At 38.5% G+C, this 144,179-nt stretch overlaps 2 protein-coding genes and 1 pseudogene across 4 annotated transcripts; 2 read left to right on the top strand and 1 right to left on the bottom strand.

Moving 5' to 3' along the window:
• Positions 1 to 37,413: 37,413 nt before the first annotated feature.
• Positions 37,414 to 43,386, top strand: Pfn2 (profilin 2). Of its 2 annotated transcripts, none has more exons than XM_034500309.2 (3): positions 37,414 to 37,820; positions 39,786 to 39,978; positions 41,754 to 43,386. In XM_034500309.2, exons 1-3 carry the CDS (start codon positions 37,689 to 37,691, stop codon positions 41,849 to 41,851), a joined length of 423 nt encoding a protein of 140 aa, XP_034356200.1. In that variant the 5' UTR covers positions 37,414 to 37,688; the 3' UTR covers positions 41,852 to 43,386. The 2 variants fall into 2 exon arrangements, with proteins under 2 accessions (XP_034356200.1, XP_034356201.1); XM_034500310.2 differs by having other exon boundaries at positions 37,608 to 37,820; positions 42,075 to 43,386.
• A 6,482-nt stretch (positions 43,387 to 49,868) lies between these two features.
• Rnf13 (ring finger protein 13) lies at positions 49,869 to 135,671 on the bottom strand. 2 transcript variants are annotated; one of them, XM_076932413.1, is made up of 11 exons: positions 135,516 to 135,645; positions 121,326 to 121,470; positions 113,172 to 113,297; positions 109,147 to 109,227; positions 100,134 to 100,259; positions 87,398 to 87,485; positions 80,000 to 80,090; positions 75,284 to 75,389; positions 60,127 to 60,220; positions 52,253 to 52,333; positions 49,869 to 51,791 (listed from the first exon to the last, which is right to left on the bottom strand). In XM_076932413.1, the coding sequence occupies exons 3-11, from the start codon at positions 113,283 to 113,285 to the stop codon at positions 51,427 to 51,429; spliced, it is 1,146 nt and encodes a 381-aa protein (XP_076788528.1). In that variant the 5' UTR covers positions 113,286 to 113,297; positions 121,326 to 121,470; positions 135,516 to 135,645; the 3' UTR covers positions 49,869 to 51,426. The 2 variants fall into 2 exon arrangements, with proteins under 2 accessions (XP_076788528.1, XP_034356331.1); XM_034500440.2 differs by lacking the exon at positions 121,326 to 121,470 and having other exon boundaries at positions 135,516 to 135,671.
• On the top strand, positions 69,626 to 70,383 carry LOC117706747 (large ribosomal subunit protein uL16-like; annotated as a pseudogene).
• Positions 135,672 to 144,179: the final 8,508 nt, after the last annotated feature.

The following is a 144,179-nucleotide window of genomic DNA, read 5'->3' as shown; positions in this document are numbered from 1 at the left end:
CATAAGCAGCATGGTAATAATGGCTGCCTTGGATTTTGCTTGTCTTTAATGTACTTATTTCTTCATCAATTTTAAAAACAGCTTTGCTGGCTATATGAGTCAGGGTTCTCTAGAGTAACAGAACTTACAGAATGAATCCTCTCTCTCATATATATGATTTACATATATATACACACACACAGACATACACACACACACACACACACACACACACACACACAAATACAGACTGTGGTTCAGCAAATCCAACAATGGCTGGCTATAAGTAAATCCAGAATTTGCTCAGTCCACAAGGCTGGAAGTCTCCGCTAGTTTTCAGTATATGCTCAAATTTCGAAGTAGGTTCTAAAGCCAGTGAAAGAATAAACTTGTTAGTAAGGACAAGGACAAGCAAGCAAAGAACAAAAGCTTCTGTCTTCCGTGTCCTTATATAGGCTGCCAGCAGAAGGCATTACTTAGATTAGATCTGGATTAAAGGCAAATCTTCCTACCTCATAGATCTAATTTAGAGTAGGCCTTTCTACTTCAAATTAAACAAAAACCCCTCACAGGTGTGCCTTCCATTTTTTGGACTGGCTACAGTTATTTACTTTTGTAGCTGTAATATGTTTCTACGCCTTTCCTGGCTTTTAAGTTTGCTGATGAGAAACTTTCAATTCTAATATTGTCTCTTTGCTTGCTTTTTTTTTTCTTTTGATATCTTTATAGGTCATGGAAATGACTACTCTCCAAGGTTCTTGCTTCTTGCTCCAGGAAGTCTATTTTGTTTCCTGCATTTGAGAGTTTCCTGCTGTAACTTTCCTTTGCCAACTCTCACAGAAGTAAACACTACTCTGCCATCTAACAAGGTCCCAATCTGATGTGTGTGTGTGTGTGTGTGTGTGTGTGTGTGTGTGTGTATGGTTAAGCTTGCCACAAATATATTTATCCCAAAACATATTCCTTCAAAGCTCACAGACACAATCCACATAAGCCTTCATATAATTGCCAATCAGTAGGAGTTGTGCAGGCTGACCCTGTTGCAGCCTCTGATGTTTTGTGTCCTGGCTCCTTGTGGTAGTTACTTTCATAGGTGGTGTGACTTTAGATGATGCCATGGTATATGTCTATCTGAGAAGCACAATTCCTAAGTATTTATCTAAAGATAATCTTTGTCTATTAATCTCCAGAATAAAACATCTCACCAGGGAGGTACTTTCTGGGCATCTATAAGTGTGCCTTCCCTTTCTTTCTGTTACTCAGGCATTCTAGTCCAGTCAGCTGGCTCCTTGGGTACTAATTCCTCTTACTGCCCTTCTACAAAACCTAAAGAAAACGTTAACCACTCTCATTGTTCAAAACATTTGTTGACCTATATTTACTTTCCACTTTACTATGTTTTGTTTTAAAAGTTGAAGCTTAAAAAATTGAAGTTAGAATTAAAGGAATAACCACTGTATGACAAGGGACATCAAGAATATACCTATCACCTTACTGGGGATATGTCCTCATCCAAGGTGAGAAGCAGACTGTCTTGAGTATTTCCAGGCTTCTAGCATCTTAAGGCAAGCAAAGAGAAGTGAACTTCTTTGGCTTTGGTGGAATAAATATAAGTGTGAATATTATTAACTATAATATCTCTGTGGTCTTTACTATTATGATAAATGGATATAAAATTATTTATAGTGGACTTGGTGAGGATGGCTAGAAGGTAGAGCTTTTAACTAGCATACTGAAGTCCCCAGATTTGGTCCCTATCACCACACACACACACACACACACACACACACACACACACTACTGTATAATGATAAAATATAAACAGTACATGTTTATTTTCTTCTATAGAGCCCTCTAAAATAGATTTTTTTGTCCTATGTAATGAATTCTAAAGTCTGTGGGCAGGAAGAAAACTACATATTTTACATACACTAAAAAATAATCAAATACAGTATTCTTTCTTTTAAAATTCTTTGTGATATGTACAATATATATGGAATACTATGAAGGATATACATACCAAGTTTGATTGTAGTGTGTTAATTTCATTAGAAGGGTAGGCAAATCGGCCCACAACATGCATATATAATATAATCCCATTGAGTCTCACTTCCTGTTAAATACTGCTAATGATGAGGGTTTAACAGTGTTCAGTGTGGCTCCTAGCAGACAGTATAGTCATTGAGAAGTCCTGCTCAGATCTCTTTCTACATTGTTCAGTCAACCTTGGCCAAAGACAAGATAGTGCCACCTCATTTCAAAGGTAGAATAATACAAGCATACTTCAAATCATGTCTTAGAACAAGAGCCAACTCAAACTTTTAGTACCTCTAGTCTATTTATTCTCTTGCTTTCTATGTAATTTTCTATAATTATTCATCCCTGTTACTTAGTGTACCCATGTTTTATCAATGGCCTGAGACAGAACTTGGTGAGGACGAAATTACTTCCATTGATATTTCTTCCTGAAGTCTCACATTCCCCTCAAGCACTTTTAAAGGTAGGCGATATACTCAGGGTCTGGTTTCCATTTTTTTGAGTTCAGGCTTCTCTTCATCTCAGCCTCTTAAGTACTTTAAATACAGTGATTCCCTTTCTCATCCACTCATAGAGATGAACTAATGCAAAAATTATTAACTTACAGTCTTGACTTATTGAATAAGGTAGAAAGACAACAATAATAACTATCATAATTCTCATGCAAAAGTTACCTGGACTAGCTAGCTGTGGTGGCACACAGTTGTCAACCCAGCAGGAGGATGGTGAGTTAGGGGTCAACCTAGACAACACAGCAAAATCCATCTGAAGAAGACAAATAATACAATAGCAAGCTGGAGCCAACCCAGACTGAATAGCAAAGCCCATCTGAAATAGTAAATAATACAACAAAGTCACCTGAATTGGAGTATCTTAAAATTAAATTCCGGATTAGTGAAGGTAATTTTACACATTCCTTGGGTACTATAATTCCACAAGGGGTCAGGAAACCAACCTAGTGTTGTATAATGGACACAATTTTATTATTAAAATATGTGTCTACAAAATTTAAACTTGGTAGTGGAGTTGTGTTGGAGACTCTTAGAGGGGGATTTAAAGCCTTGACTGTAGTCCAAGAACAGTGAATCAAGATGTATGCAAAACCAGACTTGACCCAAAGTCTACAGAGTTCCTGGGAGTCAAGATGAAAAGGACACTGCTGTCCCTAGGCCCAAGTGTGGTGTTAAAAATATAGCCTAAAACCAGTTTGTACTTTCTTTTTATTGAATGTAATCAGCCGTCTTTGAGGCCTGTGTCAGAATAGAGTCAGAAAACTAGCAAAGATGAAAGAGTCAGATTAGTGCTTTTCAACCATGTCAAAAACAACAATACCAGAAAACAAAAACCAAAAAACTGAAGAATGTGAATTGCCACTTATGCAATTATCTATATGAATAAAGTTTTGTAGAACTAGAAAAAAATAATATGTAGTCTCAAGACTTCTATGCAAGCAGTGTTTACTGAGATGTCTGGGAGCAGAAAAAGGTGAAAAGTTATGGATCATGTTTTAAAGAGTCCTTCCTGATCTTTTAGAAATCACAAGATACTAACTAGAAAGGACACCCTTGGTGAGTGCTTTCAATACATTAAAGACTCAAGTAACCAGAGAAAATCCTCCATTAAATCAATATTCTCTTAAAAAAAGATATATAGATGCTATAGATATAGACATAGATATAGATGATATAGATATAGATATAGAATTTTTTCGATGTGAAAATTCACATGCTAATTAAGCTTAAGTCTACATTCACTGTATAAAAGAAATGCTTGAGAAATCCAATCCATTTTAAAGATTTAGTTTTACTATTTTTCATTATGTACATATGTGTGTGCCTATAGATGCATATGTACATTAGAGTGCAGGTGCCCAAGCAGTTCAGAAGAGGGTGTCAAAACTCTTGGAGCTGGAGTTACAGGAGGTTGTGAGCCACCCAGTGTGGATTATGGAAAACAAACTTAGGTCTTATAGAAATGCGATCTGTATGTACTCTTAAGCTCTGAGTCATTGCTCCAACCCATCAATCCACTCTTATAGAGGAGGTAGACCGAATGTTGAATTAAGGGGCAATAAAGCCAATACACAAAGGCTCAGAAAACCATATGATCTAAAGCTAAAAGGAAAAGCTACCCATAGAAACCACCCATAGGACTAAATATCAGGCCTCATAGAAAAGAAGCAGTGACTCTTATAAAAGGAAAAGTTGTCACAATAATTAAATAGATGAGGAATATAGCAGAGGAGAAGACATTACACAAAGAGAGCCAAACAGAAATTCTACATCTGAAACTGGAATATCAGAAATTAAAAATTACTAAATAGCATTACTGAAAATAAAGAAAATAAGATAAAAATGAAAACAGAAAAAAAAATCAAAACAACCTAGGAGGTCAGAAGAGGACATCAGATTCCCTGAGAATGGAGTTAGAGACAGTAGTGAGTTGCCATGTAAATGTGTAAATTTAACCCAAATATTCTGTACTAGCAACAAGTATGTTTAACTGCTGAGCCAACTCTCCAGCCCCAATCAAAACCATTTTAAAACGTCTTGGTATGGTGAAAGAGGCCACAGACTTGAGAGGGAGCAGGGGTGGTTGGGCAGGTGGGAGAAGATGCAGGAAGGGTTGCAAGGAGAGAGACGGAGGAAATGCTATAGACACAGAGCATGTATATGAAAGTTTTAAAATTTTAACAATAGAAAGAGCCTTAGTGCCCCATAAGACAATAACAACGGTTCTAACTCATGTAATAAGCATGTAAAGAGGCAAAAAAAAATTAAAAAGTTTAAAATGTTATTTTAGAATCAAGCACTTCAGCAAATCTGAAGTATACACGATGAAAATCACATCTAGAAATCGCATCCTAATTAAAAGATTAAAAACCAAAGATGAAGAGAAAACTCTTGAAATAGCTGAGGCAAAAGATAACTCACACAGGCATGAAGCATCACAAATGTTACCTCATTTCTCACCAGAAAAAAAAAAAGCCAAGAATGACATATTGAAAATGCTAAAATAAAATACTATAACCATTGTTGTACATACAACACTTGAGTTTGCAATCAATAAACCTACAACAAAAGGGAATTAAAGCAAAGTAGCACTATAAAGAAATGTCAGCCTAAAGCAAAGAATAAGAATACTGTAAGTAATCCGTGTATTTTGAACTGCTGTGGTAGGGATCTTAAGTGCACCACAAAGCCATTTGATGTTGTACATTTGGTCCTCAATGTGTTGAGAGCCTTTGGGAGGAGATTGGCTTATAAATAACTCATTAGGCAATTGGGAGATGGTAAGAAGCCTCATGAGACGCCTTTGTCATTGCCATTGTTAATCTTGGTTGTTAACTGAATGGAGAAGCACCTGGCTAAGAAAGCATGCCTTGTGCTGTGTCTGTGAGAAGTTTCTAGAGATTTAAATAAATAAGGTGGAGTTTGGAACAGATAGGCCCCTGAATTTCAGTCTCTCTTCTGTCTCTCTCTGTGTCTCTGTCTCTGTCTCTGTCTCTGTCTCTGTCTCCTTCTTCTTCTTCTTCTTCTTCTTCTTCTTCTTCTTCTTCTTCTTCTTCTTCTTCTTCTTCTTCCTCTTCCTCTTCCTCTTCCTCTTCCTCTTCCTCTTTCTTCCTCTTCCTCTTCCTTCTCTTCTCTTCTCTTCTCTTCTCTCTCTCTCTCTCTCTCTCTCTCTCTCTCTCTCTCTCTCTTTCTCTCTCTCTCTTCCTCTCTCTCTCTCTCCTTCCGGACATGAGGCCAATAGTTTTTGCTCCAGAATATCCTAACTGCCCACTCAGAAACAGTGGAATAAAGTAACCATGTGTTGAAATCTCTGAAGCAATAGCCCCAAAATAGATTTTTTCCCCGCCCTGTTTATCTTTACTGTTTTGTCACAGCCACAGAAAGTTAACCCAAAAGGACAACTGATTATATTAAGTTAATTTTATAACATTATGTTATGAAATTTATAGTCTATATAAGAATAAATACACAGTGATAGCACTGGGGAGGTTACTCTTAATTGTCAGTTTAGGATTTAGAATCCCATGGAAACAAATCTCTTGGAACCTGCATGAGGGAATGTGTAGATTAGATTAACTGAGGTGGGAAGACACACTAGTAACCATTGTGTGGGCTGTGGTTCTGGGATAAATGAAGAAGAGAAAAAAATCTGAGCAAAATTATCCCTTGTCCTCTGTCTTCTGACTATGGACACTGTATTAGTCAGGGTTCTCTAGACTAACAGTGTGTGTGTGTGTGTGTGTGTGTTCACGAGTGTGCATGTATATGTGCATGTATGTGTGCATCTGCATGTTCATGTGTGTTGTTTTTTCTATGACTTACAAGCTGTGGTCCAGCTAGTCTAACAATGACTGACTATGATCAGAAAATCTAAAAATCCAGTTGTTTAGTCCACGACACTGAATGTCTCAGCTAGTCTTCTTAGATGCTTAAATCCAGAAGTAGGCATTAATGCCATTGTATGAACGGACTTTCTAGTAAGATGAGAGCAAGCAGGCAAGGAGAAAAAGCTTCCTTCTTCTATGTCCTTATATAGGCTTCCATCAGAAGATGTGACTCAGGTTAAAGGCATTTCCTAAGATCTAGATTAAAGGTCTGAGTCTTCTTGCCTCAAGATCCAGATTCGAAGTGGATCTTCTTACTTCCAAAAATCCCTCACATGTGTGCCCTATATGTTTGGCTGTTAGGTCATTTCAGATACAGTCAAGTTGACAACCAAGAACTGTCATCATGGACAGAATACAACCTGCTGCCTCCTGCTGCTCTGTTTTTCAATCCACAACTGACAGTGTCCCTTGGAACTGTAAGCCAAAGTAAAACAGTCATTTCTTAAGCTTCTTTTTGTTGGGTATTTGATCACAGCAATAAGAAAATTAACTGCGACAAGCCACAAAAGATATCATAATATTAACTAAGCGGGCTGATATGTTAAGATGCAGAGAGCAATGCTTAGAGCAATTAACTAGTAACAACATATAAATACATACCCACATTGATTAACTTTAATGATCAGCTTGACACAAGCTAGAATCACTTGGAAGTAGAGTTTTTCTTAGGAATTCTTTAAATCAGATTGGCCTGTTGGGCATATTTGTAGGAGATTGTTTTGGTTGTTCATTGATGTAGGGAGAGCCAACCCCTTCTACCGTTTCCTAGGCCAGGGATTCTGAACAGTGTAAGACGGAAGAAAGCTGACTGAGAGCAAGTAAGTATATGCTTATTCCTTTGTTGCTCTCGACTGTGGATGTGACGTGACTCACTGCTTGGGTTCCTGCCTTGACTTCCCTGAACTGCACTATAATATCCTGGAATTGTAAGACAAATAAACCTTTTCCTCCCCTAACTTGCTTTTTTTGTCAGGGTACTTTACCATAGCAACAGAAATGAAACTAGAGCAATTTCTAAATGGAATTCTTGAACATATTTGATAGGAATTTAAAACAAGCTAGAAAATAGATATAAATACATAATGGGTATAAAACTCTGGCTGTCTAGACTGTTCAAAGCTAACGACAAGTCTAGTAATGATCCCTGAGAAAAGCTGTATCACAGGGATTGTTTTGTTTGTGGTGGGTGTAATGGATGCAGGAAGCAGTCAGACTTTCTAGGGTGCTGGTTTGCAGTGTGTCAGCAACAGTACTGTCTGGGCAGGAGCTCGTTAAAAAATCCACCATGGGTTTCTACCAAATCCAGAATTAGCTTTTCCTCTACTTGATTCTTACACAAATATAAATATGAGAAGTAGGACCAGCAGATGGTTCAGTAAGTAAGGTACTTGCCGCCAAGCCTGAAGACCTGTGCACTGCTACACACACACACACACACACACACACACACACACACACCACATACACACATGATAAAAAAGCAATTAAAAATTTAAAAAACATTGCCGTAGAACTTTCACCTGCAGTTTGCTTGCAACATATACTAGTGATGTAAAGATCTGGATAATATTGAGTCTTTCTAGTGATACATGTTTCCCTGCAAACATGACTAAATTTGACAATGTTCCTAATTTTATTACATCTCAAAATGTTATATTTCTGGATTTTAAAAATATTTTTTGTTTATTCTTTGACAATTTCATATATGCATTCATCATATCTTGATCTGACCCACCCCTGATCTGGGTTTTAAAATCTGCATGAAAAATTACCACTCAGGTCTTTAGAAATGTCACTTACTTTTCTTAGTGTTAAGAAATGTGTATTTTTACACATTTAGTGTTAAGGGATGTGTATTTTTAAAGATCATTTCTTAATCACTAGAGTTCAGATTACAAATCTGTCAATTACTAGATATTCAGTTGGACATAAGATCTAAAACAAGAGCCTCTGACTCATGATTCTTTCCATTATAACCAAGCCACAACCCACTAATTTAAAATAGAGTGTTTCAAGACCAAGTATTTTATTTGGATATATTTGAGGAGCTTAAGTATTTTTATTGAAATTGTCTGTGAGAAAACATCCCCAATATAAAACATCTGTTTGAGTTCATTTCTAATATTTGCATAAGGTAGGGAGGTCTGTGGAATACTGTTATTCTAAGTACACTATTTCATGATGTTATGAAGTACAGGGTACATGTGATTACCCCAGTTAACATAGGATTAAATATTCCCCACATTCTCAGTAGTATGTATGTCTGCAAATATATAGAGCTGACTTTCTCACATCATCCTGTTTTGGGGGAGGATTACAGAGATTGGAGGGAGGGTAGGCTGGACATAGCCGTAAAAACACTGTAGGAGCTCACAACTTGAGAAAATATGGATTTAGTGTGTCTTCAAAATTGCTTCAGGTGATCTCCAGATCAAAGTGAAGAAGACCAAGATGCCTGTCATTGGCTTTGGTGTGTGCTGGGTTCTGAAGAAGGTCTGTTCTCAACATTTTGCAGAGCAAGAAATAAAAAGTTGTACCCTGTAGTTTAACTCTCTTAGTGGGAAGTACCAGAACTTAAGGCTTCATAATCAGACTTTAGGTTTTCAGACTCAGCTACATGATTGGAACCATCTAGGTCTGGAGCTATAAAAGGCACCCGTGCCCACATCTCTTCCCTGACATTCTGGCTGAATTGCTCAAAAGGTCTGACCTCAGCTTTGTGGTGATTTACAGTGCCCCTGTTGAGCTCTGATGGATTGGGGGTCTCTGTGCCACAACTCTGGGCCTCACCTTGCCCCCTTCCTCAAGGTAAGTGATCCTGAGGATGGCTTATTCTTTCTTTGTCTCCCTAGACTACCCACTTCAACTCTCTTCCAAGCCTGGGTCCTGCTTACTACAGTGAATGAATTTTTAATCTCTTAAATCTTAGAAATTACTCTGCTCCCCAAATATCTTATATTGAAGTCTTAATACAGAGGAACTCAGTCTGGGTTTTTATTTAGAGACACAGCTTTTAATGATGCAACTAAGATAACATGAACTCACAAGAAAAGGTCAGAAGGTATTAAGTTTGAGTTATTAGAGTAAGAAGCTGTGATATGCTACTGCACACTAGGGCAACTGTTGAGAACAACAAGGTATCGTTCATCTTTTTAAAAAAAGGATTTTGAAAGTCTTCACTATAAAAAAAAATCATAAACATCTGAAAACATTGATACATTTTACCCGATTTAAACATTATATAAGGTGTACATTACATGTATTAAATGATTGTTTAAATCTTATATTATTTTTAAACTTTGTATTAGTTTTGTGTGTTTGTGTGTGTACATGATGTCTGTATGGGCCAAGTGTGGAGATATACACCTTTACTCCCAGTATTTTCGAGGTAGAAGCAGGCTGATCTCTGGTGTTCCAGGCCAGCCTTATCTCCATAAAGAGTTAGACAAACCAAGGTAACAAAGTGAGACCTTGTCTCACAAACACAAAACACACTATGTGCATATGAATACATACGGCATGGTGTGTATATGTGGTGCTCAGAGAACTGCCTTGTGGAGTTGACGGTTTATCTTTAAGAAACTACTAATGAGTTCAGCCTCTGTTTCCTTGATTACAAAGCAGGGTTGTCACATGCCTTTGAATGCATACCATAATTCCTTTCATCTCATAAACCAAAATCCAGACCATTAATGAAATAAGTCCTTTCCTTCCCAAGTTGCTTTTGATCCTGGCATCTTATTATAGCAATTGAAAGGAAATTAGGATATTTACTAAATTATATTTATCTTCCTATTATACTTGTCTATCCAATTATTTACTTAATTCAACATAGACCTCTACATTTTAAAAATAAATCTTATTGTTTATATTTGAGTTTTACAGCACATTAATGATATTATACAGTGAAGAATCGCATTTTTATTAACACGAAGTAGAGTAGCATCTGCCCGCATGCTTTTCTAAGTATGACAAGAGCCACTAAAATCTTCTTATGTGATCTAAATCACTAATATAATTTAACTGATCATGGTCTTCATGTTGTCCATATTTGTTCTTATTAGTGTGTTATTGCTAGCAACAAAGCGTCCAGAATTACAAGTTCCTAGGAATCAAGTCTGTACCTAGCAATGTTCTGTAGGACATCTAGGTTTACCATTCGTTTAATACGCTGAAGACTCTGTGTGTTTGAATATTGCAACTGACCACAAGCCCTGGTTAACTCTTGGAAATTCTACACTTTCTGTTTTCATTCAGAAGCCAATCTCTTCATAGATTCCATTTGTTTCAGATGAATTTTATGATATTTTTGCCAGTCTTGGCCTCATTTACACAGGAGCATTTGCATTGTACAAATATACAGAAAATGGATGGCATCTTTCTTCCTTGTCTCGACTTCAACACTTCTAAAAAGAAAAATAGGAGATTGTTAAGGCAGACCTTAAGACACCGGGTGAAGCAGGGCAGCAACGATGTAGATTCCTCTTGATGGTGTTGTGACAATGACAACCGTTGCTAATCTGTTTACTGTTCCACACTATCTCATTCATTTACCTCTCAAAACTCAAGACAGTCTTTTGATTTGATTTGGTATAATGCAACCTTACCATACAGATAAGAAACTGCAGCGTTTGGAGATTAGGCAACACCCAGTAAGCTAGGCAGCAGCAATTTCCATTCCAAAGTATCTATCTAAAAGCCAGAAATCTTTGTGTTTTATTTGTGTTTAGTAAAATGCATGTAAGGAAGAAAGGAACTCACATAAGTTCCTGATAAGTTATCACAAAGTAAATGCCTGTATAAGCATCAAGCGGCTCAGGAAAATGTCCCTTTCTTTGAGTCCTGAGAATCTCTCACCTCCCAGGACTTTGGTGCATTCTAGAGGGTCCCCCTAACCTCCTATCTCCCAAGGTTGCCTGTTTCCATGTTTTTTCTGCTGGCCCTCAGGGCTTCAGTCCTTGATTTCTTTCTTGAGAGACTTGTTATTGTCATATAGGTCTTTCACTTGTGTGGTTAGAGTTAACCCAAGGCGTACAGTTTTTATCACTATTACTCTTTAGGTCAGGGATGGTGATTCCCCCAGCCGTTCTTTTATTGTTAAGAATGTTTTGGCCATTATGGATTGTTTTCCTTTTCCAGATGAATTTGAGACTTGCTCTTTCTATGTCTTTGAAGAATTGTGTTGAGATTTTGATGGGGATTGCATTGAATCTGTAGATTGCCTTTGGTAGGATGGCCATTTTTACTATATTAATTCTGCCAAACCATGAGCATGGGAGGTCTCTCCATTTTCTGAGATCTTCCTCGATTTCTTTCTTGAGAGGTGTGTAGCTATTGTCATATAGGCCTTTCACTTGTTTGGTTAGAGTTAACCCAAGATATTTTATATTATTTGTGGCTATTGTGAAGGGAGTTGTTTCCCTAATTTCTTTCTCAGCCTGTTTATCCTTTGTATAAAGGAAGGCTACTGATTTATTTGAGTTAATTTTATATCTGGCCACTTTGCTGAAGTTGTTAATCTGCTGGAGAAGTTCTCTGGTAGAATTTTGGGGGTTGCTAATGTATACTACCATATCATCTGCAAGTAGTGATGCTTTTATTTCTTCTTTGACAATTTGTATCCCCTTGATCTCTTTTTGTTGTCTTATTGTTCTAGCTAGCACTTTGAGTACTATATTGAATAGATATGGGGAGAGTGGGCATCCTTGTTTTGTCTCTGACTTTAGTAGAATTTCTTCAAATATCTTTCCATTTAATTTGATATTGGCTGTTGGTTTGTGGTAAATTGCTTTTATTATTTTTAGGTATGGGCCTTGAATTCCTGATTTCTCCAATACTTTTAACATGAAGGGGTGTTTTATTTTGTCAAATGTTTTTTCTGCATTAAAGGAGATGATCATATGAAATTTTTCTTTGAGTTTGTTTATATAGTAGATTATGTTTAGTTGAACAACTTTGTATCCCTGGTGTGAAGTCTACTTGATCGTAGTGAATGATGGTTCTGATGTGTTCTTGAACAGTATTTTTTTACTATTAGGTTTTGCAATTTAATAAGCCTGTAGGTATTGTATGTTGGTTTGAAGTTTTGTACAAAAATACACATAGTTAGCATCTCTGTTATCCTAGCACAGTTCAATGTGATGTCAGAATATGGTCCAGGAATGGAGTCCTGTGAGGAGAATTTGGAGTCCCTGTGAGAATACTTCAAGAAAAACAAGTCTTGTGACCTCAGTTTTTTCCAAAATATGGAATTGTTCTTGGATGTGTTTCTGTGCTCCTCCGAGGTGTAGCACGCAGGAGCTCACTTCAGATTGCTCATTAGTGTTTGCTGCTATTAGTCAATTCAATGTTTAAACTACATGTGACTTGTCTCTATGATTGTGTACAGGTTGAACTCATGAGAATTTTACTTGTGTGACCTTTCTTAAAAGAGTATAACTGCCTGGGGCTCTGAATAGAGTTGGATATTGCATGGGACTTTGGTCCCCTCGTTTATTAGCACCATTCTTTCAGGTCTCACCACCTCTAGAGTCACCACTCTACATTTCAACCACATTCAACCACATGTTGAAATTTGTATTTCTGTATCACCGCCACCACTCATTCACGGACCTCTCTTCTTCTCAAATTGAAACTCCATGCCAATTTGTTATGAGGCAACTTCCTGGGAACACTTCCTCCTGGAAGGAAACTTTGGGAGTAAGCAACCAGTCAGTGGAAGGAGACTCTTAAATGATCAGAAGGCCCCTCCTCAAGGTTATGGGAACAGCAATCAACCAGTTCAGGAGGAGACTCTCCAACCTCTTGGATACTTGCAAATTGTACAGGGAGCTCCAGAGAAATTGCTTTGTGAGTTACCTCCCAGTCTGGCTTGAGCCTTTGATAATACCTTTGAGCTATTTGTGCTCCAGTAACCAAGCTCTCACACCTGTACCACTGTAAGTAATACAATAAACTCATTGGCTTGCCAAATTGGGAGTTTGGTGGGTTTATTACTTTGGTAGCCTAATTGGGGTAAGCAGACATTTGCTCACATCATCCCAGGAAGACAACACACACACACCTAATATTAAGCATTAACTCTTCATTGGCCCCCTCACTCAGACCCTGGTATTACCCTCCTGTTTTTATACTACTGACTACTCTTAAGTATTTCATCTTAGTAGGAGTAGAAACCACACAATTGTCTTTTAGATTGATTTATTTCACTTAGAATAATGTTAAGACACATATACATCTGGTGTGTGTCAGAGCATCCTTGTTTTGAGGCAGAATAATACCATACTGTATGTATCCATAGAGCAGTTTGTCTATTCATGAGGTGGGCACTGTGGCTCCTTTCATCCTTTGGCTGTGAGTAATGTGGCCATGGATGTGGGTTCTGATGCTTGAGTTCTAGCTTTCAAACAAACCAGGGCTCAAATTTACCTACATCCTCATCAAACATTTATTTTTTTCTAAATGATGAATATTGCTATGAATCTGCCTCTTCTGATTGCCAGATGCAGTTGAGTATCTTATGTGGTCATTTGCCTCGTGGCTTCTTTTATAAATCTCTTGTCTTACAAGTCATCTACCACCTTTTACTTCTGGTAAAGAGGGACTCTTTAGTTTATGCTCTTTCTATGGTTTTAAAAATCAGACTTCTGCTCCACCCATTCAGGGCAGAGTTGAGCCTTTTCTATGAAACATCATTTTATCATTTTTCTTACTAACTCTTCCTTTCCCCATGTCTGCTTGTAAAATGCTCACCACATACTTTTATGATTTAATGCAATTAGGCTTCATTACAGGATATTCACACCCTATAGCCAGAATACAATGCCTAATTACTTTGCATGTGTTACTTTTCTGTCTCAGAGTACAAGAATTTCCTTTTGTGTTAAATGTATATCTGTAACAAAGTATTTATTAGATGATTTGGGAAAAATGGTTAAACTAAAATAATATTTACATCTACTAAGAATAGATACTAAATAGTTTAAATTAATGGCATTTTATTACAGATATAAAACATATTAAAATATAATTTTATATAATTACATTTATTATTAAATGTAATTATTAAATTAGTCTAATCTTTAAAGCATAAAGTACTTTAAACTAAATTTCATTGCTTTTCTTCTTGGACTGAGATGAAGAAAAATTAGATGTGTTATCTCTTGGGGGTGAGAGTCATCCGATGGAATGTCTGCATTTTTCTCACAAAGCACATAGCACAATAACTGTGCTTTTATAAGCTTTCTATCCTCCCTCTTGGTGTTATACAACAAATACTAAGGTTCAAGTGTAACTTTCTTTTTGAAATGTTCCATCTGTGACCCCAGAATCTCTTCCCACATTTGGTAAAACAGAAAAGCAAATTAAACCCCATAAGGAATTTTCTATCTGTGTGATATTTAGGAAGGTACAACAAACCCTGAAGCAGCTAGGGCACTATTTAATGCACAATGGCCACAAAACTGACAAAATAGTTTCTATGATATGGCCATGCCAGTCATTATTACAATAGGATGCAATAAATATAAAGGATTTCCTCAAGTGCTTAATTCATCATGAAAGCGCAACCACGGATAAACTAGAATGCTAAGTGACCTGTAGTGTGTGGGGTGGTGGTGCAAGGGAGGGGGAGCAGTTCTGGTTCAGATAGGGTTTATTTACACATAAAATAGGCTAGGTTTTGTAACTTAATCAACAAAGAACTTGCTTACTCACCACAACAACAAAAAATCTGAAGTCAGCCACAGAGATCGAAAGAAACTACCAGAGAAACCAGATTCCTGCCTTGCTGACCCACAGACAGAGCAAGTACAAATGGCTGTTTTCCCTCACCATTACAGATTGCAAGAAAGAAGACTGGCTATGGTGGAAAGAAGGTGCCTACTGAACAGAACTCTGTGTCTATGACTAGATATTAGGAAAAAATGGTTCCTCATAAAGTAACTTTCTCATCAAATTATTTCACTGGCCAATGACTAGAAGAGCCTTCATAGAAATGTTTTAAATCAGATTTGTCATTACTCCAAGCAAATTTATGATTCTGTTGGTAAGGAATAAGAGTTTATATTGGGTAAGGAAGCCAGTAGTTTATCACATTTGAACTTTACGTTTTAAATCTTGCTGTTAGATAGTTTTCTAAAACTTTATGTAAATGAGAGCCATAGTGAGTTACCTATATGCCCAACACACACACACACACACACACACACACACACACACACACACACACACACACTTGGTGGTGGTGAGCTTATTATGTCAGGAAAAATCTTGGCAGAAAATAGGTAAGAGGATGTAAGTTCTCTCAAATCAATAGCACATTGCCATATCAGGCTGGGGAAGGGCAGGAGAAACCACAAGGCATGGCTGTTACTCATACATAGCACACTGCAGAACCTAGGAACCTACATAACAGTGCAGAGATCTGAAAAAAGTACCGGGAAATGACTGCCAACCTGTATCCTCCCCAGCCACTGAATGAAGAGGCTGCAGAGTCCAAGGCTCCCATTTACCTCTCCCACACAGTACCCACATGGAGACTTCAAAAGCCAGAGATCTGAGAACTTCAGATGTTAAACTCAGTCCAGCTCTGTCAGTAACTCACTCAGATTTCTATTCTTTCTAATTCTTATATTACTAGTTCATGTCTACTCTGGCATAGCCATCTCAAATGGTTTGCTTTTGTGTGAACATTGCTAAGTTTTAGGATCCTTGTGTTTCCCCACAACATACTATACCTTTCACCTGTATCTCGTATTCCTTCCAAATGTTTTCCTTTCTCTCAGCCTCTGGTGTGTACTTATGCGATCCTATATGTTGGTCTTTGACTTCAATAAGTGTTTCAGGATAAATAACCAAGGCTAAGCATGGTGCATACCAGACTTTAGTTATTAAGATTAACTGGGGTACTAGGTTACTAGGGTAGGTAAGGATAGGGATACTATCCAAGTGACTTTAAAACAAATAAAAATATGTGTGAGTGAAGTAGCTGGAAGGAGAAAGTTGGAAATGGTTAAAGTCCATAGATGTTAGAAATTGTTAAACTTGTTCAAGATTAGAATTCATATGTAAAAAGGAGGCAATGCAGTTGTACATACTTGCAGGCCAAACACCATACACATAATTTAAAAATGTAAATGCTTATAATCACTTATAAAAGAAAAAAAGTCTAATCTTGAAAAAACATTGAATAACTGTAACAGCAATAATGAAACATAAGGTACCAGCTGGAATTCTAAGACATATATGATATTCTGACAAGATCATGCCATTTAGGGAGTTATGAATGTTAGACTACATGAGAGACCAAATCTACAGGTCATGGGCATAAAATAATAATTTTGTTTTAAAGACATAAAAAAATTGTCAAAAAAATCTATAACAGAAAATTCCCTATAGTTAGGAAAAGAAATCATAATCTGGATATAAGAGGCATTTAGGGAGCCAACAGGAAGACAAGAAAAGAATTTCCTCTTACTATAATTAAAACACTAAATATATAGAATTTAAAAAAGTATATTGACAGTGACAAGAGAGAATCACCAAGTCATGTATAAAGGCCAGCTCATCAGAATAACAGCAGATGTATCAACTGTAACTTTAAAAGTCAAGAGGGTTGGGATAGATGTTCCTCAAGTTCTGAAAGATAGCATCTGCCAACTACTGGCCTCCCAAAAATCTTCCATCATTGAAAAAAATAGAATTTTTTTATGATAAAAATAGACTAAAGGAATTTATCATTGCTAAACTAGCTCTGCAGAAACTATATGAAAGATCCTTGGAACTGAAGGGAAAAGGAGTCTATTCAGGAAGCCACAAGGAAAAACAGACCATGCTAGAATAATAGTTGAACAAGAAAGGAAGAAGAAAAACCAATCACTACAGAATTAACAAAAAGACATGTATCAATTCACACATTTCTATGATAACCCTAAATATTAATGGTCTTAATTTCCCAATCAAGACACACAATTGTAGATTGTATTAAAAAACAGGAGTCATCTATTTACTGCCTCCAAGAAAATGTTCCTCACCACAAAAAACAGATATTTCCTTAGAGCAAAAGGACAAAGAAAGAAAATGTATTCCAAGTAAGTGGACCTAGGAAACAGGTACCACTCTACTAACATCTCAAAAAACAGACTTCGAGCCAAAACCAGTTAGAAAAATAAAGATGGTCAGTTGGGAATAATGAATATCAAGAGGATAGTAAGTCTGAACCCATTCCCTGATCACAAACGCATCCAGTTTCATATAACAAGTACAACTAGAGGTAACATCTCAGACAAATAAAGCACAATAGCCCGGAGGGACTTCAGTAACTGACAAATCCTTGCAGCAACAACAAAATATAAACAGAAGTATGAAGATTAAATTATATCATAGATCAAATTTGGACTAAAGAGACATCTATAGATCACTCTACACAAACACTGAAGAATATACTCTGTTCTTAGCTGCTGATGGAACAATGTATAAGTTAGATAACATATTAGGATACTAAGTCTCATTAAATATAGGAAAATTAAAAGAACTCTTGGTATTCCATTAACAAGATAAGTCACAGAGCAAATACAAACTCCTAGAGATTACATCATGCACTATTGAATGATGACTAGATCCTTGAAGAAATTGCAGAAGGGCTGGAGATACAGCTAGGTGGTTAAAAATGTGTATCCCCCATAAAGAAGTCTCAGGTTTGGTTCCTAGCTCCTTGGTTAGGCAGCTTACAACTGTCTGTAACTCCAGCTCCAGGGGACCCAATACCCTTATCTAGGCTCTGTGTACACACATATATACCTCTATACAGATATATGTGAATACACAAGATTTTTAAGAAAAATCTTTATAGGAAATTAAGAAGAAAATAAGAGATTTCCTGGAATCAAATAAAAATGAAATACAACATATCAAAACCGATAGAAAACAATGAAGAAAGTCCCAAGAGAACAGTTATATCTCTAAGTGCCTACATTTCAAAAATGAGAGTTATTTCAATGAATAACTTAATGATGTGCTAGGGCCCTGAAGAAGTAAAGCAAGCCACATCCCCCAGTCAGTACAGTGGAAGAAATTGTTAAGATCGGGGCAGAAATTAATGAAATAGAAATAAAAATACAAAAAGAAATCAATATAACAAAGAGTTACTTCTTTGCAAAGATAAACAAGACTGACAAACCCTTGGCCAAATGAAACCAAAACAAAAATATTCAAATTAATAAAACTAAAGATGGAAGGGGAGAAACATCTATTTAAATATTTACTAATGAAATTCAGAAAATCATTAGGGCTTACCTTAAAAATATATATTCTGATTCTCTCCAATTGGCCACTGTCATCAGCCCTGTGGATCCTGAAACATATAGGTATGCTTCTCTTCCCCCACCCACCTTCCCTACTTGGTGAGTCCTCTGGAGCAAGCAGAGCTGCCCTGGGCAGCCTGCTATCCCAGGAAGGCCTACATTCCCCTATCCCTCTGCCCACCTTCATCAGACCTAAATATTTCCTGCTTACTCAGTCCTCTGGGCAGGCTGATAGCCCAGGTGGACACTCATTTTCCCAATACCTCTCTGCCTACCTTTTTGGATCTGCAGATCCTGAACCACACAGACCTGCAGATCCAAAACCATAAAGTCCAAGAACACCCATCAGAGGCCTGTCACACCAGGATCATTGAGGTTAACCCCCCTCCAAATACCTACTGTGACAGGAACATCCAGGTACCAAAGGCATTCAGATGGCTAAAGGTCTTTGAAAGAACACAATCAACAAAAGCCAGAGCAATTGACACCTTCAGAGCACAAGCTACCCTTCTACAGCAAGCCCTGTATGTTCTCTGGCAACTGAAGCACAAGAAAATGACCTTAAATCCAATCTTATAAAATGATAGATGCCTTTAAAGAGGAAATTAATAAGTCCCTTAAAGATATACAGGGAAACACAATCAAAAAGGTTAAAGAAATAAATAAAACTGTGTAAGACCTGAGAGTAGAAATAAAAACAATAAAGAAAACACAAACTGAAGGAATCCTGGAGATGGAAAACCTAGGGAACAGAACAGGAACAACAGATGCAAGCATCATCAACAGAATACAAGGGATGGAAGAGGGAGAATGTCAGATGTAGAAGATATAATAGAAGAAATTGACATATCAGTCAAAGAAAATGTTAAAGCTAAAACAATTCCCGACACAAAACATCTAGAAAATCTGGGATACCATGAAAAGACCTAACCTAAGAATAATAGGAATAGAAGATTCAGTCCTTCAGAAAATACTAGTAGAAAAACTCCAACCCAAGGAAGATAACTACATCTAAGAAAAAACAGGACACACACACACACCACCACCACCAACAACATCAAAATAACAGGAAATAACAATACTTGGTCATTAATATCTCTCAACATCAATGGACTCAATTCCCCAATAAAAAGACACAGGCTAATAGAACGGATGCAAAGACAAGACCCATCATTCTGCTGCATACAAGAAGCACACCTTAGCAATAAAGATAGACATTGCCTCAGAGTAAAGGGCTAGAAAAAAAAGTTTCCAAGCAAATGGACCCAAGAAACAAGCTGAAGTAGCCATTCCAATATCTAATAAAATAGACTTTCAAACAAAATTAATCAAAAGAGGGACAGACACTTCATACTCATCACTGAAAAAAAATTACCAAGATGATATATCAATTCTGAACATCTATGCTCCAAAAACAAGGGCACCCACATTTGTAAAAGAAACATTGCTAAAGCTTAAGTTGCATATTGAACCCTACACATTAATAGTGGGAGACTTCAACACCCCACTCTCACCAACTGACAGGACATCCAGATAAAATCTAAACAAAGAAATAACAAAACTAACAGACATGAATGAAATGGACCTAACAGACATCTTTCATCCAAACACAAAAGAATATACCTTCTTCCAGCACATCATGCATCCTTCTCCGAAACTGACGATATAGTTGGTCACAAAGCAAACTTCAGCAGATACAAGAAAATTGAAATAACGTTTTGTATCATATCAGGCCACTATGGATTAACCCTGAACTTCAACATCAGCAGAAACACCAGAAAGCCTACCTACTCATGGAAATTGAACAACTCTCTGCTCAATGATGTCTGGGTCAGGGAAGAAATAAAGAAATTAAAGAATTTCTAGAATTCAATGAAAATGAAGGTACATCATACCTAAACTTATGGAACAAATGAAAGTAGTGCCTCCATAAAGAAATTAGAAAGTTCTTATACCAGCAATTTAAAAGTACACCTGAGAGCTCAAGAGAAAAAAAGAAGCAAGCACATCAAAAGGGGAGTAGAGGCAGGAAATAATCAAAATCAGGACTAAAGGAATCAGTTAGAAACAAAGAAAACAATACAAAGAATCAAAGAAACCAAGAGCTGGTTCTTTGAGAAAATCAAAAAGATAAACAAACCCTTAGTCAAACTAAAAGATAGACAGTATCCAAACAAATAAAATCAGAAATGAAAAGGGAGACATAATAACAGACACTGAAAAAAATTCAAAGAATTCATTAGGTAGTAATCATTTCAAAAGCCTTTACTCCACAAGATTGGAAAATCTTGAGACATGAACAATTTTCTACATAGAACCAAAGTTAAATCAAGATCAGGAAAACTATTCAAAGAGCCCTATAACCCCTAAAGAGATAGAAGTAGTCATTAAAGTCTCCCCACCAAAACAAACAAACAAACAGCTAGGGCCAGAAGATTTTAGTGTAGAATTTTACCAGACTTTCAAGAAAGAGCTGATACCAATACTCCTCAAATTATCTCACAAAATAGAAACAGAAGGAACACTGGCAAACTTATTCTATAAAGCCGCAGCCACCCTGATAACTAAACCACACAAAGACTCACCAAAAAAAGAAAACATCAGACCATTTCTCTTATGAACATTGATGCAAAAATATTCAATAAAATACTTGCAAACCAAATCCAGGAACACATCAAAAACATCATCCATCATGATCAAGTTGGCTTCATCCCAGGGATGCAGGAAAGGTTCAGTATATGAAAATCTATTAAAGTAATCTACCATATAAACAAACTAATTTAAAGAAAAAAAAACACATGATCATCTCATTAGATGTTGGAAAACTTTTGACAAAATCCAACACCCCTTCACATTAGTTAAAAGTATTAGAGAGATAAGAAATACAAGGCACATACTTAAACATAATCAAAGCAATATACAGCAAGCCTTTAGCTAACATCAAGCTAAATGGACAGAAACTTAAAGCAATTTCACTAAAATAAGTGACAAGACAAAGCTGCCTACTTTCTCCCTATCTATTAAATACAGTGCTTGAAGTTCTAGCCAGGACAATAAGACAACTAAAGGAGATCAAATGGATACAGATTGGAAAAGAAGAAGTCAAAGTATAGCTATTTGAAGATGATGATAGTATATATAAGCAATCCCAAAAATTTCACCACAGAACTCCAACAGCTGATAAACACTTTCAGCAAAATGGCTCTATATAAAATTAACTCAAACAAATCAGTGGCCCTCCTAGAAATTAGAGAAACAACACACTTTATAATAACCCCAAACAATATAAAATATCTTGGTGTAACTCTAACCAAGCAAGTGAAAGATCTGTATAATAAGAACTTCCTGTCCCTGAAGAAAGAAATTAAAGAAATATCAGAAAATGGAAAGATCTCCCATGCTCATCAATAGGTAAGATTAACATAGTGAAAATGGCCATCTTACCAAAAGCAATCTACAGATTCAATGCAATCCTTATTAAAATTCTAACACATTTTTTTATAGACCTTGAAAGAGTAATTCTCAACTTTGTGTGGAAAAATAGTAAACCCAGGATGGCTAAAACAATCCTGAACAATACAAGAACTTCAGGAAGAATCACCATCCCTGACCTCATGTAGTACTACAGAGCAATAGTGATAAAGACATCATGGTACTAGTATAGAAATGGACAGGTTGATCAATGGAATAGAATAGAAGACCCATGAACTCACAAACCTATGGTCACTTGATGGTGCTGGTCTAACTGGATGTCTATATAGAGAAGAATTAAAATAGATCCATACTTATCACCCTGCACAGACCTCAAGGCCAGGTGAATCAGGGACATCAACATAAAACCGAATACACTACGTCTCATAGAAGAGAAAGTGGGAAATAGCCTTGAATGCATTGGTACAGGAGACATTTTCCTGAACAGAACACCAATGGCTCAGTCTCTAAGATCAATAATTGATAAATGGAACCTCATGTTACTGCAAAGTTTCTGTAAGGCAAAGGACACTGTCAATAAGACAAAACAGTACCCTACAGATTGGGAAAGGATCTTTACCAACCCTACAACTGACAGAGGGATGATATCCAAAGTTTATAAAGAACTCAAGAAGTTAAACAACCCAATAATCCAATTAAAAACTTGGGCATAGAGCTAAACAGAGAATTCTCAAAGGAGGAATCTTGAATGTCTGAGAAGCATTTAAATAAATGTTCAAATTCCTTAGTCATTGGAGAAATGCAAATCAAAACAAGTCTGAGATTTCATCTTACCCCGATCAGAATGGCTAAGATCAAAAACTCCAGTGATAGCACATACTGGCAAGGTGTAGAGCAAGGAGAACACTCCTACATTGCTAGTGAGAGTGCAAACTTGTACAACCACTTTGGAAATCAATTTGGTGGTTTCTCAAGACCCAGCTATACCACTTCTGAGCATATACCCAAAATATGCTCTACAATTCCACAGACACTTGCTCAACTATGCTCATAGCAGCTTTATTCTTAATAGCCAGAAACTGGAAACAACTAGATGTCCCTCAACTGAAGAATGGATAAAGAAAATGTGGTATATCTATGCAATGGAATATTATTCAACTATGAAAAACAAAGACATCATGGATTTTGCAGGCAAATGGATGGATCTTGAGAATATCATCCTAAGTGAGATAATCCAATCCCAAAGAACATGCATGGTATGTACTCGATTATAGGTGGATATTAGTCATAAAGTATGGGATGCCCATGCTACACTCTTCACAGACCCAAAGGGGCTAGAAAAGAAGGAAGGCACATGCAAGGATGCTTGAGTCTCACTTGGAAGCGGGAATGGAATGGTCGTGGAAGGCAGATGGAGGGAGGGAACTGGCTGGGACAGGGGATCTGGACAGGACTAGGGGAGTTCAGGGTTAGGTATGGGGAGAGTTAGGGAGTTTGGCCAAAGGTCATGAGAATGAATGGAAATCTCCAACTGGAGGGGGGAAGGAGGAAGCATCTCCAGGAAGAGACAGAGACCTGTGATAGGGGAAGTGACCAAGAATCAATGGGGGTATTCTTAGCATTGGAGATATGGAGCCTGTGGAGGTTGCCTCCTGTGTCCAGGCAGGAACCCTGGTGGACCCATAGAGACACCAACCTACTCACAAAACTTTCGATCCAAAACCTATCCTGTCTACAAGAAATGCAGGGATTAGGGATGAAGCAGAGAGTGAGGGAATGACCAACCAATAACTTGAGATCTATCCCATGGGCAAGCACCAATCCCTGACACTATTAATGATACTCTGTTATACCTACAGACAGGAGTCTAGCATGACTGTCTTCTGAGAGGCTCCACCCACCAATCGACTCAGACAGATGCAGACACTCACAGCCAAACAGTGGATGGAGCTTGATGACTCTTATGGAAGAATAGGAGGAAGGATTGCAGCACCTAATGGAATAGGAACTCCACAAGAAGACCAACAGAATCAGTTAACCTGGACCTGTAGGGCTCTCAGAGACTGAACCACCAACCAAAGAACACACACAGGCTGGACCTAGGCCTCTCAGCATATATGTAGCAGATGTGCAGCTTGGTCTTCAGTAGGTCCTGAACAACTACAGCAATGGCTATCCCAAAAGCTGTTGCCTGTACGTGAGATATGGTCTTCTAGCTGGGCTGCCCTGTCTGGCTTCAGTGAGAGAAGAAGAGCCTAGTCTCCCAGAGACTTGAAGTGCCAGGGTTGGGGGATACTCAAATGGCCCCCACCTGCTCAAAGGAGAAGAGGAGGGGAGAAGGATTGTGGGAGGCAGTGACCATGAGGGGGCAGTGAGTGGGATGTAAAGTGAATAAGTGAAAATAAGTAAATATAAATGTTAAAAAAAACAAAACATATATACTGCTAAGATATATGGGATATCTGAAAGCAATACAAAAATTTCTATACATATTCTATATGTTTCTATACATTTCTAAAATTTTTATACATTTTTATACATATTTCTATATTCTATACATTTCTATCAAAATTAATCCAAGATGAGATAAAAAATTTAAATAGATCTATTACAAGCAGGTATATCAAATCAGTAATTAATTAAACATCTTCCAATTAAAAAAAAGACTAAGCCCAGACAGATTCATTGGTGAATTTTACCAGCCATTCAAGGTAGAACTAATACAAATACTTCCTAAACTATTGCATCAACTAGAAAAGGAAACATTATCAAACCCCGTTTAACAAGCCAGTGCTACCTGATATCCAAAGTATAATAAAAGGGCAACAAAAGGAAAATCACAGACTAACTCTCCTGATGAACATGACAAAAATGTTTAACTAAATGCTTGCAAACACAATCAAGTTTATTGTGGGTTTATTCCAGAGGTGTAGGGACGGTTCGATATCTGCAAACCAATAATGTTGCTAATTACATAAATTGAATGAAGAACAGACATCATATGTTCATCTCAATAGACACAGAAAAAGCTTTTAATGAAATCCAGAATCACTATATACTAAAAATCTAGAGAAAGTCATAACAAAGTATTTCAACATAATAAAAGCTACACATGGCAAGCCAACAGTAAAAACTGAATGGGATAAAATTTCTCTTGATCTCAGGATCAAGAGAAAGGCTGTCTATTTTCGTCACTCTTATTCAGCATCATACTGGGAGCCTCAGCTATGCAATAAGACAAGAAAGGAAGTCAGAGGGACACAAATAGGAAAAGAAGACATCAATTATCTCTATTTGCAGATAATATGATTTTATATGTGAGACCTTTAACAACTCCTCCAAACATTTCTAAGAATGCATAAACACTTACCTAGCAAGTAAATGAAAGACTCTTACAATGAAAAGTTAAGACAAGGAAGACACTGAAGATGCAAGATCTCCTGTTCTCTTGGATTAGCATTTATACTGATAGGTCATTCTTGGAAAAGCAGCCTATGGATTCCACACAATCCCAATCAAGATTGCATTTTCTTCACAGAAATAAAAACAAACGAAACACAAATAAACAAACAAAAAACACCTGAGCAAAAACAGTACTTCTGGAGGTATACCTGAAGTTTTTGGGTTACTATTGCTGTGATGAAGCACTGTGACCAGAGCGACGTGAGGAGGAAAGGGTTTATTCATATTCACTCACAATTCCACATACAGTTCATCATCAAAAGCAGTGGGGGCAGGACCTCAAGGCGGAAGGAACTAGGAGGCAGGAGCTGATGCAGAGGCCATAAAAGGTTACTGATTACTTCTGTGGCTTTCTTTTTAATATACTTGCTTTTATTTTATGTATACTGTTGTTTTGCCTGCACATATGTTTGTGTGAGGATGTCAGATCCCTTGGAACTGGAGTTACAGACAGTTGTGAGCTGCCGCGTGGTGCTGCAAATTGAACCCTGGGTCCTATGGCTTTCTTATAGAACCCAGAACTACTGTCCTGAAGTGGTGCCACCAACAGTAGGTTGGGCTCTCCCACATCAATCACTAATTTAAGAAAATATCCTATAGACTTACCTATATCCTGATCTTAACTGAAGCATCTTTTTCAATTGAGGCTCCCTCTTCTCTGATGATTAACTCTTGTTGACGTAAACTAAAACACCTAATTTCAAGTTAAACTATAGAGCCATAGAAATTACAATAACATGATACCAACAGAGAAACAGATGAACAGATCACTGGAATAGAAAGAGGGCTCAGGCACAAAATCATAGCCACCTGGCTTTTTTTTTTTTTTTTTTTTTAAATAAGGACACCAAAAGTACAAGTTGAAGAAAAGGCATCGTCAACAAATGTTGCTGAGAAAGCTGGGCATCTACATGTAGAAGAATGATACACCTCACTCTCACCCTGCACAAAGATCAATGCCAAATAGATCCAAGACCTAAGTATGGGTTCCAAAACTCAGAAAGTCTTAGAGGAAAACATAACTAAAGGACTTGGATCTCAAGAGATAAGCCCAATAACCATCAAATAGGACCACGTGAAACTGAATAGCTTCCATAAAGCAAATGGAATTGGACAGGATCCTTCCAGTTTCTGCTTGCAACCAGAGCTGATCCTGTGCTACAGTTCTCCATACATACCCAAATACCGTTGGGAGAGCGCTGGTCTCCCAGGAGTGCTGACAAGCCTGTGAGCACAGGTAAGACCACCACTTCTGCTAAAATTCCTGGCCCAAGAGGGGCCAGCCCAGAGCCATCATGACACAGGAACCAAGAAACAGTTGGGGACAGGATCCTTCCAGTTTCTGTCTGTACCCTGGAGCTGACCCTGTGCCACAGCTCTCCATACTCAAATTCCTCCCGGAGAGAACTGGTCTCCCAAGAGTACTGACACATAGGCTTGCTGGAGGGACAAACCATAGTCAGAGACAGCAAGACCAGCTAACACCAGAAATAACCAGATGGCAAGAGGCAAGGGCAAGAACATAAGCAACAGAAACCAAGGCTACTTGGCATCATCAGAACCCAGTTCTCCCACCACAGCAAGCCCTGGATGCCCCAACACACCAGAAAAGCAAGACTCTAATTTAAAATCACATCTCATGATGATGACAGAGGACTTTAATAAGGACATAAATAATTCTCTTAAAGAAATACAGGAGAACACAGGTAAACAGCTAGAAGCCCTTAAAGAGGAAACAGAAAAATCCCTTGAAGAATTATAGGAAGACACAACCAAACAGATGAAGGAATTGAACAAAACCATCCAGGATCTAAAAATGGAGATAGAAACAATCAAGAAATCACAAAGGAAGACTACCCTGGAGGTAGAAAATCTAGGAAAGAGATCAGGAGTCATAGATGCAAACATCACCAACAAAAATACAAAAGATAGAAGAGAGAATCTCAGGTGCAGAAGATACCATGAAAAACACTGACACAACTGTCACAGAAAATGCAAAATGGAAAAAGACCCTAACCCAAAACATCAGGAAATCCAGGACACAATGAGAAGACCAAACCTAAGGATAATAGATACAAAAGAGAGTGAAGATTCCCAACTTAAAGGGCCAGTATATATCTTCAACAAAATTATAGAAGAAAACTTTTCTGACCTAAAGAAAGAGATACCCATAAACATAAAAGAAGCCTACAGAACTCCAAATAAATTGGAACAGAAAAGAAATTCTTTCTGTCACATAATAATCAAAACACCAAATGTACAAAACAAAGAAAGAATGTTAAATGCAGTAAGGAAAAAAGGTCAAGTAGCATATAAAGGCAGACCTATCAGAATTACAGCAGACTTCTCATCAGAGACTATGAAAGCTTGAAGATGCTGGGGCAGATGTCATACAGACCCCAAGAGAACAAAAATGTCAGCAGAGACTACTATACCCAGCAAAACTCTAAATTACCATAGATGGAGAAACCAAGATGTTCCATGACAAAACCAAATTTACACAATATCTTTCTATAAATCCATTCCACAAAGGATAATAGATGGAAAACTCCAACACAAGGAGGGAAACTACACCCTAAAAAAAGCAAGAAAATAATCTTCTTTCAACAAACCCAAAAGAAGATAACACAAACATAAATATAACATCAAAAATAACAGAAAGTTGCCGGGCAGTGGTGGCGCACGCCTTTAATTCCAGCACCTGGGAGGCAGAGGCAGGTGGATTTCTGAGTTCGAGGCCAGCCTGGTCTACAGAGTGAGTTCCAGGACAGCCAGGGTTATACAGAGAAACCCTATCTTGAAAAACCAAAACCAAAACAAAACAAAACAAAAAACAAAACAGAAAGCAACAATCACTATTCCTTAATATCTCTTATCATCAATGGACTCAATTCCCCAATAAAAAGACATAGAATAATAGACTGGATACATAAATAGGACCCAGCATTTTGCTTCATACAGGAAATGCACCTCAGTGTCAAAGACAGACACTACCTCAGAGTAAGGGCTGGAAAACAATTTTCCAAGCAAATGGTCCCAAGAAACAAGCTGGAGTAGCCATTCTAATATTGAGTAAAATTGACTTTCAACGAAAAGTTACATATATATATATATATATATATATATATATATATATATATATATATATATTACATGATATATATGTATATATACATGATATATATGTATATATATACATGATATATATGTATATATATGATATATATGATATATATATATATATATATATATATGAAGGACACTTCATACTCATCAAAAGAAAAATCTACCAAAATGAACTCTCAATTCTGAACATCTATGCTCCAAATGCAAGGCCACCTACATTCATAAAAATAATTACTAAAGCTCAAAGCATACATTGCACCTCACACAATAGTAGTGGGAGACTTCAACACCCCACTCTCAGCAATGGACAGATCATGGAAACAGAAACTAAACAGAGACATATTAAAACTACCAGAAGTTATGAACCAAGTGGATTTAACAGACATCTATAGAACATTTCATCCTAAAGCAAAAGAATACACCATTTTCTCAGCACCTCATGGTACCTCCTCCAAAACTGACCATATAATTGGTCCCAAAACAGGCCTCAACAGATACAAGAAGGTTGAAATAATCCCATGCATCCTATCAGATCACCACGGATTAAGGCTGACCTTTAATAACAACAAAAACAACAGAAAGCCCACATACCCATGGAAGCTGAGCAATGCCCTACTCAATGATGACTTGGTCAAGGAAGAAATAAAGAATTAGTTTTTAGAATGTAATGAAAATAAAGGCACAGCATACCCAAACTTATGGGACACAATGAAAGCAGTGTTAAGAGGAAAACTCAGCTCCAAAAAGAAACTGAAGAGAGCATACACTAACAACTTGACAGCACACCTGAAAGCTCTAGAACAAAAAGAAGCAAATACACCCAAGAGGAGTAGACCACAGGAAATAATCAAACTCAGGGCTGAAATCAACCAAGTACAAACAAAGAGAACTATACAAAGAATCAACAAATCCAGAAGCTGGTTCTTTGAGCAAATCAACAAGATAGATAAACCCTTAGCCAGACTAACCAGATGGCTGAGACAGTATCCAAATTAATGAAATTAGAAATGAAAAATGAGATATACCAACAGAAACAGGAAATTCAAAAATATCACCAGGTCCTACTACAATAATCCGTATTCAACAAAACTGACAGATCTGGATGAATTGAACAATTTTCTAGACAGATACCAAATCTGTCTATTAAATCAGGATCAGATAAACCATCTAAACAGCCCCATAACCCCTAAAGAAATAGAAGCAGTCATTAAAAGTCTCCCAACCAAAAAAAAGCCTAGGACCAGATAAATGGGTTTAGTGCATAATTCTATCAGACCTTCAAAGAAGACCTAATACCAATACTCTTCAAACTATTCCATAAAACAGAAACAGAAGGAACACTACCAAATTCATTCTATGAAGCCACAGTTCCAACGCTTACTCTCCCTTGGAGATGGAATGGTTTCTGTCTAATCAGAACTTGCCACAATTTCCTTTTATAGAGGACTTTTTGTAAGAGATTTTTTTCTACTTCTATCATGATTAATGTTCCAAATAGACTTTGAAAGCTGAAGAAAATAAAGCAAATGGAATTGTCAACTGAAGAGGAAGAAAAACTGCCAGACATGCATCTGATAGAGCTAGACTATACAAAAACAAACAAATTCAAGAAAATAACACAATTAAAATATGGGCTAAAGAACTAAATAAAGAGTTCTCAAATGAAATACAACTAGCCAATAAATACATGAAAAAGTGTTCAGCATGGTGTAGAGCCAAGAACACACATCAAGTTTCACTGGAGACAATCAAAAGCACCAGAGTTGATATTTTAAAATTAAAATTAGTGACTGGAGAAATGGCTCTGCTGTTAAGAGCACTGGATGCTTTTGCCAAGGACCTTGGTTTGACCTCCAGCACCCACATGGGAGCTGACCACCATCTGTAACTCCAGTTCCAGGGTGTCTGAATCTCCTGAGCCAAGAGATCAGTAACTTCAGTTACAGGAAACCTGACATCCCCTTCTGAGTTCTGCGGGCACTACACATGGTGTGGAGACATGCACACAGACCAAATGCTCATAACAATAAAGTATGAAAATTAAAATAAAAAAAAAAAAGACATGGGGCTGTAGAGATGGCCCAGAGGTTAAAAGCAGTGTTTGGGTTCCTAAGAGACCCGGGTTCAATTTCCAACACCCACACAGTGACTCACAACCATCTGTAACTCAAGCCCTAGAAAACTTAACAGTTTCTTCTGGCCTCCATGGGCACTCCACTGTGCACTGCATAATACACAGACATACATGTAAGCAAAATATCCATATATATGTATACATATACATACATACATACATACATACATACATACATACATACATACATACATACGTACGTACATACATATAAGGAATGCCATGTATTTGTAGCAAATAGGACTTTCACACAGAAATTAGGGAAAAAAATCTTTAAAATCCCCTATCTACCAAAAAAAAAAAAAAAAAAAAAGAAATGCATTTTTCAGAGAAAACTAGAGCAGCAGCCTGCATGTAAGCAAAAATCATGGGGCTGTTCTGAGTACAAATGTGAGCACTGTGACCAAGGAGCCAAATCAGATACATTTGTTTTGAAGCACAATGCAAGGTGTGGTACCACAGTCCTATAATCTCAGTATTTGTAGAAGCAGGCAGCTTACCATTTAAAGACAAGCCATGGTTACATAGTAAGACTCTGTTTCAAAAAACTAAGGGCTGGTATGTAGCTTACTGGCACAATACTTGCCCAGCAGGTAAAGGGGCTTGGGTTCAATTCCCAATACCACAGAAACAATAAAAACATGAAGAAATATGAACTCAGAAGCCAGCAAAGTCAGTATGCACAGTTATTTAGAGGTAGGAATTGCTGGACAGATACAAAGTATACAATAACTAGGTAAGAGATGTCTAATGAAGTGATGCAGGTAATACAAAGTACACAAAAACTAGGTTACTGGTGTCTAAAGAAGTGATCCAGACAACCAGAAAGATGACAAGTAAGGACAGGACCACCAGAAATCATCTGAAAGTTAATGTTTCACAGTAAAATGTAATTTCAAAAAATAAAAAACAAGTGTTTAAAATAAAAAAATGGCATTTAAGAGATGAGAATTGAAAATTAAAATGGAATGTGTAGCTAAAGGAATCACCCAGAATGCAGTACTGAAAGGAAAAAGGTGGAAGCTCTAAAGAAAGTGTCCGCCTTTCCTTAATAGATAGATTCTGTTTTGGCAGGAATGATGGTATAAAGACAGAAAAACAAAAACACAAAATTTACCAGCAAAGACTGACATTAAGATATAATCAAAGACATAGGAAAATGATGTGGTATGTGACAAGGAACAGTAAGTGAATAGCAAGAATGTATGTAGAAAAATAAAGGTCTATATAAACAATCTGCAGAATGACCAGCTATAAGGTTCTTGGGCTGTGTGAAGAGACCCTGTACAATATTACTTAAAGTTCTATTATGTTAAATATACAAGGCAAAAATCCTCAGAGTAACACTAAGTGGAAAAAATTGAGCATATAAATTTCAGATGAAAAAATGTAAATATCTACTTATACTTCATACACCTTCACCTTTCTTTCTTGTTTTGTTTTGTTCTGTTCTGTTCTGTTCTGTTCTGTTCTGTTCTGTTCTGTTCTGTTCTGTTCTGTTCTGTTCTGTTCTGTTTTGTTTTGTTTTGTTTTTCAAGACAGGAGGGTCTCTCTGCCTCAAGAACAGCTCTGGCTGTCCTAGAACTCACAGCCCAGGCTTGCCTCCAGCTCAGATATACACCTGACTCTGCCTCCCGTGTTCTGAGATTCAAGGCATGCACCACCACCGTCCCACTTCAAACACATTTCTTCAAATGAAGAGAAAGGGGGGGGGGAGCATAAAATGGCACTAATAGAATTTTTCACATATATTCAAATATATGTCAGTTATTACAATGAATATAAATGGATTGAATGTGTCAACTAATGGATATGTGTCATAATGGATAAAATGACAAAATTTCTCAAAATTCTATGTAAAATTTATGGGACACATCTAAAATGTAAAGATAAAGAAAGGTTAAAAACAAGCTGAGCTAGACAGGTTTTGTTTTTGTTATTTTCAACATATACTTCAATTTTTTTGAGATGTGAATCACAAAATATACTGTTTTTCTAATCCTTTTACTTGGGATTTGGAAGACAGGATTGGGAGTTTTGAGTCATTGTGAAGTTGGCTAACACTAACCGGAGCTACGAGAGACTCTGTATAAAAAAAAAAAAAACAAAACAATAAAACAAAGTTGAAGTGGAGAAAAAAAATATAATAGGTAAAAGCTACTAGAGCTGAGATACTTACTCATCTTAATATTTATAAAATAGATCTTAAGAAAAGTACTATAGGAGCTAAAGAGGGCAATTAATGATAGGCTAAATTTAAGATTTTCCTGATTATATTACTTTTATAATTAATTTACTTCCCATAAAATGAAATATGTGGGTGAAGATTTTAGATGACTTAGATTTAATTCTGACTTTTGTAATTGGGTAAGTAGAGCCTATGTTTTAATTTCTGTTCAACTATTTATTAAGTTGTATATAATTATTATGACCTTCTGTGTCGGCCAAATTATTGATTTATGGACTTAGATAGTTCACATTATCTAGGCACCAAATGACTTCTACATCAAAGTTGTTCTACATGAAAGAATTTTGGGATAGTGCACGTAGTTGAAGCACATTCCAGAGTTAAGCATGTGACTAACTAGCTGTTACCCACACACCATTCTGAATATGTGTACTGGCAACAGAGCCACGACTCTCTAGGTTGCTGCCCAGATATTGCTACTCTGAAGAAAGGAGAAAAAGGTACAAGCCAGGAATTCTTTTTCTTATACTGATACTCCTCTGAGTTCAACCTATATTGTTCCTAATCCCCAATATTCTGCCTCTACTGAAACTTTCTGAAAGGTGTGATAAGCAATAGCTGACCTAGGAACAGGACATTGTGTACACTGTGCTGGCACTGTGCTAGGGAAGTTGGCACTAAGGGAAATAAGCACAGAACAACTTAAAACCTAAAAACCACAGCCATGAATGTACTCTCCTAGTATACAAACTACAATTTAAGCTGTAGTTAACAGAATATCGTTTTCATAGCTAGTTAAGATTTACTGTAGCAACTACAGACAATGCCATGTGGAAAAAAGTAAAACAGTAATTAAAACTCATTGTTATAGTTTTAAAAAATATGAAAAAGTAGCAAGCTCTAAACTCATTTTTTTACACTTGATTTTAGTAAAAAAAAAAAAAAGAAAACTGCAATACAATTAATTTTTTTGCCTTTTGCAACATATGTTTTTGAATCTGTACATTAGGGTTTCTAAAATATGCAGTTCTCCTAATACTTTCAATGTTTCAAGCCAAAAGTAAAAGAATATGAATGAAATAATAAACTCCAGAAATAAAAATTTTAAAACACCAGAGTGTGGGAGGCACTAAGGTCTTTGTACTTACAGGTAAGCACGGGGGGGGGGGGGGGAGGAGAGGGGGGAAACCAAGAATGCTAAGGACACAGGGACATCCATGCCTTCAAAGGGAGGACTTGTAACCTGTTTTCTATCCAGAAGGCTGAGAGCAGGCATAGTTGATACCCTGGGGACCTTTGTGTTATCTGTGTGACCAAGACCATACCAAATCCTCTTTCAGATTCTTATCATGAGCTTGTCAATCTATAGAACCCATCCTTATGAAAGATGTCACAAGTGCTTTACAAAGAGTTTTGATGGTGTTACATCTTAAGCTTTATTGTTCACATGAAAGTGGATTATTCATCACAAGGAGAAATTTCACCAAGTTGTGTTGTATTTAAATACAGCTGAAATAATCTACTCAGGGATAGACTCTCAAAATTTGAACCAACACTAGCTACTGAGTCATGTTGAACCAAACTACCTTCCTGCCTCCAGGAAAACATTACCTTTAGTGGCCACCACCCCACCACAGTCCTGCATCAAAGTAATAAACAAAACATAGTTTCTATATTTCTCAAAATTACTATCTTTTCTATTACTTTATTCAATGTTTAAACTTACTAGATTATAGAATACATAAAGACAAATTCCAAACATTTATCATTTTATAAATTTTCACAAAGTAAGCATATCCATTTTATTGGCTAACTGTAGCCACCATTAACTTGACAGGTCTCACTATGTAGCCTATAACACTCTATGTAGACATGGCCTATTCTGGCTGGTTTTGTGTGTCAACTTGACACAAGCTGGAGTTCTCACAGAGAAAGGAGCCTTTCTTAAGGAAATGCTTTCATGAGATCAAGCTATAAGGCATTTTCTCAATTAGTGATCAAGGGTGGGAGGGCTCATTGTGGGTGGTGCCATCCCTGGGCTGGCAGTCCTGGGTTCTATAAAAAAGCAAGATGAGCAAGCCAGGGGAAGCAAGCCGGTAAGTAAAATCCCTCCATGGCCTTGCTTCCTGACCTGCTTGAGTTCCAGTCCTGACCTCCTTTGGTGATGAACAGCAATGTGGAAGTGTAAGCTGAATAAACCCTTTCCTCACCAATTTGTTTCTTGGTCATGATGTTTGTGTAGGAATAGAAACCCTGACTAAGACATGGCATCAAATGTAAGAGTTCCTCCTGAGCCTTCCTTCCTAGTGCTGGGATTAAAGATATGTGACATCGCACTCTGCCCCATTTTTTTTTTTTTAAAAAGATTTACTTTATGCATATAGGTATTTTGCCTGCATGCATATATGTATAGCACCTGCATGCCTGGTGCCATGGATCCCCTGGAACTGGAGTTACAGACAGTTGTGATCTGCCATGTGGGTGCTGAGAATTGAACCTGGGACTTGTAGAGGAGCACCCAGTCCTAACCACTGAACCATTTCTTCACCCCATCTTTAGTTTTTAATATGATAATAAAAGTTAAGAAATAAGAATTAAAATGGTGTGACAAACAGGCAGAATGATAAATAGGAAAGAGTAAGAGAGATTAAATCAGGTGGGGACAGAATGGTAGAAGTGGCCGGATTCCTGAATAAGGAGCAGAGTTCTCTATCTTCCAAACAGGAGGACAAATATCGTCCCAACTTGACAGCTGACTAATTGTTGTTGGCCCTACTCTAATTTCTATGGTTTTAGTCCCACCTGTGGTGGTTTGAATGACAATGGTCTCCAAAGGCTCATATATTTGATACTGCATGGGAAGGATTAAGAGGTGTGGCCTTGTTGGAGGAAGTACGTCACTGTGGGTGGGCTTTGAGGTTTTAAAAGACCAAATTCAGGACCAGTGGTCCTCTCTTTCTATTGCTTTGGGATCCAGATATAGAACTCTCAGCTATGTCTCTGTATCATGTCAGCCTGTATACTCCCAGGCATGATGATAATGGACTAAACCCTTGAAACTGTAAGCCAGCCCCAATGGGGAAAGGGGATGGCATATGAAATGTAAAAAAAATAAAATATCCAATAAAAAAAATAAGAGTTGCTGTGGTCATGGTGTCTCTTCACAGCAATCAGAACGCTAAGACATTAGTTTTATTTTTTAAAGTCCAATAAATAAATAAAAGTTCAGTGATGCTATTATAAAATTGTCACTGTACTCCACAACTTTAAAACTGACAATAGTTCACAATCTATGGGAGCTTTCTTTCCCTTAATAGGCAGGTCAGGTTTGTCATTTAAAACTGGTCATTGTTGGGGACCATCTGATGCTGGGTCTAGACCCAGCACATAAAGTTAATAAAGATGTAGGAGAATGTTCAGAGACTCTTAAATCATTTTCCACCCTGTCATACACAAGTCTTCCTCAGATGAAATATTTTCACCATCTCTCACCCTATGGGCCTTAAACCCTTTGGGGTCACATATTAGATATCCTCCATATCAGATATTTACATTATGATTCATAACTAAGAAAAATTAGTTATGAAATAGCAGCAAAATAATTTTATGGTGGGGGGGTCACCACAACATGAGGAACATTAAGGGGTCTCAGCACTAGAAGTTTGAGAACCACTGGTCTAGTTCAATGAATCCTTTTCTAGCTCGATTATTCTTTGTATTTCATGGATGTATTTAACGCACAGTAACTTTTACCAAGTGCACACAGGGTCTGTTTTGTTTAGAATTTCTGGACGATTGAGCCCCACGCATGATTAGGGGCACCGGGTTCAAGGCAAACGCTCCAGCAAACCTGAAGTTCCTTTACTCAAAGGAGGCAACAAAGAGCACAGAGCTGCGCTCTGATGCCACTGCTCTGATTTCAGGAGAGTGCAGGCACCGCTGGCCAAGGTCTTCCAAGAGACACCTCCCCAAGTGCGGGCAATCCGCACTGGCCGCTCCCACTACAAAGAGTAAACCCTCCGCATCCCGTCACCAGGGCAACCCTGCCACCCGACACTGATGCCGTCAATACGGCAACCAGAGCGGGCGCTTGAGGAGTGAGCACCCTGGCTGCCGGGCACCCAGAGCTCCGGCACCCCACAGCGCCCACTCAAGCTGCCTCGCCTCATAGCCTGTGGTGAGGCTCCGCCGCGCCCCAGGCGCGCGCCCGCTCGCCTCCCGCACGTGTGGGCCGTGATTGTCTCCGCCGGTATCCCTCCGCGCCCCCGCCTCGGCTCCCCCGCCCTTCCCGGGACCCTCGCCGGCGGCGCTGCGGAAGGATCGCACGCACGCGCGCGCACAGCCCGCTGGCCGCGGAGAGCCGAGGGAGCTGCGCTGTGAGTCGGCCGTCGCCAGCCCCGCTGCCAGCGTCGCTCCGCCGCTGGCTCCTGAGCCCCGCGGCCGCGGCCGCTCGGCGCTCCCCGCTGCGGGTCCTGTCCCCGCCCGCCGCAGTTCCCCGGAGAGGGGCGGTCGGTGCCTGCGCAGAGCCGCCTCCTCCCCGCCCCCGCCCCGCCTCCACCGCCGCCGCCGCCGCCGCCGCTGCTGCGCCTCTGCTCCTGCCGTCCCCGCTGCAGTGCGAAGGGCTCGAAGATGGCCGGTTGGCAGAGCTACGTGGATAACCTGATGTGCGATGGCTGCTGCCAGGAGGCCGCCATTGTCGGCTACTGCGACGCCAAATACGTCTGGGCAGCCACGGCCGGGGGCGTCTTCCAGAGCATCACGGTGAGGCCCGGGGGCGCCGAGCCGGCAGGTGTGCGGCGGGCCTCTGAGGAAGGGGACGCCCGTCCGCGAGGAAGGGGATGCGGCTAGGGCTGGAGGGAAGGGTACCGCCGGCTGAGGAAGGCGATGCAGCCGGGCCCGATGCCGGCCGCTCAGCCAGGGGATGCTGCCCGAGGCCGCGCGGGGGCGGGGCGGCCGGACTCGTCGCCCCGGCGGCGCCCCGGCTTGCAGCTGCCAGGGTGGAGGAGGGGACGTCTCCCCGGGAGGCCCCTCGGCGTTCGGGGAGCCCCGCAGGCTGCAGTGCGGGTTCCCGGGTGTGGGCGGGGGTCCTGGGCGGCAGGCTGGCCCTGGCTCTGGCTCAGCGGTGAGCGCGGGATGTGGGAGGCGGTGGTGGCCGGGTCCGGGGAATTAATGGAGTGACTTTGCGTAGGATTGTAGGTGTCCAGGCCTCCCAGGCTGGAGAGAAAGGTACGCGGACCACGTAGGTGGAATCGTGAATCTACTTCAGCTTGTGGCTCTATAGTTTTTTTTTTTTTCCTCCAAGATGGCGAACTGCCATTGATTCCTCTTCTCCACCTATAGAGATTCATCGATATACTGTTATCCCCAGTTACGCAACATAGCTCTAAAAAGGGGATGGTTTAAGGGTGATTTTTTAAAAAGATCTGGGGAGTCGCCGGTGGGGGATGACACTTCTCCAAGTCACTCCCTCTTTAGTGATGGTAGTGAAAGAACTAATACCGATTTATGCTTCTCATTGCCTCATTTTCACTGTGACTTGATGGCTTTTGATTCGGTTGCCACACATTTGGAGAATATGCGTCAGGCAGCCTCCAGCACAGCTTATTGTTATGCCCGTTTTTATGCAATGCTCTTCTTTAAAATCTTGACACCAGTATCAAGTACAAGACCATTCCCTTAATTTTTTAGCTCTTCACTCCCACACCCTTCCCATCACATAGCAGAATTCAAGTCCTATATCACAGGTGCTCAGCATTTTACTACTTTAACATGTTAGTGTGGAGCCAGTCAGTGATAGAAGTGCTTTAGGATCTCCTGTCCCCATGTGGGGGACCACAATCCCTGTAGCGAATTGACATTTGGTGATTAACTTTTTTTTCTGCAGTCTTGTCTTTGTGTGTGAGTTCCCGCTGTCTGGCTTAAGAAGATTGCGGGAGTATGCTTGGAAATGGCTGGGGCCTGCCATGACTCTGCAGTTCTGATGGGGGCGACGCCTTCCTTCTTATTCATGGAATGTTAGAATGAACAGATTCTCTTTTCCGGTTCTGGTGGCTACCTCACTTTCTTTACCAATGCCCCTCCATCTTCGCTCTCATTTTACTATTGCTTGCTGCAGTGCTGTAGACAGCATCCAGTCTGCATTTGTCCAGAAGGAAAGCTGGTTATTGAATGAAAGGGCAAAGCAAGTTGGAGAAAAGAGAGTGGTGGCTAGAAAAATAGGAGGGAAATACAAATTGGGAAATCCCGTGGTCTGTGGTGATAGAGGTTCATACCACTAGGGATATTTCAAGCTGTCTGAAGCAGAGAAGTGAGCAGGTTTATCTGAGTAGACTTTTACCCAACTTTAAACTTGATGCAACATGACTAATGTGGCTGAATATGATAGGCAAGCTGTTGAAAGAGCTTATAGCTAAATCTTTACAATTACATAAGCACCTTAAAGTAGCACCTGACTTTGATATAGTGTATAAATAACTCATTTTCAGTTTGTACCCAGGGTCAGCTGCCAACTATTGAGGGAGACTCTTTGTATGGTTGGTATACACTGGCTTATAGTTAGCAGACCTCACTGTTCATTGCAGAAACAAACTAATGTGTAAATCATGTAACCATGTAGGAAGAATAGGTAATAATAAAAACAGCTATCTTGATTTTACATCAGTACACAGTTTGTTGTATCAAATTCTGATTAACTGTAATTTTTTCTTCTTTGTTTTGGGTGGCCAGCCAGTAGAAATAGATATGATTGTAGGAAAAGACCGGGAAGGTTTCTTTACCAACGGTTTGACTCTTGGAGCAAAGAAGTGTTCTGTGATCAGAGATAGTCTATATGTTGATGGTGACTGCACAATGGATATCCGGACAAAGAGTCAAGGTGGGGAGCCAACGTACAATGTTGCGGTTGGCAGAGCTGGTAGAGGTAAGCAGGCTATTTTGTATGTGTGTGTGCCTAAAAGTTGCATGCCATATTACAACCTGGGTTTCTTTAAGGGTTTAAATTAAAAGTTAGTTCATAGTGGCTATTAAGGTGGTTTTTGTGAACTGCTGAGCACTGAAGGGCGGCAGTGCTCTCAGCCTGCCTACTGTAGAGTGGTGCACATGCAGGCTCACTTCTCACCCTGACCACTCTAAATTACGACAGCTTTAGTAAACTTCACAATGAAAAGTCTCCCCTTAACTGATCCAGCAAGTTACGATGCTAAACTGTGCCAGTCACTTAGTTATTTTTTTCTACTTAGTCTTTACTTGTAGATCTTTCCATTGATGTTTGCTTAGATTTGAAATCAATTCCCTGCTTATCCTAAAAAGAAAAAGAAAAAAAAAATCACATTGTTTTATTTTCTGCCAGGAACATTTCTGAAGAGAGAAGTAGACTAGAGTTTTAGAGTACATGTTCTATTTACTAAAATAATTCCAAAGAATGAGATTCCAATTTGAAAAGTAGGAAACTACATGCAGTTTAAGTACTTGGCCTACAAACTATGGTACCAGTTTCCAGACTTGGTAATAAAAATTCTGGTTTCAATATGACGTAAGGAAATCTAATATTTCATAGAATATTTGACATTGAAGTTTAATCTGACATCTCACTGACACACAAATACATTTATGTATTAACTTGTGTAACTGCCTCATTTGGCAAAGTTAGCACATAGAACAGTTCTACAGTGTAAAAATATATGAGCCTACAGTGAGTTATAATTTAATGCTGTGAGTGTCTAAGGTGTGAGTTGTCTCTGAAACAAATCACATAAAACAAGACAGATCTTAAGTTTTAGCTGCTTCCAGATACATAAGATGCTAGGGTTGAAAAAAAAAATGTATCAGCTGAAGGCCTGACAGAGTGCTTAGTGCATAACAGCCATGACTGAGGTTCTATTCCCAGCACCCACACGGCAGCTCGCAGCTGTGTAGCTATAGTCAATCCCAGGGGCTCTGACGCCCTCTTCTGGCCCCAAGGACACCAGGCACACATGCAATGTATAGATATGCATGATAAAACCACGACTATGCATTCAAGAAAACCAACACTCAATGAAACTGTTTTACCATAGACCACTGCTGACATCTAGTGGCAGTAAGCATATTTGACACACACCTGGACATATAGCTGAGTTCAGACCAATACAAATTAGGTGCTAGAAATAGTAAACAAGTTTTGTGATTATTAGGCTGGAATAATTAGCAAAGGGAAGTATCTATATAAAACAAATACCACTAATGTAGAGTTTTCTGACTGGCAGTTACATTTCTGTTTAAATTTGTTTTTTATTTTTCCTCTGGAATAGACATGTTTACTCATTTATAGTCACACGTGTAAGATGAACGTTGCATTTAGGGAGAATTTGTATGAAAATATCAAAGTTTTTAAAGTATATTTTTGGAGACAAATAGTATGGTGTCAGCCAGCATATTTTCCCCTAGGATACAAGGTAAACAATCACTTTCCTCCTAGCTCTCGTAATCCCTTTATGGAACCTAGTACAATGGGGTCTCCTTCGTGCATCCAATAGTGTGCTGGGTTTAGTATATTTACTAGCTAGAAGGCTCTCCATTCTGGAGACAGAATGGATTTCAGTGTTTAACAGTTCATGGAAAACTAACTTAATGTTAACTTATTAATCTATCTGCTTAAACTTATGTGATTTCTTGATTAACACTTCTTTTGAAACACTTTTCTCCTTTTTCTTTCAGTCTTGGTCTTTGTAATGGGAAAAGAAGGGGTCCATGGAGGCGGATTGAATAAGAAGGCATACTCAATGGCAAAATACTTGAGAGACTCTGGGTTCTAGCTGCTAGGCAGACTGTTAAGTATTAGGGGAAAATTGCTCTTAAATTTTCCTAGTTGTAAGCTTAAGTCTTAATTCTGGAAATTTTATTAGCAATGCAGGGTGATGGGATATGAACCTGTGTCTCCTTTGTATCCCTCTGTTGGTGGGGAAAGGTGTCTTTCTTTCTGCCCCTTCCCCTTAAATAATTCTGTTCATTTTTGTTTTGTTTCCTTGTGTACTCCAGCATTGGTTATAGTCATGGGAAAGGAAGGTGTCCACGCAGGCACAATTAACAAGAAAACATATGAACTCGCTTTATACCTGAAGAGGTCTGATGTGTAAGCAGCCTCTCCCCATCTACCTACCTATCAACTGTCTTCATCACCACCCTAATTACGGTCACAGTGCTACCAGATTGTAGATGGTAGCTAGTATTTCCTTCCTTATTTTCTAATGTCATGATTCCCAAGGGGTCATTTGTATGTTAACCACTGTGTGTAACCAATCTTTATCTGGCATCGTAACTGCAGCACAATAATGATTTGCATGATATCTTGAATTGGGGGAAGGGGGCATGCCAAGTTGGGCATCACTTCGTCTTAGCAATTAGCGGAATACTGATTACTAAAATAAGTTAATATTAAGCAAGGTGCCGGTGTACAATCTCTAATTTGATCAGTGTCCTTTCAGCACTTTGAGCATTTACTTGGCTCATTTAGTCTTCCTTTTGTAGCGCATGGTTGGGAGGAAAAGTGCATGCATCTGTACTTCACCTTTCTCATCCCTCCCTTCGAACATGGGGTGTTTGCTTTGCTTCCATTGTCGTTTGTGTAGTGCCTGGTTTATTTAACCTAATTAATACCTCCTCTGTTGATGAGCTATTGAGAGTTGCAGTGATTTACTTTTAGTACGGTGATTGCACTTGGGACAGACCATTTGTAGTGTCTGTAGGACATGAAGCCTGCAACTTGGAGAGCAAAGGCACTTCCTCCCATGACCTTACTACAGAAACATACCGATCAAATTCCCAGGGACATTGTCATTGCAGTAGCTCACAGACTCGTTGTCTTTTCTTTGCACACCAGCTGTACTCTTGAGTAAAATGTAAAAGGCTGCCATTATGGATATTAGGTATCCCAACATAACCATCTGGAGTGTGTCCAGTTTATTTTTCATAGGACCAATTTTTATTTGCAGCTTAGGTTTTTATATGAAGTTGCATTATTGTGGACTTGGCTGTCTTGTGATGTATTTTTTTCATATGTATCCTGTGCCATACTATTGTTAAAATGAACTGTTGCTATTGTGAGATGGATTTTCCTTCGAATGGCACTACTTTAGGGACATTCTAGTATTTGCTTCTATCGTTTGGGCATTGTGGATAATGTACAGATTTAAAAACAAATCTTGTTGCCGATTTGTCCATTTCTTTCCCTGCACTTTGTTACATCTGGGATACAGTCTAACTCATCTGATTTAATATGCATTTAAAAAAATGCCATAACTATTAAAACACCTTGTTTACAGACAGATGAAATAAATTTATTCCAACCAAATACTCTACTGGACTCCTGTTTTTATTATAAATTATAAATTTTTGGCTTTGTTGTTATTGTTGATTTTGGAGGGTGGGGTGGGAGGTATTTGCTCTGTAGTATTTACTGGCCTTAAACTCAGAATACTCCCGCCTAAGCCTCCATAGGCAGCCGTAGCTGACAGGTGACTGTGAGGAAAGACCACACTCATCTGCAAGCACATGAAAGCAGCTGTACAGTTCTAAATGTGGCTTTTGTGCCTTCATTCTCTGATCATCCTCAGACTTAACATGAAGAAAACTAACCTGCTAGGGAATAAATACGTTATGTTGGCCTCTTGATGAGAACTCAATCTCATAAGCACTAAGAGGCCCCTGCGGCAAGAAGAGTTTCTGTGGGCTCCATTATGGAGGGTTCTTCTGGACTGAAGGGTCAGTGACTATAGATTTGCAGCCTGATGTCAGCCAGCGAGTCTCATAAAAGACCAGAAGCCATTCCTCAGTCAGCACTCAGGAGAATCCTATACTTCTGCATTTTCTGGCTTTCAGAGTAATGTGTTGACCACAGCTAAATATTTTAATCCTAGAGTTTAAGTAAATATTTACGTTCAAGACTATTGAGTCAAACCATTACTGCAAATTTATCAGGCAGAAACATAGCAGTAGGTGCTCAGGTTATTCTGAGTGAAACTGGGGAACTGGTAACGGTGGACATGGACTCCAGAGCACTCCCTTAGAGGTGGAGAGTCTATAGGCCAGGAAGTCAATGTTAGAAGTAACCAGTGGTTTATATCAATTGACCTGCATACTGTCCTTGAGAAAGATCGGGTTAGGGAACAGGAATTAGTCTTTCTCATACTTAAAATATACTAAACATGAATTTTTCTTTTTCAAGTTGTTAGGCAGTAATTATGAATTAAATTTACATATAAGATGTAAAATATTTAGAAGATAGAAATGTGGGTCTACTTTGGTTGGTTAAGATACCCAGACTTTACAAAACAGTTAAAACCTGGTATCAGTCTTTGTCAAGAATAAAGATGGACAAATGAAATTTAGTGATAAGGTGGTGGTTTGAGGTTTTTGAGTAGTTATTCCCAAATGAATTGTAGTAAACCAAATTGTGAAACCCTAACCAAATACAGTTTACAAATGTAAATTGCAGTATATGTTGAACTTGCGGTAGAGGGCGATTATCACACTGAAATAGTAAAAGGTTAAGTCATTGGTTCCTGCTCACAATTTCAAAAGGAAATATACTTAGGGAAATGTATATGAGGTGGTATTTGTTTGTGTGTGCACCTATTATGTACTTGGTTCTGAGAATTTAGCATAAGAAATGGAGCTATACAAATTTGTATGTCAAAATGCCCATCACACTTAACAATAATCAAACTTCAAAACATAAAGTTGAGTATGTCCCCTGGACAGAATAGTTATTAAAGAATAAATTAGACTCTTAAATAGAAAGTGGATTTTAATTTTATTTACTGCCATATTTTAAGAGCTTAAAACTGGTAGGAGCAGATGCAGAGACCCATAGCCAAAAACTAGGCAGAGCCAGGGGAACCCAAACAAGGAGGATGTAGGGCTATAGGAGCCACAGGGGTCTAGGATACCACTAGAACACAGACCACAGAACCAACTAAACAGAGCTCATAGGGGCTCAACGAGACTGAAGAACAGTCACAGGCCCCGTATGGGTCTGAACTAGGCCCTCTGCATATATTTAATGGTTTGTATAGGTTGATGTTCTTATGGACATTCAGTCGGAGGCAGGGGCTGTCTCTGACTCTAGCCTGCTCTTGGGACCCTTTCCCCCCACTGTATGAGGATACATGCCTAGTTTTATTGTAACTTGCTTGCAACGCTGTGTTTGATATCCCTGGAAGAGGAGTGGATCTGTGGAAGATGGGAGGTAGTGGAAGGGGTGGGAAGAGTGAGGGAGGGGAGACTGCAGTAGTAATGTATAAGAGACAATAAAAGGGGGAAAAAGAAAAAGCTTAGTAGCTGTCAGCCATGTAACTGTAGAGTTGAACTATTGAAAACAGACGCCAGTCCTAGCCAGTGCTTTCAAAAGATAATCCAGAAGGACTACTAACTTAAATGTAAACACACCAGTTCCTTGTTCTGAATTGTGGTTTAAGGACTAAAGGCAATCACAACTCTTAATATACAGCTATGGACATAGTGACTTTAAACTTTTCTCTTTTAACATACTCCAATTTAGGTGTGACTTTATTATTCTAACAGCTATTTACTGAGAGTTTATTGGTAGACAGTGAGTGAGCATTGTGTTTTATAATATTCCTTTTTAATCTTAGGTCAAATCAAACAGTGCAAATGATCTAACTGGTTTAAAAGTTAGGCTGGGGTCTAGAGACATGGTTCAAGAGTTAGTAGCATTTCCAGAGGATCTGGATTCAGTCCCAGCAACGGACATGGAGGCTTACAACTGCCTGTAACTTCAATTCCAAGGGATCCAACACCCTTTTCTGGCCTCCCCAGGTACGACATGCACATGGTGCACAGATGCAGGCACAACACCATGCACATTAAAAAAAAGTTTAAAAATTTAGATCCATAAAATTTCATCACATTTTAACTTCTATGTAATTACTATAGTAAAGTATTTTTCTGGCCTCTGCTTTATCTGAAAGGAGCAGGTAGACAGTGTTGTCATTAGTGCATGTTGATCAGAACCTTTTACTTTCCAAAATAGAAATAATATTTTGTATTTTCATATCCATACAAATTTTACATTTTATACGGTATTACATTGATGCCATTGCTTTGTGTCACAAGATTATGACTTTCATTTCTTGTGTTTTCCTTAATATCCTAAACTTTCTAATGTCAGTATACTATTTTATGACAAAGTAGTTTATAGAATGAGAAAATATATTTTGAAAAACATGACATAAGTATAGGAATTTGATCTAATTTGATTAGCATTTCCCATATTTAAAATATAGTAAAAGCATCAATAAAAGAACATCTATAAAACTTAATTTAAAATTCCCTTTTTAAAAAGATTATTTTATGTATATGACTACACTGCCACTTTCCTCAGACACATCAGGAGACATTGGATCACATTACAGATGGTTGTGAGCCACCATGTGGTTGCTAGGAATTGACCTCAGGACCTCTGGAAGGGCAGTCAGTGCTCTTTACTTCTGAGCCATCTCTCCAGCCCCAGAACCTAATTTAAAATTCTATGGGCTTGCCGGGCGGGCGGTGGTGGCACATGCCTTTAATCCCAGCACTTGGGAGGCAGAGACAGGAGGATTCTTCTGAGTTCGAGGCCAGCCTGGTCTACTGAGTTCCAGGATAGCCAGGACTACACAGAGAAACCCTGTCTCGAAAAACCAAAAAATAAAATAAAATAAAAATAAAATAAAATAAAATAAAATAAAATAAAATTCTATGGGCTTGAATGTTTAAGCTGTTCCTCAAGATATGTCTACTTAGGTTAGCTGTGACATTTCATGTTGTCAGTTAGCAAAGGCAGAAGGATTATGTTATATGTACAGTTCTCCACAAGAAGACCAAAGCTTCTCTGGGGTAGTTACTGTCCAGTAGTAGTTCAAAGGGGTTACCAGGAAATCATGGGCTCAGCCTTCCTTAGTGTGTCACTGTTAGTAGTGTCTGTCAAGCTACCAGCAGCTGGTGTGCATGTGGAATTGTGGATGGTTCATCCTGTCCAGGCTAAACATCAACAAATCTTGTCACCTTTGTCACCAACATACTCTTCACTGGATTAAGATGTGGAAGTCCTTTAGTCTTGAAACCAGATAGCCTCTGTGTAAAATTTTCTATCCCATTTATTCATTTTGAACTGATGGCTTGAATTCTATGGATCAATCAAATTTGCATACAAATGCCAGAAGTATATTTTGTATATAAATTTGTACATTAAGAACAAATCTCTTTTTAACAGAGATATCAAAATTTGAAACTAAGTTCAGTTTTTCATAGTAAAACTTACTTTGAGACACGGTCTCATATGTAGTCTTGCTTGGTAGCCTGCCTCTATCTCCCAGTGCTGGGATTAAAGACACGTGGCATGTACAGCTGGCTTTCTCTATTGCAACTTATTACTGTCTGATGTGAGGCATGCTGTCCAGGAAAGAAATTGTCCTGATTCTGCAAACCTGGTCAAGAGCCCGTGGCTTGGGAGACTGTAGGGGAAAGCACTCCACTAAAGGAAATTATACCTTTCTCAACAGGTTTTATTGCCAGTAGTCCCTCAGGGAGGGGTAGGGCTTCACCAGCCCTTTCCCCAATCTATAATAAACTAGCCTGACCAGTCCTGTGCAGATGAACCACAGCTGCAGTGAGTTCATGAATGATAGCTGTGTCATATGCAGGAGTCATCTTTTTGCTTCGATTCTCCCATTCTCTACCTTTTAAGCACCCTTTGTGCATACCCTCTTCCAGGATGTTCCCTGAGCCTTGAAGGAAGTGATCCTAGCTGCTCCGTTTAGAACTGAGCACACCATGGTCACTTATTGTCAGCATTTTGCCATTTAATGGGTTTCCACATTAACCTCTGTCCTCTGCTCTCAAGTTTCTCCGATGAAAGCTGGGCATCACTCATATATAGGTATAAACGTGAGTATCTATAAGCCAATTTAACATGATGATTGAGTAAAACAGGAGAGGTAGGATGTCCATAAGGCCTACGATCTCTCCAGCCACGGGCTCTTGACTAGGTTTACAGAACCAGGCACAATCTCCTTGTACAGCAGGCCTCAAACAAGCAGTTGGTATTCCCATAGTGGTCGGCACTATTTCATAAGTCATTATGACAGCTCTCAGGATTCAGAACTGAGTAACACCGTTAATGACTTTTCTTACCCAGTAGCCTGTGTAACACCTTCTGGCACTGTGAGGCAATCTTTCAGCTCTGCTGCAGCCTCATTGCTCTTGTGACCAGAGAATGTGACATCTCCAGCAATAGTCGTAGTTAGGTTCAAGTGGGCAACCAAGATCAATGTCAATGACCTTGAATTGAATTGTTTGAATTCCTCCCCCTCACCGCCATTCAACAATTCATAGAAAGTATCCCATACCTAGCATTGAGATTTTTGTTTAATATTCCATGGCTTTGGAAAGGAACATTATCCATCCGTAGAGGATACCTATGACCAACCTCTTTTTCTAATAAGCCTACAAAACAATTTTACATATGGGTTTCCTATATCCTTAGTTTTGGTTGTCCTTTCTTCTTCCCTATTCTCCCCTTCCCCTCTTCCTGTTCAGACCTTCCTATCCCTAGTATCTCCCCACCTTTTAATACCTACTGTGTTCAGTCCTCCCCAACACACACACACACACACACACACACACACACACACACACCACCCTTCCCACATACATTCCTTTCTTTCCAGCCTTTACCAGCACACAGTGTTAAACATACTGCTCTAAAACAGTCAAGCTAGTATCAGCACATAAGGGAGAAGATGCAGTGTGAGTCTTTCTTGACTCTGGGTTAACTCACTTAGTATACTATTTTCCAGATCAATCTTTCATGTTTTCCTGAAACTTTAGTAATTTTATTCTTTACCACTGGGTAGAATGTCATTGTATATCTGTGCCAGATTTTCATTATCCATTCTTCATTCATTGACATTTAAGCTGGTTCCACTTCCTGTATATTGTGAATAGAGCTGCAATAAACATGGAAGCCTGCGTACCTCTAGCTGGGTCATATAGCACCATTCTGTTTTCAGGTTTTGGAGACACTGACCCTGATCCCCATAGTGGTTGCCTCAGTTTACACTCCCACAAACTGTGACTAAGTTTTCCTTCCCCACAATATTACCAGCATTTAGAATCATTTGCTCTTGACAATAGCCATTCGGGCTTGAGTAAGATGTTGAACACTTACAATATGTATTACATATTTGTGTTTCTTCTTTTGAGAACTCTGTTCAGTTCCTTAGATCACTATCAGGTTGTTCCCATTTCTTTTATTTGAGGCTCTTTATATATTTATATATCAAAATGCTATCAGATATCTGGCAAAGATTTTTCTTCCATTCTGTAGGCTGTGTCTTCATTTACTAACATTTTCTTTTGTTGGCCTTATTCCCTGAGCATCTGGAGTCCTCTACAGAAAGTCCTTACCTATTCCTATATCAATATCCTTTAGTAGTTCAGAATTACAGATCTAAAAAACACTCAAGTCTCTGCTATATTTGAAATTGGTTTCTGTGCAAGGTAAGAGATAAGATTTAAGTTTTACTCTTCTGTATGTAGATACCCAGTTTTCTCAGCCCAATTTGTTGAAGATGCTGTCCTTTCTCCAATATGTATTTGTAACATCTTTGTTAAAAATCAGGTGGCTGTAGTCTCATAGCTTTATATCTGGGTCCTCTGTTTGGTCTGTTCATCTATGTATATTTTTGTCAATACCATGTTGCTTTTATTACTAATGTAAATACTCTTTAAAAAGAAAAGAGAAGAGGAAAGAAAAAGAAAAGAAAGAACTGGTCGTGATAGTACAGGTCTTTAATCCCAGCACTCAGGAGGATCTCTGAGTTTGAGGCCAGCCTGGTGAACAGAGTGAGTTCCAGAACAGCCAAGGCTACACAGAAACCTTGACTCAAGAAACCAAACCAAAACAAACTAACCAAACAGACAAACAGACAAACAAACAAACAAACAAAAAACTCAACAAAGAAACTAACAGAGTATAAAATTTTTAAAGAAAAACAATTCAAAATTAAAATTTCTTTTCCTAGTATTATATTTCTCTTAAAATACAGCACTTTAAAATGATAATGAAATGCTCATACACCTGATATACTTATTCTATTACATGATTTTATTCAATTTTCCATGTCACTAGATGCATCTACTGTAAAGAATGTGTCAATTTACAACAAAATACCCTAATTTACACTATTTAGGAGATGATTTTGGCTATGTTGTTAACTTTGGTGGATACGCCTAACTGCTTGTAATTAGTAAGTAACCTTGTATCAAATCCTAAGGTGATGTCTGATCTCCATCGTTTTCCTTTATAGCACCCAGCATATAAGGCTAGTGTGATGACTTCATCAGAACAAATACTTTGTGGCTTTTAAAGTGGAAAACATTTATTAACATTAAGCTCTCATCATACAAGGCCATATAAAAAGTCTTAGCATTCTGATTATATTTAAGTATATTTTCTACATACAGTGTTATATAATTTTGCTTTTCATAATACATTGCCTCAATACATTAGGTCTATTAAACAAAAGCACTTATTTTCAAATCCAATACTTGAACAATTTCCTCTGCACATGGTTCAGCAGGGCTAATTAGCATAAGATGCTCTTAATGAAGAGGTATGTGTTCTCAGTGTTAACAGGTGCTGAAATTTGGTATTTTTATGCAGCATTTTTAAAAATCACAACACAAAGGATACTGAAATATGGAAAGTAAGGTCCAGAAATATTCCTGTGGAATCAAACTCATAACACTATAGTGGTTCTGAAAACCTTAAAGTATTTGCAATCTACACTAGACCTTTCCTATGAGGAAAAACTACTTGGGAATAGAAAGGAAGAAGACATCTTAGTTTCTCTGTGGTACTATAAAGAAAAACCCTAAACTGCCTGTTGCCACTCATTAATCATGACACAGAGGGACTATTAGAAGAGACATGTGCCAACCCAACAACACTAGGCAACTTTATGAAAGTGAGAGTTGTTTTAGCTCACGCTAGATGACCAAAGGACTTTGTGTGTAAGACATTTGCATACTGTGATCTAGGTCTTCGTTTCAAGCTATACTGAGGATTTTTAAAGTGTCTTGGCTACATTTTGTCATCCCCAGAGAGCTAATTTGATGCCTGAGTTACAGCACCAGTCTGTTACTTGTTAGTAAAGTGGCTGTACACTATTGGAGATAAGTATCAGAGATCAAATAGCCTGTTTCAGGAACTTGATTACACTAGAAAACTAAAAAATAAGTTATTTCTACAGAAACTTCTAAAGAGAGCAGAAAAATCAAATCATATACCTAAATAAACATTTAAGGGAATATGCCAACTACCTGAAAGTCACACAGTATTTGCTACGTTGTAACCCTGCTCACCATTAGGCTGCAGCTGCACCACAACACTATGGTCAGTAATTTCATTGTCTGCATCACTGCTGTCCGTCTCTTCATTGTCTTCGTCCTCGTAGTCCGAAGACTCTGTCATGTTCTGATGTGAGTGGGATTCTGACAGAGACCCAAACGACTGGGTCCTGGCAGAAGCTGAGGGTGGAAGTAAAGGGGTGTGCTCTGACACTTGGTTTTCTTCCTGACTGCTGTCTGTGTCAGAGTCCGAGTCACCTTGGGAAGGAACAACCTTTTGTTTGCAGACTGGACAGGTCTTTTTGGTTTTAGTTAGCCAGGGATCTACACACTTGCAATGATAAGCTGTTGAAGCAAAATATACATCTTCAGTATAACAATTCTGTTAAAAGCACTTATTTTCAAATACAATGATTGATTTGGTTCAGGGCATATGATAGATGCTCATTATGAAGAAGTATATTATCTCAGTATTAACAGGTGCTGAAATTTGGTATTTTATGCAATATTTTCTTTTTATCATAACACAAAAAGATGACACTAACACATGGAAACTAAAATCCATAGATATTTCTCTTGAGTCAAGCATACATAACACTATTGTATGAAGAGATTATTACATTTAATTTCTTGCTATGTTTATTTAGTGTAGTGACCTGTTCACATTGTGTATGCTTACGAGAAGCTAGTGAGTTTTTATAGGATCACATATATCCATTATTTTTGCTTTGCTCTCTCTTCTCCCTTTATACAGAACTCCAAATCCAATTCTATGCAAACTCAAAGCCCTGTGTGGGCACTCATACCATGGGAACAGGGGAGGATCCTTAGCTTATCGCCATCTTCATATTCCTCCAGACAGATGGCACACACATCGTACTCATCTCCTGTAACAGAAAGTTAGAAATAAAAAGAGGTCACAGATTCATTGAAACTTTACAAACTTTTATTGTAAATGCTTTTTGACTGTATCTAAATGATGCCTTTGTGTTTCTATCTGACTCAGAGCTACTTCAAGTTCAGGAACCTGAAATTTTAAGTAACTAGCTTTTTACTCAACTCAGGCAATTAATAGATGTCAGAGTTGTTTACATTGATTATGTTAAAGATTTTCATAACAATTACATTAGTGCATTCAAATGTTAGTTTTGAAATATTTTATGCTAAAAAACAGTATTTCACTAAACTTCTCCAAGTCTGAGTCATTTTTGTGGCTGGTGGTAGGGCTGAATACAAGAATGCTAAGTAGAGCTGTCACCACTGACTACATTCCAGTTGGCAGAGCCTCAGAGTTTCTTCTGGATCAAACTGTTGCTGCTTTGTGTGAACTGAACCACTGATAACCTGACGAGGAAGATTGGAATTGCCCCAAAGAACTATTTCTAAACAGGTCCACACCCCCCTTTTGCCCTATTATTCTTTCCTTTCCACTACCTCTGGTGGGGCTAGAAAGGACGTTAAAGCATTTAAGAACCCTTATTAAAATAAGTTTTACAGAATCTAACCCACCTGGGGAATCCCGACTTCCAGAATGTTTTATCCTTCAAGGTCTTTGTTGTCTTAGCCATTATGTTTTATTGTCTCCTTCCCCTTTGACTCATAGTCTAGAATCTTTTTTAGTCTGTATATTTTCGTTAGTATGTATGTGCTTATGTATGAATGAGAACAACCTTGAGTGTTGATGCTTATTATCTACCTTATTTGAGACAGAATCGCTTGCACCCTGCTGCATACACCAGGCTAGCTAACCTGTGAGCTTCTGGGATTCTCTAGTCTCCATCTCTTACTTTGCTAGAGGAGTACCAGGATTAAAACTGCTCATTAACGGATTTTGGGGTAGGGGGTGAGGGTAGTGCATATTCAAACACAGGTCCTCACCCTTGCTTGGCAAGTGCTTTACCCACTAAGCTACCTCCCTAGTCCAGAAGTATTTTTAAACAGCCATCTGGAAATTAATCTTGGCAGCTGAAAGGAATAACCACTCTACAGGATACAATATAGAGACCATTAGATCTCAAGTTTAGGTTTCTTTTTCTGCAGAAGACATCCTGAAGCTCACCTGACCTACAGGATTCCAAAGATTCTATACCTATTGTGGCAGTACAGTAATGGACTTGTTTACTTTCAGGCCACAGAAACCCCATATTTGAAAAGACACAGTTTTGCATTGCCTTTCCTCACAACTGAGTAAGATGCATAGCATAGATACTATCAGGGAAGTTAAGTGGGTTCTCAGGGTCACACCCAAGTGGTAGAATGAGGTCTTTGTGGTTCATTCTTTCTACTATATCATGCTGGGGGAAATACTGGCCAACTAAAGAATACTGACTGCTGGCTTACTCACATGCCCCCCCGCCTGTGAATGTTGTCTGCATACAAAGCATGAGTAATGCTGAACTCTAGAGACAAGAGAGAACTGAGGAACCAGAAACAAAATAAAATGATTTGTGGACAACTCTATGAGAGGTCTAGTGCACTGTAATTCCTGAAGTAAAGAGGCTGAAGTCGGGAACAACAATGTACAACAACATTCCTCACTGACTTCTGGATCTACTTAGATGTAGACACTTGTAAGTATCCCATTGCTTTCCTTAACATATTTGTAGATTAGAGAACATTTAAAACATACTTATACAAAAATATGCCACTACACAATTTAATCCTCAATTATCAGGCTTAACAATTGTAATATATTTTTAAAAATCTTTGTTAGATCTGCTGCCAATGATTTCTTGAAAAAATTAAAAGCCAATACTGAGATCATCATTTTATTAAATATTACTATACATAGCAAGAGCTTTAAAAACATAATCAGAACACTATTATCATGCCTAGTTAAAACAAATGACAATTTCTTAATATCTAAATTTATTACTATCACTCAAAACAAATTCAAATTGCACCAACTATCCTAAAAGCATTTTTTTTTTTCAGATGATTTGTCCTAAGCAGGGCCCAAGCTCTCAGCTGCCTGCTCCTTCTGCTATGCCAGCTGCTTGCTATCATGCTTCCCAACCACCATAGACTCTTCCCTCTAGAACTAAAACTTGCTATGGTCATGGTATTGTAACACAGTAACAAAAATCTAACTAAGACACCTTAGTTAAGATCCATGTCAATTCATTCTTAAATTATTCACTTGGATTTTTAAAAACAGTACCCTGTAGTTGTTTCCTCTGAACTGTAAAATTCCTTCAGGGAGGACTAAGACTTGTAATGTTCCAGAAGCAAACAAGACTTAAAAATTCATATGACCCTTCTCAAAGGTCATCTATGAAATAGCAAACAATTGCAGGAGAGATGAGACCCTCTTAGTGGAGCTATCTGCTAGCTATGTGTAGCACTTCAGAGATGCAACTTTTCTAAGTCGTCACCCATGCTGGGGTTTACTATACAGGGATCTGACTTATCTTTGAGTCACCCATACTCCTATGAGTAACCAATGAATTCACTGGTTCACCAAGCCAGAGTAAGGTAGAGTTATTTATTTGGTCTGTCATCTGTGCCCTATCCAGGGTTAATAAACATTTATTCATGTCTTTCCAGGAAAAGCTGCCCAACCTAACTGGCATCTGAATAGGGGCTGATAGATGAGTTGGGGAGAAGTGTGGCCTATGGGATGAATGATAAAATGTAACTGGGTGATCTGTCTGTGGGTGGAGCATATGTGGGGGTAATCTTGATACAGCCATTTCCTCTATGTGATATGACTGGTGTGTCTCCTTGCTGCTGTGGCAATTACATGTTCCCAAGAAGGAGAGATAAGATATAAAACCAAGGCCAAGCCCCCAGAGAGTAGACCACTTAGAGTGGCCATCTTCTGTGTACTGTGAGGTGCCATGTCTCCTGGATGAACACAGGCCCACCTCCATCCTCAAACAGCTGATGGACCATGCTGCGGTCTATAAAAGTCCAGATGAGATGAGATCATGCCCAATTTGTCACAGATGTGGCATGGGTTGCTGTGAGCAGTAAGTCATGTAACTTAGGCTCAGCTATCTGCCAAGAAGGGAAGTGGCACAGTACAAGAGGATTTACAATGGGAAAAAGTCAATGTGTATTATCCACTGATTTGGCAGGAAAGGTAGAAAAAAGAGAAAACGAGATGAAGGTGTTGGCCTTCTGTTTCCCAGAGTTGGCAGGATGCAAGGACAACAACACAAATTAGATCTCTGCCCTATGAGTTCTTGTGGGAGTTAATCACCAAATACATCTGACCAGCTTTAACTGGGGAAGATGGAAGACCAGTGTCCTCTGACAATTGGTTTATGATGCTGTGTGCCATGGGTGCAGAAGGGATCAGTGACTGCCATGGAAGTGAGGACACAGAATTATAACCACCCACCCATCCTTGAGACAGAAACTGGATAATCTAAGATGACAGAAGAAATCAGTTTCTGGGGGACTGAGCCATACAAGTCATTAGGAGCATGTGCTATTGATGGCTGAGGGCTCCATGATTCTCAGGGACTGGAAGACAACAGAGAAAGACAGGTGTTACTGAGCAAACTGTGCAGCAAGAAATGATGGTGTGGTGCTTGCTAGAACTGTCTCACAGGATAGTTAGGAAGTTGCAGGCCTGGGACGGACACACTTACTCAGGGATTGAGAGTACTGGCTGCTGTTTATAAAGACCCTGGTTTGACTCCCAGCACCCACATAGAAATTTACAACAGTCTATATAACTCCAGTTCCAAAAAATCTGATGCTTTCTTCTGACCTCAGTGAGTACCAGGCATGCATATAGTTTACATATATACACTGGGGAAAACACATAAAATTTATCACCTATTTAAAAAGAAGAAGAAAAAGGAGTTGTTGGGAGCCTGTGTCATAGCTCAGCAGATATAGACACTTGCCACCAAGCCCCTTGATCTGAGTTTAATCTGCAAGCTGACATGGTAGAAGAGAGAACTGGCTTTTGTAAATTGTCCTCTGACCCTTACATGTATCCTGTGGAATCTGTACTCCCCCCACAAACAAATAAAAAATAAATGTAGAAAAGAGAGAAAAATATATTTTTTTTAATCTTTTCAGCAATGTCCTTGGGACTAGACAAAGGCTTGAGTGGATCTGCTGGGCTTCATGGCAGAATGTAATCTTTTTAAGACAGAAGGGGCTCTGGTAGATCTTAATGACAGGCCAGCATACAAACAGACTTTATAAAGTCATAAAGCAATCCAGAGGAGCTGAGAAAGGGAAAACAAACAAAAGGGTCTATCTGAGCCATTCAGCAGATCAGTGTGGCAAAACTTATCTCTGGAGTTCCTGAGCAAAAAATTAACTGAAAGACAAATTCTGTGTTAGGTTCTGGAAGGTAGAACAGTTCTAGAAAATATAAGTGATAAAAAATAGTTCAAATGAAAAATAATAAGCTTGCCCTAGGGGGATGCAGTTATTTGTGCGCGCACGCACACACACACACACACACACACACACCCCATACTATTCTGTGTGCCTTGCTCCCTGTTATCAAAAACAAACAAACAAACAAACAAACAAACAAAACAAAACAACACTGGGGTTGGAGACTGTTTCCCCAGACTGGGGCTCTCAGCAACCAGCTGTGACAATGAAAACAAAAGGGCCGCAGGTTAGCCTGGGCTATCAAACCTGGGGAGCCAACCAGTGGCAGGCACAGGAGATTTGCTCTTGCTTCCCTCTTGGGCCTAATTCAGGCTAAGCAGCACAAACCAGGCTCACCAAGACTGCTGGATATTTAGGGGGATGCACAGAGGCTTCATAGCAGATTCAGTAACACACCAAGATAAGGAGACCAAATGGCTCATGGAAAATGACTGAGTTACAGACAACTGGATGGATCAGTGCCCCCATCTATGCTGCTGTATAAAACACAATTGATACAAGTTATAGGATCTTTTCATTGGATCTTGTGAATGCTTTTTAAATAGCAGTCCAAGGCTGCAGAAGGCCTGCAGAGATTTTGCCCACCTTCTGTAAATGCTAACCTTTTGATGTCTTACAGGTTTGGAAAGGTATCTGAAAGGATGGTAAAACTATCGAGTAAAGTGTTTGAAGTCACTGTACATGGGTAGAAAAGGATACTCCCAAGAGCCATAAGGTTGCTAAGCAAAAATTTTCAGTCCCAGGAGTAGGTTGCCTTCCTATTACTTGTTGGCAGAAGAATCAATCCCCTGATAACCTACAAACCATAAGGTTATTCCCACTACTGTTGGCTACACATCAGAGTTGGACGGTAAGACCCTATTTCTAAAGATGACACACACTTTGGTTGCAGGACATGGATAAATGAGGCTAGGACCATGATGAAAGTTCACTCCACTTTCACTATAGTATCTGAGTATGCAGACTTCTGGGAAAGAATTGTTGCAGACAGTCCTGCTCAAATCTTGATGCTGTATGCTGTACTAAGACACCAGGCAAGCTGAACTCACCGGTACAACTGTGGCATGACTGTTATGGGTACAAACAACTGCTTTTTAAACTAGATTTTTGTTTTGTGGTTTTTTTGGTTTGGTTTGGTTTTTGTTTTGGGGTTTTTTTGTTTTTTGTTTTGTTTTGTTTTGTTTTAAAGACAGGATCTTGTTATGTACCATTAGCCTGGAAATCACTGTATAGACCAGACTGGCCTCAAGATCATGTAGATCCACTGGTCTCTGCTTCCTAAGAGGTAAGATTAAAGAATGCTAAGAGAAAGAAAAAGGGGGAGGGTGGACTTTTTACTATTTAATTTTATGTAATTTAAGTTTTATTATTTAATTATTTCTGCTCAATGGCTACTCATCTTAGAGGAAAAGTCAACTTTGCTTAAGCCATTTTAACTCAGGGTAGTCTCAATATCTTTTTCTTCCTTCTTTATATTACACTGTATGTGTGTGTATTTGTGTGTGTGTGTGTGTGTGTGTGTGTGTGTGTGTGCGCGCGCGCATGCATGCATGCATGCACATGCGTGTACACACATGAAGTTGATTCTCTCTTTCCATCATGTAGATACTGGTGATTGAACCCAGGTCATCAGGCTTGGCAGCAAGCACCTTTACCTGCTGAGGTATCTTGTCAGCCCTCAACATCAACTTCTAAATAAATATTTTATTTTAGGAAAAAAAGATTTTTTTAAGCTGGGTCCTGGCACTGAGAAAGGGACAGCCCCCCACCCCCACCAAGAAGCTATCTACAATTAATATCCACTTGTAAAGGAAAAATGAGTTTTCTCCATCGGAGTCTCACTGGGTATATTAGCCATACTTAAGGACAGGCCTCATGTCCAGGAGTAGTCTGCAACAAAGCAAGCTCAATTCAATTTTTGTAGATTTTTTTGACTCATTGCTTTGTTTGACATTTTTGATGTCATTGGTCTTTTGTTGTATAATTTGGTTTCTCGTGTGTGTGTGTTTGTGTGTGTGTGTGTTGTGGAGTTTTGAGTGTGGGTGTGTGTTTCTTTGGGGGTTTTTTGGTGTGAGTTTTGCTCAAAGGAAGAAAGGGCATGGAGTTGGGTCATGGAGGAGGTGGGAGGATCTGGTAGACATTGAGGAGGGGAAAGCATGATCAGAATATATTGTATGAGAAAACTTTCAACTAAAAGATTGTGTCACATTGAAAAATATGGAGCTTTCAAAAGTGATCCCTAGAGATAGACTATCATACTGGGTCTGATCTGTAAACAACTTTTAAATAACTCACCTCACATCAACTTTTTATAGCTTCTGCCTCCTTTTGAAAACTAAAATTCAATGTTTCTCCAGTTTTTATTGTTATATTTAACATTTAGCTATATGTAAAATAAAGTTCTGCTTTTTATTTATTATGCATTTACTCTTTTATTTATTTTATTTATATGGGCAACACCATGTGCATGCCTGATGCCCATGAAAGCCACAAGAGGGTGTTGGATTTTCCCAGGATACACTATTCACAGATGGGTGTAAGCACCATGTGGATCCTAGGAATTGAATCCCAGTTCTCTTAGCAGAGTGGCCAGTGCTCTTAACCACTGAGCCATCTCTCCATTGTTTTTGTTTGTTTGTTTGTTTGGTTGGTTGGTTGGTTTTTGTTTTCGGGTTTTTTTTTTTTTTTTTTCATTTTTTTTTATGTGGTCTGGGAAGTACTGGCCAAAATGATTAGCAAGTATACATTTGAAGCTCACTTAGCACAGAGCTCTGGCTATAGTACAAATCCAGACTCCTTTCCAGCTCTGTCAATACATACAGTTCAAACCTCTGTAAAACTCTGTTTCCTTGCATATAATGGAAAGATAACGATGGAACCCATTTCATATTAGTATGAAAATTAAATGACATGCAAAATGCAAACATGTAATAGCTACCTATGGTTTTAAGAGCACAATATAGCATCATATAACCTAGCATGTGAGAACACAGGAGGAATATCAATGAGGGCAGACTACCTTGGTGCAAGAAAGTAATTTTTTCTCTGATAGTATATAGAGCAACTAGCACATGGTGTTGAATGTATTTTTCCACATTTTCATTAAGATTTCTGCCAATCCTATACCTTCTTCCTGCCTTTACCAGGCTACAAGAGCATAAAAACATCACTCCCAAAACATTCATTATTAATGTTAGTTAGTGTTAGGAATGGTATAATATAGAGACTCAGAAATCGGTATTAAGTAAGTACGGTCATCATGTATTCTGAAACACTAAATGTTTCTATTTAGGAAAGAACAATATTTACTCACCTTTTTTAAATTTATGTACAGGAAGTTTTTTAAGTTGATCTTTACGAAGTCTGTTTCTTCTGTTTCTATGTCTGTCCTGAACAAATTTTGTGATCTAAAGATAAGAGAAAAGACAGGTCAGATATTAAATATACAAATAAAAATTGACACTGAAATAAAAATAATCTCTTTTAGGTTTCTGGATAGCTGCTATAAAGCCAAATAGCTGCTATAAAGCCAATTTAATGTATTTTAATCCTAATGATAATATTATTAATTAAACCATTAAGTTCAAAATGATTGTTGAGAATGGTTTTTGCTATCCTGGGTTGGTTGGTTTTTTTTTTTTTTTTTTTTTTTGTTATTCCAGATGAATTTAAAAATTGTTCTTTCTATGTCTGTGAAGAATTGAGTTGAAATTTTAATGGGGATTGCATGAATCTGTAGATTGCTTTGGGTAAGATGACCATTTTTACTATGTTAATCCTGCCAATTAATGAGCCTGGGAGATCTTTCAATCTTCTGAGGTCTTCTTCAATTTCTTTCTTCAGAGACTTGAAGTTCTAGTCAAACAGATCTTCCACTTGTTTGGTTAGAGCCACACCGAGATATTTTATATTATTTGGGACAAAGTAATTTGTTAATTTATATATGATAATTTGAATTTCTTATTAAATAAATTTTAACATCTTAAGATTATTACATTTACTTATTTATATATCTGTTCTGTATGTATATGTGCATACACTCATGTGCCACAGTGAGCATGTGGAAGACAGAGGATATCTTGGAGAAATGTGTTCTCCCTTTATACCATCTGAGTCCCAGGAATCAAACTCAGGTCACCAGGCTTGGCAGCAAGCCTTACTCTATAAACTCTTTTGTCAGCCCAGATTTTACCCTTCATTTACTGATATAAAATTATAAATGACATTATAAATAGTCTATAACTAGTGTTTGCAAAAATACAAATAGTAGACTACAGATTATAAATACTTTAACTAGTCAAAAAAATTGGGAAATGGGGGCTAGAAAGATGAGTCAGTGGTTAAGAGAGAGCATTTGCAACTCTTGCAGAGGACCCAGGTTCAGTCCCCAGCACCCACATCAAGGCTTATAGCCACCTGTGACTCCAGTTCCAGAGGATCCAATGCCCTCTCTGGTGTCCATGGGCACCAGGCAAACAGGTATAGAATACAACTCAGAAATAAAAAGAATAAGCAATCAGTTTACTTAATAGTTTACATAAACCTCAAAACATATGCTGAGAGATGACACAAAAGATCACACAGTTGTGAATTCCATTAGTATAGCAAACCGTTGTGAATGAAATCAGGTTTGTGGTTGGTTAACTAAGCATGTGAGTCAAAGGAGACATCAAAGAGAAATGAGGATTACTAAGGAACAGAAAAAATTTGCAGTGATGGACATCTCATCTTGATTGTAATAGTGATATTAGTATACCTGTGTGAGTTTAAATACATATATTTGTAGTTATATAAGTGCTAATGCTACTATGTACAACTTAAATGTGTGGTCTGTTTTATATCAACCATACCTTATAAATATATTTAAATGTTTTAAATAACCATTAAAACATTAAAAAATAACAGAGTTTTATTGAGGTTAGGAATACAACTCAGGAGTAGAATGGTTGACTTGTTTATACAAGGTTCTTTCATCAATCCTTGACTCTAAAAAGAAAAAAAAAAATCCAGCAATATAAGCTTTTAAATCAAAAGAAAAAATTATAGAATCCACATTTACATAAAAGAAAGCTGAAAATATGCAGATATTAATCCAAATACATATGGCTATAATAGATATAAATGGAATAAGTTAATCAATTTTTAAGGAGGTATATAATAGAATGCTATTTACAAGATACTGTTAAAACTGAAAGATACCTTAAGGTTTACTAAAAGTGAGTAGGGGGGAGATATATGTGAACATATTAAAGTAAAACCCATGTACTCAATAAAAATAATACAAAGAATATTTAGCAAGAATATGCTAAAAACTATGGGAGCAGTATATGAATTCAAAACTTTAGGGATTTATATCTAAATCAAACACAGTTTAAATACATTAAAGTAGTAGATCTGCACTAGCTCTCACTGTGTGTCACAGACAAGCACTTGAAGCATCATAGCCCATCCAAGTGAGGATGTGCTCTCAAAATAGACAGACATCCAGCAGCCTGTAAGATGCAGTACTGAAAGATGAAAGATAAAAAAAACAAACAAACAAACAAAAAAACCCACCACTATATGTGTGCTTTGAGGGTTCAGAATATTTTAAACTTAAAAACAAATTAACCTCTTCTTATGTATTCAAATTAACCTTTTCTTATGCTAAATTTGGCTACCAGAAAATTTAAAATGTGTCCTATTGCTTAGCATTGTTTTAGAAAACCTAAGAATGCAAAACAACAAGCAACTCTAGTCAAAGCTGCACAAGTTTGTGAATATACTGAAATCATTAAATTGTGCATTTTAATTATATCAATTTTATGCTTGAGAATTATATTTTTTTAAGCTAGACAAATCGGCAAACTTAAATGAAGGACATGTAGCCTCATTCTCCACATACGTGAACAGCATTTATAAAATGTGACTACAAAAGGATGTCACAGAACAGCTGTAAAGATTGCCTAAGAATCCGTAACAGGTTTTCTGACCACAGTACAACTGATTTAGAAATATATATGAAAAGATATGTGTCAGGAATTGAAGACTTTAGTAAAGTAATCCATCAGTCACAAAACAACTCCCAGTGGGTAACAGGTTTCTAGTGAAGCCTCTTTACCTAGAATCTCAGCAACCCAGAAAAGACCATGAATTATGAAGGAAGGTGAAACTCTAACTCACTGGAGAAAGAGCAAGCTTTTCACTGGAGCTCAGCATTAGACAACCTGATGTACTTAAATATCTGAAAGCAGCTTTGAGATGCTGTGGGCTGAACACCAGCCACAACTGATGGTAGGCTGAAGTATAGGCAAGTATGCCTATTTGTTCCTGCAAATGTACTACAGGGATATTATTCTTCTCGCTTAGGACAGAAGTGGCAAAAGAAAAGAAGAAGGCTAGAACTGAAGGAAAAAAAAACAAAACAAATGTCTTAGAATGATGCTTTAAACGTTAATTTAAGTAAATTGTACAGACTAGTTTCAATGGATTTATCTACAACACTCCCTTACCCATGTCTCGGAGAACATTGCAGAAGAGAGGGCAAAACGATATTTAAGAGTTAAAGAATTAGGACGTTTTCTCTGAGGTTGTGTCTTCTAGTAATACCAGAAGGTACATCCATAAAGTCTCACCAAGACAATTGCCCAAATGTGAACTGAACAAAGGTGACTACAATAAATATACCAAACTGGGAGACAAAAATTCCATGGCTACACAACGAATTACAAGCAACTGAAGAAAGCTGGGAATGGGAAATGTGGTCCTCCCTAGGGAAGAGCACACGGATTGGTTGTCTAATACTAAATGGTCACCCCTAAAACATACATAGAAGAAGCACTGTATGGACTGAACAGGTTATATTTAGGAATATGTATGTGTGTATATATGCATGTATGTATTATATATATGCATATTCATATGGATGAATAACAATTAGTTTTAAAAAAAGAGGACATGGATTTGAAGGAAAGTAGGGAAAGGTATATAGAAGAGTTTGAGGGAGGAAAGAGAAGGGAGAAATTAATCCAATTATAATCTCAAAAATAAAAAATATAAATACACACCTTAAAAAAAAGACTTCATCTAAATCCCCTAAGGGACAGCAATGTAAGTAAAGGTGATAAAAGCTCATTTAAGAAAAAGAAAAGGAACTTTTAGGCAGGTGTGGTGGTAGATGCCTTTAATCCCAGCATTTGGGGAGGTAAAGGCAGGTAGATCTCTCTGAGTTCAATGCCAGCTTGGTCCATAAAATGAGTTCCAGGACAACTGGGTCTGTTACGCAGAGAAATCCTGTCTCAAAAACAAACAAACAAAAAAGAAAAGAAAAGGGAAGAATTTGTACTGAGAATATACAGATTCCAGAGCAGTGTGAGCCTGGTTTATTATGAATACAGAATGAAAGTCTGCTTCTTGGAAAGACAAATCAAATAAACATCTAACAACAATGCAAGGCACAGATGGCCAAGGATAAAGAGAACTCACCCCACAGATGACAGAAATTCTCTTAAAACTGTTAGTGAAGTATATGAATAACAGAAACCATTGTCTTACTAGGCTGAAAATAACTTCTTAAATAATATAATTTAGTAAGAAGTTGAAGCCTCCAAGGAAAAATGGAGGATTTTAAGCTGCCTGCACATGACTGGGTAAGGAGACATCAGGAGAAGAAAGAGGAGACTGACTCCAGAGGAAGAAAGAAGTCAGCCTCAGAAACTCGGAATGGCAGTGAGGGAACCAGTGAGACAATGGGAAGGAAAAGATGGGTAAGACTGAGAAAAGGTAAGCTGCACCAAACAACTACAGCCACGGCCAAGAGGGGGTATGGGAGTGGTAATCTGAGAAGACACAGCTAATAACTAAGCTGAGTGACTCTGGGGAAAGACTAGTCCTAAGGGACAAGCTTACAGCCCTCACCACCTCCAGCGCAATCTCTGGCTTAGGTAAGAATGATACCTTTGGCAACCAGTGAGGTAATAGAGAGGAACCCCATTTTATCACCATATGAGTAGAGGGTGAGATCTTGACAATGAATTTATATCTCAAACTGAGCTAGACTGGGAGGCTTGAGAATAGACAGCCACAAGCCAGAGAACTATCATTTCACAAGGCTCAGCCCTGGGACAAGAGACAGCCCTGGGACACTTAAAAATGGAAGGACAGATGCTGACAAGCTGACACTGCAGGCTACAGGAGGGTTGGCTCAGGGGGTTAAGTGAATAAGCTCAGCTTTGGTGGCTGGAGCAAGTGAGTCAACAGAAATAACCACACAGTCTAATAGCTCTGAGCGTGGGCTCCAACTCTGCACTCACCTATCTGCTAGTCATTACCACAGAACCCAAGAACTCTGAAGTGCATCCCTCACCTCATGGTGAAAGCATCGGGAATAGTACATAAATCTTGAACATATGAATGCAGGTCTTTCCTCTGTACACATCTCAAAGCTGTAGCTGCTACTTATGTATCTGACACATTTGAGAGATTTCCCCTGCTAGAACACTGGCCACCCTCTTAACTATAACCTTGGAAGTCTCAAAGAGCAAGAAAATTCACCAAGCCCAGACTGCTAAGCTAACTATGACCAGCAGAGGTCTATGGTACACAAAGAAAGTTATATTAGTGGAGGCACTTTTGGTGGATCATCCAGATTCCCACAGGCTAGGAGAGAGGAGGAGGAGAATCAAATCAAGATACTGCAGGGAGAGAGAGAGAGAGAGAGAGAGAGAGAGAGAGAGAGAGAGAGAGAGAGAGAGAGAGAGAGAGAGAGAGAGAACAGACTCAGAGCTGCAGAGATCTTCCAAAATGTAGGCAGAAAGGGAAAGTGGCCCATGGAAGGGCAGCCCGAAAGCATCTTGGGCAGCAAGGCCAATGGACTTCACGTAAGGTAACCAGGTAACCGGGCAACTAAGCTGAGGGAGGGAAGACTTAGAAGTGTTGAACTACAAGTAAGAGTATGTGCATGTTCGCAGTGGGAGACTTTGAAGAGCCCAGCCACTGAGCCAGTAAGGCAGGTTAAAATGAGCTAGTGTGTGTGTCTTTCATCCATGCATCCAAGAGAGCCTAGGCAGGCACATAGACCCCACATACCTCCCCCACACCTCATACATATCAAACTAGTAAAGGACTCCAGTACTTCATTCCCCACTGCCCTCTATGCTCCCTGTTTTTATTTGTTTTTTCTCTGTATGTGTATATACACATTTATGTGTTGCACGTGTGTGTCAAGATGCATGTGTATGAATGTATGTGGAGGCTACAGATAAAAAACAAGACCTACCTTATTGTTTTGGGAGCTTTTTTCTTGTTAGTGGTGGTGTTTGGTTTTTTGTTTGGTTTGGGATTTTTGTTTGTTTGTTTGAGTCAGAGTCTCACACTGAAACTGGAACTCATGCACAGGACCAGATGGGCCTCAGAGATGATCTCATCTTCACTCTCGAGCCCAGCCCACCCCGGTGCTGGGATCACAGGCAGGAGCTTCTGCTGCCTGTGCTGGAGATGAAGCCTGCTCATTGTGCTGGTCCTAATGGCTCTGCTGACTGAGTCATCACTCTAGCCTGTTTTTATTTTTTCCTTTTCACATCAATTTTAGCAGCAAATTTTGATTTTTTTAAAAAAGTTTTTTGCCATTCATACATTCTTCTAGTTTTATGCTTTTTCACTGTTAGATAATGATTTTCGTTTGTCTTGCCTTTCCCACCATGTTTCCCCCTCCATCCCACTTGCTATACTTTTAATTATTTTCTTTTTTTAAAAACTTGCATGTATCTGTTATGTTTTGTTTAGTGTGTGCTTGTTTCAACACACATGCTACAGTGTTCATGTGGAAGTCAGACATGCAGAAATCGGTTCCCTCTCTTTACGATGTGGGTCCCAGGGATCAAGCTCAGATTGCCAGGTGCTGCAACAAGCACGCTTACTCCCTGTGCCTCCGTGCTAGGCTTTTATATTTGATCTTTTAACTTGGTTTTTCAACTCTGTCTTGATTGTGAACCCACGCTCCTGAGTTGTATGCAATCGCGTGTTCTCTTCGGTTCCCTTTTATTATGTTATTTATCCAACTGTCTTTTCCTTTTGTTTTTAAATCTTGCTTCTCCTCCATTTTTCCTTTTGCCAGTTTTCTTCATTTCATCCACTTATCATTTTTATAATTATTTAAAACAATTCTTTACAGCATATTCAGAATTAGTCTTCCCATTACTGCTTTATGGTCATCAGTGATTAAGTGGACTGGATCTAATCATAACCAATCTATTTTAGTATATTTCTATATCCTGTAAGATGCTGTTTGCTTTCTACACTGAGTAGCAGTGGGGATGGTGCCTTCAAAGAAAATGTCCCTAGATAAAACTACAAATCTAAACATACAAATGTATAACATATACACAAAGAATATTGAGGTATCGTGGGTCCATTAAAATATCCTGACTTTCCAGCCCCTGAATTAAAAGATAGTTAAAATGCTGAAAGAAAATTCCAAAAGTTTAGTAGTAGAAATGATTAGTGGCCTGAAATATAACATAAACATGCAGATCCATCATTTCAGAACCTGGAGAGAAAAATCAGCAAGAGAAGAAAAAAATCGAAAGTGGATGCTTCAATCCTACTTAGTAGGGGGAACAAAATAATCATGAGAGATAGACAAAGGGAAAGACCTGGGAAGGAGAGAGGAGAGGGAGAGAAAAAGGGGAGCAGGATCAGATGTGGGAAGAGACAGCAGAGTACAGAAAGGGTCAGGAAATTGAACAGAAATATGTACAGTGTGATATGTGGAACTGGGGGGTAACCACTAGAAAGTCCCAGATGCCAGGGAAGTAAGAGGTTCCCAGGACCCAACAGGGATGACATTACCCAAAATACCCAACACAGGGGAGAAAGAACCTTTAGAGACCCTATCCACTGGATAGACATGGCCCCCAGTTGAGGGATGAGGCCACTCACCCACCTCAAAATTTTTAACCCAGAATTATTCCTTTCTAAAGGAAATGCAGAGACAAAATATGGAGCAGAGACTGAAGGAAAGGCCACCAAAAGACTGCCTCACCTAGGGATCCATCCCATCTGCAGACACCAAACCCCCAACTATTGCTAATTCCCAGAAGTGCTTGCTGACAGGAGCCTGGTATAGCTGTCCCCTGAGAGGCTCTGCCAGCACCTGACTAATACAGATGCGGATACTCACAGCCAAACATCAGACTGAGCCCTGAAAGAGTTAGGGGAAGAACTGAAGGAGCTGAAGAGGATTGCAACCCCATAGAGCTCCCAGGGACTAAACCACCAACCAAAGAGTAAGGGGATGCTAGAGGGGGTTGAGGTGGGAATGCAGGGGTAAGGGGGGGAAGCACCCTCATAAAGGCAAAGGAAAGGGAGGATGGGATGGGGGTTGTGGAGGGGAAACTAGTTAAGGGAGGAAACATTTGAAATGTAAATAAATAAAATAACCAATAACATATGGATAAAAATCATCATATTATAAACAAGGTCAGAAAAAAATCTAGATTTAAGAAACTACATGAAATACTTGAAATTTTCAAGAAAGAAAGAAAACACACAATGGAAAGCACCAATAGTATACTTGAGCAACCAGAAGAGAGGATGTAAGGGATGAGGACACAGTTGAGCAAATGGTACACTGAAACATCATAAGGATAAATAGATGGACACAGCCATATCTAAGACTGCTGGGATACACTCAAGAAACCAGCCTGGGTCCATAGGATAGGAGCTGAGACAAGAACTAAAGTCTCAGGAAATACATGTGTGTATGTACCACACACACACACACACACACACACACACACACACACACACGCTGAAAATAAAGCACTTAAGAAACCGTGGATTAATATTGTGAAAAGTGATCACCTCACTAAAAGCAGTCTACAGACTCAATGCAATCTTACCGAAGTTCTAAGACCATTCTTATTCACAGAAAAAGAAAAACATAGACTTAAAATTCATATGGAAACACAAAACAGAAAGCCACAGAAATCCTGAGCAAAATAAATAATGCTGGAAGCATTTTATTATCATCATACCTGATATGAAGTTATACTACAAAGCTATAGCAATAAAAACAACATGGTACTAGTGCAAAACCAGACAAACAGCTGAGCGGAGTAGAGGACCAAATATAAACCCACACATCCACCACCACATGAATTTTGACAAATGTTTTAAAAACAATACTGGAGAAAAGATGCTTCTTTAACAAACAGTGCAAGAAATATACAGTATCCACATACAGAAGAACAAAACCAGATCTCTCATTTCATTCTGCACAAAAATCAGCTCTAAGTGGACCAAAGATTTTAGCGTAAAACTTGAAACTCTGAAGCTGTTAAAGAAAAGGTAGGACTGGGTGGATAGCTTAGTCCAATGTTCTCAACCTCCCTAATGCTGAGACCTTTTAATACACTTCCTCGTGTTGTGCTGACCTGCCAACCATAAAATCATTTTTTTTGCTACTGTTATGAATCATTATGTATATATCTGATATGCAACCCCCAAAGGGGTCATAACCCACAGGGTGAGAACTGCTGGCTTAAGTCAGAAAAGTACAAGCACAAATGCCTGAGTTTGATCCCCAGAGCCCACATAAAATAACCTGGTTGTCATGGCACACACTCATAATCTCAGTACTGGTGAGCCAGTGTCATTGGAGTAATGGGATTCACATGGCACTCAGCCTTGCCTACCAGGTGAATCCTAAGCTAGTTAAAGAGCCCCCCTAAATTAATCCCGCAAAACAACAACAAAAACAAAAAACAAACCAAAACAACAACAAAACCCAAAAGCTTTTCTTCTGGTGTACCACTGATGATGCCACTGTCATCATGGGCTACAGGGGTGTCCTTGATGCTAAGATCCACATCTTTGACTTGGGATGAAAGAAGGCAAAAGCTGAATTCCCACTTTGTGGCTACATGGTGTCAGATGAATGTGAACAGCTCTCTTCTGAAGCACCAGAGGTTGCCAGTATCAGCACAACAAATACATGAGTAAAAACGTAGCAAGAATAGCTAGCTTTCATATCCCTGAGGCTCATCCTTGCCATGTCATCCAAACCAACAGGATGTTGTCCTGTGCTGGGGCTGGCAGGCTCCAGACAGGTATGTGTGGCACCTTCAGGAACCCACAGGGCACAGTGACCAGGGTTCACACTGGCCAGGGTATCATCACCTACACCAAGCTGCAGAATAAGGAACATGTGATTGAGGCTCAAGTTCCCTGGTCAGCAGCTCCACATCTCAAAGAGGTGGGGCTTCCCCGGGTTTAATACAGATGAATTTGAAGACATGGTTGCTGAGAAGTGGCTCATTCCTGATGGCTGTGGGGTCAAATGTATCCTCATCATGGTCCCCTGAACAAGTGGAGAGCCCTGCATTCCTAAGGACTTCCACAGTGCTCTCCTGTACCCTACCAAATCTTGTTCAGTCTGAAAAAAAAAAGGAATGAAAAAAATGGCACTTGCTGAAGGCTATCTAAGACTGTCCTCTAGCCTCCACATGCATGCACACAGTGACACACATACACAGTACACACATAGGGCAAGGAGGCAAAACACTTCAAGATTCCAGCTAAGGCAAGGAGTTTCTCGATGGTACTTAAGCCACTCAAGAATTAAACTCAAAACAACTGACAAATAGAATCCCATGAAATCAAAAGGCTTGTATACAGAAAACAGCTACTTCTGTGAAAAAAAAAACAGCCTAGCCTACACAATGATAGAAACATCTTTCCTAGCTGTATGTATGACAGAGAATTTATATCTAGATTATTAAAAGTTCAAAAACTATGCAAGAAATCAAACAACCCAATCAATAAATGGGCTAAAAACAAAAAATGAAAAGACAGTTCTCAAAGCAGTAAACACAAATGGCTAATAACATTTTAAAGTGTTCAGCTTCACAAACCATCAGAGAAATTGAAGTCAACTATATTGGGATCCCATCTTGTCACAGTCAGAATGTCAGTCATTAAAAAACCTATAATCAAAAACACTGGCAGGGATATATGCAAATGTGAGATCGTACACATTGCTAGTGGCAATGTAAACTATTCTAGCCATTATGGAAATTAATATGGAGGTTTCCAAAAAGAGCCTAACACTTATCTTCCATATGATCCATCTATAGCAGTCCTCAGAATTTACTCAGAAGACTTTTAGGTTGACATGTCATGGAGAAACACACACATCAATGTTAAATGCAGCAGTATTTATAGTAGCTAAAGTATGAAACCAATGTAAGTATCTAACAAATGAGAAATGGATAAGGAAAATGTAACACACATACATGCACACGCACACGCGCAGACATACACACACAAACACACACACACACACGCGCGCGCGCGCGCGCACACGCACACCTTTTTTAACCAACAAAAGTTACACCATTTTCATGAAATTATGCAGCTGGACATAATTATATCAAACAAAGTAAGCTAACACAGACAAATACACGTCACTTCTGGTTCCTAGATTTTATATAGATATACAAACTCATGAATATATACATATACGTAAGACTTGAAAGTAAAGGAGTCTAAGGACCAATGCAGAGGAAGAGGTGTGAGAAAAGAGTGAAGGCGTTATAAAGAAGAGTAAGTTCAACAAACAATATATTCATGCATAAAAACATTGAAATACTTTTAAGGTTTGAATGGAGGTACCCTCCATGGTGAAAAAAAGCCATTCTCAGAAGCCATATGATCATATGCAAATCCCAGAGCCAGTATGAGCTACCATCCTAGGAGTCATTAGCTGGGTATCCCTGAGCCTCCAAACTAACACAGTACATTTTCACTGCTCTTGGTTGCCTATCATGGGTACATAGTTAGTAAGACCTTATTACTGAGGTGGCCACACATTCTGGTCATACATATTACATAGAGAAATTAAGCTAAAACTGAGGCAGATACTTCCTGCCTGCTTAATAGAGGTGCTATGCAGTCTGCTGAGGGAGAACTGCCATCAACAGTCTAGTCAGCAAGCTGTACTTGGTACACCTTGCATACTATACTATACTATACTATACAGAGCAGGCAAGCAAGATGTGCTCACTGGTGTGACTGATACTGCTATGCGGGTAACCTAACACTTCCTCACTGGATTTGGGGGCGTATTCCTCAGGAGAAAAGTCATGTCTAGGACTATAGACCTGTAAAGCTTGTAGCTAAGGACTGGACAGACAGTTCAGCAGGTCAGATCATTTGCTGTGCAAGCATGTGAACCTGCCTTTGAATACCTATAAGTCATATAAAACGCTGCAATCATGGCTGCATATGCCTATAACCCCAGCATTAGTACCCAGACAAAGGCAGATTCTGAGAGCTCACTGGCCATCTAGACTATCTGAAACAGTAAGCTTTTAGTTTAGTGCAAGATCCTGTCTCAAAGCAAGGCAGAGAGTAGACAAAAACACTTACCATCTTCCTGTGGGCTCCACATTTGCACATATGGAAGCATGCATCCACATACTCACATGCATGTATCACATATATACACCATCATACATACATACAAATGTACACATACATACATACATACATACATACATACATATGAAAAAAAGAAAAAGCTTGTGTCTATGAAGATTATAGACCTTAGTGGAAAATCTATGCTTTGGTTTTGCTAAAGAAATATGATATGCCTATCAAATCACCTTCTAAATCTTTATACTTATGCTACTGTAGTGTTCCTGTCAGCTTTGGCCAAAGAAGCTTCTTTTCTTAGTGGGAGGCAATTTTGCAGGGATGTTCCAAGTGCTGACAACTCATGGCTTATTGAGTGTCTAGCCCTAAAATGAACACCTACTTATGTCCTCTGAGGCTCAGGGAGGTTATCAAAGATGGAAACAATACAGGAGGAAGAGGAGTGACATCAAGTGCTGTCTTTGGGAAATGACATGGCAATCCTGACATGTCATGATTGTGTTACAGCTCTGAGTTCACGTGAAAGGTATCCTGGCAGTTGGGAGTAAGAAATACCACAGTCACACCACACAACAAACCTCACACAAGTGATGTACTGGACATAGGAAGGAAGATGGCTGCCTCTGCTCAGGAGAAACAGTGCAGAACCAGGCAGGAAGGAGGTTTATATAAAGGTTTCTAGGGGTTGCAGGGTGGGGTGAGGTGTGTATTTCCAGGGTTGCCTGGGATTAGAGGGATTTTGTGGCCTGAGCTGGAGGCACACTCAGGGATTGGTATGATTTTGTGACCTCATCGTGGGCCTGGCCACTCTCCAACCTCAAGGGGGTAGAAAAGGGTGAAGGCTGTTAGAGAAGTCTGGGCAGGGCTTAGCTGCCTCTGTCTCAAGGGCTGACATGATTTCAAACAGTTATGTTACCTTCCTCACAAGACCTGCCTGTAAATATTCCATCATGGATGAGGCTGAGGCTGAGGTTCATGAGCCAAAGTACACATGCTCTAAGAAATAACAGCATCCATACTCACACAAACAACTCCAGTTAAACTCGGCGGGCCGTAAACAGAGAAGGGGGAGGAAAGGGAGAAGAGAGACTACACGGAAGTAGGAAGGGGACTCACTGGGGCTAAAGGGACAAAGGAGAGTGAGCATAATCAAAATTCACTATATACATGTATAAAAATGCCAAAGAATTAACCAAAAAGCTTTAAATGAAGAAAATAATTTTTAAACTGTCTTTAAATCAAGTACCATTAAAGTACCTCTAGGTTGGAAAATGTGGTTTATATATGTATTAAACATGAATATGCATATATATATATATTTATATGCCATTCGTCGTGCTTTTAAAGTCAATGACAAATGGAGAGAATAAAAGCTCCTAACGGATACTTGAATGTTGTTCCCTAGTACTATAGAGGCTAACATTGAAGCTGACATTGTATGTGTTAAGCTGATCCCACATACATTAATCTCTGGAAAATGTGTACATGGATAGTGGCGTTGAGAAGTCCATGCTGTGAGCAAACTTCAGACACAAAGCACATTAAATTGCTAAAGTTTGCATGTGTTCTACCATAACTTTTAAAACATAAAAATAACTATACAGTCATAATCATTTTAGTTTCACATGGTTAAGGTATTTTTTTTTACTTTCTAAGATAGTATATATTTAAAATAAAATTAAGAATATTATTTAACCTCCCCCCTTCTTCATTTCCTATACCCCTGATCACGCTTCCTTATCTCAGTGAATCCCCCTTTGACTTTCATGTCTTTTTGTTGTTGGCTTGGTGAATAAATCAACTGAATGAGCACAACTTTACAGGAGTGCAGGTAAAGGTTATTTCTAGCAGCATGAACTGGTAAGTGACTACAGCTCTGAAGAAAATGGCTCTTCCTGCTGTAGCAACTGTTAAGTGCCTACAGTCCCACAGGGAGGGGTGGTGTCTAATGAGCCGCTCTCCTCTGTTAACTGCCTACAAATCCTCAGGGAGATGAGGCCCACCACACTCTATGACAAAGACCCATATTGTGCCGGTAGTCATAGCGGCTAAGAGACTAAAAGAGCAAAAACCACCTTTCTATCTTTAATTTTTTTCTGTTAATATTTGAATAAAAAAATATAGAGTAATTTATATCCTATTTTCAAATATTTTTGTATCATGTATCATACAGCCTGTAGAGATTTCCTTGATATAATCCTAAAAGAATTAAGTGTTAGCTAGATGTAGTGGCACATACATTTAATTCCAGCTCCAGGGAGGCAAAGGTACAGAGATCTCTGGAGTTTGGGGCCAGCCTAGTCTACATAGTGAGTTCTAGGACAGCCATGAATATACAGTGAGACACTACCTCAGAAAAGAAAGGGGGTGTGGGACAGAATAAATGAATTAGGAGTGACTCACACAAGTAGTAGCTTAGTATCATTTTGAAAATAACTTAGACCTCACAGACCCTCAAGAGTCCTGGAACCATTCTCTAGTTATAGTGATCCTAGAGAAATAATGTGCCATCACATTATCTCAAGCCCTCATAATATTCTTTATTTACATTTTATTACGAATTTACTTCTAGGTAAACTTGGTCAATTTGCTGATAATACCAATATATCACTACTCATCAAATTGGAGTACAGATGGCTGTGAAGCACCGTGTGAGTGGTGGGAACTGAACAGAGGTCTTCTACAAGAACAAGTGCTCGTAACCACTGAGCCATCTTTCTAGTCCTCCTCCAATTTTTTATAATATATTTCAAGCTAAGCTACAGATATTAGTACATGTCTCCCCTTCTTACTGTATGTGTGCATTTTTACACACAATATATGTTTCTATACAACTTAATAGATTCAGACAAGTGCTATGCATTTGTGTACCCCACATTTCTCTCTAGATACAGGAAAGGGTTCTCACCTGGGAAAGTCCCCTCCTACCTTTACAGCAATCCTTTACCCATCACCAGTGCCCCATGCACAATAATTGTTCTTTCGGTTTATTTGTCTTCCACACTATATTTGCTTTTTCTAGTACTTTTCTAATTATTAGAGATCAACTGACTTACCATAAAAATGACTATTAAGATGAGGCAGATGCCCACTATGATGAGGAAGGGGATCAGATAGTACTCCAAAGGAAGACTCAGTTCTGGAACTAAGACAACGTGGCCCCTAGAAGAAAGCAAAATTAATAACTGAGAGTTAATAACAATTATCAAATTACATTATATAAAACAAAATATAATGACATGGCCATTAAATTCTAATCTACCCTGCACACCTTATTTTCTAAGATATGATTTACATAGTTTAAGGCAGTGATTCTCAGCCTATGGTTGTGACCCCTTTTGGGGTTGACTGACCCTTTCACAAGGGTCACCCAAGACCATCTGAAAATACATACATTTACATTATGATTCATAAGAGTAGCAAAATTACAGTTATGAAGTAGCAATGAAAATAATTTTATGGTTGGGAGTCACCACATGAGAAACTGTATTTAAAAGGGTTGCAGCATTAGAAAAGTTGAGAACCCCTGATTTAGGGGATGCTTTTTACATTTTTAAGTCTATTTTGCATATTGTTCAGAATAACCCCTGAACAAATATTACTTAACTGAACTATGCGAAAAAAACTTTTGCAATGAACTATGCAAAAATTGTATTTTATATGTAACATCAGCATAAAAAACAATCATAGGGACGGTTCAGAGATGGTTCAGTGGTTAACAGTACTTGCTGCTGTTGCAGAGGACCTGATTTTAATTCCCAGCACCCAAATGATGGTTCACAACCACCCCATAACTCCAGTTATAGGGATTCAACACCCTCTTATGACTTATACAGGCACCAGACACACACATGAGGAACATATACATGTGCAAGAAAAACACAGAGAAAATAAAAATAGTAAACCTTAAAAACAAACAAACAAAAGTAGTAGCACCTTTAGTAGCATGTAATAAAAACCGGCCTCACTCATTATTTCCATCAACGTAAAACTCTTAAAAGTCTGGGGCTGGAGAGAAGACAGCTCAGTGCTTAAGACCACTGGCTGGTCTTGCAGAGCAACAGGGTTCAATTTCTAGCATCTAAATTGGGTGACTCACAACCACCTCTAACTCCAACTACAGAAAACCAAATGTCCACTTATGGCCTCTATGGGCACCAGACATGTACATAGTGCACATACATGTATATAGGCAAACACTTATGAATATAAAATAAAAATAGATCTTTTTTTACAGCTACTCTAGAGCAGCGGTTCTCAAACTTCCTAATTCTGTGACCCTTTAATACAGTTCCTTGTGCTGTAATGATCCCAACCATAAAGTTACTTCATTGTTACTTTGTAACTATAATTTTGCTATAAATCATAATGTAAATAGGTGTGTCCAAGATATCTGATATTTGCAACCTAAAGATTGACAAACCCTGCTCTAAAGTAAATAGTGACACAAATTATATTGCCCCCACCCCCTCATTGTGTACTTCAACCATTGTTCCTGGTCAATAGTCACAGCCCCTGGACCCCTGCATTTATCTATGAGATGTGGAATGAAAAAATCTCATCAAAACATTCCAAAGAGTAATTTCTTGTACATTTCCATGTTCTCCACTGTTTGGCTGAAAGAATTACAGAAATATATATGTTGTGGAGATGGAAATCAGAGAATAATATCACATATATCATTCCTGTTAGATATAACCATGCTGTTGGTTATATCCTATCAGATAAAAACAATGATCAGAATTAAGTTCACTGTGTTTCATGAATAGCCACACTTCACATGGTATAAAAGCACTGCTTTACAGCTCCTTAGTCTAAGGAGAGGTATACAGTGCTCAGCAGTGTGGATGTTCTCTCTACTGGAAGGACTGGAGTACTAGACCAGACAGTGTTAGCCATGTATCCTGCTGCTCACTACTAGGTGGTTTTTTTCCCAAGGTGATGATATAATATTCAGTTAAAGGTAAAGTAATAACCCTTGGTATTTAAAAAAAAAAATGCTTGTTTCTGCACTAACAGAAGTCTTTAGGATTTCATAGTACTTATGAAAAAACATGAATATTTTTACTCCCAAGCTGTTTTTACTGGTATCATTTGTCAAATTTGCATCTAAGGAATTCAACTAAACTGCAACAAATATAAACAGTATCAGGGATTTCTCCCCAATACTGTAAATACCCCCCCCCCAAAACTTACTAGGATTGCTAGAATACAAGTATCACTTTTCAGCAGAAGAGTATAATAAATTATTTTATATGCATTTCTGTAGCTTTGTATAAAATATCTAAATGATAATAATAACAATAGCATTGGTTTAAAAAAAAAAGCAGCATCAGGCCTGGGCCAACCTATTTGATCAACTCTTTTAGCAAAAGATTATCTCAAAAATAATTTTCCAATTTGGGCACAAACCCTCTGCACTGCAATAATGGTACCACTTACATGAGACATTGATCTGCTGGTACATCATGAACACACCCCCACTGACGTGCTATAAATGAACAGTGCTGGGATCTAAAAGCCAGACTGCTCCATAACTAACTTTAACCAATTATAGCTTTTAGTGTCTTTCAGTAGAAGCTTATACTTCATCTATTCTGGTTTTTGGTTTTTTCATGCCCACAACTTACATGGATAGGTTTTTCCCCATATGACAAAACAAACAATCTCCTGTGATTTAATGTGTTCAATTGTTTGGAAATACTTTGCTAGGCAAGAAGAAACAAACTAAAAATGCAAATCAGAAAGTTCCAATGAAGTAGAAATTAACACTTTAGAATAAAAATGCTCTGTTTATAAGTACAAGACTGGCATTCATTACAGACATTCCCAGCCACACTGATTTAGTGGTCTGGAGTTTGAACTTAAAATTCTACAAGTCTTATACATGCTTGCCCATGTTCCAAATCATTTTAGCTATAGTCAAGACATATTATGAGATTCTAAATAAATAGTCTAAAATCGACTAAATATTTTAAGCATCTTGAATTACAGGTTGTCCTGGTGGTTTATTGTTAACTTCATACAAGTTAGAGTTATCTGAGAAGAGAGAACCACAATTGAGAAAATGTCTTTGTAAGACTGGCAAGCCTATGGGGCATTTTATTAACTAGTGATTGATGTGAGAGGGTTCAGCCATTGTGGGTGGGGCTACCCCTAAGGAGGTTGTCCTGGCTGGGGTTTTTAAGAAGTGGGCTGAGTCAGCCATTAGGAGCAAGCCAGTGGACAGTGATGCCTCAGGACACCTGTTTCCAGGTTCCTGCCTTGACTTTTCTCGGTGGAGGACTGTAACTTGGAAATGTAAACAAAATGAACCACTTCCACCCCAAATTATCTTTGGTCATGGTGTTTTATCACAGCAATGCAAACTTAACTAAGTTACAAAGTCAGCAGATATTCAAGATAAAGTTCTTTCTTAGCCAAACTGCTAATGGTAGAGCTTGTGACAGCAATTACTCACTGTTGAGAACTGCTTCCTTTCCATTTTTGTATCTGCCAGAGCTGAACCTACGGATTCACCCTAGGTTAATCTCAATTTTTGAGGAGGTGTGGGAAGAGGTATTTAAATAATTGTTAGTTTTTAGTAACTTCTCACCACATTGCTTTCTGTGACCATGCTCAAATACTGTAAATGCCAAAGGCTTTGCAGCTCATGTTTGCTGTTTTAGGTCAAGAACTGTGTAATGGAGGAAATAAGGTCTATCCTCCCTTTGTGTGTTTTCAAGCTAATTTCAAACCCAACACCAAGTTCTACATAGCAAAACAACAACTTGTTAATTTCCCAACGCCTTGTTGACACATACACAACTTTCACTTATCTCCTTCTGATAATCAGTATCAGCCAATTACAGAGCTTTTCGAACCACACAACAAAGTCTTCTTGCCATACACTTATCAAAAAAACCATCTGATCAACTCAAGTATTGGACACTGATGTGCATGCTGGAAACTGAACTCATGTCTTTGACAAGATCAGTATACCATCTTAATCTCTGAGCCATTTCTCCAGTCCCACAATATGTTATTATTCTTATCAGTGGTTAAATAACTAGACAGTGGCATTAAAAATTAAAGTAAAACTGATACTTTCTTAATATGATTAAAACCCAGAAAACTATTTTGAAACAAGTTATCTCATTAATGAATAAGGCAGATTCTCTACTAGTTCGTTTGGTGTTAAAGGTATTTCCAATGCATTTAGATGACAGAAAGCAAGTTGAAGAAGAAAAATTAGGAAAGGTAAAGCTGTTCATATTTGTAATGGAAAAATTATTATCAACCATAAATAATTTTGGCAATTACAGATTAACATTACCATAGAATATAACTTTCATTTATCCAAGTAAGTTCTTCATAATAAATGTAAAGAAATAGGAGAGTCTACTAGTAATTGCAAACAATAAAATATCTTGTCATAAACTTAAAAAGAAACTATAAAATGGAAAGTTTATCTTTTTAGTAACACTGATGCCAACATTAGTAATATTCTATAGCATGAACATACTTTTAATACATAATCTAATGTGCATTTAATACAAAATACAAATCAAATAAAAACATTTTTTACCACATAGTAGCTTGTATTAAGAGACCATTTAATACAATCTATTAGCATATTATAAAACAATCTTTTCCAGGCCAATCAGGGCAACATAATGAGACCTTGTCTCTAAATAAATAAGCAAGTATCGATGCAACTAATATTATATAATTCTATTCTACAATAAGGAACAATCTGAAGTTACAAAATGTTTTTAATGTTCATTACTTACCCTTTTTCATATGTGAATTCATCTTTCAGGGAATTTGCTGATGATTCACCAATAAAGACAGATGGAATGTCAATTTTCTTTAATGTATCGACTGTGTAAAAGAAAGGTAAGCTTATGTGTAGCAAGGCAATACTTAAGGGTCTCTCTAAGAGCAGCAAATGCAATTAGAAACAATTATACCCAAATTATGCTTACTGCTTGATCTTTCAGACTGTACATTACACTTACCATAAAGGTGTTCCTAAATGCCACATGACATTACAAAGGTAAGGCTTTTCATGTATGCGTTCACTTAGTTCTCTGAATAGTCTTACAAGGTAAAGACATAATTTTTATCTTTGATATTTTCATTTGGCTTACTCTTCTACAGAAAAAAACTAACTATTAAAGAACAAAGAAAAGGGCAAAAATCTTAGCCTTCTTCCACACATAACTTGATTCCTAAGTACGGATGAAAGTGTAGTTTATATACCCATTTCCAGGACAGAAACAAGCCACCAGTGTAAGAAGTCTCCACTCAGAGACATCTAACAGGGAGCCCCATGTTTCTGGCTCTCAAGGGTGACAGATTACCTGGCATGAGGCAAAGAGCTAAGGAGTTCAAGTTCCTCCTAGAGGTCACAGCAGGGCTACCCAAGAAACTTGACCCTGACCTCAGTATTTAAAACAAAAATAAAATGCCACCAAAAAAGAATTTTTTTAAAAGACAATTCCCCACTATTCAGGCATGGAAATAAAATAATCGGAAACCCAAATAAAAACAATCTTTTAGGTGAAGGATTTGATGGTGACAGATTATTTAGGGCTGTGTTCCAAAGTCTTTCAATGTCTGCATAGCAGCTGTGGGTCTCTATATCTGTTTCCATCTGCTGCAGGAAGAAGCTTCTCTGATGATGGGTGAACAAGGCACTGCTCTATAAGCATAGTAGAATATCATTAAGAGTCATTTTATTACATTTTTTCTTTTATTTTGAGACTAGTATTTTTCGCTTTATCTTAGGGCCCTAGGCTATCTAGTCTCAGGTTTTGGTCCCCCAAGCAGTGTCTGGTATGATCTCAGTCTCTGGGTAATTGGTTGTTTAGCACCATTGCCCTAGAATATCCTGCAGACAGGATACTGTATGAGGAGGTGGGAAAAGTGCACCAGGCAGAGGGGATATGGAGGACAAACAAGGCCCTCTAAAGCAACATGCGTAAAGCTCACACAAACTCTCAGGGCCTGCATGGGTCTGGCACCAGGTTCATGTTCTCTCTCTCTCTCTCTCTCTCTCTCTCTCTCTCTCTCTCTCTCTCTCTCTCTCTTTCTCTCCCCCCCCTCCCATATGTGTGTGTGTGTGTGTGTGTTAAAGTTAGGTGGATAAGGAAGGGGAGATGCTCTGGAAGGACTTGGGCCTTAGTAGGCCCCAAGACAACTGACTCCATGATCAAAGTAACCTTTAGCCTGTAAAAACTCAGCATGTTGACAGTACCACCTGCCAAAACTAAAACAAAGACCTAATCCATCAAAGTCCATAGTTCTGGGAAAGTCTCTAAATGTACTAACCTTGCTTTTTGGCTTCTGTAGTTTTGCTTCTGGCTATTTGTTCTTGTTAACTCAAGTATGTCAACCCAGAGCATGGTTTTTATGGTTAATAGCTCACACTGAGAAAAGTTTGGGACTACACTGGGATCTTGAACAATAAATAATAATACTAAATAATAATGACTTTCTATTGCTTTAAACCCATCTCTAGTGAATACTCCACAACAATTATGGCTTCCAATTTAGTGTTTTTTATGGGATTCCTGGGTGTCTGACTGATTAAGTGAGTCTCTGATTCTTGTGCCTTCTCTTGGGCTCTTTTCCTTCTGTTGGTTTGTCTTATCCAACTTTGATGTGATATTTTTTGTTTTATTTTATCTTGTCATATTTTTGGATGGATGGATGAATGGATGGATAGATAGAAGGAAGGATAGAAGGAAACCTAGACACTAGAGTAAAAGTTAACAAGTGAATGCCTTCTGCCTGCAGGGAGAGGGAAAATCAGTTTTCAGTGGGTTATTTCTACCACTCCAGGAGAGGCCTCCTATTCATATCAACACATAACTGAACTCCACAGATTCTGTATCTGCTTTTATTTGGTTTCAGTTTGGTGGGGGGGGGGGGGCCAGTTTGTTTTCTTGGTTGGGAGGCGTGTTATTGTATGGGATTCTGCTTATATTTTGAGAAAGAACTTAAAGTTGGATGGGCCGGGAAGGGGAGAGGGTCTGGAAGGACTTGAGGGAGGAAAATTATGAACAAATATATTTAAATTTAAAATTTTTAAAATAATAAAATATAACATTTTATATTATTATTTATATGATTATAATTTTACAATATAATAAAATAATCTGATAACAACAAAACCAAGTCTTTTTAATGTTACTAAAAAGCAGTTTCACTATCTGTGAGTCAATCAAGGAAAAGTAGTTTTGTTTGTTTGTTTGTAAGAAGGAAGTTAGTTCTCTTTCTCTGCTTGCTCTCACTCTCATTAGCAAGTCTTTTCTTTCACTGGCATTAGAGCCTACTTCTGGAGGATTCCAGCACATAGTAAAGACCAGCTGAGCCATCCAGTCCCATGGACTGAACTGGATTCTTGGACCTTCCATTGGTAGACAGCCATTTTGGACTAGCTGGACTAGCCTGGAAGCCATTCTAATAAATCTTCTTTCTATATATAGAAAGATTCATTCTATACATTCTTTTCCTCTAAAGACCCCTGACTAATACTAATACTAGTACTAATACTTCTCTTTCACTTTATTGAGGCCGGGTCTTTTTTGTTGTTTCTGCAGGGCCATGTACTCCAGGCTAGCTGGCTCACAGGCTTCTGACTGATTCTCCTGTCTCTGCTTCCCATTTCATTGTAGGAATGTTGGGATTACCAATGCAAATTACTACACCTTGTATTTCATATCAGTTTGATCTCAGTACTTTTAACCAATGAGTCATAACACCAACCCCTAAATCTTATTCTAACAGAGCTTAGAATTATAATCCCTTTGTAAGAAATTTTATTCTTCCATGAAGATACTATGATAAAGTGGAAAGACTTGATGTGAGGCTATTGACTCACAATTATTAGAAATAATATTTTCTGAACTATGATATCAAAAACAATACAGAATCATCCTCATTTTAATAAGATGCTTGAGTTTGAATTAGAATTCTGGCCAAAGGATGCCCTTTTTTTTTTTTTTTTTTTTTTTTTTTTTGCCAGTAATATATACAGATCGCCAATGTAACTCACTTAGGATGTACCAACTGAGATTTTTTTTAAAAATTAAAAGAAAATATTTTTAAAAGGTGATTGATAGAATATAATCAAATCTTCAGTATCTTTTGCACAACAAAGAAAATCAGTAGACTTTGAAGAAACAGCCTTTAGAATGGCAGAAAATACTTGCAAGCTAAAAGTCTGACAATATAAGGAAATCCAAAAATCTTACTAGCAAAAAAAGTCTAAATACTCTGATTCTGAAATGGGCAAGAGGCCCAAGTGAACATTTCTCCAAAGCAGTTCTGTTGTGCTAGCCACAAGTTTTCATTATGTATTTCAAAAACAAAAGAAAATGCTTAAAATGTTTTGCCACTGAGAACTAATAAATGATCAAGATGATGCCTAAGTAATGTATACATGTTATAGGTTTCATGAGAGAACAGCATCATCTTATTTGATGCATAACCCCACTTCTCTCAGAAGTCTGGTGCTGCCCATGACACGGTTGTCAAGCTGCGCTGAAATGCTAGGACTTGTTAGAGGCTGTTTTGCAGACTCCATAATCACCACAGTCCTGACTATGAAATCACTCAATATAAATAAAGAACACATTAGATTTGAAATATAATTTTGCCTTATCATATTAGAGGTAAGAAAAGACAATAGCAAAACACTTTCCTTAGGACATAAGACTGATCTGTTAATAAATAAAATATCTGCTACTTATTAAAGATGGGGCTCTTTAGAGTCCTAAATATATTCCAGTATACCATCTCAGTCTATAACTTTATGTGACCTTTTGTTCCAAGAAAACTCTGTTCTACCTTTGCATATATAAATCATTAAAAGTTCAATAGTGAGAGACATACTGGCATATAACTAAAAGTAAATAAAAGATCTTATAACCATGAATGTGGCCAATAAACAATTGCAATTAGAGATATTTTATTAAAGATTAGACACCATAAAGGGGGAATGAGAAAAATAGGGGTAGATTTTAACTGGGGAGGGAAAGGGAAGGTACTACAGAGAGAGAGAAAGGAAGGAGAGTCAAATAACACTATGGAGGTTTCAAAATCCCATAATGAAACACATGCTTTTCCAAAAACATATACATAATATTTGTGCACATGCACACATACACATAGAAATACACACACACACACACACACACACACACACACATCACACATAGTGACAATGCTCTCCCCAAACCATAGTCTATCTAACAGGAACCCCAGTGCCAGATGTCAAAACCCCACCTCAAGATGTTGCTCAAGGTGGTCTAAGAGATTCCTCCAAACAATATAGGTGATTTTCATTGCCCTTATTTGGCTCCCAGAGCTTAAATATAGTACCAAAAGATACTATGCAGGCTGCCAAGAGGGAAGGGGAAGCAATCAACAATCCTCTTCAGCTATAAAGTCTAGGAGCCACAACAACTACTGTCCAGGAAGGCATCCTCAACGGCACAACAGTGACACATTTAACCAGGGGATAACAAACTGCTGTCTAATTGGACTTAAAAGCTACTCAATAGCATAGAATATTCATGCATGGCACTGCAAACCTAGCCAGTGACTCGTGGCTGGTGAAGTCATGGACTCTAGTGGAGAATCTATAACTGCCACTTTCCTAAAACACCATAATTTCTAACTGCATTGTAAATACTTATCCTTAAACCCACAGGTAAGTGTAGCTTTCACCCCTCATCAAAGAAGCTTCTTTCTGCAGCAGATGGAAGCTACTATAGACATCCACAACTGGTCAAAATACAGAGAGCATAAGAGTCAATGGAGTACCCAACCTCAACTGATACATCTACAACACAACCACTTTACTTAAGGTTCAAGGAAATCAAGTAAGGAGGAGCAGAAAGACTCTAAAGGACTGGCCAGGATGCCTGCTGCAAGCTAGTATCTTCTATACAAGACAGGAGAACTGTACCCAGGAAATTGCAACAATTTGGTTGCCCAAACAAGACCCACACAATGACAATGACAGATTAACACATCATCACTGATGAGAAACATTTCACAAGGTTCCACCTCTACATGAAAAGCTACAGACAATCAATGACATCTAAGAGAGAAAGAAGAAGTTGTCTCCATGATAAGCCCCTGATAGGTTACCCAGTCTCCAGCAGTCATCCCTAACCACATGTACATACAAACAACACTAAACACACTAGCAGTGTGTAAAACAATAGCAAGTAAAAGAGAAAAAATCATGAATCTGAGAGAGGGGAACACAAGAGATGTTCAAGAGATGAGAGAGGGGTCGAAATTATGTAAATACAGAACACATACATAAAGTTCTCAAAAAAATTAATTAAAAAACGCTGAGTTGTGGAAACTAAATTGAGTGAAGGATACAGCTTGAAAAAAAAAAAAACCAACCAAGCACTGAATCATGGCACTGAAAGCAAGAGCAGGCTGGTGCAGATCTCTGCAAGTTCATTGTGCTGTGTAGTACCCTATCTCAAAACAAAAACAAACAAATAGAATCATTGAAAAATGCTGCTTGGCTCATTAAAGTTGGCTCATCTTCCCCATTTAAAGTAATATTTGGAATAAGAAAATGTTATTTCAAATAAAAACTATGAGTATATCCATGTGATGTAAAAGGCTATCTGATATAAGAAAGCATATGTGAGGCTGGCCATTTATGGTATACACTTTTAATTGCAACACTTAGGGGGCAGAGGCAGGCAGATTTCTGTGAGTTCTAGGCCAACCTGGTCTACACAGTGAGTTCTAGGAGAGTTAATAATACATAGAGAAACCCTATCTCAAACACAAAAACTTAAAAAAAAAAAAAAAAAAAAAAAAAAAGGAGGAGGAGAAGGAGAAGAAAGAAAGATGAAGAGAGGGAAAAGGGAAGGAAAGAAGAAGCAAGCAAGCAAAAGAACATCATCCATCTATCCATTCATCCACCCACCCACCCAGGGAACAGAGAAACAGTTAAATGGAAAAAGTGTTTGCTCCATTTATAAGGATCTGAGTTTGGGCATCTAAAGTTTTTATAAAATGCCCTGTAATTCCCTCGGTGGAAAGACAGACAGGAGGATCCCTAGGGCTTCTTCAGCAGCAGTCTCCCTAATCAGTACATTCCAGGTTCAATAGAAACTACACCCACCCCCCAAAAAGGTGAAGGGACTGGAGAGATGACTCCATAGTCAAGAGCACTTATACATCTTAAACTTTACTGTATGTGTACTGGCTGGTTTAGTGTGTCAACGACACAAGTTGGAGTTATCACAGAGAAAGGAGCTTCAGGTGAGGAAATGCCTCCATGAGATCCAGCTGTAAGGTATTTTCTCAATTAGTGATCAAGGGTGGGAGGGGCCACTGTAGGTGGTGCCATCCTTGGTTTCTTGAGTTGCTTACAGAACTCAGTCTTGAGTTCTATAAGAAAGCAAACTAAGCAAGCCAGGGGAAGCAAGTCAATAAGTAACATCCCTCCATGGCCTCTGCATCAGCTCCTGCTTCCTGACCTGCTTGAGTTCCTGTCCTGACTTCCTTTGGTGATGAACAGCAATGTGGAAGTGTAAGCTGAATAAACCCTTTCCTCCCCAACTCGCTTCTTGGTCAGTATGTTTGTGTAGGAATAGAAACCCTGACTAAGACAATAAAAATTACAAAAATGAATCTACAGCATTACTTTTAGTAAATTTTTATTCACTGTGCATGTGTATGTGTGTCTGTCTGTCTGTCTGTCCTCTGCATGCATGTGGTAGGCAGAGGACAACTTTGAGGAATGGATTCTCTTCCTTTTACTGTGTTGTTAAAGGAGACTGAACTTAGGTCATTATTCCTACCACACTAGACCATCTTACAGGCCTTCCATGGCATTCTTAACGAGTAACTACATCATCACTATTTATAGCTTTTGGCTTCTTTTTAAAAGAAAATATCTATAAATAAATATAGACACATACACTAAAACAAACAAAAATCAAAACAACAACAAAAAACTTAATTATTCAGAAAAAAGACAAATCAATTCTACCTTGGTTGAGAATTAATGAGCTAGGAATTACCTGATACTGAAGAAATGTCACTATATAAACAGAAAATGAATGAAGAAATTCTGTTAACTTTCATTTCAAATGATCTGTCAATCAGGAGACAAGAGAAGTGATACCTGTACTTACTGTCGTTGGATCCCATGCTAATCAGGTCATCAGAGTCTACATTGTGAACTATGGCTGCTTTGTATCCTGCTCTTTGTGCATTTAAAACCTGCGATGAGAAAACAATCATATGAGGAAGATGGCCACAACCAGCCTACACTGTTTATTTGACTAGAAGCATATCATGTGCATCTGTGGGAATAAAGTGCACATGTTCCTGAAAGGAATGGATGTCTATAGGAGAATTTTTTTTTTTTGAAGGAGTTCTTTAGTTGCTTTCTCATTTCATTCAGAGCTTTAAGAGAATTCAAGCAAATAAAGGCCAGGGATGTGGCGCAAGTATTAAGAGGACTGTAAGGAATGAGGAATCTATTTCCAAAACAGAAACCTGCCATGAGCAGGCTTTGTAATCACTAGGCTCCAGGCTTTCAAATACTCACTAGTGGTATAGACTCAGGTGAGTTACTTTCTCGGTAAATACTTATATACGTAAGTTTCACTTACACACACACACACACACACACACACACACACACACACACACGGGGGAGGGTGAGCAAGTGAGGGAGGTGTATCTGTGTGTGAGTACATCTGGAGAGAAGATGTTAGTTGTCTTCCTTGATCATGCTCTATTTTATATACTGAAGCAAGATCCCTGTTTAAACCCAGAGCTCACAGATCTAACTAACATAGGTAGCCACCTTGCCATGGGGATTTTCTGTCCCACCAACCCCACCACCACCACCACGTACTTAATTGTTTTTGAAAGATTCTAAAATAGTAACTGATGAACATGAGGAAGTAGCTAGTTGTGTGGCAAGTTTCCAACATGAAGGATTTGAAAAGTGTCCAACCATGCTATTAAGTAAATAAAATATGATAAATATGATATGTATCTTTACACATATTTTTCAAAATTTTGAATGTTTTAAAACAAATTACATTTTAAAACTATAAAAATTTTATATATTAAATATTATGTCAAGAAACTCATGAAATATATAACTATAATTGACACTTTTTATAAGCAGCCTAGTTAATTTTTCAAAAAGAATTCCTACATTTAATATTAGTTTTATTTTGGTTAGCAGTACTAAAAATAGTGGAACTTGCTGAAATGTAAGAAATAAAACCTACACTAAGTTCCAAAGAGTCAAGGAAAGCCTAAAGTTGAGTTCTCAGGAATAAAAGCAATGTCTAATTATTCATTCTCTAAATCTGACAAAGGAGCTAAAGAGAATGAGGCTATGTATTCATGCAAATCGGCTTCGCATAGCAAGTTCTCTCTACATAACAGTGATTTCTCTAAAACTACCACTAGTGGAAATATAAATAAATCTGAATAATTTTAATAATTTTAAAAATTGAATCTGTGAGATATGTATGTCTTAAGACAGGAATATTTTGTCAATATTTATGCCCCATCATCTACAAAATAGCCTGACATAGAACAGAACATCACTAATCAAATGTCACTGAATGAATTAAGCAAATAAAGTATTTGTTTAGATTAGAAGGTCACATAAGTGGCAAAAATGGGCAAGAAAGATTTTGTGAAGAACTAGTTAAAAGAAATAGTTCGCTGACATAGAACCCCTTTCAGGAAGAACTTTAACTACCTTAACATTAGGAATAATGACAAGGGCCGGGCGGTGGTGGAGCACGCCTTTAATCCCAGCACTTGGGAGGCAGAGGCAGGTGGATTTCTGGTTCGAGGCCAGCCTGGTCTACCGAGTGAGTTCCAGGACAGCCAAGGCTATACAGAGAAACCCTGTCTCAAAAAAAAAAAACCAAAAAAAAACCAAAAAAAAAAAAAAAAAAAAAAAAAAAAAAAGGAATAATGACAAGAAATCTACTGGTTAACAAACCAAGCCTATTCTGTACTCATGCAAAGAAGAGCTTGATAATTAAGAACATATATTTATTACTTTAATTTTTAAGGTAGATTTTATTAACATCTAAGCATACTACTAACTAAAACTGAGAAAGCACGGGGGCCTCTTCCTCAGAGAGGCTGCTGCTGAGCAGGCATGGACACCTAGAGAAGAATGCAGTAGCTTCCGGCCCTCACATGTATTGAGTGATCATTCACTCACTCTATTACCATTAAAGGAAATTTTCGTCAGACATCAATAGTTGTTACTTAAAAACTTTTATTCAATAGCTTTGTTGGTAATACTGTTAGCTTTTCTGACACTTCAATAACCAATTTAATTCTTCCCCCAAAAGTTAGCCAAGTAACCAGGAAGCATTACTTTTCAATCAAAGTACCTTTTACCATAGACACAATTTAAGAGAAATAAACTGAATCGATATCAAAAGCCATTTCCTGCTGAATTTTGAGATAAAGCATCAAAATGTTTTAACGATAACTTTACTTCTCTGAGAGCAAAGTTGTAGCTGACAATGCCACCATGCAAACCACAATAAAGAGCAAATAAGACACTGTATATCATGCACAATAGAGATCAAAGATGGGTCAGAAGCGCTGTTGTCCTTACTGACGCCCCAGTCTTCCTAAAAAGCCAAAGAGGCTAGGTGCTGTCTTGTGTCTTACACTATCTCCAACAGGCTCTATCTTCTGATCACCTTAAATGTGAGCACTAACTGTGAAGTGCACTCTGCCTTATGTTTTTTCTATATATCATCTCCTCCCACACCAGCTGTTCCTTGCTTTGAGTACTTTCATCACTCTATTTGCTTAGGTACTAATATTATATTAATTTTAAACTATGCCACATGTTAAACTTTTGCATGCATGTACCATCCCAATTACAAAGCAGTTGTATCCAAGGCTCTTTCCATCTTTAGAAGCTATCTATAACATTTTCTGGTGGAAAGAGCCGAAGTCTCATCTGTTGTATAAGATGCTCTCTCAGTCCAGAATTATTTTTGCAATACACTCATTGTTAGTTGTTCTTGCTCCTGGTGGTGCTAGAGGTGTGTATGGGAACATGAGGGCACAGTGTACCATGGTGTACGTGTCAAGGTCAGAGGACAACTTTCAGGAATAGTTCTCTTCCACTTTTACAGGGACTGGGGATTGAACTCAGGTTACCAGGCTTACACAGCAAGTCATACTACCTGCTGAGCCATCCCTGTAGAGAGGACATCTTTTAAGGATTATCTGTCAATAAAAAAGTCGACGATCAATGAGCTGAGGCAGGAAATCAGAAGTAGGACACTGGCAGGAGAAAGAGGATTCTGGGAAATAGAGACCGAATAAAAGGTAACACAGGGAGAGATTAGAGCAAGAATAGAGCTAGATGCTGAGGGAGGTGCTGAGGAAGATGCTGATGAGATGCAAAGGAAGGAGGAGGCAGGACTGAAGGAGAGGTAACTAACCAAGTGGTACACATAGAAAAGTTTAAATGGGTTAAATAAGTTACAAGCCAGTCAGGGAATGAGCCAACACTCAGGCATTTAATAATAAATAGTCTCCAAGTCAACATTCTGGGAGCAGAGGCTGGAAAAGGAAAACTTGTAATTTAGTTTTTCAGCACATCTCTCCAAACCCTGACTCTTGGCTTATTTACACATCAGCATGAATGAATGGATTAACAACAGCATGCTAGGTATGTATGTAAATAAAGCAGCCACTAAGTTTTTAAGGCCTTATTAAGCAATTAAAGATAAATATTTACTTCAAATATTTAGCATGCAACTGTTTTCACAAATAAACTGCAAAATGATATTACTATAAAAAGCTGTTTCTGCTAACAAAATAAAAGCTTCTAAAATTTAAAAAAAAAATGTAAAACCAATAAAATGGGAAAGAATTCTTTCTGTGTGCTTAAGTGTAAACTCTGAGACAGATAAACAGACAGATAGATAAATGTTTTTTAAAATTTAGCAATCTCCCCCCAAAATTATTTACTGATTTTTACAATGAAGAAGTGAAGAGAAATCAAGCAACACATTAACATATGTACCAAAATGCTTTTGAAAACAAACAAGGAAAATATATTCACATTTAGAAACTATAAATCTCAAGTGTCAGTCAAATTAAATTACATTTTCAACCAAGCAGCAGCTGGCATTTTTAAGAACACATGAAACAAAAATAAAACCTAAATCATTTAGTAATTATGTGCATGGTTTACATTCATAAAATGCAGCCTCAAACATATGGTGTCAGATGGAAGCAAAGAATGAAAAGATTCATGAATAAAAATCACAGTGAATAAAAACCAAAATCCAAAACATCCATCAAAAATAACAAATGCATGCAAAACCTAATGAACTACATTAGCAATCTACCTTTTAAAGGACTGGTCAGAGCTATTAGTTTAAATTGCAGTGAATATATTGAATATTTTACATCTAGTCAACAAATTAGATGCAACTGTATTATGTAGACCAGGTGGCACATAACAAAGAGTTTCAAGGAAATAAGGAACTATTATTATAAATAGGCAGTGTGTCAGAAGATAGCACACTATAATGATAATGTCATCAATAAGACAAGTTGCAAAAGAAATCCTGGGAACAAAACAACAGTTTATCTTCTTCAGTTTGAATAAACTGGTAATAGCAACACTAAAATACAATATACTTTATAAGAAGAAAGAAGTGATTGTGTTCTCAAGATGACCATGAATGAAGGAGTCGTGAGCTGTGGAACTTCAGAAGCTATTTATATGACATAGATAGCTAAGTTCCAGAATAAAAATGGTGAGAACAAAGGAACCTTTCCTTGCTGACCATTTGTATTATCTCCAATGTTCACCATGGCCCTACAATTAGATACTCTTTCTACATCTTAGAAGCAAGGCAAGATAGGCCCTACAGACTGTCACACTTGACAGAGCTGATATGGAACAGCATTTTATTAGGTTAGAGAAACATTTGGGGCTATGGTTTGGATCTAAACTATCCCAAAGACTCACATTAAATTCTCAGTCCTTAGCTTGGCACTATTAGAAGATAGTGTAAACTTTAAGATCTTAATGGGCGGGGCAGTGGTGGTGCATGCCTTTAATCCCAGCACTTGGGAGGCAGAGGCAGGCAGATTTCTGAGTTCAAGGCCAGCCTGGTCTACAGAGTGAGTTCCAGGACAGCCAGGCTTACACAAAGAAACCCCTTCTCGAAAAACAAAAAACAAAAACAAACAAACAAAAAAAAAATCTTAATGGGATGTTTTAGGTGAGTGGGGGCTTTAGAGAGGACTGTAGAATGATAGTCTGTCCCTTGGGCTCTTTTTGCTTCCGTACCCTGTTTAGTAAGCACGTTGTTCTGCCACATGCTCCCACCCAGAAGCAAAAGCGCCAAGGAATCATAAATAGAATCCTTGGAAACTATGGCTATAAAGTGCATTTTCTCTTCATAGATTGCTTATCTCAGATAGGTGCCTTAAAGTTACTGTAAAGGAAAGCTAAACAGCACAGTGGGACTTGCTGATAAACCAGGAAAAGGCAAGGATTATTACCAGCACTTAGCATCTTACCAAGGCTGAAAAGGAAACTGACAGATTTGGGTCCATTAAAATTAGGACCCTAGCCGGCAGTGGTGGCGCATGCCTTTAATCCCAGCACTTGGGAGGCAGAGGCAGGTGGATCTCTGAGTTCGAGGCCAGCCTGGTCTACAGAGTGAGTTCCAGGACAGCCAGGGCTATAGAGAAAAACCCTGTCTCGAAAAACCAAAAAAAAAAAAAAAAAAAAAAAAAAAAAAAAAAAATAGGACCCTATAGAAAAACAAAACTTTATTAAATAAGGAACATGTGCCTAGAAGAAATTTGTTAAAATACTGTAGAAAGTATAAACTTAAAAGAAAATATTACAGCATGAGATACCTACACAGCACATTTTATAAAACTTGAATTACATGTCTACAAGAGAAAATTTGATTTAATCATAGAAAGATATAGAAGATATTTTTTCCTTTCAGAAAAGAGAGCAATAACAAGCCAACAGCATACTAAAAGACATACTCAAAACCAAATTATAAACAGAAAGAGCTACTTGACTTGAAGAGAATGGTGCCCCTGGACAGTAGGAAGCTTGAGCCTCAGAATCTCATAACTAGATAACTTAGCCTTGAGTGCTACTCTTATTATTACAAGATGTAGCTATTTAGGTAAATAACTTCCATAAAATTAATGCCCATCTGAGAATGTTGTCCTGAAGATTTAACAAGTTAGTATATGCGAAGCTCTTAAAACAGTACCTAGACTTCCTGACACATCGGAAATATGTTTTATTGTGATTATTGCATGGCAATTTGTTTTTATTACTGCTGATAGTCAGAGGATAAGGAGAGAAAGGAAAGGGAGAAGCAGGTTATGGTGCACCTTGAAGACCATTCAGAACAGCAAATTTAGAGTTTCTTCTTGTGGTGAATTCTACGCTGACACTTGAAAAAGGATAGACAGGGTGTAAATGTTTTAGAGCAATCTGGTATGGCTGGATTTAACAAGGAAGGATGGTAGTAATAATTCAAAACTAACTTTATTTTGAACCTTTATACCTGGAAGATGTGTTTGATAATCTAAGCATGACTTGACAGAGGACTAACACTGTCTTTGAGAATGCTGAATTTGAGAGGTAGCAAGGTTTGCTAGGTAAACAGATCACATCAATCAAGCTAGGAGCAAACATTTAAAGACTTTGAGCCAATAAATTCACTTATTAACTCAGTATTTTGAATAAAACTGGCTATATTTTTCAAAACAAACTTCAAAGAAAACATAATCCACATATTTATCTTTCCTATCATTTTCAATATCCTTTAACGTCTATACAATAGTTAAATATAATCTGGTTACTCTGCCAAGAAATAAATAAGCAAACATGTATACACATCAACACTGTAAACCTGCAAAAATCATAAAAGCATAACAGCTAGAAAAAATCTTTTAAATGGAGAGTAATTACTGTATTAAACTGAACAACTTGTAAATTTATTTGAATGCAAGCAACACTTCAAATTTAAAAACTCTTGTCTGACTGTGATGGTTTGTATATGCTTGGCCCAACAAATGGCACTATTAGGAAGTGTAGCATTGTTGGAATAGGTGTGTGTCATGGTGGGTGTGGGCTTTAATACCCTTGGCCTAGAAGCCAGTCTTCTGCTAGCTACCTTCACAACAAGAGGTGGAACTCCCAGCTCCTCCAGGACCATGTCTGCCTGGATGTTGCCATACTCCTATCTTAATGACAAGGAGTGAACCTCTGAACTGTTAGCCAGCCCCAATTAATGTCATCCTTATAAGAGCTGCCTTGGTCATGGTTTCTGTTCACAGCAATAAAACCCTAACTAAGACACTGATATACATTATATAAAGAATAATTTCTTGTATTTTAAAAAGTGATGGGGAGAATCAAAAAGCAGCATACTAAAAGACATAATCAAAACAAAATTATAAACAGAAAGAGCTACTTGACTTAAAGAGAAAGGTGCCCCTGGAAGGCAGGAAACTTGAGCAGCAGAATCTCTTAACTAGATAACTGTCTACCTCAGACAGGCAGACAGCCTTAACAACTAGCAATGTAAGGAGCAGGGACAGGTAGGTGGAACAAAGACCCATGCTGTCACCCTCAGCAGTGTGAGGATTTCCTCTCAGGATCCCTGACTCAAGTCAAATCAGGATTAGTAGCCTCCATGCAAAAAAGAATTATAGGACCAACTGTTGCGCCCCTGCTCCAGCAAGGAAGATCCGAACAACCGGATCCTTCTCAACAGCCTTTATTGTAGAAGTGCTCTTTTAGTTTTCAGGAGGAGACCCTGAATGCCCAGGGCAAGCTGCTTATATACCCTCAGCCCTGGGTGGGGGGTGGGGGGGGGAGCATGTAGAGGTGTGCAATTGGTCAGAATTGCAGTGCCTCATTAGCATACCACATTAGCATACCCCGCCCGGGAGAGGGTGATTGGTCAGGATTGTGGTACCCCATTAGCATACCCTGCTCAATTGTGGTATCTCATTAGCATACCCCGTTCGGGAGGGGTTTGGCGCCAAACTGAGTTGACGCATAGTACACTATTTACTAGTAGCTGATACCAGAGGCCGAGGCCGGTGCCATCTTGACCAGCCGAGTCGGGTCGGCAGCCTACAACCAACCAGTATAAAGGAAAGCTGAAATTAAGGAAAAGAAAGAAAATCAGAAAGAAGTAAGACCAACGAAAGACTGTGAGGGCTCCTCAGGAACAGCTGCAGTTCCACTGAGGGGTTTAGTGCTCTGTTGTAACATTGTGAGCTGGGCGGGGGGTTGTTTTGTTTTGTTTTTTAATCATTTTAGTGGCTTTATAAGTCTCTATCGTCAAAGGATGGCTAAGGACTCTAAGTGAGATCACAGTGGTTCCTAAGGGGCACCTGAAAAAATTACAATTGATAACAGGAATGCAGGAAGGTAAAAGGCGTTTATTATAAACAAAGTTACCAGATTGAAACTCTCAGGACATGTCCAGGGAATGGAAAGAAGGCTTATCTAAGGTCACATACATTTAAGCCTTAAAGTCTACATCACTACTATTTTAACATTAGGCAATAATACTTTTATATGTCCTGTCTTCCTGTTGATCACGGTCCAGCAAAGCAATATAGAGCACAGTAGTTTCTGAGTTGTGAACACAAACATGTGCGTTCATAGAGGCTTCGTTAGCTTAAATTTGAATTTGTAAAGCAGAGTACATAGTTTACACCGTGCACAGCAGAATGCTATGCACTTAAGAAATCTGCATGGCATTCCTTTAGATATTTAGCTGAACATAAAATATGCATGCTTAAAACGAAACTCCATGAGCCCTTATAAATAATCCAACCCAGATCTACCTAGGAAAAAATTATAAACTGATCAATTTCCAGAGCTCAAGGAAGTTCAAGTTCTGACCAGAAAGAAAAACATTCTTTGAATATAACATTCAAAGGACACACTAGGAAGAACATACCTTTATAACAGAAAACAGTAATTAAAGGTAATTAACAATAAAGGTTACCACTGATTAATAAATTTAAGTTCTGAAAGGATCAAGCTCACCTACAAATAACCAATCAAAAGAAATTACATGTTGATTTTTAAGGCAACAAAACCTTTACATAAAACATAACAAAATCACTTGACACTAAGAAGTAGAAAATAGAGCCTGCAGAAAGGTTAGTCAATAGAAACAAATTCAAGTGACATGGATATGATTAGCAAGCAAATATTTAAAAACATATTCCCTTAGGACTCAAGCTCCCAGTGAAGACCCAGGTGCCCTTAGTTCTGCCTCACCCTCTTTGGCCATTTCTCTTAGTCTATCTCCATTCATTCATGACTCACCAAGCAGAAAGCTCAGAGATCAACCACACTAGCTGAAATTAAGACATGTAAGAGTGAATTTCAGGTCTTGAAGATAAGTAGAAAAATGGATAGCCTGATCAAAGTAAATGTTAAATCTAAAATATCCAGACAAAGGTCCAGCACAGTGTCACACACCTTTAATCCCAGCACTCAGGAGGCAGAGGCAAGCACATCTCTAAGTTTGAACCTGGTCTACTGTAACCTCAAGCTTTGTCTGCCACCCATGCCTAAGTTATCAGAAATAACAGTCTAAGACTGAACTATATATGAATAAATGCCTAGGCCAAAAGCTTTGCATTGTTCCCCAACTAGCTCATAACTCAATTGCCTGTTTGTTCTATTCTAAGTCATCTGGTTGGTTACCTTCTCTCAGTTTCATGAGTCTGTCTCCATCAACATTTTGAATCTTATCTCCTGTGCCTCTGACACTATTCCAGAATCTTTTCTCTGTCTCTCTGCCAGATTTACCACCTTCTAATCCTGCCTCAGCTCACTGGCCATAGGCTATTTTATTGGTAGACAAAGCTTCCAAACATTGCACAAAAGACTCCCTTTACAGTCTACCTGGCACGCTTCAGGCCAGCCAAAGCTACACTTTAAAACCCTGTCTATACATAAATAAATAAATCCAGGCAAAAATTATCCAGCAAATCTGGACACTATGAAAAGGCCAAACTTATGAATAATATGTAAAGAGGAGGTTAGAAGGAACTCAACTCAAAGTTACAAAAAATATTTAAAAAAAAAATCATAGAAGAAAATATTTGTTCATCAGATTCAGGAAGCATTACAGGGTACCAAATAGATAAGACCAGAAAGAACACACATGGTATGTTCTCACTGATAAGTGGATATTAGCCCAAAAGCTTGCAATACCCAAGATACAACTTACAGACCACATGAATCTCATGAAGAAGGAAGACCAAAGTGTGGGTGCTTCGGTCCTTCTTAGATGGAGTAACAAAATACTCATTGGAGCAAATATGGAGACAAAGCGTGGGACAGAAACTGAAGGAGGGGCTGTCTGAAGACTGCTCCACCTGGGTATTCATCCCACGTGCAGTCACCAAAGGCAGAGGCTGATGTGGATGTCATAAAGTGCATGCTGACAGGAGCCTAATATAGCTGTCTCCTTATAGGTCTGCCAGAGTCTGACATATACAGAGGCAAATGCTCACAGCTAACCATAGAACTGATCATGGGGTTCCCAATGGAGGAGAGAGAGAGAAGACTGAGAAGCTGAAAGGGTTTGCGGCCTCATACGGAGAGCAATACCGACCAACCAGAGCTCTCGGGGCCTAAACCACCAGCCTGGAAGCACATAGTGAGGGACCCATGGCTCCAGCTATATATGTATGGGAAGATGGCCTTGTCAGGCATAGGTGGGAGAGGAGGTCCTTGGTCCCATGAAGGCTGGATGCCCCAGTGTGGGGGAATTGCAGGGAGGGGAGGAGGGAGTGGGTGGGTGGGGGCACATCTTCACAGAAGCAGGAGGAGGGGGAATGGGATAGGAGTTTCTGGGTGGTGGGGAAATGAGGAAAGGGAATAACATCTGACATGCAAATAAAATATCCAATAAAAATTAATTTCAAAAAAGAGGGGGAAAATGTTGTTACTGGACAAAAAGAATATTCATCTTTTCAAAAAGAAGTACAGATGCACCAGCCATGGTGGTGCAAGCTCAATTCCTGTGCTCAAAAGGCAGAGGCAGGCAGACATGAGAGACTGTCTCAAAGAAGTAAAAACTGCTTTTCTGTGGTTTTTCCCTGCCTATCTTTTTTTGCCATCTTTTTTATCATTATATTTATCTAAAATGGGAAAAATTATGCAATACTGACAGCTGACACCTGATGCCTAGATCCTGCATTCAAGGTCCTGATAGGCATTTGGGGTTCAAATGTATGAAATGTATTTTCAGTCTTTGATTAGAACCACTTTCCACTAAATTGATGCCTCTATATTTAATAGAAGTATGAAGAAGGTAAAAAGTAATGAAATCACCTGAGAGTCATTAAGAATATCTTTTTTTTTTTTAAATGTATTCAACATTGCTCTTTTCAGACACACCAGAAGAGGGCATCAGATCCCATTACAGATGGTTGTGAGCCACCATGGGGTTTCTGGGAATTGAACTCAGGACCTCTGGAAAAGCAGTCAGTGCTTTTAACCACTGAGCCATCTCTCCAACCCTATTAAGTATTATCTTTGAAGAAAAAATAATAGTTAAAAAACATGTACAGCCAATTAAAATTTTTATCCATTTACGACTTTATATTTTAATATTTTCCTTCCTAAAATGAAAATGACTTAAACATTTCTACAAGATTTCCACATATATATTTTTAGATTTAGTTTTATTTTTAACTGTGTGTGTGTGTGTGTGTGTGTTGGCATATGTGCACATAAGTGCAGGCCCCCTCAGAGGTTACAGGAATGAGATCCCAGAAGCAAGAGTTATAGGCATTTATATGTTTACTAATGTGGGTGTTGTGAGTTAAACTCAGGTTCTCTACAAGTGCCATATGCACTCTGACTACCAAGCCATCTCTCTTTGCTGACTAATCATGGTACTTGGTAGAATTCTCACAATCTGCTGTGATACTAGAAGGTGCTTGACTCACAAATCATTTTTGTTTTGCTTTAGGCAAATTAACTTTAGCCAACATAGCTGGCAGAGGAAACTTTCCTTTTAATAATAGTGACAGCCATACTTAATGGTGAATGACTTTAAGCCCAGCATTGGAGAGGCAGAGGTAGATGGATCACTGTGAAGCCAGCCTGGTCTATACAGAGAGTTCCAGGACAGTCAAAGCTACATAAAGAGACAATGTTGTTGTTGTTAAATAGTAATAAATACAAAAGCAAGATAAGTTCTATAGTGAGTTCTGCTTTACTATCCGAAATGTCAGCTTCCCTGATTGTAGGGAAACAAAGCCCAATACATGGACAGAATAAGTGTATTACAAAAGAAATCTCCATGCCAGTGTGTTGATAAAGGTAAGGTGTTAAGCATTTTATCCATAATATGAAGGTTAAGATATAGAATTGAAGGATGAAGTGTCCATTCTTATATAAGATCAAGCAATATTCCACTATTAAATCACAGCCCTAGATGGCAAAAAAAAAAAAAAAAAAAAAAAAACCCAAAACAGAACAAAGTGAAAAACAACCAACCAACCTGAATTCTTAGCACCAACAGTAACAATCTAATCTATATTCAGTCTTGCTAAAACTAAGCCTCCCAAAACTTATGGTAACTTCCTTTTCTCATTTCCCACTAGCCACTAAATACTTAAAGTTCATTTTGAAACAAGTGAAATTCAAGTAAAATTTCTACCCAACGTACTCTTCTATTTCCTTGGGCTGGCCTCATTCTTATTTTAACATGAATAACTTAATTCACTGAATTGTATTTTTCCTGATAGATGGAGAATTTAAATTAACTAAAAACATTAATAATATCAAAAAGAAAATGTTACCTTTATATCAAAATTACAATCAAGTCTTCTAATCAATACGATGAAAGTGCCGGATGAATTGTCTTTTAGTGGTGGAGGCATTATGGGTTCACAAGCATTCTCTGGTTTCGAGTTAATCAGAAAACCCTGAAAAGGAATTAGTAACAAGTTATTTCTGTTTCACTCAGTCAATTAACTTACCTCTACAGATGTCTCTCATTAGTTTCATGCTTTATACTATTCTAGATGTATTTTCTGGTAGGTACATTTGTTCACAATCCCAGAACGATTAAGTAGAATTTGGGTTCATAACCATTTCATGGGTTTTGTTTAAGGTTCAGCCTTCCAGAATGTTAAGATTTTTAAAATTACACATAAGTCAATTACACCAAAGACAGCCACTCCTAGTATGCTGGTGCTATTTCCTAACAACAACATTTCTAAGTCCAGAAATTTTTTTAAGTTAGCTTTTACTTCTTACATTATCAAACAAGAAAAGGCACACATTACATTATAAATAAAATATTCTGGATATTTTTCTATACTAGTACTCTTCTGAGTATATAAATATATATGTACAAATATACTAATCTTTACATAGTTTTTAATAGTTTAAAAAACAGAAATCAAGCTCATGAATGAGGTGAATATTTTTAAAATCATACTATACACATATGAGAGAAAAGTAAAGTAATCCATTCATTTTAAAGTGAAGTTATAATGATGGAATTTCTTCAGCTATAAAAAAAAGTAAAATCCTGATATTTTCCGGTATTATATTAAGCAAAATAAGCCAAAGTCAGAAATAGTTTATGCTTTTTCTCATATGTAGAATTTAGGAGGGAGGGAGGGAGGGAGGGAGGGAGGGAGGAAGGAAAGAAGGGAGGAAGGCTAGGAAAGAGACCGTGTGTGTGTGTGTGTGTGTGTGTGTGTGTGTGTGTGTGTGTGTGTTTAAGGGAACCATGAGGAGGAAAGAAAAAATGTAATGGGATGGGAAAGAGAGGGAAGAAAGAGTAATGCATTATGTACAACACAGACACAGAAGAAAGGACTACTTAGGAAATAGGAAAATGACAGGCAAGAAGAAAGCAGCATAGATGAGGACCAAGAAGAATAGAATATAACACCACATATTTCAACATAAAATCCATCAACTTATTATTAACTTAAATAAAAATTTAAAAAGTTTTTAAATTAAAAAGATTTTTAAATTAAAATTACAAAAGTTTTAGCAAGATAAATTTAAAATTTTAACAGCAAATTGCTTTCCCAAAAAATGTACAATAGTCTAATATCAGAAAATGTATTAATTTGAAAAGTCATATTAACAGACTGAAATTAAGTGATCTTGACATAGTGAACACCTAAAATTATCAAACATTTTAGAAAGAAATAAGCAAAGAAAGCTATGGCATAACATCTTCAAAGCTCTGCATGGTGTTAGAACTAGCCCCTTGAACCAACTCAGGATTTAGGGATGTCGTCTTCTTTTTTTAAAGCTTTGCTTAGCTTATGATAAGAACAGTGCTTGCACCTACTTCAGGAATGAACAGTATAAGTACCAGTCCTCCATTCACCCACAGAATTTCTCTCGACTCCAAACAACATTGGATTCGAAAGACTGAGAAACAGAACTGTGGCCATTTTCAGGGTAGCTATATGCTTCATATACGCTTACACCCCGTATCTGCATCTCTAAATCTTTTGCATGCCTCTCTGCAAACACTATAATGCCAAATCATGGTACAGTAAATCCTTTTCAACCCATTTACAACAGCAACTAAACTCAGCACATACAAGAAGGTATAAAACTCAAGTGAAGACTCTTTGGAACCAGAGCTCCAGCACAAGCTCGGATCCCAACTACTCAGGTTGAAAGTACCAGCAAAAGAATAGATGAGTGAAAACAGAGAAGAATTTTTGCTTATACACCTTTTACATATGAATCATGCACTATTTTTAACAAAGAAATATATAAATCTTAAAAACACATACACTAAAAGTCCTTAAAATAATCTTTTTGCTTAAGTTGATTGACGTGTCCTAAATTATCATTAAGTATTATCATTCCTATGGAATATACTGAAGAACATAACTTGCTAAAATAGCTTTCTATTACTAGCCTCAAATATGAGTCACTTAAAATTAAGGGCACATTAAGTCTGTTTCATCGACAAAGCCTATCAGAAAGCAGAGTCATCTTCCAACTTGGCAGAACTCTCTGGTCCCTGAAATAAAAGTGGCCAAGAAGATGTGACCTTCAGCCAGATCCCATGCTTGGTGTCACTCTCCAGGTCCGATCTCTTTCTCATGAAAAGAATGCTTCTTCTGCTCTAAGGATCTTCCCACACCTAGCTTCTAACAGAGTACTTTATAAAGCTTAGTATGAAGGAAGCCCGAAGAACTGCAAAACTGAGGAAACCCCATGCCCATTTTCTCTTCTTTGTTATTTTAATCTTCTGATGAGTAAATAAGGATGTGGGAAATAATAGTGTATAAATAATAACTGACATCTCAAAACCATCAAACATATAATTAAATGCATAATACAACAGAGTTATGATACATTCACATGTGGTAAAAGCTTTTAGGACTATGATATTCAGAAAACAAAAGGCATAAATGTCTTTTAGCCTGTTGAGTTATCCACACTGAACACATCTGTATCAGAAAATAAAACATTAACAACACTTTAGAAGCTTCTTACTAGTCAGTGCCCCCATTAGGGAATGACACTCTGTGGATTCCCAACAGCTTATATTTGTTTTTACCTAATTTAAGTTTGATACAAACAAAAACATACACAATAGAAATGTTTTTGTAGACTATTTTCTGTACAATACTTTTGAGATACACACTACTATTGAACATATATTGTTTTAATTTCTAGTTAGTATTCAAATGTGACATATATCATAAATTATCTCAGACAAGCTCGGAGAACCCCACAAAAGAGGGAGAGGAAGAACTGTAAGAACCAGAGTGGTCTTGGACACCATGAGAACATAGCCTACAGAATCAACTAAGCAGGGCTCATAGGGGCTCACAGAGGCTGAACTGCAGGGGCCTGCACTAGGTCCTCTGCATATATGTTATGGTTGTTAGCTTGGTGGTTTTGTGGGATTCCTAACAATGGGAGTAGGGGTGTCTCTGACTTTCTTGTCTCTGTCTCTGCTCTTGGGACCCTTTTCCTCCTACTGGGTGACCTTGCCCAGCCTTGATATGGCTTGTGCCTAGTTTTATTATAACTTGTTATGCCATGTTTGGTTGGTATCCCTGGGAGGCTTACTCTTTTCTGAAGGGAAACTGAGAAGGAGTGGATGTGTGAGAGAGAAGGGAGCTTGAGGGCGATATCTAGGAAGTGTAAGGTGGGGGAACTGCAGTCAAGACGTATTATATAAGAGAAAAATAAATTTAATAAAAGAAGAATTTACAGATCCAAAAGGTAAAAAGATAAAATAAGATAAACATTCTAGTCAAGTTTTTTTTAATGATCACATGTATGTGTATGTATAAAATATACTTATAGAAGTAGAATCACAGACTCTCAAAAGTTAGGTCACAGGGTAGTAGACACTACTAAAAACTAACAAGACATTTCCAACATAGCTTAAGCTACCAATTTTTAACTGAAAGAGTCAAATAATCTGAACATAAAAATCACACTGAACCAGGCATGGTATTACAAGTCTATACTCAATTCCCACACTTGAGAGGCTGAGGCAAGAGGATCAATATGCGTCTGAGGCCAGCCTGGAGCACACACAAGATTGGAGGCCAGCCCAGGCTATACAAGGAGACCTTTGCTCAGAGAGAGAGAGAGAGAGAGAGAGAGAGAGAGAGAGAGAGAGAGAGAGAGAGAGAGAGAGAGACAGAGAGACAGACAGAGAGACACAGAGAGAGACAGACAGAGACAGACAGAGAGACCAAGAGACCGAATAAGAGAAAGAAGGAGAGGAGGAGGGAAGGAGGAAGCAGGGAAGATGATTGTGAGCTGAGCACACAGCTGAGCAAACATCTGAAATCCCAGCACTTGAAAGGTGTAGGTGGAAGGATCAGAATTCAATGTCACATGAACATACATAACATGACACATGTTTGGAGGTCAAAGTACACCTTCTGAGAGTTGGTTCTCTACTTCCACTATGTGGATCTCAGAAATCAAACTCAGGTCATGAGTGTACATACATCCATGCAAAAACAGCACTCATAAATATAAAACAAAAATACATATTTTAAAATAATAAACTCAAATACAATGAATTCCAAACAATGGCACAACCAATAGAATGCAGCAATTCTAACTGTGAAGGTGGTTACAGAAAACAAAATACTGTATGACATGGTCACTGCTTGTGGACAGAAACCAAATAGACTACAGACAACTGATCTGAATGCTATGACAAAATAGAACAACAGACAAAAACTACCACCTTTTATATTGTTCTAAACACTAACCTATTATTAGAAAACTGAATTAAATCTCCAGCAAATCCATCACAATTGTTTCAATACATTTCAGACAAATGTTGCTACTAAACAGTGTTTTCTTCTCTTTAGAGCAAAGGGTAAAATATACTAAATATCCCAACCACATGCCTACCTATAAGCCTGACATTCATACTTTCTAAAAATCGGAAGGTATATAGTAATTAAAGATTAAATATTACTGGATCAAAAGATTAGAAGAATCCCCACAACCTCATTACTATACAATTGTAGTGTTTCAAATTTACATCTCCCCTTGTATGTTCTCCCCAACAACGTATTTTGATTATATAGCTTACTAAGACTAACTCATTATATTGTAATAAAAACTGGTAAGATATTTTTAAAGCCCATCAATGACCTAAAATTTTTCAAAACATACATTGAAATGCCAAAACAAATCACTATAAGTTAAACAACTTTTATTATTAAAACACTATTTCTGGGCCTGGGGAGATAGCTTAGAGATTAAAAGCACTCACTGCTCTTCTAGAGGACCTGTGTTTAGTGCCCAGCACCTAGATGGCAGCTCACAATTCTAATTCCAGTTACAGTGAATCTCATTCCCTCTCCTGGCCTCCTTGGACACCAAGGCAAATAGAGTGGTGCAGACATATATGCAGGCAAAATTCCTATACACATAAAATAAGCAAAAAATAATAAAAACATTTATGAAAAAACTGAAAGAATTAGAGATGAATTTGTTTTATAATATTCTAAGAACATAAAAGTTTATTTAATAAAAGTTTCTAAACCAATAGACTTTAAGTTCACTGTGATTTGAAAAGAAAATAAAGGAAACATTTATACAATGTTAATAGGTAGTTCCAAAGACACTCATCGTAATTCCTTCAAGTATGAAGTTTTGGGTAATTTATCTTTAAAGGATTTGATAATTAGCATTTACCTATTGCTAAGTTAACGTCTACTTCCCAACCATGATAGGGTATCTGCTGTTTCACCTTTCTGCCTCAAACACTTAGAAAACCAAGCAGAAAAATTGTAAGCGACAGAGAGCCAAGAAATCTGCTGTGAGATTGTGCCTACTAGAAATGAGAGAAAAGCTTCATCCATGATACCTCAACAATATGGCTGCCTAAACAAAGGCTGAAGAAGTACAACACCATAGGCATCTAGCATAGCAGTGGGGATGTTAGTCTCAACAGGCCTCGTGCATAGGCAAAGAACTACAGGCTAATAGAACAGGAGAAAGAGTTGTCCCAGGGATGAGGCCCCTAATTGTTATCCAACACCATGTGGTCATCCCTGAATCCATATAATATAGGTGACATTGAACAGATTCAGCAGGTTGTATTTATATATTTAGGTATTTACATAGACATTTCACTGTAATAACTAAAGAAAAAGAGGAAAAGAAACCAGAATATAATAGAAAATAGCTATGATCACTTATAAAAATATTATGTAGCACTCAAGAGACAAACTATTTTTATAGGTGCTACTGTGGGAAAATCCATGAAACATAGGAGAAACAGGAAAATCAAACTGCAAAGTAATTAGTGAAGTAGGTATCAGCCATTCATGGCACCACAAATATTCTGAAACCTCTTCCTACATGATAATTATCATCTTAACACAGATGAAAAGTAGCAACAAAATTCTAAACAATATTCTCTAGCTTTCCTATCTGGTAAGAATTTCACAAAAATGTATGGTTACCATCTATATGGCCTACATACTGTCAGTCAACACAAACCATGTGCTGTATTTGCAAATGACCACATGTGAGTTTGATGAATGATATCCCTTTGATTAGCTTAAGTAGCTGCAGCAGCAGAATATTCTGAGCTAAAATTTCAAGAGTATTCTGATATGGTTTCGGGACCCAATAGCTGCATTTCCTACTTTGCTTTAACTGTCAATTTGACATAGCCTACAGTCATATGAGAAGAGTCTCTATTGAGGGCCTGTGGGAAATTCTCTTGATTGTTGGTTGATATAGGAGAGGAGGCAGCACTGCACCTGGGACAAGTGGTCCTCGGCTATAACCATGAGTCAACAGCAGTGTTCTTCCAACAAAATTTCTCCTTCAAATTTCTGCTCAGATTCCTGCCCTGACTTCCTTGAGTGATGGACTGTAACTAGTAAACTGAAATATACCTTCTCTTCCCTAAGGGGTTTTTGGTTTTGGTGTTTGTCACAGCAGAAAGGGAACTAGAATACAAATCCTCCTTAAAGCCTGAACATTGGTTCTGAGTTTTAGCCATAAAGCAGTGTCATCATCTTTTCATAAATCCCTTCCCAGGTAAAACCACAAGAAGTATTTCATATATGCAAATGATGCATTTTTGAAATTTATAACTTCATAAATTTATGAACAGAAAAAAATTTAAAAGTGGCAAGTTGAGATAGCCCAGTAAATAAAGATGCTTGCTGCCAAATCTGACAGCTCAAGTTCAATTCCTGGGACCCACATGGTGGAAGCAAAGAAGTAACTATGAAAGTTGTCCTCAGGCCTCCCTGTGCACACCATGGTACACACAGACACATACATGCATACACATACTCACATGCCCATGTGCGTGCGTGCACACACGCGCACACACACACACGCACACACACACACACACACACACACACACACAAAATGTAATAAGCTTTTTAAAGAACTAAAAAGTGCTACATATTCAGAAGAGAGCCCAAAGACCAGTAGTCACTTGTAATTCTTAACTCTGAAAAGAGAGCACGATGGGTAGGTATAATAACTAAAGAAGAGACAAAGGGAAACTTTCCTTTTCTAATATGTTTCCTGTTCTGTTTAAATATTATTCCAATGAAATATAATCACATATTAAAAATACTGATAGTATTTTTAATAATTAAAATTCATAAGGAAAACTAAAAGTGGATGTGCCCATTGCAGAGTTGCAGAGCAACTGAGAACAAACTGAAAACATTATGTATGTGTACTCTTGCTTATACAACAAAGGCCTCACACTGTCTTGGAAAGAGCAAGGAATTTCTATTGTGTCAGAGAAAGAAGGAAAACACACTAATTTTTAATCACATAGTATGTGGTAAACAACTGATACTTCCAATATGTAAAGAACTCTGTCAAAATACAAATGTGTTCATTTGTAAATAGGTAAAGAGCATTTATAGTCAACCAACTCTCAGTATGTGAGGGTATGTGTGCATGTGTGTGTGTGCGTGTGTGTGTGTGTGTGTGAGAGAGAGAGAGAGAGAGAGAGAGAGAGGGAGAGGCTCAGAAAACTAAGGTGTTTAACCCTTATTAGATACTTCTGGCAAACTAGTGAATATTTTTTATATACAATATTAAAGACAGTACAGAAAAAAGGATGATCTCAGGCATTACTGATAGAATTTTAAACTGCCCTTAACTTTCTACAGGGCAACCTGAAATCTATACCAAAATTTAAAACATGTATGTCACAAAGAAAGCATTTTTACGTTTGGACCATACCCTGTAGAAATAAATACAACAGTGTGAAAACATCAATTAAGGACTGGTAGTGCATATCTTTAGTCCAACACTCAGAAGGATCTCTGTGAGTTCGAAACCAGCCTGATGTACATAGTGAGCTCTAGGCCAGCCAAGGCTACATAGTAAGACCCTGTCTTAAAAGGAAAAAAAAATCACTGAAGCAATGATAGCAATAAGATAAAAAATCTATATATACAACTTCAAGAAATTAAAATGTTCAAAATCCGTGGTATTTCATGATAATGCAAAACCAAATAATCCTTGAAAATAATAATGAAGGTCTTTTCCTATTAGCAAGAAAACTTGATACAGAAATGCAATTATGGGGGCAGGAACCAAACAGCAAGTTTCTATAAATATAAATACAGTATAAGGCTTTATACATAAGAATTTACATAAACATGTATACACACATATCTAAAAATGCATTCATAACAACTTATATCATGTGTCAAATGGGAACATACCAATGTTAAGTAACACAATCACAAGCGATGTCAAGTCCTACTTCATATTTGGGTGTACAAGTGTATATATACACTGCAAACCAAACCCCACATTTCACTCATACCTCTTCAAAACTGTTTTCGGGTTTTATATTGCTTTTGTTTTCCTGAGAAAGGTCTCACTATGCATCTCTAGCTGGCCAGGAACTCATTATATGGAACAGGCTGACCTCAAACTCACAGAGATCAAGCTGACTCTACCTTCCAGTGCTGGCATTAAAGAATACAGCACTATGAACTGTCTTTTTCTTATTTTTTAAAGATAGGGTCTCACTCCACAGCCCAATCTAGCCTCAAGCCTGCCTTAAATTCATAGTCTTGCTGCCATCCTCCTGAATGGTAGGATTACAGGTATGCATCACCATGCCCAGTGTGAAAACTTCACCTTTTCAAAGGACTACAATTCAGGTTTTAATAAATAATAAAATACTGAGATATGTTTTCATATCTCAGATAATAAATAATAAATACTGAGATAATAGATAATAAATATTGAGAAATGTTTTCATTTACTAAATGACCATTAAGAGCACCCTATTAAATCCCATGAGCCTCCCCGTTAGGATCTCCTCACCTTTAAGCCTTCAGCTGGTAGTCTATAACCGAATCTTGCTGGAAGGTCCTCAAATGTCTGAGATGCATTTTCAAAATTATACTAAATATAAAATTTAAAAGAATCAAGTTAAAATCAACTTATATATTACATTAAGAGTTTACTAAATCATATAAATTATCATTCCTGTAATTCTTATTTACTACTACAACTTATCACAAAATAGAAAAGGAGCATCAACTAAAATAGCAAGAATAAATATAACTTACATAAGCCATTTAAATTTGATTCTAACTTCACGTATTATCAAACACAACAATGATTCGGTAACATCTCACATCTACCGTCGTCTAGGTGCAGATAACTCCCTAGCAAGGAGCTTTCCAGGTATATAATTTCCAGCATGAGCTCCATTACTAAACCACCAACCAAAAAGTACACATGGAGGGACCCATGGCTCCAGATACATATGTAGCAGAGGATGGCCTTATCTGGCATCAGTGGGAAGAGAGGTCTTTGGTGCTGTGGGGGCTTGATGCCCCAGCATACGGAATGCTAGGATGGGGAGACAGAGGTGGGTGAGTGGGTGGGGGATGAGATAAGAGGTTTGCAGAGGGGAAACCGAGAAGGGGGGAAACATTTGAAATGTAAATAAATAAAATTACCAATAAAAAAATAAAACTCTCATGCATTATAAAAAAAAAAAGAGTTCCATTTTATTTTTTTCTAAGTTTTAAGGGTTTGATTTAATAGAAGAGACGTGCAGGATTTCTGGTGATAGCTATGAAAAATGATTTCTCCCCAGGAAAAAAGCAACATCAACTCATTCATACTCTTCTGCACTATCAATTTTTATAAAAGTGGAACACTGAACACAGTGGCTTTCAGCCTTCCTAATGCTGTGACCTCTTTAATACACTTCCCCATGTTGTGCTGACTCCAAATCATAAAGTGATTTTTGTTGCTACTTCCTCACTGTAATTTTGCTACTGTTGAGTCATAATGTAAGTATCTGTTTTCTGATGGTCTTGGGTTACTCTCTGTGAAAGGGTCATTCGATGCACCCCCTCCCCAATGGTTTGGTGACCCACAGGGTATGACTTAAGGGCTACATTCAGTGGAGCACATAAACTTGGAAAGCTGAAGCTATTGAAGTACTTTGATTTAATTTACTATTATTGGGAATAGTATGCACATGCCATGGCACACATAAGGAGGTCAGAGATAACTTTGTGGATGGTTCATATTATATACTTTGACCTGGGCTTCAGGGATCAAATTCAGGTCTTAGACCTGGAAGTCTTCTACTGTAGTAAAAGAGTGTGTAGTTTTAGACAGCAGGAAGACGAGGGATCTAGCTCAGTGGTGGACCCTTCCCTAGCATGCATAAAGCTATGGGTTCCATGCTCAACACCATACACACACACATTCAGAAACAATCACAGTACTGACCTAACTGTGAGGTAAGTCTGCTGTATCATTTAATCATGATCAATCTGGTACATAGAAAAGTAGAGGAACAAGAGCAGTAGAAGAAAGTAAGCATAGACAGTAACCAAGTAACTTTTATAGTAAAAGTTAAGATAGTTGCTCATAGCCTATAGAAATAGAAAACACCGAACACATTTACCTATATCATAAATATCAAACACAGAACACATTACAATGGGAATTACATGACACTAATCACAACACAGAAAAAGTTACAGGGGCTGAAGAGGTAGCTCAGAGGATAGGAGTACTTGTGGAAGACCAGGCTCCATTCCTAGCAACACCTACATGGTGGCTTAAAACCATCGTATAATTCCAGTTCAAAAGGATCCAACACCTTCTTCTGGCCTCCATGGGCACCATATAGTACACATACATATATCCAGACATTCACAAATAGACATAAAATAAAATGAATCTTATTTTTAAAAGATATAAAGATCAAGTAAGCCTTAGAGTCAAAGTATAGAGGTCACACATCCATGTAGACAGGTATGCTATGCTAAATCAATCACCTGCTGGACAACCCTGTTCTTTCATCATCTGCCAGAGGCATAAGCAGTACTGGAGTTTAGCAACATAATCTTCATAGCTACACTGAGGCACAGACAACTTTCTCCTACAAAATAAGCACCCTTCAACCAGGACACCTGCCAGCTTCCAAGTCTTTTGGGATCACCCTCAGCTCATGTCACTGTCAATAGTGAAAGCTGACACAGCAAACAGAGCTCAAGCTAACACAGTAGACAGCACAGGACTGGGTGATGCACTTCTGTATGTTTTAATAAACCCTGCTTTTCTCTTTGCTTCTCACTATACATCTGTAATGATTTATTCTGTTGACTTGGGTACCAGCCCAGAATCATACCTGGGGCCACCAGATATACATGGGGACAGCTCTACACTGACTTCCTATTGCAAGAGCAATTCATATTTCCAGAGTGAATTACAAAGTACTTTAGGGACAAGGCTTCCAAACAAACTAACACAATTTACATTTAATCTCCTAAAGTACTGTTACTTTAATTATTCACCCATGATCAGTTCTGTATTAAACCTGAGGTCATTAACCCCTCCCAAAACACCAATGTAAAATGAATGAATTGTTTTAGATCAACATAGAAAGAGCAAATACATGAAAGTAGCATTTTAAAATGTGTACTTTGAAAATTAGGAATTGGAACAATCTACAAATAAGTGTTCTTCGATCACTTATTACTAGATTTGATTTTATGGGTAAATTTTTTGAAATAAAACCTCTAGCTTGAACAGTACTTGTAACACTCTTCAGAGCTAAGAATACAGGTATTCATTACTTTACAACCCTATAATGTAAACACTATTACTACCATCCTCATTTTGTATACTGAACAAAGAATACTAAAAACAACCTATACTGTTAACTTAGAAGAACCAAGAGTCTAACCAAGGCAATCTGTCACCAGAGCCCTGGTTTTTAAACTACTGGCCTCCTAGATACACCTATATTTCCACTTTTATTATCAATTAACTGTGAACTGAGATGTTCAGTAATTTGACCAGTCTTACCGCATGAACAAGAATTTGAGTCAGCTTGTACCTCTATTACCAAAGCTCTTGACTACCATTATACACACTATGCATCCACACCACTTCCTAGGGTGTGGTTATCTTATGTCACCTTGCTGACCAATTCTCTCTGACAAATACAAAGAATGGAAGCAAGGCAGACTGGGAACATCTAAAATGGTCTCATTCCATTGAAATTAACAAAATAACACTACATCAAACATCTATGTTTAATGCTGCTGTGTTCACATCATGATGCTTGCTAAAGACAGACAGACAGACAGACAGACAGATAGACAGAAAGAGAGGGAAAGCAGGTGTGGTGGTACATTCCTATAATCTCAGACTCCAGGAGGTAGACGTAAGGGGGTTTCTAGGCCAGCCTGGTCTACAGAGTGGGTTTCAGGATAGCCAGGATTATTATAGTAAGAACTGTCTCAAGTAAAAGAAAATAAAAGAGACACAAGTACTAGCAGTGGTGGCGCACATCTTTAATCCCAGCACTTGGGAGGCAGAGGCAGGCGGATTTCTGAGTTCGAGGCCAGCCTGGTCTACAGAGTGAGTTCCAGGACAGCCAGGGCTACACAGAGAAACCCCGTCAAAAAAAAAAAAAGGAAAGAAAGAAAGAAAGAAAAAAAGAAAGAAAAAGAAAAAAAGATTCAAGTACTAAAGAAACCAGTAAAATTCTATATAAAACACAAGGATATAGGTATGAGCACAGAGTCTCATGTTTATAAATACATTATAAGATCCCATCATATAGAGACTTGATGCCCCAGGGTGAGAGGTTGGGGGTGGAGGGGGATGAAGGGGGAGACATGATCTCAGAGGTGAAGGGAAAGAGGGATAAGAGAAAGAACCCTGCAAGGGGGACCGGTAGGGAGGGCAACATTTGGGATGTAAATAAATAAAATAATTAATTAATAAAATAATAAGATCACACATTCATGGCCTTTTCACAGCAGTGGGGGATGTTTTTAGACCTGAATACACTATACTGTACTTACTGCTGTAATGTCTGCTTCTACAGGCAGCAGGTTCAGGAATGCAAAGAGCTGCACAGTCAAGATGGTGTAGACTTGTGTGGCGGACAGCATGAGCATCCCTATGGAGAGCAGCATCTTGTCAATCACCTTGGAGATAAGGAAAAAAATTGTAAAGGCTGGGACTTTCTCCCCAAGAGTAAATCATTTTTCACATTAATTCCTAACATCCAAAAATAAAATTACAGATGTGCTAATATTAAAATTAAGACATATTTGGAAGCCAGGCATTGTAGTGCACGTTTTTAATCCCAACATTCAGGAGACAGAGACAAGCTAATCCCTGTGACTTCAAGACCAGCTAAGGTCTACATAGTGAGCTATAGAACAATTACACAGAGAGAAAGAGAGACCTGGTCTCAAAAAAAAAAAAAAAAAAAAATCCTAAAACAAAACAAAAAAGGTATTTCAAAATCACCAGAATTTTCAGAGACTAGGACACTCAGTCAACACAGGCCTGGGGATGCAGTTCAGTGGTAGAGCCTTTGCCTCACAAGCACACGGCACGTTCAATCTGACAGTGCTGGCGGATACAGCTTAGTTTTTAGCACATTCACAGTGATTCTCTGTTCTTCATTTTAAGCACAAAACAAATGTTTCCCCACAGTGCCTGGACACATCACAACTTGTTTATCAATTCAATTTTTGAAAAAGCAAGACTACAATCAAAATATGGTAAATTCTAAGAAAACAGACAACTTGGCTTTAGAATTGATTTTTTTTTTTTTTTTTTTTTTACATTTCTAGAAATCTCATCTTCAGTTCCATATAAAAATCACATACGTTTGTTAAATATAAATCCATGTAATTCGAGGTAGGCCTCACTGTGTGGCCCTGGCTAGCCTAGATTCCCTATGTAGATCAGGCAGCCAGGCTAGCTTTCAACTCAAACAGACTACCCATCTCTAAAGGTATATGCCACCATGACCATATATGTGCTTTCTTCCCTTTTCCCCACCCTCCCTTTTTGAGACAGGGTCTCACAACAATAACTGACCTACAACTTAATTTGCAGTTCAGGCTGGTCTTGAATACACAGTGATCCATGTACCTCTGCCTCCCAAGTGCTGGCATTAATGGTGGAAGACACTTTTGTATGTTATATTTACATTAAAGAAAGAAAAAAACAAAACTGGTTGACTGTCTCTGATCTAGAAATCAAAAAATTTCAGGTTCTGTAGCATTTCAGATTTTTTATTTCTTTTCTTTTTCTTTTTTTTTTCTTTTTTAGATTAGGAACATGCAACTGATTACAGAAATACTTTAAAAGCACTGACACACTTCCTATTCCAAGGACTTTTGGTAAAGGACACTCAATTTTTGTCTTTATCTCCTATATTTTTATATTACAATTACCTATAACTTTATTTTTCCCTATCTATATCCAGAAATAATCCCTTTTCTCCCTTGCACTCTTGGAACCAAGTGAAGTTGAGGCAAACCTCCAGTCCTTCTGTATCTTTCCCTTCATAAACCATCTCCTTCACTGTTTAAGAATAAAACACAGCTGAGCACCTGATTCTCCCAAATCATTCAGATCTCTAAGCTACTCTCCAATCTGTCATTACACAGTAAGATTTTTGTTGGCAAGACTCAAACAATTGTATAGTATACATTTTTATGAGTAAATAAGAACAAAGTTTACAAGAACAAGAGATTTTATAATGGACTGTTTCATTAAATACCACCAAACTATAAAGAATCACCTTTGATGATATCAAGGGGGTGCTCTTGGTGGGGTATGAATGATACAGATTGAAAGTCTCAGTCTAACTCATTTGAAAGCAAAGTACCTGTAAATAGATTTTGAAACACCATTTGACAAAGCCATTAGCATCAGCAATGACAACATGTTAAAGTTGACTGGCAATTGACAGAGGCTATGACATTAAGGGTTATTGAAAAAGGGGGGACAGATGGGAACACAGAGTGACTGCTCACAGGAACAAGGAAGCATAAGAGAAATGTTCTAAACTACATTTTGGTGTTAGTTGCACAATTTATAAATATATTAAAATCACTTCACTGTATATTTTGAAGTAAGCTTTAGACTGTGAATTTTGCTACAATAAAAATGTAAGTGTATAATTTTGCTGAAATTAGTCTTTAAGGTAAAATATCTGGTGTGTTATTCAGGCATTAAAATATATTCTACCTTCTAGGAAAAAAACTTGGGTTTCTAGCAGTTGCTTCCTGAGGCAGCATGCACATCCCTATGGCCTGAGTCCCGCCAGGGTGTGCAATGTCTAGGGCAAGGGTCCAGAAGGTGAGGGTACAGCCTATCAGCCTCATCTTCAGACATTTGCAAAACACATCTCAGACACAGATACGGCTGTGTGAACAAGTGGGTGTGCTGATAGATTATTGCCACTGATGAGCACACGAACCTCAAGTTAGATAACGCAGGAGAGATTCATTCATAAAACAAAGTCGAGAAAACAACTGGCTTGAACCAAGCTGAACAGAGATAGTGTTTCCAGGTAGGAATGAGCAACTGAAAGAAGCAGTATGGAGGGTAGTTCTGAAACAGTAATCACCTTCACCTTATTTTGATGAGCATTATCAGGTGACAATAAATGTTGTGAGGTTTTCTCATTGAAAACTTAAAAAAAGAATTTGGAGAAAAACTATAAATCTAATACAATATTAAATTTGTGTAAGTGTAAATATACATAGTTTTTAATGAAAAAGGTTCATTGTGCTCCTAGTCTTAACAATTTGACACAAGCTAACGTCATCAAAGAAGAGGGGACCTCAACAGAGATCATGAAATAGGGCTGCGGGCAAGCCTGTAGGCAATTTTTGAAAGTAATGATTGACGTGAGAGGACTTAGTACATATTGGGTGATGCAATCCCTGAGCTGGTGGTCCTGGGGTCTATAAGAAATCAGTCCAGTAAGCAGCTCCCCTCCATGGCCTCTGCAGCAGCTCCTGACTCCAGGATCCTGCCCTGTTTGAGTTCCTGTCATGACTTCCTCTAATGATGACTAGTGATGTGTAAGTATAAGCCAAAAACAAAAACAAAACAAAAAAAAAAAAAAAAAAACTTTAGTTCCCAAGTTGTTTTGGGTCATGGTGTTTCATCATAGTAACACTAAGCCTTTCACGATTAACACATTCTTGAGAAAGCACAAAAGGTTTTACATTTTAGTTTAAATTAGCTTTGCTTAACCAGGAAGCCTTCTAAAAGGAACAGTTAACAAGCTAAAATTCTTTGATGGCTCCTCCTAGCATTTAACCTACTGTGTAAAGATAAATGCAAATTGGCAATCGTGTTACTAAGCAACATTCAGGTAAATACAATTCTCCATTGGAGGAAAGCATTTATGTGAAATGACTCTACAATTGCTATAAAACTTTTTTAAAGCAAGGTACAAAGACACAAACCTTTAGCCCCAGCTTCTTAGAAAGCTCATGTGAAAGATCGTTTAAGCTAAGAATTAGAGACCAGCCTGAACTACAACACAGTAAGGCCCAACCCTCAACACCCACCTTACACTCACAGTCCCAACCCCAGTCTTATAGGAAGGAAGAAAAAAAAAAATAACTTGACATTAAAAGAAAAAGCATTTGCTCGCCTGTGCTATATATTTCTTAAAACTGATCATGATCTTCAAGGAAACCTGGAGACTAATCAAGGGACTGTTAAGGGAAACTGTCCCTTTCAAATACCAAGATTTTCCACACTGGATCTCACTGGTTCTAATTCAAGTCTAGTCTATGCTGAGGACGAAAGCTTCACCTGCAGCATGGAAGACGTCTCCACAACCATATATGGTTACATTGGTATACTGCGCTTCCAGTTTGTATACTCCTACAGACTGGAGTATAATGCCACCCACATATAATGCCCACATGGTAACACACATCTGAAATTCCAACAGTGAGGAAAGGGGAGACAGGCAGATCCTAGGACTCACTTATTAACCTGTCTAGCCAATCAATGAACACCCGCCGCAAAAAAAGCAAATAAGGCAGCAAACAATAGAAGACACAGATGTCAATCTCTAGACTCCACACATAAACTCACAAACAACACACCCATACACATACCGCATACATCCATACAAGGAAATCTAGCAAACCAAATTCAAGGACACATTCAAATGATATATGCCATAAAGGTTCCTTCAACATATGCAAATCCATAACTATAATTCAGCACATGAAAAAGGCATAGGGACAAAAACCCCTTCGGAAAAGCATTCAGCACTCTGAAACACTGAGCTATCTTTTGAGCCCCCCAGTATCATTTGTAATCACAAACTAATCTTCACCTTTTTTTGAAAGAATTCTAATAAACATTAACAGTGATTTTATCTGAAATCAGCTTCCTGCTACAATACAAAGAGATTTCCAATTCTCATTATATTTTCTGTCCAGTTTTGTATTATATCTTACCTAAGAAGTATCCTTGCAAATACATCTTGATTCTAATCTACAATAGTTTTCTTCTTCCTAACTTCAAAGCTTATGGGAATTGGATGAAATGTGATAGATAGATAGATAGATAGATAGATAGATAGATAGATAGATAGATGAGTTATAAGACATGACAAGGTGCTTATCTTGCCTAAAAGTCATGATTTCTATAAAATTTAATAGAAAACAAAACAAATGCAGTACAAGGTGACAGAATGAAGCAACAGCACAAAGTTGTTAAAAATAAAGAAATCACCCAAGCATAATGCTCATGGCTATAATCCAGCACTGGGGAGACAGAGGCAGGGAGATTGCTACAAGTTCAAGACCAGCCAGGGTGTGTGTGTGTGTGTGTGTGTGTGTGTGTGTGTGTATCTCAAAACGTTATCTCAAAAAATCTTAATTTTAAATAAGAATAAAATATTTAAAAATATTTGAAACACTGACTACACAGTTTCAAAGACAGTTCAGAGGCATCAAGGACAGTGTAGCTATGATGGTTAGCTTTAACTGTCTACTTGACAAAACAAAAATCACCTGAGAAGAGTCTCAGTGCAAGAATGTCTACAGTGAACTGGCTTGTTGGTGACACAGAGGTCTCCCAGAAGGCCATCAAGTCTCATTTCGATGTGTTATGCTATATATAAAACTTATCATTTTAAACAGAGTTCAGTAACTATATTTTTGCTGTCAAGCATTTATTCTCCACTATGCTTTTCTAGAACCTTTTTATCCTAAGAAAATGAAACCTGTAGCCCTTAGCCACACTTTATTCTTTTTGTCTTAGATTTAACAACCTATGGTAACATCTAAGTGGAATCATTACCATGTCTTTTTGAGTGGCTCAGTTCACTAGCATGTCTAAACATTGCTCTGTGCTATAGAAGCCTAAAGTCTGCTTCCTTGTCTGGCTCAATAGTGCCCCACGGCTTATACATGCTACATGTATTTACTTATCCGTCAATAAATATTAAATTGCTTCCACTTCTTGACTTATCAAAAAACATTCACTTGTGTTCCTTCTTTCGGTTTTTTTTTTTTTTTTTTGGGGGGGGGAGGGGGTTATGATAGATTTCCTTGGTTGTAAAAACAGAATTCCTATAAAGATTACAGCTGATTTTGTTCAACAGTTATTGGTCGGCCCAGACAGAATGTTTGCTGAGACAGCATGTCTCCCATGATAGTCTGTCCTTCCTAAAGCAAACAATTCCAGAAAGGAAAGAAAAACCACAGAGTCACACAGAGTTCCCACAGCTGCATCAAGTTCATCCCAAAGCCCCTCATCCACCCCTGTAAAGGGTCCTAGCCACACTTTTCCCTCTGCAGACTCCTCCATTCCCTTGGGAGGGAGGCTACCCTTTACTATGCATGCTAATGATTCATCCTAATAATCGTGTGCTGAGGTCAGACTGTTCTCTTTCTGCATTTAGTCTCTTTACTCTGTGCTCTAAAATCTACTGCATGTGCCAGAAGTAGAACCTCAGGATCACAAGTTACCTCTGATTTTTTTGAGTATTAAACCATTTTCCACACACATTGAAACACGCGGGTCCCACCAGTAATGCACAAGGGTTCCTATGTCTCCTCAATACCTGTTACTTGCTACTTTGACACAGCTACCACAAAGAGCACAGAACTGGAGTTCTGATTTGTATTCTCCATTAATTAGTAATAGTGGTCACCACTTCTTGTACTTTGTATCTGCGCATCTTCTCTGGAGAAATACCCACTCATCTCATTTTTAATCAAACTGTTTTGTTGTTGAGCTACAAGGGTGTTGACACACTTTGAATATTAAACCTTGCCTCTTATATGACTGAAAAATACATTTTCTCCCATCTGGTCAATTATGTTATCACTATGTAAAACATAGAAAAGTCATTTAATGCACAAGCATTAAATTTCATGAAATCCAACTCACCTATGTTTTACTTTCTTATCTGTGCTTTTTGTGTCCTATGTAAGAAATCCAATGATGTAAACCTTTTCCCTGATTTCTTTTTTTATATTGGTTCTATGTTTAGGCTTTGGATACTTTTTTAAAAAATTTTTACATTAAATATAAGTTATGAATCCAATACATATTTGGAAAACACTTTCTTGATCCAGATTTAAATATGTATTCCATAAACTTCTTACAAGTCAAAGGACAATGTATAGGTCAAACTAGACAAGACAAAAATGTAGGGGCAGAGATGCTAACAGAAACAGACTTCATTGTTCTCTCAATGCCACTATTGTCAGCTGTATCGCACGCTGTCAACCCCAGCAATGAGCCACACAGAAACGAGAAAGGAACAATTGACAATGAAACTTCTTCATGGACATTGAAATCTTGAGTACTAGGGAAACATAGTAGAAATTTCTGGTTTTCTGGATTATCAAAATATGCACAGTGTACTTCAAAGTATCCATCTCCTAAATCAGAATGTTTTATTTTTATGATTTTTCACACAAATGTCAATGCTAACACTATAGCATTAAAAGAAAACCTGATTTTATGCTAATTTCTGTATTAAGGATTTGACATGAAGGTTTTTCCCTCTAATCCTCTACGCAACCTTTCAAATAGAACATCAGAGAAAGTGGATTGTACTCTCACTCAGCTTCCCTATTTTAGGGGACTTCCCTGTTTTAGGGGACTGAACTTCTACATCTAAGCACTAACAGCAACTGACTGAAAAATAGACAAATTTGCTCACTGGTAACCCCACCTTCATCCCTCACTCTTTACTGTTTGTGCAGTTCTTAGATGGAAGACAGTAATATGGCAAGGGTCTCCAGGGAGCTAGAACATATAAACAGGAACGCTCTCATACTGTGCTAATGGTGGCAGACTGTCCCACTCCAGATCAACTTATGTCCTTGCCATTGGTACAACCCGTTTCTTCTTTAAAATGAACTTTGATTATGTGTATGTGGGGAGAGGTGCACATGAGTGCAGGTGCCCACAGAGGCCATGCAGCTAGAGTTACACGGAGGTTCCAGCCACAGGATGTAGGTACAGTGCTCTAAGTGGCTGGCCCCTGCCCCAGCCCTATAAACTGCTGCTTTACAGTGTCCCCTCAGCTATGTTTTTGACCTTGTTTTCGGATGCCAGACTCGCCCCAGCGAGTGTTTACAGTAAGATAACATCTGGTGTGATGCACCCCTTTAATCCCCTGCTTCTTAAATGCTCATTGCTTCCTATCATATTTTTTAATTCTTTCTTTTTTTTTGTTTAGTATCCTTATTTACTGAAAAAGAAAATGTTCTTTTCAAGGACATCAATATTTATTTTACAGTTGTGTAAACAGTGCCTAACAAAAATTAGGTGCTTAACATTTACAAAAGCAAATGGACATACCACTTCTCTTTATGCTAACTTAATAAAACCTCTAAATGCTACTACCTGTTAACTGCTTTTTGCAAAGTTTTAAGACATTTACATTAAAAGTGTCTTACTCAGGGTTCAGTAGGAAAGCACCTGCCTACCTGCCTCAAAGAGGCACTGAATCCCCAGCACCACCAAAAGCAAATAAAAACCTGCTTTTATATGTTTCCATTATAGGCAGGTGTGGTGTTTTGAACAGCAGTCCCAGCTACTCAATGGAATTCAAGACCAACATAGGCAACACTGTGAGATATTGTCTCAAAAAGATTTTTAAGTAAAAAATGTCTTGTGCATATATTCGAAACATACTTGAGTATACATACATTGAATACTGTGGGGGATGGAGAAATGGCTCAGCAGTTAAAAGCAGTTGTTGATGGTTCAGAGGACCCAGAGTTGGGTCCCAGCATCCTTGTCAGGTGGCTCAGAACTCTCTTCCAGCTACCCTCTTCTGGCCTCTGAAGGGACCTGCACACATGTGGTGACACATACGTACACTTTGTCACACACACATACATATAAAATAATTCTTTAAATATAATGAAACAATAAAATAAGCTGTTAACTCTGGGTGGTGGATCTTTATATCATTTTTGGTTTACTCTTCATACCTATTTACATAGTTCAAAGTAAAAATGTCTACAGTCTATTCATTTATGTGCCATACTCTAAAGACTAAACTACACATAAATAAACCCTAATAAACCTGGTTGCCTATCCAACGGTTCTATTTGTATAGTATTTTCATACAATATAAAAAACGCTTTAAATGAGCAAGCAACAAGGCTTTTAGTTCGCTAGTCTAACTCAATATGTGCAGGGGATAAAATTATTTCTTGTGAAGTAAAATGTGCAATTAAAAACTAAAGACTTGTGGCCCAGCATGATGGTGTTTTAATCCCAGCACTCAGGAGACAGAGGCAGGTTCATCTCTGCAAGTTCAAGGCCATCCTAGTCTACATAGGGAGTTCCATGATAGCCAGGGCTATATAATGGACTTTATCTTTAAAAAAAAAAAAATCAAACACTGATGATGATGATGATGATGATGATGATGATGATGATGATGATAATTCAGGTATGTAGCTGCTAGTAGGTTGCCCATACTCCACGGAGGCCCTGTACCCAGGTGCATGCAGCAGCACTAATTGTACTCAGTGGAGTTTACAAAAAGAAAAGGACGTGAAGGTGGGAAAATGGCCTATTGGGGGAGTTCTAGTGGGAACATGAGGGAGGCTTGGGGTGACTATGGTCAAAATTGTACATATATATGAATAAATAAAAATGTTTTAATATTTTTAAAAATAAAGCAAAGGACAAATCTCGGGCAGATAATTAAATGTTTTCCACTATAAACATTCAATTACACACAAAATATTCACTTTTTTAAAAAATTACTTATGTTTATATGTATGTATGAGTGCTTACATATATGTATGTGTACCATACATATACGGTTATTGCCCACCAAGGCCAGAAATGGGTACAAAATCTCCTGGAACTGGAGTTACAAGCTATGAGAAGGTTAAATGAGATATGACCCCAAAGTCTTGGGCATTTTAACCCAGCTGGTTAAATGTCTGGGGAGGTCAGGCGGTGCAGCCTTGCTAGTCACTGGATTCACACTTTGAGATTAAAAGCCTTGTGCCACTTCTAGTTGTTCTCTCTGCTTCATGTTTGCAGTTGAAGATACGAGCTCTCAGCCTCCGTTCCTGCTGCCTGCCACTTGCAGCTATGCATTCCTGCCATGCTAGACTCTTATCCCTCTGGAATCATAGGCCAAATAAACCCTTCCTTCTATAATTTGCTTCTGATCATAGGAAAGTAACTAATGTGCTAGTTGTGAGCTAGTACGCAGGTGAGCTATGGGTACTAGAAACTAAACTTCGCTCCTCTGTAAGTGCACAATGGCTGAGCCATTTTTCCAGCGCTAATCCTAAAATATTCTATTTCATACAGTAGTTCTAACAATAAGTATGACTGCCATAAAGAACAAAGGCAGCAGGCATGTGCATCAGTAGACAACATATCTCAATCAACTACAGTCCCAAGCTTAGTTAGTTGTGATGCCATGGTTGCTACCATCCCAATCCCAACTGACAAACAGTTCAGCACTCAGACCCAAAAGTAAATCAAATCAAACAACAAAAAGAAAAACAAACAAACAAAAAAAAAACCACTCAATTTTTTAGGTCTTCTGGAACTACTTCAAGTACCAATTTTGTTCCAGCAGTGAGACATATCAGGATACAGAAGCCATACAACACTGAATTACGGTATAATAGAAGTGTAAAGACACATGTATACAGAGGCAGGAGAATGGTGATTATCAGGCTTGAGAAAACTGCTGAGAATAATGGGCATGTTTGTCAAATTCATATTATAGTTGTTTCATAGCTATATAAATGTTAGTGCTTACCAAAGTACACATGCAATATCTGCAAGTTTATTCAATCACAAGCCACAAATCTGTTCTTAATATTTTAAGAAAAAGATAGCCAGAAATGGCCTTTAATCCAAGCACCTAGGAGGCAGAGGCAGAAAAATCTCTGTGAGTTCAAGGCCAGCCTGGTCTACATAACAAGTTCCAGGCCAGTCAGAGATACCTGCAAGACCCTGTCTCAAAAACTAATAAATAGACTATGATAAGAGATTAAGACTGAGAGCCCCCAAAAAACATAAACATGAAGAGGGACCCTTCTCCAAAGCTGGGGTCCAGTTCTCCTCAATTGACTATGGTGGGAGGAAATGGTACAGCAGATAATTTCAGTAGGTGGTCCGGACAGGGCTGGTCCAAAGCTGTTAGGGAGGCAGCCCACAACCAGTCTCCAGTATAGGCAAGAAGATACTGATGTGCAGAGATCATCAAGGAATGGCTGCACAACACATTTTGGAATGTGCAGTATTTACGAGACGTGGATAAGGAATCCTCACTTTCTAGGCCTACAAAGACCTAAGGGCCTTGTAGAGAGCTAAGAGCCCTGGCAACCAAGGCTTGCATGAGAGCTATAACCCTGGAGGGTGTCACCTGTCCTCCACTCACCTGCCTGCTGCTTTCACTCACTACTATCCCAACTGAGGGATGCAAACACTAACACACACCAGCACATGGCTTCTTTATGGTATTCAGAATGCCAATCAAATGCACACAATAAAAACTGTTTTCCAGGTTGGAAAGACAATTCTATTGGAAAATAGAAGTGTGCATAATATTCTGACAAAGAACTCATCTACATTTCGTCCAAGACTTGGGTAAGACTGTGTTCATGACTTAATTTAATGGTGACAAATTAATTGATCTGGCACAGGAAATTTCAAATATAGTTCGGCATGCAGGCATAGTATTATTTCTCTCTGCTTACTCAGTTGATAGTAAAAATTAGGAACAAAGGGTAAAATGGAGAGAATTTAAAACTTGCAATTTGACAAGAAAAGAAGTGCCTGTAACAGTGACGACAAGAAAGTATGATCCCCAAGCATCAAGAAGCTGAACGGAATGCATCAAGAACAATAACCTAACATGAAGGCAACTCGGGTTTGGTCCTCCTGCCATCCATCACAGGATCATCATGTAAAAGGAATTCATTTGAAAGCCTTTGCTTGAGGAAGAGATTTCCAGGATGCCTGCTTGCCTAAAGCCACCTAGAAAACTGCTTCCTGGGCTCAGCACCCAGGCAATCAGTGGCAGTAACTCATAGTCAAAGGAGGCCAAGCTACTGCGGAAGCTGTCAGACACTGGACTCGTCCACGTGTTGCAGGCTTTACAGCAATGCAATAGTTATAGGGTCATAAAAGCATCCACTCAGATTTTAAAGAAAACCTCAAAAGCCAGGCATGTTTAACAAAGTAGCACCCTGAAGGCGAACACCAAGAGGACAATGTATGAGGCCGTGAGAGTGAAGTGGGGGATGCAGTGGAAATTCTGTGACGTGGGAGATCCCAGGAAGATGGAATGTCTGCCAAGACAGGCAGCAAGTGGAGCTGGCTCAGCAAAAGAGGCCACAGGGCCTGTAACCAGCAAAGCTGCAAGGCAGAGTTGCCCAAGCCCTTGAAGGCTCACACCATGTGTCCAGAAGCCAGACATGGAACTACAGCACTCAACCTTCGCCCTCCGTTTTCAGTTGTGCTCTAGGCCCACCCCTTCATGCCTCTATCCCTCTCTTTTTAATGGAGGTGTACCACAGTAACTTTAACTGACCCCATAGTCACTCTGTATAGTGGGGTTCACAACTGGCTTGAGGCTCAGAGTACGAGTCAGACTATAGAGCAATATAGAGATTCCTGGTCCTAAATGCACTTTTACTATGAGATGGACATGTGACTGTGGGGAAGCCAGGGACAAAATGTGAATCTGAGTAAGAAATGTCCCTTGCAGGCTCATGTGTGGAAAATGTGGTACTGTGGCAGCTACCTTGGTAGCTAGCTGTGATGGCATGCCAGTTAGTTCTCTGCAATGTGAAAGGTTGGTCAGAGCTGGTGCTGCCGTATTGGGAGGTAGTGGAAATTGCAGGAGGAGGAGCCTGGTGAGAAGTAGGTTAGTGAAGTGTACCCTGGGATGGTATCTTTATTCTAGCCCCACAGTTTTCTGGATTTCAAGATTTCCTTTCAACAAAGCTACAATAATCACAACGGAGTGGTGCTTCTGTAAACAGCTATACAGAGTAAAGCAGCAGAACCTCGAATCTGTACGTGCGCTCATGGACCTACATAGAGGCAATCAACCTGTTTAAAAGGTGCAGAGCCCAGAGAATGCCATCTTCCGGCAGGAGTACTAGAACATACAAGACAGTGAGCCTGTGACCTAAGCTGACACCACACCAAAACAACAGAAAAGTGGATCAATGACCATCAATGACCAGAACATAACAGCTAGATTAGAAAACACCTGGAAGAAAATACAGGTTCAGCAGATATGGCAGTGTACACCTGTAAATTCCAGCACTCAAAAGAATGCAGAAAACTTCCCAAATTCATATAGCTTATGCTGCACATTTAAATCTGATTTCAAAAGAGGAAAAAAAAAAAGGTCAGGTACCATGGGACACCTATAGTCTCAGAAGTTGGGTAGGTGAACTCTCAAGAGTTCTAGGCCAGACTGATCTACAAAGCAAGCTCCAGGCCAACTAGGATGAGAGAGAGAGAGAGAGAGAGAGAGAGAGAGAGAGAGAGAGAGAGAGAGAGAGAGGTTTATATGTTAGCAATGACTTCTTAGAAACAGCACAAAAGCATGAGTAAAAAGATACAGAATGGTTTTCCTCAAAATTGAGAACTTTTATGTGTCTTAAGAACATTACTAAGATAGAAGCCACACACACAAACAGACAAAAAATTGTACATCATATATCTGATAAAGATCTCATATTCAAAGTACAGAAAGGATCTGGACAGATGGCTCAATCATTAATACTACTTGTTGCTCTTTCAGACAACTGGAGTTCAGTTCCAGGTTTAGAGCATCCACCTCAGGCTGCTCACCACAACCTGTAACTCCAGCACAAGAGGATCCAGCACCCTCTTCTAGCCTCCAAGGGCACCCACACATGCACACATGTACACACAGATACACAAAAATAAAAACAAAATAAATCTTTGGGGGTTGTTTGTTTGAGCTTTTTTATTTTGTGTGGTTTGGTTTGGTTTGGTTTGGTTTGGTTTGGTTTGGTTTTGAAACAAGGTTTCTCTGTGTATCCCTGGCTGTCCTGGACCTCACTCTGTAGACCAAGCTGGCCTTGAGCTCAGAGATCCACTTACCTCTGCCTCCAGAGTGCTAGGATAACAGAGGTATGCTACCAATGCCCAGCCATATAAACCACTTTTTAAAAATTCAATATCAAAAAGATAAATTGTAAAAGGCAAAAAACTTAAATAGGCACATCTTCAAGAAAATATGCAAATGTCAAGCAAGTGTATGAAAAGATGTTCAAATTCATACATGTCAGAGAAACACAAATCAAAACATGAGGAGGGCAGGCATAGTGGCACATACCTTTAATTCCAGCCCTTGGGTAGCTGACAGATCTTTAATTCAAAGTCAGCCTGGTCTACATAGCTAGTTCCAGGCCTAATGAGTCCTTGTTTCAAAAAACAATTCAAAACAAACCAAACAAACAAAACACAAGTAGCTACCACTTCATACTCTAAGGGTATAGTGCTTGCCAAACAAATATGAGGATCTAAGTTCAGATACCCAACACTTAGAAAGTTGGTCATGGTGGTGCACAACTGTCACCCAATGCTGAGGAAACAGAAACAGGAGGACGTGGAGCTTACTGTCCAACTTGGCTGGCTGAACCAGCAAGCTATATGTTAGTGAGAGACTGTCTTAAAAGTTGGTGTAGAAAGAAACTAAGGAAGGGACCCAGCATCATATACACTCATTCTTACACATGTATGCACACATGTCGGGCATAAACCACATGCATACATGTATCAAGTAAGGTTAAAAACAGAAAAAATGAACAAACGAGAAATATGAAATGCTACAAAAATGTGAAGAAATTAGCAACACACATTGCCAAAGTCAATATAAGAATGTTTTAGACAATATGAAAAACAGCAAAGTAAGTGCTCAAAAAACCTAGGGTTGCCGTAAGCAACTCACTCTTGGGAGATACCTAAAGAAATGAAAACTGGTACTCAAACAAATCCTCATTTAACAGAAACACTAAACACAGCAGGTGAAGAGTTGAAACAATCCAAATAGTCACCAATGACTAAATAAATTGGTTTTGTTTGTAAAGGAATATTATGCAGCAGTAAAAAGTTCTGGTATATGTTATTACAAAGTCACTAAGTAAAGGAAGACAGGCATAAACAATCATAAAACATTTGATTCCATATAAATTACCCAGAGTGAGTAAATACATAGAAAGAAAGTAATTAAGGATATTAGGAAATAAGGAGAAATAATGGTTTAGAATTTTATTTTGAACTGATAAAAATGTTTCAAAACTAAACAAAAGTGGTGATATGCAACATTGAAAATATAGAAAATGCCACTGAATTGCTATGTTTTAAATGTTAGATCTTTTTGGTATATGGGTGGTGTTGTACGTGTGTGGTACATGCATTTTAGTGTGCTGGTATGTAACATGAACATACATATGTGGAGGCCAGCAGAGGATATGGAATGTTTCTCTATCACCCTATGACTTACTAACTTGAGACAGGCTATCTCACTGAACTAATATTTAGCATTTCAACTAGAATGGCCAGCAAGCAAGCTCACAGACTCCACTTGGTATTCACAGCCTTGCTCAGCTTTTTACATGGATGCTACAAATTTGGATTCAAGTCCTCATGCTGCAGGGCAAGTGCTCTTACACACTAAACCACCTTCCCAATTCCTAAAAGGTTAATTTTGTTAGGTGAATATCAGTTTTTCAAAAAAAAAAATCAATTAGCATTTATAATTTGTAAGAATATAATGCTTTCTTTCTAAAGGTCAAAAATGGAAATTACAAGAACAGTAACCAGATAATCTTCAACATTAATGTTGAATTAGGTGTTTAATGTAAGAAAAGCTGAGGTTCAATGTCTGCTTTCTCTCAGTGCTTCATTCAGAAATATTCATCTCTCATTAGCTCAATAGAATTCCTTCCCAGTGAAATTAACTCCCTCTGCAAACCTTAAGTAGATATTTCAATTATTACACACTGAACTTAAACAACATTTAAGTAACAAAACATTAACACATTTCTAACTTCCTTAGAAATTTTTCTAGATCAAGTTCTTTTACACAGCCAGAAGTCCTCATATATCAGTGAACAAAATTATCCCAAAACTTGCTGGTTTTCTTTAATTATACAAATATGGCTATGTATATTTACATGTTTTAATATGTACATGTTTCATGATTATCAGCACCCTAAAAACTAAATAAATAAAATAAGCATGATATTAACAATGTTTCTTAGACTTTGCAGTTAAAAGACTGATTTCTTAAACGTCTATGATCATCACTGAAACAACATTAATGTCTTCTAGTCTCACCTTGTAAGAAGGCAAAAATTAGATATCAAACTATCTCAACAGGAGTGGGAAGGGAACAAGAGACTAATAGCAAATGAATATGATCAAAATGCTTAATAAACATGAATAAAATATCATAATGAAACTTACTATTATATATAATTAATATATCCTTGGAAAAAAAGCAAAGTGCCCTGACCATGTTACTTTCTGGGCAAAATTCCTTAGCAGATCACATGGATGTCAAAACACAGTTTGGAACTAGCTTGGGATTCAGCAGAGGAGCGCCATATCCACTTATCCTCCCTTATCTCGGTCCCTTGCTGTCCCCATGCTCTTCTCTTCTACCTCAACGGACTCTGTCTACCCAGCCTCTCATGCTGTCCTTTGTGTGTACTGCCACACGCTAACCAAACAAACCCCATCATGCTAGGGATCATTTATCTTTACACTTCTTCAAATTGAGGACTGACATGTTCTGAGTCTATATGTCTAGCATTTCATACGAGGAAACGATGCAAGTGACTATTGAATAAATGTAAAACATAAAAGGGTGAATAATTACTATGACCTAGTACTAAAGCTAAATAAAGTACTACCACTCATTTTCCTTTCTGTGGGAAAGAGCTGGCAATTATATAGTAACTACATTTTACTGTGTTTTTAAAAGGTACACAGAGGTTGTTTGTAAATACATGATAGTGATTTTGTAGAAATCTAGTCTTCAACCTATTTTGTTAACCAAAAGCAGTTATTTAGCTTGATTTGTATTCAGTGAACGTTTATAATCAGCTCTATATTATCTATGCTAGTAAAGCAAAATACTACTGCAACATTTCTGTAAGACATCTCAAAAGCTGACCTTTAAGGTGGAAAATTAGGGTTGCCAATGAGAAAATGAACTGAGAGGTAAGAAATTGTTATTGTTGGTGAATAAGACCCAAATTCCTTTAATGTTGATGCTTTTGTCTCCAGTAACCTTATTTCCACTGGTATCCTACATCAGCAAGAAACACTATTCACAGTCCCCCTCTCTTTGTTCATCTAGTGAATGCATGGTCCTTAATTCTCACTGTAGTACAAACTCCCTTCAAAACCTGGCCCCTGCTTTGGCACAACCTCCTCCTACCTCTTATAAGCATTTGATGCACACCTACATCTGCTGTACATGAAGAGCTTTCTGACTTCAAACGTTTGTCTAAGAGGAGATAACAAAAGTAAATTTGGAGACAGGACAATTTAACATTCAACATATGTATTACATTTGGCACTGTTCAAAGGGTAAGCCACTGTACAGGAAGGGAAGAGAAAAGACAAGCATAAGGAAGACAGGATCCCCTCCTTCAAAGCAGTCTACTCAACCAACTGGGGCCTGGCATTGTTATTCTTATCTATGCAGTATGATCTGAACATGCAGTACAAAAACATCTAATTACCATTATTAAAAAGGTACCCATTTCTCCCATAAAAAGACTAGCTTCAGAGGGACAAGGGTTTCTGTCCCTTCAGTTAAAGTGCCTAGAGCATTACACAACAAAGCAGGTACTGAGCAAATATTTGTTGAGTGAAAAATGCTGGGGGTGGGGGAAGAAGAAAAGAAATGCAAGCAGCTGAATTCAAGTAATGTTTTCTACTGAGATAACATACGCAAACCTTCTGCTCTTTCGCCATGCTCACCAACAAGCACATTATTGTTTGACTAGCTAGTTACTCGGGCCTAACAGGACAGCAGAAAACTAAATATAAGTCAGTGGCAAAGTTCACTGCACAACTGAAAATCAAGCAATTCCACATAAGCTCTAGAAAATCTGCTAAAGAAAGAAATCTATAGGCCCATCTATTACTTAGTCCTGAGACCTTTTTGATATTAAAGAGGGCTTTCAGACATTGTTCCTTCTGTCTTCCCATGAGTCCCATTAGCTAAGGTTATAATGATAACACAAACATCTCTATAACTGTCTACCAGTTCTCATACATTAATTTTCAAAACAACTCCAAATCAATACTGTTGCCATCATTTCACAGAATGGGAAAACTGCAGCCGGAGAATGGAAGGCAACAGGATTTCATCACACTCATTCTGCCCATTATCTCAGGTAGCCTTCTTATCCTTTGAAGTTCTTTCCATGCAGTCTTTCCAGCTGAGCACGCTCTTTGTCATCCCCAAAGTCTCATCCCATGTCTAAATAAAGGTTTTGCTATAATCAATTCAAGTTATCAAAGCTATAATAAGATTTTAAGGTTTAACATGGAAATGTTCATGAACATGTGTTTGTTTTTCTTTTATTGGATATTTTATTTACATTTCAAATGTTATCCCCTTCCCAGGTCTCGCTCTGTAAACCCCCTATCCTGTGTCCCTTTCCTCTGCCTCTATGAGGGTGTGCCCCTACCCACCCTCACACCCACTCCCACCTTCCCGCCCTGGCATTCCCTACACTGGGGCATCGAACCCCCACAGGACCAAGGGCTACTCCTCTCACTGGTGTCCAACAAGGCCATCCTCTGCCACATAGGCAGCCGGAGCCATGGGTTCCTCCATGTGTGCTCTTTGGTTGGTGATCCAGTCCCTGGGAGCTCCAGGGAGTCTGGCTGGAACACATGTTTAAATGCCTTTCAGAAAACAAAAGTCAAGACATCTTTCAACATTCTTGATGTGAGAACCTCTAGTCTCCAACTTACTGTTCTTAGGAAGTAGGAGGAGTCTTATATGTTTACACAAGTTTTCCTTCCCACTCCTTTCCCTTCTGTTGGCCCCAAACACTAGTACAATACGATGCAGGGAAAACAATCAGTCCATTCTTACTACGTGGGGAATGCTCAGTCCTGAGGAATTTCAGGAGTTGAGTCAGTGCAGTGACCCAAATGGGGATGGCAGTTTGGGCCATTTCCCCATGGTTTGAGCATTGTCACTCCACTGTTCATGGAAGGCAGAACTAACAGTATCCATTTTACCTTTACACATGCTGAACATCTTCTCAAGTTCCACCATTCAGTCTCTTCCTAAACACCAGTACACTACAATCTGTTCACAGTAATAGCCCTTATTTACATTAATAGCATCAATACCCCCTCACCAAAACTGACATGGCCTGGCCACGTGAATTACCAATGCTGTTTTAGCTATTTCAAGCCTATCCTTCATTACAATCTTCACATTTTGTTTCCACTCTATGGAATTCCCACCTCCAGGCTTCTACTTCTCCACTGGACCTCTGTTCCCTAAGTAATGTTCATAAAAGAGGGATTTGTCTCAACAACAACAACAACAAAAAAAATCACATGCAAAATTTTGAACATGGCATTGAAGAATCTCCACAATCAGTGCCATTTATCTTCATCAGCTGTTCCTTAAGTATACAACCTTGGCAAATGTTCTCTGACTTTCCTTCCTCTGTACTTTTGCCCTGAGCATGTTCTAGTAAGGACTGTTGTCTCCCAACCTCCTCCGCTTACCAACAGTCATGCAAATAGCCACATCCTCAACGTAAAGAGGTAAGCAAACTTCTCAGAGACAACAGCAGATAAAAACTGAGGATACCCAACAGTATTTTATGAAGGAGAGGGGTCTTATGATGTGTGTAATATATGCATGTATAAACATGTGCATATACTTGAAAAGGCCAGAAAGGGATACAGGATGTCCTTTATTAATAAACAAGTCGACACTTTATTTCCTTGAGACGGGGTCTCTTACTCCGGTTTGTTGCTAGTCTGATGGCCAGCCAAGCCTACATAGTGAGATTCCCCCACCAATAATAGCAATAATAATAATAATTTTTATTGTTAAAAATATATCTGGCCAGTAAGATGGCTTAGAGGGTAAAGACATTGCTGCCAAACATGAAGACTTTGAGTTTGATCCCTGGATCCCACATCATAGGAGAGAAGCAACTCCCACAAGTTGTCCTCAACACCCACATATGCACTGTGAGCATATGTGTGCACACGTACAAAAAAATAAATTTTAAGTCATAATTGTACAATTATCTACCATGCTAATGAATTTGAGAATTTTATGTGATAATACAAATTAGAAACCTATCTGACCCATAGCTAATAGGATTAGCTATTTTTTTCTGTTATTTATATACTATGACATACAAATTTTGACAATAGCAATCACATACTTTCATTCTTCTCAAATCAATTTTTGTGCAGTACAACATCTTCATTAAACCTTAATTCTATGTTTTATATGTTTCAATAATTATCTACAGAATATATGAATTTAGAACCATCATTCACCAACAAAGTTTATTAAAATGAGCTCACCTGTCTATTAGTCCTGTTTCTTCTGAGAAACATAACAGTGTTTCCTAACTGCCTTCCCCTTTTTATGTCACAGGAAACCACAGCATGTGGCATGATACAGTAATAACAAGACAAACAGTGGAAGTCACTACTTTGACTTACTCATTTTGCTTTCAGCTATACATTATTAATTCCTAATTTTAAAATGTCCAAAGTCATAAGTTTTATTTTTAAAGCCACCTATTTTTAGCTAATGCTAACATAAGTATATCATGCTATTCTATCAAGCCAGTTAATACATATTCTTAATAAAAACTACAAAACATAAAGTGTCTTGATCAACTCTATAAACCTACCCCAAGAGGCAAACACCCACTGTACTTTCACTTTGCTGAAATTAGTGCCCAAAAGCTGATATACACTCTGTTAGTCTCAGATGCAGAAACATCAAAGGAAGTACGTTGCATGCTAGCAACAAGCTGGGCTCCTCTAAAATCCTTACAGAAATACCAAGGATAAATGAGCAGTTAGCCCCAAACCCTCCCATATTCAATTTTGCTACCTATGGTTTTAACACACACTACTTAACACTGCACATCAAGACATGCTGACTTCAAGTAAGGCAGAGGAAAAGATACACATACTATTAAGAAATGACTAACATTCCATATATAGAGACTATAGTTCTATATAATCAATTCAAGAAGCTTAACTATAATACAGATACATTTTATTTCATTTAATCTCTACAATTTTATCTCTCTTTTCATTTTTTAAACTTTTTAACTTATTGTGTGTGTATGAGTTGGGAGGTAAAATTCATGTGGAGAGTAGAGGACAGTTTTATGGAGTCAGTTCTCCCACATCTACATGGGTTCTGGAAAATCTAATCCAGGTCACTAGGCTTGCACGGCAAGCTCTAGTACTCACCAAACCATCTCACTAGCGCTTTTCATATTTACTGATGGCACCCAACACTGGAGAGTTAAGTCTAGTCTGATTCCCAAATTTGAAACTCTTTAGAAACAGTTTTTTTTTTTCCCCTGGATCTACAATAATACACTTTACATCTTCCTCTTGATACACATTAAAAAACAAACAAGACTGTACCTGAAATTGACTCTCTCACCATAAATTACAGAAAGAAAAAGAATCTATTAATGACTCCCTGTGGTCCTCCACACTCAACTTCTATTTAACTACCATAGTCCTCTGAAATGGAGTTATCTTTTTGGCCCATTAAAACTATCTTTAAACAAAGCTTGGTGGCCTGTAATTCCAGTACTGGGTAAGCTGAGGCAAAAGAATGGACGTTTGAGGTCAATCTGGGCTACATGTAAGGACCATATCTCAAATAAATAAATAAATAAATAAATAATGACCCTGTGGCCAATTAAACTCTCAAAAGCTCTTCCCGCAATCTTTAAATTGTCTGTCTCTACTGGCTCTTGGGAGGCACGGCCACTTTACTGTACTGTATCAGAAAGTGCAGATGTCTTCTCAGCACTGCTGAAAGGAACATAGTTTCCACTGGAAGTGCTGCATCACTGGCAGCAAGCAGTATCACCCAGGCAGGTGTGGGGCCGACAGCAGCCCATAGCAGCTGCCCACGGTGCTGAAACTGAGGATAAAACTGGAGTAATGGAAATTAACTACTGCCAAATTAGAAGAAAATAGGGCAATTGACCATAAGCAAACAGAAAACATGCAGCACAGGCTACCAAAGTTGTTTCCCTCTTAGGGACAGATCAATTCAATCAGCGTCCTTGCAAAAGTTCGGACTTCCAAAATTGGGTGGAGAGAAAAAAAAAAAAAGAAGAAGGCAGTGTGTGGCCCTAGCAAGGTCACGTCCAAGCCTGAAAGCTGAGCTTTTACGGAAGGAAAGGAGAGTGGGTGAGAAAGGAAGGAAGCGAGCGACGAGATTTGTTTTTCTTTTCTTTCTTTTTTTTTTTTTTAAAAGACAAAACAGTTCCGAGCGCATTTTCGCCGTGGACTTAGAGGCAAGTCCTGGACCAAGAGAAGTCTTCCAAGTATCTTTCCAGGCCACAGGCACATCTGGAAGGGACCGTGAGAAGCAAAATCCATAGCCCGACAACTTCAGACCTACGAGCCCGCAGGATGGGGTGCTAAGGACTGGTCTCCCGCACGGGCCTATACTGTCACAGCGCAGAGCCGAGAAGCCCTAAGATCCCCATCGCCGGCCACCGCACCCAGGCCAGAGTGGGTGTGTTCTCCTGGCCAGGCCCGACAACCCCCGCCTACCTCTGCGGAGCTACACTGGTTCTTACCTGAAGTCCGGCCTCGGAACCTAGGCTCACGGCCACCCAAGACAAGTCGCTACCCGGACTTCATGACTGAGTATCCGCACTGAGCCCCTACCCAAGCGAGTCGGAGAAGGGACCACAACAGCGGGCGAGCGGAAGTCCCGCCTCCCACGCCTCATTGGCCCACATTCGGAGGTAAAGAGACACTATTGGGATGTGACGTTGCCTGTCACGGCCCCGCCCCTCTCGCGGAGTCGCGCAGCCTGCCTCTGCTAGGTTGGGAGAACTGCCCAATTTTTGAGTGTCGTTCTGAACCGCGTGATCCATCATCCTTATTAGGAACGGGAAGATGAGGGAGGGAAGGCTTTTGGAAGCCCTGGGTGCGGTAAAGAAGCCACCCTGGACTGCTCCAACCTGGTCGGCAGACGATTGGCTTGCAGAAAGAGGCCCTAGCGTGGGGCTGTGTGTCTGAGTAGCCCGCACTGATGCGATGATGAAGAGCCGCAAAAGTGTCTTGCACCCCTCTGGCGAGCCGGCCTATGAGGGCGGGGAACGCCCGGCGACGCCTTGCGTTGGAATCCGGGTCAGATTAGAGCCAGCCGCCCGAGGTCTAGGCACGAACCACGAGGCCTGGCAGGGAGCCTGGCTGATCAGCTCACTGCTTGACTAGCCAAAGTCCAACCACGCGATTCAGTCCTCAAAGCAGCCTTTCAAAAACCTTATCACCTTTTGAGGAACGAAAATGTCATCCCTTGGGTTCTCCTCATACTTTTTCTCCCCCTAGTCTGAAAGACAAGAGTTCTTGGATTTAAATGACTTATCGGGCCGTCGACCTTAACAGCTCCTAAACTACTGCTGTTTGTTTTTAATGCGGTTTGATGCAAAGATTCTGACATGCCCTACTGGTCCTACTGTAACTTGAAATAAGAAGGCATCTTTGTGGCTCATACTGGCATCAAATATTTATTTAACATGTTTGGGTTTAGTTTGGAGGGTTCGTTGGGGGGGGGGGGGATTAATAACAGGGATGTGAGTAGTTTATAGCTGCATTTGCTTCAGGAGCCCTAAGTAGGTGGGGAACAGGAATAGAGACATTTCCTGTTCTTTTTCCTTGTTTCCTTTCAACTAGAACCCACTCTAAATACCACACAGTCAATTTTAAAGAGTAAATGTAAAGGATTGAAGATTGAGTTCACAGGCAGAGCACTTTGCCTAGCAAGCGTGAGACTCTGGGTTACGAAAAGGGTGGGGACAACAAAAAAAAGGAATCAAATTTGAAAAATAAAGACCAACAAAAACATTTTCAGGTGTGTAGCCCACAATTGTATAGTTAATGTTTTTTTTTTTTTTTTATTAGAAAGAAGACTTCACAACTACATAGTTCTGCTTTGATGAAAGTCATAAAGGTCAAGACTGGGAATATTGTTGAGGGTTATAGTAATTACTCTACGAAGACTTGCTATACCTTTTGATGCATTTTTAATTAAACTCTCTCAAAATGTTTTTTAATTAAATCAGATGTCTTCCATGATATTAAAATGTTTTTTTAAAAAGAACCAAAAAAAAAGTTGTTAATTTCTTAAATAAAAACTCTTAAGAAGAGAACATTTTGCTTCTGTATTCAGTCTGCTCTGTAGACCATGGTAAATATATATATAGTTCTATCAGAAATAAGCAAGGTAATAAATATATTTGTGTTGCACTTAGGCAGACTGCTTCTAGCAGAAGGTGTGGCCCGGGTAAGAGGAGGGTCTTCCTACCTCAAAATAGCTGGAATAGAGATGCATCTTCCCAAATAAAAGATCTTGATTAAAGGCTTGTCTTCCTACTTCAAAGTTCTGGACTAGAAGTGGATCTTCATACTTCAAATTAAGCAAAAGTTCTTCACAAATGGAGTCATTTTAGAGTTTTAGTTAACTTCATATGTGGTCAAATTGAGAACCAAGAATAGCCATCAAATAACCCTTTTATTTTCATTTCATGTTTATATTTAATTTTACTTTGAGACATTGTCTCTGTGTGGTTTGGATAGAACAGCACACACACACACAGAGAGAGAGAAAGAGAGAGACAGAGAGAGAGGCGCCAAGGACCAACCTTGGCATAAAGAGGGGTTCTGAAAGAAGGAGTGTGTGTGTGTGTGTGTGTGTGTGTGTGTGTGTGTGTGTGTGTGCTCTGCTCTCCTTTAGACGGCTTTTTCTTGCTAGTCTAAAAACTCTCTGGTTGAGACAGCTCTCTCTGCAGGTAAAATGCTCTCTGGATAGCTCATGGGTTTTCTGACCAAATTCAGAAAAGCTGGTATATAAATTATTGGATCTTCAGACAAAGTCAGAAATCCTGTTAAGAGAAATTCCTGAAGAGCTGTGCTGCTCTCCAGAGACCTCCAGACAACTCAGCTCTCCATAGAGAAAAATTCTAAAGAACTGCTATGCTTTTTGCTAGTTTATCTCATGCAGACTAAAAGCTCAGTTTTTTTTATTTACATTCATTTATTTATTTATTTAAATTTATTTATTTAATTCAGTTATTTATTCCAGGTTTCCTTTTGATTATCTTATTAATCAGCATCTTGTGACCCCAGCCTTTTGATTTGATTCTTTTCAGCAAGCATACATTTTTTTCCTTAACATTGCAAAAGAACTCAGAGATATGTCTACCTTTGTTAAACACTTAATGATAAACTAGTTTGATGAAACCTTGGCCTGAAATCACCATTTCTACCACACCTGGGCCTAACCTCTCTCTATCCTAGGCTGAACCTTGAACTCAGGAATCTGCCTGCCTTTGTATCTTTCTGACAAGCTGGCTCATACTGTTCCTTTGTTCTTTTAGATTCATGAAGCCCCTCATAATCATATTATGAATTATATTAATATTTTGCATTGAGAAATTATATATTTTGAACTCAATCTAGATCTCTTTTCCACAGCCTTAAGGGCTGACCGGTGTTCCAGTGTTTACTGTTTTGCTGAGACATTAGCCACACCTTCGACTCCTGGATTCTTGCTGTTAGATTATCACAGAGTTGTTAATGTTAACAGTGAGGACATTTCTTGGAAGAATGTGAAATATGTACATTATTACACAAACGAGCCTTTGAGCCACAGTTGTGGAGGCTCACACGGGGCCCTGTTCCAGGGCAGGAACCATGTCACCCTGTCCCTGTCAGGGTTCGGCATCTCCCCCTTTGTGTTCTAATTCAAAGGTGCAAATGTTGATGGTGAGTGCAGTTACTGAGTGCTTGACTTGCTTGATGCAGACTGGAAGGAGAAACAAAACTAGGCAGAATAAACCTACTGCAATTCCTCAATTTATCAGTGAAGTCCTCCAGGAAGACGAAGAAGTGAACTCATGCAGGCTGCAAATACTCCCTCAATAGAAGTGGATCCCACTCTAGAAGTAGTAATATCTATGATCTTATAATGTAGGGAATCCATATCCAAGGCCAAATTAGAATTGTTCTAAAGCCCCTTTAAACGAGACTAAACTTTCGACCAGCCATGTTGAGAGGTATTACACTCCAAGGGGCTTACACAAACCCAACAGAACAATGAATGGTAGTGCACTGAGAGCCTAGTCTTAATATTTTGAATTTGATTTCCCATAAATAGAACTACTTCCTCTAAAGCATTAAGCCTATCCTAAAGTCCCCCGTGAATATTTTCCTGGATCATGAATGCTATTGATACATTTTTTGATAACTGGTCTACATGGAGTACTGTATGGATTTCTTTAACTAAGGATGTAGTAGATGCAGCAAAACTAGAGATCACGCCTACTAAGGTTGTGATCCCCAATATCAAGGCTACAACAAATCTTTTAGCCAAAGTAGCCCTATGTGAAGCCTCTATAAACTAATCTGGCTGAGAAGGTCCATCTCCCCCAAGAAAATGCGGCTGCATCATAGGTTAGAACTCAGCCCAGAGAATACCAGGCTCTGGTTATCTCTTTAGATACTACAAGCAGAGTGGGTCTCTCCTGGTCAACCAGCTCCAAATGATTGAGTGCTTCTAGGACCTTCTCTGCATCATCTGAAGAGTTAAGGATCTTCATCCCCATCGCCTTGGTAACAGACCCCGACTTCCTTTTCTCATAGCAACAGAGCTGGGGAATAGTCACTACAATGGAGAAAGGAGACGGGGCAATGCACATGTTAACAGTTTGACCATGTCAGTGGTCCATCATAGGCCTAGAAAAGAGGCAAGGATGTTAAGTGAATCTTCATCCTGGAAGGAATTCTTTAAGTGGAAAGTCACTGCTGCATTAAGAAATGCGGAGGGAAAAGTTGGGGAAAATTCATTTCACCTGCTGAAGGGAGCTGAACTAGCTGAGGAAAAGACACCATGTTAATTATGTATCTGGGATAGGCAGTGACAGCTTGTCTGTAAAAAGAAACTGGCTTAAGTAGTTAGCATTATTTTATTAATTAAGGATTAAATAATGTTTATTAATGTAGCCGGTTTGACCTGTGGGAGGTAGATTTGAGTGGATTTCTTGACGCTTATACGAATCTTTTTAAGTTTAAAAAGGGATAAATCACCCTCTAAGTTTCTATCACCCTCTAAGTTTCTTTTTCACATCCTCTCTCCTCCGTAGCTTGCATTACTAGCCTCACTCTATCACTTTCTTTGACCTTCACACACTTTCTCAGACCCTCAAACACTTTCTCCCAATATGGTTTCTCTGCATGCAGCTTAAAAGAATATTTAAACAAACTGCAAAACTTTTAAACAACTTTGGGTTAAAAGGCACTAACATCGTTTCATATGTTCTTATTATGAGCGAAGAACAAGCATTTAAACAAATTTTAGAAAAAGAAGCATAAAATTTAAGTTTCTGTTGAGCTGTGTTATTCCAAGCTGTGAGCAGCAAGATTCCACCCATCATTTTCTGCTCCTCAGGTCCTTGCTGTATGGATGTCAGCATGTCTTGCATAGAAAAGGAGAAAGAACCCACTCTCCCCTACAGCCTGCTCAGTCACTTGCTTCAGCTCCTTGTGTATCTGTCCTAAGCAGGTCAGGCAGGCCTCTCCTTCCTGAATGTGTGTTCCCTTTGCTGTGTGTCACCACAGCTTGGCAGGTGGCAGGTTGCGCCCACCTCTGAAAATCCAGGAAAGTAGAACTAGAAGAAAAAAAGACAGATGTGCCTGGTGGGATTCCACCGACAGGGCCATAGGTAGGCATAAGCATAACCTGTCAGCAGACAGAAAGAGAAAGAGGAAGAGAAAGAGAAAGAGGAAGAGGAAGAGGAAGAGGAAGAGGAAGAGGAAGAGAGAGCTTCATTCCATAAGCTATGACTCTAGAGAACCCTGACTGATACAGCATATAAAAGTGACGAATGCTAGTAATTTCACCAAGTAGCAGCTCTAAGCAAATTGAGTATGACCTGCTCCATGTGGTGAGATTCTACCTCAACAAAATTAAAAACAAAAATAAAAGGAAGTGGGATTTTCAAGCTTAGTGTCTGTCAGTTCTTGTTCTTTCTAAAAAGCACAGATAGCATGAAAACACAATCTTTGTAGACTCTCCTACTTCCAAAAGCAGGCACAGCATGATCAGATACCAAAGGATTTGTATAAGACAGGATGGAAGTAATCCTCACTCAACACTCAAAAGAATACAAGCAATTTCTTTTCCCACTGAGATAGTTAAAAACATAAATGATGAAACAAATTACTCATAAGGAAACCATGTATGTTTGGAGAAAAACAACTTGAAAAGAACCAACAGAAGTTATTTTCTGTACTGCTACCTGAAGATGTGTTGTTGTAAGTGGGCTGTGCTGCCACACAGGGCCATGTTAGTGTTGACATCTGTAATCTATTTGCAGTCTGTGTTCTGGCCCAAAGCCATGTTGATATCCATGGGCCAGGCTGCCACCAGGGTCCACATTGGTTTCCATGGCCTCTTCTGCCACCAAGGGTTACAATGGCATGCTTCAAGGAGGACCTGTGCCTCAGCAGAGGTCCCTGTTGATATCCTGAGTCTGAGCTTCCATAGGAGGCCAGGTGGAGGTCCTTGGCTCAGGCTGATGCTAGAAACCATGTGAATGTTCAGGGTCTGTGCTATTGCCAGAAATCATGTAGAGGCCCAGGATCAGTGCTCCCTCTGACTGTGAAGGGCATGGAAGCTACTTTTGCAGTGCTGTCAATGACTACAGAAGTACAGTAAAGAAGGAGAAACATTTGTTGCCTTTAGTGACAACATCCCACCCCAACCCCATCCCCTAAAAGTAACCGCCTAAAAAAGGAAGTCATCAAAAAGAACTCTTTTTTAAAAGTGTGATAATGATGCTAAAGTGTAGGTCTCCACAACTGATGACTTCTGGCAAGGTTGTGGGTGGGGAAGGACTGTTTCCTTTAGGCAGCTGCCCCCCAGGAGTCTGGTCATGCTCCAATGAGCATATGGACAGACACTTCTTCTTCTTCTTTCCTTCTCCTCTTTCTCCTTCTCCTTCTCCTTCTCCTTCTCCTTCTCCTTCTCCTTCTCCTTCTCCTTCTCCTTCTCCTTCTCCTTCTCCTTCTCCTTCTCCTTCTCCTTCTTCTCCTTCTCCTCTTCTTCTTCCTCCTCCTCTTCTTCCTCCTCCTCCTCCTTCTTCTCCTCCTCCTTCTCTTCCTTCTGCTTCTCCTTCTTCTCTTCCTTCTGCTTCTCCTTCTTCTTCTCTTCCTCCTCCTCTTCTTCCTCCTCTTTCTCCTCTTTCTCTTTTTTTCCTCCTCCCCCTCCTCTTCTTTTTTCATGGGGTAAGTCCTAAGAGTAGGGGGCAGACATGAGAGGAGTGGGAAGTGAGTGTGATTGGGGTGCCTGATGTAAAATTTCCAATAAATAAAAATATTATGTTGAAAATAATCTTTTTTAAAAAATAAGGAGAAAACAAATGAGAAGCCATGAGGAACAATCCAGAACTCAACACTCCTCTATCACTTCCACACCAGTTTCTGCCTTAGGGTTTCTGCCTTGAATTACTCTTCTTCCTTCTATAATGGAGCTATGATGTGGAAATGTAAGCAAAATCAAACCTTTCTTTCTTCCCTACATTACTTTTGGTATGGTGTTTTATCAAAACAATAGAAACCCTAACTAAGACACTTCTCAAATACAAATTAATAATGTAGCAATTTTTTAAAAAGATACAAGACAGAAATTATTTAATACAAAGAAAAGGATATAGTACTTGTAAAGAAATGACAGTTTGTTTCTCAATAACAACAAAAGAAATCTGAGTTCAATGAAGCATCTCCTAATACTAGCATGTAATTGCACGCCAAGTTAACCATTTAAAGGCAGTGGTAAAATAGACTTTTGGGGTGTGGGGAGAAGGGAACAGCATTTATCACTCACTGACGTCTGCTAAAAAGAACTTTCAAGGATTTGTTCAGAAGGATGAAAATCTCAGGGGTACAGAAAAAGAGAGTGTGTGTTTCAGTGGTGGCAGTGGTGACATGCAACAGTGACATGAACTAATGCATAAAAATTATTATGCATAGCTTCATGCCAAGAAACATAAAAATGGAATAGAGAAGTTAGGCACAGCGGCACATACCTACAATACTAACATTGAGGAGAATGAGGCAGGAGCATTGCCAGAATGGGAGGACAGCCTAGCCTGTGTAACCTGTCTCAAAAACGCCACAAAAAGGAAAGAAATTTTAAAAAACTAAAAAAAAGAAAGAAAGAAAGAAAGAAAGAAAGAAAGAAACCCTACCAGAAAGCAAGGAAAGACTGATGCAAAAGAAGCAAATAAAATGTACTACAAATAGAGAATCCAAAATTAGCAGGGCATCATCATTAAAATGGCTGAATGAAATTGTGGTGGTTGGAATGAGGATGGTCTCCATGCAAATTCGTATATTTGAATTCTCGGTCCCCAGTGCAATGGACTGTTTGGGAAAGCTTAGAAAGTGGCCTTGTAGGAGGAGGTATGTGACTAGAAGTTTGCTTTGAGTAGGAAAGCCTATGCTATGCCCCGTGTCTCCCTCTCTCTGCCTGCCTGCCTGTTGATCAGGATCTAAAGCCCTCAGCTACTGCTCAGTGCCATGCTCCTGCCACGATTCCCTCCACAATGACAATGCACTCTCCCTCTGAAACTGTAAGCATTGCCTCTAATTAAATGTTTTCTTTATAAGAGTTGCCTCGGTCATGGAGTCCCTTCACAACAATACAACAGTAAGACAGAGATGTTCCTACTGTCATCCCCCTGCATTGTTAAAAGCCCAAGGACAACACATTGCAAGAGAGTAGGAACAGTTTCCCCATATAAGACATAGCTCCATTTGGATACTCCTTGGGTCTGTGACTTTTTCCCATGGAAAAGAGCAAGAACAAAATGTGCATGGGAGTTACTCTCCAAGAACCCCATAGGGCAGAAAACAACAATAGAAAACATCTGTCACTAACTACCTTGAATGGAATTGACTCCGTTCTCCAGTCAACAGAGATAGGAGAGATGGCTCAGCAGTTAAAAGTGATGCTGTTCTAACAAACAATGCCAGTTGGGTTCCCAGCAACTATGCTGGGCAGCTCACACCTGCCTATAACTCCAGCTCAAGGAAGAGCCTACATATCTGGCCACCTACGGCATCTATGCTAATGTGCACATATTGACACACACACACACACACACACACACACAACTTAAAAACAAAAATAAGTTCTTTTAAAAGAAAGATAGAAAGTATTGGAAAGATAAAAG

This window comes from Arvicanthis niloticus, chromosome 4, assembly GCF_011762505.2.
Source record: "Arvicanthis niloticus isolate mArvNil1 chromosome 4, mArvNil1.pat.X, whole genome shotgun sequence".
In the NCBI taxonomy this organism is placed as follows: domain Eukaryota; kingdom Metazoa; phylum Chordata; class Mammalia; order Rodentia; family Muridae; genus Arvicanthis; species Arvicanthis niloticus.
Note: the sequence above shows the minus strand (reverse complement) of the source record. Positions and strands in the feature narration are given on the sequence as shown.

Bases quoted from the DNA above. Each gene is read 5' to 3' on its own strand.
- Pfn2 (XM_034500309.2), top strand. From the start codon at position 37,689: ATGGCCGGTTGGCAGAGCTACGTGGATAACCTGATGTGCGATGGCTGC. The intron at 37,821-39,785 runs GTGAGGCCCGGG...TTGGGTGGCCAG, and splicing joins GCGTCTTCCAGAGCATCACG to CCAGTAGAAATAGATATGAT. The intron at 39,979-41,753 runs GTAAGCAGGCTA...TTTTTCTTTCAG, and splicing joins GGTTGGCAGAGCTGGTAGAG to TCTTGGTCTTTGTAATGGGA.
- Rnf13 (XM_034500440.2), bottom strand. From the start codon at position 113,285: ATGCTGCTCTCCATAGGGATGCTCATGCTGTCCGCCACACAAGTCTAC. The intron at 100,260-109,146 runs GTGAGGAGATCC...ATTCCTTTTCAG, and splicing joins TACCAGCTGAAGGCTTAAAG to GGTTTTCTGATTAACTCGAA. The intron at 52,334-60,126 runs GTGAGTAAATAT...TTTCTGTTACAG, and splicing joins TGTACATAAATTTAAAAAAG to GAGATGAGTACGATGTGTGT.